At 39.7% G+C, this 144,179-nt stretch overlaps 1 protein-coding gene and 1 non-coding gene across 2 annotated transcripts; one reads left to right on the plus strand and one right to left on the minus strand.

Moving 5' to 3' along the window:
• The first annotated feature begins 5,136 nt into the window (after positions 1 to 5,136).
• RAB38 (RAB38, member RAS oncogene family) lies at positions 5,137 to 84,318 on the plus strand. The gene is made up of 3 exons (XM_027579776.1): positions 5,137 to 5,419; positions 35,288 to 35,568; positions 83,440 to 84,318. The coding sequence occupies exons 1-3, from the start codon at positions 5,218 to 5,220 to the stop codon at positions 83,590 to 83,592; spliced, it is 636 nt and encodes a 211-aa protein (XP_027435577.1). The 5' UTR covers positions 5,137 to 5,217; the 3' UTR covers positions 83,593 to 84,318.
• Positions 84,319 to 88,777: 4,459 nt separating this feature from the next.
• Positions 88,778 to 88,884, minus strand: LOC113915555. The gene has a single exon (XR_003517709.1). It is a non-coding gene; the product is annotated as a U6 spliceosomal RNA (small nuclear RNA).
• Positions 88,885 to 144,179: the final 55,295 nt, after the last annotated feature.

The raw sequence follows: 144,179 nt of genomic DNA on the forward strand, positions 1-144,179 counted from the left end.
TTTTCCTCCTTACAAAGTGGGGATACCTACAACAATTTGGTTGTGAAGGTTAAATAAGTTAAGATAAAGGGCTTGGTGCATGGTAGGCATTCAATACAAGGAAGCTGAAACTCTGAGTCATATTGAATCATTTCATTCTGCGTCCCCAGATGCTTGCCTTTTGGTCATTCCATAGCCCATTTATACTCGTCCATATTGGGTGGGTTAGGAGGAAAATGAATCCCATTGCAGCCCTGTCTGTTGAAAGCAAGTCAAATGTGTGCAGCTTTAGCATATAAGTTTAGCTGGTAATAAATCTACTGCTGAAAATGGTTTAGGGCATAATCTGCTTTTCTTGGTCCAAACTAAATGGTGGGTTCAAAAACTCACCTGCAATCAATTTCTGATGATAACCAGTAAATATCCCATTATAGTTTCTCTTTCTGAGTAAAAAATCCAACATCAAAATTCTCATAGACTTAAGTGTATTCATTTCAAGCACTTTCCATACAGAATCCATCTTGACCTCTCTCCAAATAATGTGAAAATGGTTGCCTACTTCCAGATACCTGCTCAGTCCTGAGTTGATACTGGATATAACTCCCATTGCAAGTCACCACAGGCTTCTGACAAGCTAGTAGGTAACAGGGGGACTCTTTGAAGAGAATGAGAAATTAGCTCAGCCTTAACTTGGCAGAACTATTTATTAAAATGATGACTTAAGAGATTTTTCAAATGTCGCTCTTGGTTGTGGATCTCACTTGAGAGCTCTAAGGCCTCTACTTCAGGAATAAACATTCTTTTGGATAGACCTGGCTTGTTTCTGTGGTTTGGTGTAATTATTAATAGGTCCTCCTTTCACTCTCAAGAGTCCCGGTTTGGATAATAAATTCTATGGTAATCTTTTACAGGCCTTTTTCAGAAGATATACTGCTTGCATTAATCGAAGAAAAATTACCTTACCTTTCCCCAGACAGAGTCTTTGGTACCCTATCTTGAAGTCATTTAAGTAATTCTTCAGAGCAATCATGAAGAACCACATGAACTAGTGAATAACTCCCTACTGCTCTCTTATTGGTGAAAGCAAATGAGGTAACTTTATATAGACTCACCTAATGCAACAGCCTGGGAGGGAAACATGCGGGCTTCACGTTTATGTTTGCAAAGCAATTTCCAATCGTTTTAATTAGTTTTGCCACTGAATACGTGCAGGAATATGCACCCGTGTTGGATAGCAAGGGAACAGAGACCTAGAGAAAGCTAACTCAGTGCTTTCTGGAATGCCATTCCATGCCTGAATTCTGAGTGCTTTGTGTTTTCATGCAGCTTTTACAGCCTTGAGTCACCTCCCTTCCTGTTCTTCGGGAGAGGGTGTACTGTGGTGTAGCAATTTGAGGGTAATAAGATTATCATAGCATCGCCAGAGATGCTTTAATAGTTTCTGCGGAAAATGGGTCTCCATGGTGCAGTGTGGCTGCTGGGAGGAACCCATGGCACAACCCCACCATTCTCTCTGGAGGGAAGGAGAGCTGGCTTGTCAGGATAAAGCCAGGCATCCTTCTGGATAGTCCCAAGGTATCCAAGGCAGATGGATTCTCAGGTCGGGACAGATGGGTTCCTATGGAGTCTCATAATCTGGGGGTAGAGGGAGGATAGGAGGCAAGGATGTTTGACCTGTTGGCTAATGTCTTTCTCATGTAAAGCTACTCTAGCCTGAATAGAGTTGATATTCTGTCCTCAACTTTCTGGCTCCCTGCTTGCAGCCTAGATCTGAGGGAAGAAAAGTTCAAAGCAAAGGAAGGGGGCACAGAAAGTTTTGCCATCCAAAAAATGTGCTTGGAGAGCTCTTATCTCAGGGGCAAATCTGCAGCTGAGGAGAGAACGCAGCCCTGAAACTGGAAGAGAACTGTGGCATGATGTTTGTTTTGAAATGGCCCTTCCACAGCCTTCTCCTGAATGTCCTAATTGGGTGGGGAGAGCAGATGGAGTGCAGGATAGACAACGCCACAGCTTGGGTAGTGGTGCCATTGTTGGGATGATTAGAATCGGCTGGGGCATCACTTCCGGCACCTGCCGGAAGGTGTCTAAAAGGCCCAGAGTTCTGACATGTAAGTCAGCAGTACACTCCAGAGATCTTGCAACCCAATTCCCTTATTTTACTTGGGGTCTTTTGGGATTTCACGGAGCTGCTAGCCTGGCAAGCTCACCGAGCCGCTTTAGACGAAAAGATTTAAAAAATATCAACCAGGAGTAATTTTTTCCCGCTGTGAAGAATTGTCATGAGACCTAAATGAATGACTCTGGAAACAAATTGCAATACTTCCTGTCTAGCTAGGGAGCTTGCACTTTCTGGTTGCCCACTGCCCCTGACAGGGGGATCCTGCCCCCAGAAGAGGCAGGGAGACTGAAGCTTCAGGTCCTGTTCCTTAATTTTGTTTTTGCTTTTTTTTTTTTTTTGGCTTAAAGACCACTCCCCCCAACACACAACCCCCTCCCCGCCACAATTTTATAAGTTTCTGGTCTCAGGAAACCCAGGTCTTGGTCTGCCTGTTCTACCCAATAAATCTCACCATCTGATGCTCCAACATGCTCCTAATCAGCAGAGGAGAGCAGGTGAGGGTAGGGATGACTCAGCTGGGACAAGGCCGGGAAAACAGGCTGGGGCCTGTGAAGCAGTTGGGTCAGGCATAACAGTGAGGGCTGGCTCACATTATGTCTCAAACTTCTAGCCCCTCCTTGTTTCCACCACCAGCTCCTTGCCCAGGCCAAACTTGTCTTCAGATCTACAGAGCCAGGATTTTAGATCTGGCGAGGGTCTTTGCCCTTACTGCTCATTTTTCAAGCTCTAAGAAAGGCCTAGGACCTCTCAGGTCTGTGAACTCTCCTTCCTGAAAAATGAAGCCAGAGTGTTTGCCAATACTTTAAGCAGATAGAATACTTGGTTCAGTCGTTAGGTATAATCTGCCTGGTGTGTCCCTGCGTGGGTGGAAACCAAAGAAGGATGTCTACCTATCTGAGCATTCAATAAAACACAAACCAGGGCAATTCTGCATACCTTCCCTTTGTGCCCATTGTGAGCAAAGCTTCTGAGTTACCCCCGGAGGGGAAAGAAAGCTGATAAGATATGACGCCTGTCCCCAGTATTTGTATCAGAGAACATGGTGTGAAAAGCTTGTCCCTTATTTGCTCTTAATAACTGCCATTCAGCACCTACTACAGGCTCAGCATCTTATTATATAGTCTCTACTTATACCAACAACTCTAGAAGGTAGATATCCTTATTTTCATTTTGTGGATGTGGAAACTGAGCTCCAGAGAGGTTATGTGATTTATCCAGGGCAGGCAGCTGGGGCATCCCTCTGCTTATGAGGGCCTTGTGGAGGCTGAAGGATAGCATGTGCAGTGTCAGATGAAGACAGAAAGACAGTGGGCCCACCGAACTTCCCCTTCTCTGTTTCATACAAGCCTGTATTGGAATCCCGGTTTTAACACTTTGTGTGGGTTTGGGAAAGCCATTCTCTGTCTTCCTTTCCTCATCTATCAACTGGACAAAATACTTCCTGATACAGTTGGAAAGTTGAAATGAGATAATGGGGACGTTGCTCAGTTCCTGGCACATTCTGGTACAAAATGACTCACTTTGGTACAGGATGCCATCACTTAGATCTGCATGCCACTTCCTCAGAAATTGATGTTTTTACTGAATTGTTCTCTTCTCAGAGAGGCCTTTCTTGGCCACCCTACCTAAAAGGCCAACCCCATTCCAACTCTTCATACCTGTTCCCCTACGTTATCTTATCACCGACTAATACGTTACAAATCGTACTTATTTATTTTTGTTTGTCTTGTCTGCCCCTACCCACAGGAAGGTAAAGTTTTTGAGACCAGGAATCTTTGTGTTATTTCTGTATCATCCCAAGCATAAATATATATTGGTTAAAAGAATACATTAAAAAAACAAACAAAAAACCCTCTTTGGCTCAGAAAATTGTCTTTTAATTTGGCTTTTTCCTTATTAGTGTTTGATACTGGGTACATTACTTAAAATGTCTAGGCCTCAGTTTCCTTCTTTGTAAAATGGGAAGAATAATGGTATCAATTTTAATACTGCTAGGGTAATAAAGTGATATGTATAAAAACTGGCAAATAGCAAGTGCTGAATAAATACTTGCTTTTTTTTTTAAAGATTTTATTTATTTATTTGTAGGAGAGAGAAAGAGAGAGAGAGGGAGCGAGCACACAAACAGAGGGAGCAGCAGGCAGAGGGAGAAGCAGGCTTCCCGCGGAGCAGGGAGCCGGATGAGGGACTCATCCCAGGACTCTGGGATCATGACCTGAGCCGAAGGCAGATGCTTAACGGACTGAGCCACCCAGGCATCCCAATACTTGCTATTGTTATCACTTAAAATAATCTGACTAGTTATTGAAATTGTCTTTTGATGTTGCCCAGAGCTTTTAGGATAAGAGAGGAGAAGGCTAAAAGCCAAGGATGCCCTCTGCATTTCAGCCCCATGGTCCCCCTTGTTGAATAGGTGTGGAAGTGCTCAGTGTTCTCCCTCCAAAGCAGGTGACAGGTCTGGATTACCATTATCAGGTCACTGAGGAAGAAAGCAAACTAAGGCTTGCCCAAGGTCAAATGACTTGCCCAGGGCCACACACCTCAAAAAACCAGGGCATAAGGGACCCAATCCCCTACCATGCCTCCTGAAATTGTATTGTCAACTGCCTCTCTTCCAAGCTCTCCCTACAGTGAGGGCTGGGGGTTGGCCTGTGAGCTCTGGAGCCCTGGGTTCCCCGGCTTGTCCCTTTCATCTCCCGCAACGCACTGAACTTTTCCACACGCAGTTTTCCCGCACGGAAAATATGGAAAATAAAGCCCACATCTCAAAGCTTTGTGTTCAGGATCACAGGCGAGGAGAGTTCTTTGGAAACTGTAAAGTGCTGCACGAATAACCTTTGCAACAAGCATTAAGACGCGAGCCCCCCCACTTGCCAGTCCCGGGAGACGCTCCCGTCTCCACCCCCTCCAAGGCGGCGCGCGGTCGGGAAAGGAAGGAAGATTAACCCCTGGGCGCCTGTCTGGGCGTTTCTCCAGGCGGCCGGGGAGGAGTTCCGGCGCTCGCCCCCGCCCCGCCGCTCCTCTCCCTGACGCCCGCACTCACGCTCCCGGAGTCCGTGTACCGCCCAGGCCCCGGCTGCGCTCCCCGGTCCGGCACCGCACGCGGGCGGCCCGCCAGGATGCAAGCCCCGCAGAAAGAGCACCTGTACAAGCTGCTGGTGATCGGCGACCTGGGCGTGGGCAAGACCAGCATCATCAAGCGCTACGTGCACCAGAACTTCTCCTCGCATTACCGGGCCACCATCGGCGTGGACTTCGCGCTCAAGGTGCTCCACTGGGACCCGGAGACGGTGGTGCGCCTGCAGCTCTGGGACATCGCGGGTGAGCACCGGGGGAGGGGCGAGAGCAGGAGGGCCTCGCAGCGGGTCTGCAGTCCCGGGACAGGGGGCTTCGGTCTCGTCCAGGGCTCCCGCACCGTAGCAGACTTTTTCCTGTTGGTTGGAAACTTGGTTTCAAAAGAAGACAAGTTTTTCTGTCTCTCGCTGAAACTTCAAGTGCATTCCCTGGCGCGCTGGGGCTGTTGCTTGAACTCCCTCGCCCACCCTCCCCTGGGAATCTCCCGACCCAGTGCGGGCCTCCCCAGGGACCCAGAGAGACAGTGTCTGGAGTTCTCGGTCTCCAGCTCTTTTTCCGGGCGTGGGCGACGCGGCCGGTGACGCGGCCTTTAGTGTTTTGCCAGCCACCAAGGGGGAAGCCTTTAGATCGTTAACAGCGGGAACCAGGAGCGTTCCAGGCTAGAGGGGCTTTACCCATCGTTCTTTTTAATCGTTTAGTTTATTCCAACTCTTGCCCCCCTCTCAGTCAAGCGAGTTTGAGGTTCTCAGCTTTGAGGAAGCCAAGGATCTTTGTGTGTATGTATTGGGGGCAAAGTATTATTTCTATGTTTCTCTCCGGCTCTCTGTGGTGTATAAAAAGAAGACTGTGGGGCGCATGGGGGCCTCAGTCGTTAAACGTCTGCCTTCGGCTCAGGTCATGATCCCGGGACCCTGGGATTGAGCACCGCATTGGGCTCCCTCCTCAGCGGGGAGCCTGTCTCCCTGCTTGTGCTCTCTCTTTCTCTCTCTCTCTCTCTGTCAAATAAATAAAATCTTAAAAAAAAAAAAAGAGCCTGTGCACCTACCTTAGGGGCACTCCTGTCAAAGAGTCTATGACAGTAGCCATAAGATTTCTGGATTTGCCCTTAAAGTTTTCACTGAGAGATCTGGGAAATGAGAAGCTTCATTACAATGTTTGAAACTAGGATTTGCTTCTGAGGGTTTGTCCCCCAAGTTGGGCAGGGGAGTCAGGCAAATGTGAGACAAATGTGTGTCTTCTCCAAGAGTGAGTCCTCAGACAAGCTGTTTGCAACCTGGGCATGTCCAACCCCTCATTATATGTCCTGGCTCTCCACTCACCAACCTGCTCAGTGGCTTCAGACAAGTCCCTTCAGCTCAGCTGCATCCCTGTTAAGTGGAAAGGGGTTGCACACGCAGTTCAGCAATCTTCCTGCTCTGAAGTTTTCAGGTCCTCGGGATTCTCTGTGAACACAGTGCCACTTCACTTCTGACTGTTTCATGGTCTGTGGTACCAGGAACCTTTACAAGTGCTGGACCCAAACCAGCCACTTCTCTTTCAGAAAATAGGTTCCTTTTTAGCTGGTGTATTTGACTGGAAACACTTGATCATGGCTCGAAGCAAGAACAAATGTGGAAAATTCCTGAAAGGGCATTTCTGTTTCTGGGGATTCTGGTGCCTCTTTAATAATGAGCTGCCAAGTCTTATGATAAAACTTTTGGCATGTGAACAGATTCTTACACGTGGGCTCATCTTCAGCTGCTCCAGTGGCACAGGGGCTGTCAGAGAGCAGACGATGCCATCAGCCACTATCTGACTGGGTTTTCCATCTAGAAAAGCCACTGCGAGTCTCTGCACTTTGGTAGTTGCATGTTTTCACGTCTGAAAACTCTTCTGGCTGCACGGATGCATCCAGGACTCAAGTTTAGAAGGAGCTTCCTGTTTCAAAGGGGATGTAACTGTCATTTAGACTGTTGTGTCAAATGCAAGTAAGGATATGACCTCAGACATGTTAGAGAATGTCCATGAATCTCCGTGTCCTCTGAAGGTAGAAAGGTATAGTGATGAAGAGTCTAAATTCCAGAGTCGAACCACTTTTGACTGTATCCCTGTTTTACCCCACATGTCCTGGGTGATTTTAGGCAAGTTCCTTAACCTCCTGATCTCAGGTGCCTTATCTATAAATTATAGGCATAATGCTTTCTCCCAGTAAATGGGAAATGGGCAACAAACAAATGCCAGCTAAAGGTGATGGTACCTACTGTCTAAGGAGAACTGCAAGGATCATTGTTAACACTAGCATGTATAAATGGTAGGCAAGAAGGGCAGGATATAAACGTGCTAAGTCATAATAAATGATGAGTCCTATATCATACCTGTAATCTGTTCCAAAATACCCAGCACCATTTTTCAGCTTTATCCGTAGTGCAACATGCTGTCATGAGCAGTTTAAGTCCCAAGTTTAGAAATGCCTCCTCAGGGACGCCTGGGTGGCTCAGTTGGTTAAGCGTCTGCTTTGGCTCAGGTCATGATCCCAGGGTCCTGGGATCGAGCCCCGTGTCAGGCTCACTGCTCCGTGGGGAGTCTGCTTCTCCCTCTCCCTCTGTGCTTTTTCTCTCTCTCTCAAGCAAATAAATACAATCTTAAAAAAAAAAAAGAAAAGAAAAAAAAGAAATGCCTCCTGAGTGTGGTTCTGGACTGAAGTTTTGGTGGAGGCTATAGCGACAGAAGTCTGTGTAAATAAGAAATCTGAGGAGCTTTGGAAAGTCGGTTGTATGAATACAGTGGCCTATAGCATCTCCGTAGGGCACTTCTTTTTTCCCGGAGCTCTGATGTTCAGTGGCAGCCTGTCTTTGGCAGCCTCCAGCCCAGAGACCCCGTGAGCTGAGTTAGAAGCTGGGATCAGGCACCACTCGTTGTGGGGAAGTTGGGCCCTTGTGGAAAAGATGATTGGAGCATCGTGGTGACATGTTTCAAGCTACATAGGTAATCCTGTGAGGAGTGAATGCATATGAAATCCAATCTCAAGTGCCCACTCAGACTCTAGTCAGCTAGGTGTACCTTATAGCACCTTCAGATCAGCCTGTCTGTCCAGACATAGGAATGCTTCTCTCTCTCCTTTGGGTTCAACTCTGCTGTGTGTGTGGAAAGAAGAGGTAAGGCTAAAATGTGAACAGGTGAGCCTCACTTTGAGATGGTTGGGAGTATGGATGAGATAGAGGGAACAGACCCTGTCTTGATAGTGTATCAGATCTAGCTGCTATAGAGGGAATCTTTGCTCATTAGATTTTTGGTATTCATTTGATTCAATGCCAACTCAGGGCCTATTTGTCCAACTAAATTCCATGATATATCTCTTGTAGCCACTTTGGCCAGTCTGTTCCTGAAAGACTACAAAAAATATCTCTCAGGGGGCGCCTGGCTGGCTCAGCCTATTGAGCATGTGGCTCTTGATCTCCCAGTCATGCGTTCCAGCCCCACATTGGGCATAGAGATTACTTAATTTAAAAAAAACCAAAAAAACAAAAAAACTCTTTTTTTTTTTTTAAATGCCTCTCAGGGCTTGTGAAGTAGGCCTGAAAACCAACATGGTAAATTCCACAAACCTCACAGGGAATGGCAATCGCCCTGAATCCCAAAGATTCCATCATAGAGGAGCAGCTGGGTCAGCTCTGGGTTCCAGAGCTCTTGATAGTGTCAAGGGAAATTAAGTCACTCGGTCCAAGGCCACCTACCTGTTAAGTGGAAGAGCTGGATTAATACAGTTCTGTGTGACTTGCAATCAAGCCAAGCTCTTCAGGGCCACAGGCCTGTGAGTGCCTGGGGCACAGTTGGCCCACTGGGGTTATACTCTCCTCCCCTTTAGAGGTGTTGCTTCTTTATATTTGCCTCAAGTCATTCTTGCCTTCTCCTTCCTATTTCTAACATGTTTTTGGATATTAATCAGAATGGCTGTGCAGGTAGTGGGAGGAAATAGAATGAAAATCTATTTCTGAAAATTTGATTCTTGGCTATAGGGTTTTTAAAATAGGTTTATCAGGAAAAAAATAAACAAAAGGTTCACATTTGAGACTCTCCAATTTTTAATTCCCCAGTAACATAGCTGGCTAAGTGGTAGTGCTGGAATTTAAAATTTGGCCATGGAATCCAGTACCCAGTTTCCTAACAGCTTTGCTCTACTTCCCACAATTTAAAAATAAAATAGTTTTGGGGCACCTGGGTGGCTCCGTTGGTTAAGCATCTGACTCTTGATTTTGGCTCAGGTCATGATCTCAGGATTGTGAGATCGAGCCCTGCGCCAGGTTCCATTCTGGGCATGGAGCCTGCTTAAGATTCTCTCTCCCTCCCCCACTCTTGCTCTCTCTCAAATAAATAAATCTTTAAAAAAATTAAAAAATACTTTATTTATTTTTTAAAGATTTTATTTATTTATTTGAAAGAGAGAGCAGGAGTGGGGTGAGGGGTAGAGGGAGAAGCAGACTACCTGACCAGCCACCAGCAGGAAGCTCAGTGCGGACTAGATCTGAGGACTCCGGGATCAGGACCTAAGCAGAAGGCAGATGCTTAACCAACTAAGCCACCTAGGTGCCCCCAAAATAAAATACTCTAGACATATTCTTTTTTTAAAAAAGATTTATTTATTTATTTATTTGAGAGAGAGCGAGAGTGCATGAGAGCAGGGGGAGGGGCAGCATGGGGGGAGAGTGAGAATCTCAAGCAGACGCCCTGCTCAGCCCCAGCCTGGCATGCAGCTCCATCTCAGGACCCTGAGATCAGGACCTGAACTAAAATCAAAGAGTCAGATGCTTAACTGACTGAGCCACCAAGGTGCCCTTAGACATATTCTAAATATATTTTAAAAATATACTGCTTGATGTTGGGCAAGCCATGAGAGCTTGCTGGACTTCAGTTGCCTCATCTATAAAAAGGCTCTTATTTTATTTTCCTGTGATATCACATATTTGTATTATGTAATCTCTTGCAGTTTCTGTCAGTTCTAATATATTTTCAGTGTGCCCAGGTAGTATGGGGCGGTTTATTCCAACTTCTTCCCTTGCCAGCTTTGGGACTGGTGCAAGTCACTTAAATGTTTGTGCCTTGGTTTCCTGTCTGTAAACCAGGGACAGTAGCAGAACCTGCTCCTTTGAGTTGTTAAAAGAATGAAATGAGGTAATGCATGTGAAGTTGGGCCTGTCTGACACAAGCTGAATAAATGTTAGCTATTACTCTTGTTCTTAATTGTTATTACAAACTACCTTCACATACGTTTTCCTGCTAGATTTGCCCAATATCGCCAAGGATGTAGACAGATCAGGTGGTGTTGAATCTATTTTATATTAGAGAAGAACAAGAATCAGAGAGGTAAGGGACTTGCCCAGGGTTGTAAGAGTTAGCAAGTGGCAGGGGAGCAAAGTGGTTGAGGAAAAATATTTCCCTCAGGGCACATCGATGCTAACTTTCCCTGCCTAAGCTATGCAACAAAGAAACATTGGAGGACATTATCCAACAGGCAGGCAGAGCGATGGGGAGGCAGCCTGGGCCTAGAGTCAGGAGCCCCAGGACACTGAATCTCCCACCCCAGTGGCCATGAGATTCATCTGGATCACAGTGCTGTGTTGTTTCAGGGTTTATAAAATGCTTCCACATTATGAAATTCAACGGGGGGCGGGTTTTGGACTGGACCATCTCTGCAGTGTCTATTTCTAAAAGACTAATTCTCCAAGGAGTTTTAGAAGAAGGGTCTTAAATGTCAACATAATATATCTAGAAATGTAGAAAGAGCTAAATTTGGCAACCACATGTCAAGCAAAAAAAAATAAAAAAATAAAAATGCATGACAAGTCTGGGCCACTCCCTACTGGGCAGTTTATTGCCTTGTTTCTAGCCTGGCTAATTATAGATTTTCTAAATACCATGTGGACTAACATGGTTTATGCTTAGAGATAAGCAGTGTGTACACGGAGCAAGATGGGGAACTTTCTAAGTAGGGTGAATGATGTGTGGGCAAAGCACCCCGGGGCTTTTTGCAGGGCAATCAGTAGACTATCACAGACACGTGAGCATTAGGCATGTGGGACATGTCCACTCATCTAGGTTTTAGAGGACTAGTTCTGACAGGAGAGTACATAGCAGTCTGACCAAGGAAAGCTAAGTCATTTGACAGAAGAACGGGATGGGGAAGAACAGCTCTCAGGTGTGCGGCTGGGTTCTTCAGCACAGATATATAAGAAATGGCCGGTATATGTTACAGATTGTTCTAGGTGAGGGCAAGACAAAGAAGGGTAAAGAATTGAACATGACCTGGTTCCTGACCTCAAGAAGTTCATGGTTCGGTGGGCATGGTGGCACCAAAGTAAATCACTGTAACAGTGAATGAACTGTATCAATATAGGCCACTCCAAAATATTCTGGTGGCGCAGAGGGGGTCCTGCCTGCACCACATCTGTTCACTCTCTGAGCTTAAAACTGAGCAGGTGGGGGGCACCTGGGTGGCTCAGTTGGTTAAGCGACTCTGCCTTCGGCTCAGGTCATGATCCTGGAGTCCTGGGATCGAGTCCCACATCGGGCTCCCTGCTCAGCAGGGAGTCTGCTTCTCCCTCTGACCCTCTTCCCTCTCGTGCTATCTCTCATTCTCTCTCTCTCAAATAAATAAATAAAATCTTAAAAAAAAATGAGCAGGTGGGATAAAGCCTCTAGCTCGTGGGATATTTCCAGTGCTCTTACCTAGCACTGGTTACTCCCTGTGATCAGTGATTTCAGGCTTGTACAGCTTGAGGCAGAAGTTCTTCTTCAGTCCTGCTCTTGATAATCTTATGCATTCCCATGGCTTTAAACTTTATGCGGGCGACTCCAAAAATGTGCATCTAACCTTGACTTCTCATGACCCTCAGACCTATGATTTGGTCTTCCTGTTGGCCATCTCCATTATGATCTCTCATATATATTGCAAGATCAATATGTCATAGCAAAGTGGCATGAAAAAACAAAGATTGTTGTTTTTTCTCTATTAGTGAAGTAATATATTCTCAATGTAGCAAAATTGGAAAGTAGAAAACGACAATAACAACAAAGGAATACAGAGAACATCCACAATCACCCTCTTAATGATAAGTGGTAAAAGATGCTATTTGTAAGTCTAAACTAGGCATCTTTCCCCACTCGCTGGACTTGGTATATACCTTTCCCACAGTCACTTGGACTTGAAACCTCTGCCATATTTTCTTCTTTGACCCTCCATGTCAGATAGTGATTATACTTCTCTTGACACTGCTCTAGACCAAGGACAGCACTATCATTACTTCCCTGTTCTTCTGTAATAGCGACTTGGCTAGTTCTAGTCTCTTCTTCCTTCAGTTGTTATATGTACCAGGGTCAAGTTCATCTTTCCAGAACATCATCTTGGTGGCTCCCCATTGTCTATAAATTCTGTATGTCATGAAAGTGGAATTAAAACACTAGAGATGAGGTGATAGGAGGGCTGATGGCTAGAAAGAGGACAGATTTCAAGTCATAGAGCCATTCAGGGAGGAATTGGTGGGGTCCTAGCAAGTAGGAAGTGACTGGAGTCCTTGAGCCCTGACCAGGTCCAAAGGAAACCCAGGATCCATGTCATTGTGGCTTGTCATGAATACAGCTATTGTCACTGAGTGTTGAAGCGGTACTTAAATATTATTGTTTTATTTTACTGAATTTTATTTAAAAATCATTTTAAAATTTGAGCATTTGAGAGGTGTAAGATTTTGCCTGAGAAAATGTATTCATTCATTTGATAAGCAGAGGGACTTTAGGGATAAACAAAATGGATCAATTTTTGCACTTAAGGAATCTGATATTCTGGTGGGACATAAAAATATTTAAAACAGATAATTATTTAATCACTGTTTTGACGAGTGTTCTGAAGGGGAAGTGTCAGGTGCTAAAAGAGTCAAAATAGGACACCTACCCTAGCTAGCTGTGGCATGGGGTGAGAAGACATGGTGCGGCTGGCAGTAATTTGGCATGGCTACAGGTTACAACAAGGGAGGGGAGGTTGGTGAGGGAGCAGCAGACAAACCATGAAAGGACATATATGCTAAGCTAAAGGTTAAAGGTGACTGCTTACATTGATTGCCAAGGAAGTTTTTGCAATTTAAACACCACAGTGATTGTGACAAATAGGTCTTCTTATTTCCAATTTTGGAGGTGAGGAAACTGGGCCAAGCCTAAGTAGCATATGGTGCCTGGTACATAGTGGCTGCTCAGTGAAAGTGGTTTGATACTGGAGTCATCACTCACCTGAAAAGTTTTTGAGAGTAGTTGCTTTGTAGAAAGGCTTAGAGCCCTTTCTCTCCCTCTTCTGATGATTTACTCTGGGGAATCCTGCAAAGCTTTTAAGTCATTAAGAAATGTCCTGCCCCTGGCCGCCCCCCCCCCCCCCCCATTTTTTCTTTCTTTCTCTTGATTCTGAGTTGGAAACTCCCAGAGGGAAATGCTGTCCCTGCTTTTCCGGGGGGTGGAAATCATATTTATTCCATCAAGGCAAGATCCTCATCTTCTAGGTTGGTGTACTAGAGTAGTGTCCAACTTGGCAAGGTCAAGACTGTGACTGTAGCCTGCGTTTCACATTCTTGAGTTCCACTATTTTTTTTCAGCTGTTTGAAAATTTAATTAAGAAACGATATGATCTTAAATTACTCTCTGAAAAAAACTTGGGTCTTAACTTCCACCAGTCCCCACTCCTTTTAGTTTCTTACTCGCAGGTATTAATCAAATTCTATCTCTTCTGTCTTGAAAGCTAACTCTGTCTATCCCTCTATGAGTGGCCTTGGCTTCTTCATGACTCATCAGGACCACTGTAGCAGCTTCCTAACACCTGTCCCTTCCTCAAGCTTTCCCCCACATTGGTTTGTAATCCACGGAGGTGAGACTTTTGAGCATGGCCTCATTCTCCAGTCAGATATTCTCCTGTTTGGCATTCTTCAGTGGATCTCCATCACTTTCAGAATTAGAGGCTAAACATTTTACTGTGAAATTTGAGGTCAGTAAATTTCAAGAGATTTAGACTGGAATGGAATATCCATTCCAGTCTCATCTCTCATATCTCTGACTCTTGACCATTCCAGATATCTTACAGTGGCTTCAATTCACCTATCTCCCCCTCTGTGCTATGGTTCATATGATTGTCGCTGGGCTAAATACACTTTCCTCTTTTTCACTTAGATGACTCTATGGATTCTTGGTCACTCAACCCATCTCACCTCCTTTAAGAAATGTCTATTGAGCCCATGTGCCCATGGGAGGCGCTGTTTATCTGCTCCCATAATAGCCATGCTTGTCCTGGGTTAGAAGCCTTCTACTACTGCACTGGAATGTCTTTTTCTCCCTGTCTATAACCCTAGGTCCCAGCATAGTTCTTGGTAGTTAGCAGGTCCTCAGTGAGTGTTTGTTCATTCAAGTTTTCTAGCCAACTATTTCATTATTGCTTCAATTCCCAGATATATCATTGACCTAAAAATTTTTCCAGTAAAACAAAACAAAAAAACCCCTTGTTTATGCTTGAAAGATTTCATAATTTTATGAATATTAATGTATTAAAAATGTATACACTGTAAAATTGATAAATATGGTAGTCACTTTTCTGAAGGTGGCATTCTGTTTCATTTTTTCATCATAAAAACTGGGGAGTGACCTTAAAGATCATTCTTAAAAGCTGCACTTCATCATTTAACCAAGTCCTCATAATTTGGAATGAAGTGTTGTTCATTTGGAGGTCAAATGGCAAAACTGTCTTTATGATATTTTGATACATTAGATGAAGTAATAATTTTGAAGGGTAATTTTTAGAGTTAAGATCTTGATGGCTCATCAAACCAAATGGTTTCTTTTACAGAAGAGAAAGCTATGCTCTAAGAGTGGGTTTGCTTTAGTTTCTCAGGCTTTTAGAGCTAGTTAATGGTAGAAATGAAACCAGAATGCAGGCGTCTCTGGTTTATTAATGATGAGATTTGAAGAATTAAAAGCTGATTTTTTAACACTAGATGTTTTGGTGTAGTCTTAAGCACTGAGGCACAAAAGTAATTGAATTTAGTGAGCACCCAACCCTCTGGAAATTCATGCAATGAAGAAGAGAGGATGATGGGACTGGGAGGACCCAGAGACATCCACGGTCTGGCTCAAATAACATCCCTTAATATTGGGACGCCTGGGTGGTTCAGTCAATTAAGCATCTGCCTTCAGCTGAGGTCATGATCTGGTGTCCTGGGATTGAGCCTCTCATAGGGCTCCCTGCTCAGCGGGGAGCCTGCTTCTCCCTCTCCCTGCCGCTCCCCCTGCTTGTGCTCTCTCTCTCCCTCTCTGACAAATAAATAAATAAAATCTTAAAAAAAAAATCCCTAATATCATTTTCCTTTGCTCCATTATGAGGCTGAAAATTTGGCCATTTGAACTCTTGCTTCCTTGTTCACGCCCCATGTTCGTTGCCTCTGTGCCTTTCCTCCTGCTCTTCTTGCTGATTCACATACCCTTCCCTTTATTTCCACATATCCAAATCCTATCTAATGTTTAAGATCCATCTAGAAGGGCAACTCCCCTACAGACTTCCCTAATTCTCTCATTCTTCTTCCCTTGAATATCATGCAACTTTTTTTTCTCCCTGTAGCACTTCTTCTTTAGCCTTGTATTAAGAGTTATTTCCTACCTTTCCAGATACCCTGGTGTGGTTTAGCAGACCTTGCCACAAGTTGTGACATAATTTAATGAAATGACTGTGGAGTCAGCAAAGAGGTAGAGAAGGAGAAGGCACTATACATGGGGAGAACCAAGCAAGGGCAGGTTTTCTGGAAGCAAAGGAGAAAGAATTCTTTCTTTTTGCTCTGAGTCCCTACTTTTTGCAGTCTTTTATCCTGATAACGTTATTTAATGTTTCTTCCTCATCAGCCTTGCACAAAACTGCTCTCTAAAGAAAAGCAATGAAAAACTTAGCTTCTTATGTATCTCCTCAGCCTAATGTGGACAAAGAAAATATCCGTAGTGGGAGGGATCCACACAATTTGCAATCTAATTTGTAGGGCAAAATTTAAAGGAAATTGACAAATTATTTCTTGGGAAGACTATTTTCCCCTACAATGTAATGTGTTATTAATAGCCACCCTTTATGGAGCGTCAGGCCTGGTACAATGTGTTTTTATGTATCATTTCGTTTATTGCTCACAATGAGCGGATCTGGTAGGTTTTGTCACAAGCCCCATCACAGAGCTGAGAGAACTATGCTTAGACAAGCTACAAAACACATAGTCAAGGAAAAAAAAAAACACATAACACTTCAAAATTCATACAGATCGTGAAGGATAGTGCTGGGTAGGAACTGATATTTGTTTGCTGTTTTCTGACTACGTTCTACCATTTCCTGAGTGTGATACAACAGTGCAGTCATTTCCACATTCCCGAGATTAAGTTACATTTAGAAGATATACGTTATTTATTTTAAAGGAATAATTTATTGTTTTTGAATCTTTATACTTTTGAATAGAGCTAAGAATTAAATGAGCTAAATTCTTTGCACACATCACCGCTGAGACCATGGGGTTAGGTTGGCTTAATAACAACTGTCTTTTTTTTTTTAAATAAAGATTTTATGTATTTATTTGAGAGAGAGCGAGCATGAACTGGGGTAGGAGGTGGGTGGAGGGAGGAGCAGAGGGAGAAGGAGAAGCAGTCTCCCTGCTGAGCAGGGAGCCCAACACAGGGCTCAATCCCAGGACCCTGAGATCATGACCTGAGCTGAAGGAGCCACCCAGGTGCCCCCCAAGTTCTATTTATTAAATAGTCAGCACCAAACAATTCAATAAGTATCATGTTCTAACAACTTAGTAGCCATTTGAAAAAAAATTGGAACACAAATTAAAATTTTTTTTTCATTTTTAAGAACTATAATTATTTACTATTGGAATACATGTGCCTTTGGGCCATGGAACGACATCTCAAAATTTTGAGTGAGAGTAGACATCACCACTCTCATTTCCTGATTCATGTTGATTTTCACATGACTCTGGCTTTTTATCACACAAACTGTGAAAACCTCAGTTTCAAAAAGATAGGATTGCATTAGAAGGAATGTAGCATGGTCTAATGTTAAAATTGTGAACTATCTCAAGCTAGTAGTTCCTGAGGTGTTTGACTGAGCTTGAGTGCCACTGTGTTTGCCTTGAAATTTTAAAATATCCTATTTATCCTGTTGCACCCCTATGAGTTCACTGACACATCCCAGAGCACCTTGGTATACATTTTGGGAATTAACAGCTCTAGAAGAATCCGGAAATTCTTTAAGAGTGAAACCTTTAGAATCTAGTCCTGAGTCCTGGACTTCTGAGTTATTTGTAAAAGTGTTATAACTCATGAATTTTTTACTGTCTTGTGAGTTATTTATGAAAGCATCTTTGAAGGTTACTTAGAGGTGATGTCTCAAATGCTAAGTAATTCACTTGATCTTAGCCAAAAGGCTGAGAAGCGATTCAAATGCTAAGTAATTCAAATATACCTTTTTCTTAATACATTTGAGCTTATAGCTCAGTGGAGATATTTTTAGGTTGTTTGTTGGGTATTTAAGTTGTAATTAGTTTAATTAACAATGTGGGATGCTGATTGTTTTATCTCGATTCATGCCAACCTCTCTTCTGTGACTTGATTTCATTCCCTCCCACTATTCAGTATTGGACATTACATTATTCTCTATTCAAGCGAGTTATTTCATCTAAGCTGAGTAGTGTTGGATCTCAGTCAAAATAAATTCTGACAAAAAAGTCTGGGATACTGGGGTTCTAATTATCTCTCTCTGTCTCTGGTTCTCTCTCCCCCCCGACACAGCCTGAAATTTAAATATAAATATAGAATTTAATTAGAATATTTGAAATTTATTTTAAAAAGTCACTACAATTCATCTCCCTTCTATAATGTTACTGTTTTTGGACACCTGAAAAACCGATTATTACTTTTTATGTCATCTTATTCTTGCACGCTTTAGCTTAATTCAATACACCGCATCTAGCTTTACCGTCTTGTTGAATAGAGGTAAGATTTACCTCTAAGAGACAACATCAGTAGTAAGGTGAAATGGGGTAACTAAAGAAGTGGCAGAAAGAGCTTGGGTGGTTCTGAATTGGGGACAGATTTTTTTCAAAGTGAATCTTAAGAATGAGCAGGAGTTTAGTAGGCAGAGAAAATAAATGAGTTGAATCAAGATTGTGCTTTATTCAGTTCACTCCTCTCCCTGCTGGGGTTCCCCCTCATGAATAAGAAATCACTGTTGTTGTTTCATTACATAACAAGTACTTGTATTATAGTCACCTTCTACCATGCAAGTTCATCGTGAGCGTAGCCTACGGACATCCCAGAGTGTGTGTGCTATGGAGACATAAGGGAACAGCACTTCAGTAATTCAACAGTGGACTCAAGGAGGCTCAGTGCAATCAGGGACATAGGCTGCAGAGATCTGCAGCACATAAAAAGCAGTACAAGGCAGGGAAGGCCTGCATAAGTGGGTGAGCAAATGATACAGTCAGTGCTAGGTGAGTATAATGGAGGAAAGGGTTGACCGTGGGGCCAAGTTAGTCAGAAAGCTCCAAGAAGGTAGGTCTTGGTACAACCTTGAAGAATAGTTAGGATTTAGTTAGATAGACAGTAAGGGAATGGTCTATTCCAGTGGGAGTGGAGGGTGCCATGGAGTGAGTATGAATGAAAGCAAGAAGCAGAACTTAGAAGGAGAGCCAGACAAGGCGTAGTTTTGGGTAGGATCTTGACCTCAGTCTGAGGATTTGTCTTTAACTTGTAGATCAAGGTGTACAACTTTGAAAATCCCATAGAAGCCCAGAGGGTAAAGTAAATGAACTCTTTTCTCTACCTGGCAAGCTCTTACTCATCTTTTGATGAGTTTCTCTCTGAAAACTATGTCCCAGTGTAGGACCACCCAAGCTACTGCTCCCTGTTTCCGTAGGAAATAGGAACACAGCTTCTCCACAATCCTGGCTCACATTTTGTTTCTCTACAAAACTCTACTTGCAGGTAGGGGATATAGTAGAACAAACCCAACGTGTCAAAGAGTATTTTGATGCAAAAATAAACAAACATGGGATCCTAAGTCACCATTTGTAACAGCCTATAAGAGCCATAAGAAAAATGGATCAGTAGCAACAGTTACTTTAAAATAAAATTTTATCAATTTCATTAAATTCAAAATATTTTGTTAGAGTTATTTTTATTAAATGGATGCAGTTAAACACATTTAAATTTAAGGCAGTGTTTTCGTGGTATACGACGATGAAAAAGGAATGGCATCTGAGCAAATTATTTTCCCTTTAAAATCGGGTATTTGGTACTAGTCAGCTCAAGTGAACTACCTCCTAAACATTACTCATATGATGTGGACCTTTAGAATTCTAAATGCTCTGAGTTTTCAAGACATTCCAATATCTGTCTTATTAGAGATCTTCCAATTTTTTAAAAAGATTTATTTATTTATTTGAGAGAGAGAATGCGCGAGTGAGTGGGGGGTGGGGCAGAGGGAGAGAATCTCAAGCAGACTCTCCTTTGAACTCAGAGTCTGACACCAGGTCGATCCCACAACTCATGAGATCATAACCTGAGTCAAAACCAAGAGTCGGAGGCTTAACTGACTGAGCCACCCAGGCACCCCTAGGGATCATCCAATTTATAACTGTTGGCAAATAGTTCAAATCGCCTTAAATCTTGTGTGGGTCACAGAACATGTTAGCAGCCCAACCTCCAGTTTGTGGCATCTGCTGTAAGCAGTAGTGGATCCCTGAAAATGTTTAATTAGGGAAATGATAGGGTGAAAACAGAGCTTTGGAAGGTGAATTTGGCAGAAGTGTACAGAAATTAAAGTACCAGTTCAATCTCCAGTCCTGACCACCCCCTGGAACCTCAGCCTTCTATATACAACTGCCTACTCAACATCTCAGCCTAACAGACATCTCAAACTTAACATATCAGAATCTGGATCTGCTTCCACAAAACCTGCACCTCCAAAAGTCTCCTTCATCTCAGCTAATAGCAACTCCATACTTTTGATTTTTTAAGGCAAGAGTTCTTGGAGTCCTGCTCAAATCATCTCATACTCAATGTATCCTCTATCATCTCAATCTCCAGATATTTCCAGGAAGCAACCAATCTTTACCAACTTTCACCATCCCCACGTTGGTCCACATCATTGTCTCTTGCCTGGATTATTGTCTCCCCATTTTTAACCTTGACTCCTGTAGGTCATTCCTTAACACAGCAGCCATAATATCCATTTATTCCTGCCCCCATTCATGTTTCTCATCTGCTCCCAGTCCTTCAGTGCTTTCCTCTCTCATGCAGAATAAAAGGCAACCTTCCTATAATGGCCTGAAATTGGCCTGAGATCTGCCTGCCTCACTGCATACTCCCCTACTCCTTGCTCCGTCCTCCCCAGCATAGACTCCTTGCTCTTCTCTAAACATGTGCCAAACACAGTTGTGCCTCTGAGTCTTTCTTTCTTGGTATTTTCTGTCGAAAACGCTCTTCTAAATATCCATATGGCTTTCTCCTTTTCCTCTTTTTGGTCTTAAGGGACAACTTCTCCATGGGCCTTCACTATCCATCCTGCTTAACTTTACCCTCACCCCCCCACATGCCATTTTCTCCTTTCCTACTTTATTTTTCTCCCTAACACTTTACCAGCTAATGTAGTACCTTACCAACTTTTTATCTCTTTCCACTAGAATGTAAGATTCATTAGAATAAGGACCTCTAGGTCATTAGAACAATGACCTTTGCTCATTTCTAGAACAGTGCCTGAAAAATAGTAAGCATTCAAAACTTTGTTGTTCAGTGAATGAATGAGATGAGATGAGGTGATCCTCATTAGAGTGGTGATGATAAAGGCATGGCCGAGGGTGACTCTTACTGTCTTGCTAAGCCTGCATGTATCTGCTAGGAGTGGGGAGAGAATTAGGGGCTATTCCTTCACTCAGTGAGGAGACCTTACTGAGCACTCACTGTATACTGAGTGCTCAAGATACTTGTCATGGGGACTGCTGAAAGATGGTTCTGGCTAGGGGCACTTGTTATTTTGTGAGCAAAGATTACATACACATGGTTAATGCCAGTATATCTGCCTAGGTGACTTGGATAAAGAGTGATGGATTGATACGCTTCTGTCATGGGCTTGGTGGGGCAAATTAGGGAAGAGAGAAGTTGAAAGAGTTTCAAAACTATGGCCAGAGGGTCAGATGGGCTCTTAAAAATTGGAGGAAACCTACTCATGAGGATGTTAGCCAGACTCTGATCCTAGTCTGTGGGTTTCCCTGAGTCTTCAAAACTAGTGTAATCTATTGTAAGTTCAGTGTCCATTTGGCCACCATAGTAATTAGATTTGTTTCCTTCTAGATCCTTGTCCAAGGTCCATACATACGTTTGGTTTCATCTTCCTGCTTTTCATACTATTATTCCTTAGAAACAAAGAGTATCTTGCTGGTACTTTTAGCTCTATGGATTGTGCATGACCCAAAACTTATGTTATTTTGAATAGAGTAAATTGATTCCAAGGGATTATTTCTTTTTTTTCATATTTTAAAAGTAATTTCAGTTTATGTTGGCAAAATATTATGTTTGCAACTCCAGTCTTTATGCTGTGAAAAGACATGTATTATGAATACAAAATACAAAATAAAGATGTATAATTACATAATTTCGTGTATAATATAGGACATAAAATATAAAGATATGTATTATAAAAGTACATATTCCATATAATATGTTGTGTATTTTTATACCATATAAAGATATATAATATATTTATTTTTAATTTTATTTTATTATGTTAAGTTAATCACCATACATTACATCATTAGTTTTTGATGTAGTGTTCCATGATTCATTGTTTGTGCATAACACCCAGTGCTCCACACAGAACGTACCCTCTTTAATACCCATCACCAGGCTAGCCCATCCCCCCACCCCCTCCCCTCTAGAACCCTCAGTTTGTTTGTTTGTTTGTTGTTGTTGTTGTTTTATTTTATTTTATTTTTTATTTTTTAAATTTTATTATGTTATGTTAATCACCATACATTACATCATTAGTTTTTGATGTAGTGTTCCATGATTCATTGGATGGATTCAGTATTTTATTTTATTTATTTTGTTTTGTTTATTTATTTATTTATTTTTTAGATTTTATTATGTTATGTTACTCACCATACAATACATCATTAGTTTTTGATGTGGTGATCCATGATCCATTGTTTTCGTATAACACCCAGTGCTCCATGCAGTACTTGCCCTCCTTAATACCCATCACCGGGCTAACCAGTCCCCCCACCCCCTCCCCTCTAAAACCCTCAGTTTGTTTCTCAGAGTCCATAGTCTCTCATGGTTCATCTCTCCCTCCAATTTCCCCCCCTTCATTTTTCCCTTCCTTCTCCTAATGTCCTCCATGCTATTCCTTATGTTCCACAAATAAGTGAAACCATATGATAATTGACTTTCTCTGCTTGACTTATTTCACTTAGCATAATCTCCTCCAGTCCCATCCATGCTGATGTAAAAGTTGGGTATTCATCCTTTCTGATGGCTGAGTAATATTCCATCGTATATATGGACCACATCTTCTTTATCCATTCATCTGTTGAAGGGCATCTTGGCTCTTTCCACAGTTTGGCTTTTGCGGACATTGCTGCTATGAACATTGGGGTGCATATGGGCCTTCTTTTCACTACATCTCTCTGTCTTTGGGGTAAATACCCAGGAGTGCAATTGCTGGGTCATAGGGTAGCTCTATTTTTAATTTTTGAGGAACCTCCACACTGTTTTCCAACGTGGCTGTACCAACTTGCATTCCCACCAACAGTGTAAGAGGGTTCCCCTACACAACCTCCCCAACATTTGTTGTTTCTTTCGCTGTCCATTTTTGCCATTCTAACTGGTGTAAGGTGGTATCTCAATGTGGTTTTGATTTGAATTTCCCTGATGGCTAATTATGATGAACATTTTTTCATGTGTCTGTTAGCCATTTGTATGTCTTCTTCAGAGAAGTGTCTTCTCATATCTTCTGCCCACTTTTTGACTTGATTGTTTTTTTTGGGTGTTGAGTTTGAGAAGTTCTTTATAGATCTTGGATACCAGCCCTTTGTCTGTAGTGTCATTTGCAAATATCTTCTCCCATTCTGTGGGTTGCCTCTTTGTTTTGTTGACTGTTTCCTTTGCTGTGCAGAAGCTTTTTATCCTGATGAAGTCCCAAAAGTTCATTTTTGCTTTTGTTTCACTAGTTTTTGGAGATATATCTTGAAAGAAGTTGCTGTGGGCGATGTCAAAGAGGTTACTGCCTATGTTCTCCTCTAGGATTTTGATGGATTGCTGTCTCACATTGAGATCTTTCATCCACTTTGAGTTTATCTTTGTGAATGGTGTTAGAGAATGGTCGAGTTTCATTCTTCTGCATGTGTTTGTCCAATTTTCCCAGCACCATTTATTAAAGAGACTGTCTTTTTTCCATTGCATGTTTTTTCCTGTTTTGTCAAAGATTATTTGACCATAGAGTTTGAGGGTCCATATCTGGGTTCTCTATTCTGTTCCATTGGTCTATATGTCTGTTTTTGTGCCAGTACCATGCTGTCTTGGTGATCACAGCTTTGTAATATAGCTTGAAATCAGGCAATGTGATGCCTCCAGCTTTGTTTTTCTTTTTCAACATTTCCTTGGCGATTCGGGGGCTTTTCTGATTCCATACAAATTTTAGGATTGTTTGTTCCAGCACTTTGAAAATTGTCATTGGAATTTTGATCGGGATGGCACTGAAGGTATAGATTGCTCTGGGTAGCATAGACATTTTAACAATGTTTATTCTTCTGATCCATGAGCATGGAATATTTTTCCATCTTTTTGTGTCTTCTTCAATTTCTTTCATGAGTGTTCTGTAGTTCCTAGAGTATAGATCCTTTACCTCTTTGGTTAGGTTTATTCCGAGGTATCTTATGGTCTTTGGTGCTATTGTAAATGGAATCGTTTCTCTAATTTCTCTTTCTACAGTTGCATTGTTAGTGTATAAGAAAGCAACTGATTTCTGTGCATTGATTTTGTACCCTGCCACATTACTGAATTGCTGTATGAGTTCTAGTAATTTGGGGGTGGAGTCTTTTGAGTTTACCACATAAAGTATCATGTCGTCTGCGAAAAGAGAGAATTTGACTTCTTCTTTGCCAATTTGAATACCTTTTATTTCTTTTTGTTGTCTGATTTCTATTGCTAGGACTTCTAGTACTATGTTGAACAATAGGGGCGAGAGTGGGCATCCTTGACGTGTTCCTGATCTTAAGGGAAAGGATCTCAGCTTTTTCCCATTGAGGATGATATTTGCTGTGGGTTTTTCATAGATGGATTTTATGAACTTGAGGAACGTTCCCTCTATCCCTATACTCTGAAGAGTTTTAATCAGGAAGCGATGTTGTATTTTGTCAAATGCTTTTTCTGCATCAATTGAGATAACCATATGGTTCTTCTCCCTCCTCTTATTAATGTGTTCTATCACATTGATTGATTTGCGAATGTTGAACCACTGTTGCATCCCGGGGATAAATCCCACTTGGTCCTGGGGGATGATCCTTTTGATGTATTGTTGGATCCTATTAGCTAGGATTTTGTTGAGGATTTTGGACTCCATATTCATCAGGGATATCGGTCTGAAATTCTCCTTTTTGATGGGGTCTTTGCCTGGTTTGGGGATTAAGGTAATGCTGGCCTCATAGAATGAGTTTGGAAGTTTTCCTTCTGTTTCTATTTTTTGAAACAGCTTCAGTAGAATAGGTATTATTTCGTCTTTGAATGTTTGGTAGAATTCCCCCAGTAGATCCATCAGGCCCTGGACTCTTGTTTTTTGGGAGGTTTTTGATCACTGCTTCAATCTCATTACTGGTTATTGGCCTATTCAGGTTGTCAATTTCTTCCTGTTTCAGTCTTGGCAGCTTATAGGGTTCCAGGAAGGCCTCCATTTCATCCAGATTGCTCAGTTTATTGGCATATAGTTGTTGATAATAATTTCTAATAATTGTTTCTATTTCCTTGGTGTTAGTCATCATCTCTCCCCTTTCATTCATAATTTTATTAATTTGGGTCCTTTCTCTTTTCTTTTGGATAAGTCCGGCCAGTGGTTTATCGATCTTATTAATTCTTTCAAAGAACCAACTTCTAGTTTTATTGATCTGATCTACTGTGTTTCTGGTTTCTGATTTATTGATCTCTGCTTTAATTTTTTTTCTTTCTCTTCTAATGCATGACTTAGGCATCATTCATTGCTTTTTCTCTAGTTCTTTAAGGTGTAGAGTTAGTTGGTGAATTTGGGATTTTTCTATTTTTTTGAGTGAGGCTTGGATGGCTATGTATTTCCCCCTTAGGACCGCCTTTGCAGTATCCCATAGGTTTTGGACGGATGTGTTTTTGTTCTCATTGATTTCCATGAATTGTTTAAGTTCTTCTTTGATTTCCTGGTTGACCCAAACATTCTTGAGCAGAGTGGTCTTTAGCTTCCAAGTGTTTGAATTTCTGCCAAATTTTTTCTTGTGATTGAGTTCCAGTTTTAAAGCACTGTGGCCTGAGTATACAGGGAATAATCTCAATCTTTTGGTATCAGTTGAGACCTGATTTGTGACCCAGTATGTGGTCTATTCTGGAGAAAGTTCCATGTGTGCTCGAGAAGAATGAGTATTCTGTTGTCTTAGAGTGGAATGTTCTGTAAATATCTATGAGGTCCATCTGATCCAGTGTATCATTCAAAGCTCTTGTTTCCTTGCTGATTTTCTGCTTAGATGATCTGTCCATTGCTGAGAGTGGAGTATTGAGGTCTCCTACAATTAACGTATTGTTATCAATATGACTCTTTATTTTGGTTAACAGTTGGCTTATGTAGATGGCTGCTCCCATGTTGGGGGCATAGGTATTTACAATTGTTAGATCTTCTTGTTGGATAGACCCTTTAAGAATGATATAGTGTCCTTCTGTGTCTCTAATTACAGTCTTTAGTTTAAAATCTAATTTGTCTGATATAAGAATTGCCTCTCCAGCTTTCTTTTGAGGTCCGCTGGCATGGAAGATGGATCTCCATCCTGTCACTTTCAGTCTGGATGTATCTTTAGGTTCAAAATGAGTCTCTTGTAGGCAGCATATGGATGGGTCCTGTCTTTTTATCCAGTCTGCAACCCTGTGCCGTTTTATGGGAGCATTTAGACCATTCACGTTGAGAGTGATTATTGAAAGATATGAATTAGTTGTCGCCATGTTGCTGTGAAGACGTTGTTTTTATAGATTGTCCCTGCAAATTTCTGTTGTATATCACTCTTGGGGTCTTTCTCCTTTTATAGAACCCCCCTTAGTATTTCTTGCAGGCCCAGCTCAGTGATCACATACTCTTTCAGTTTCTGCCGGTCGTGGAAGCTCTGCATCTCTCCATCCATTCTAAATGAAAGCCTTGCCGGATAGAGTATTCTTGGCTGCATGTTTTTCTCATTTAGTATCCTATGTCTTGCCAGGCCTTTCTGGCTTGCCAGGTCTCTGGGGATAGGTCTAATGTTATTCTGATGTTCTTCCCTCTGTACATAAGGAATCTCTTCCCCCTAACTGCCCTTAAGATGGTTTCCTTGGTTCTAAGATTTGCAAGTTTTATTATTACATGCCGGGGTGTTGGCCTGTTTTCCTTGATCTTGGGAGGTGTCCTCTCTGCCTCTAGGACGTGAATGTTTGTTTCATTTCCCAGATTAGGGAAGTTCTCAGCTACAATTTGCTCAAATACCTCTTCTAGTCCTCTCTCTCTCTCCACTCCCTCCGGGATTCCAATTATTGTGACATTGGAACGCTTCATGGTGTCACTTATTTCTCTGATTCTATTTTCATGGATTCTGAGTTGTTTTTCCCTGGCCTCCTCTTTTCCCTTTTTATCTATTATATTGTCTTCCAGGTCGCTTATTTGTTCTTTTGCCTCACTTACCCTAGCTGTTAGATTATCTAGATTGGATTGGATCTCATTGATAGCATTTTTAAGTTCTGCCAATTCAGCCTTCATTTCTGCCCTTAGAGACTCTATATTGCCACTAATTGATTTCTCTGTTCTAGTCATTGTCTTCACAATTGCTAGCCTGAATTCCATCTCCAACATCTTGGTTATATCTGCATCCATTTGTAAATCTGTAGCATAAGTCATAATCTCTGAGTTTTTTCTATTTTGGGGGCTCCTCCTCCTAGTCATTTTGTTGATGGGTGTTTGAGGGAATGTATAGAGTCCAAATTATTGACCAGAACCCAAGCAAGATGCACCTGTTTTCTTGGGACCTTAGAGCTGCTGGCCTCTTGTTTTCCCAGCCTGTCTTCTAGGGGAAGGGCCTGCCGCGCTGTTACTCAGGCAACCCTGTTTGGGCGGAGTTGCCCTGCCCCCCTGTGGTGGGGGATGGGCTCAGTGGGAATCAGTTTTTGGGGCTTTTGTTCTTTGGCGGCTTTCCCTGGCGGCTTTCCGTGTCTCTTCCACGAGTCAGAGCAGAAGAGACCGTTTCCAACCCTCTGCCTCAGAGCAGAGAGACCGCAGTCTGTTCTTCAGTGAGCTCTCCAGGTCACACGGTCTCTGTTTCTGTCCATGCTGCTATAAACTGCAGTGTCCTGGGTTGTGCGCCCCTCCGCAGCGCCCCCAGTCCTGCCTCCAGGTCAGGGCACGTCTCTGCCCTTTGTGCTTCTAAAACCGCCAGCCACCCCCAGATTGCACGCGTGACCCCACCACTCTGGGTTTCCGCCCTGGAGGCTGCCCTAAAGTCCATTCCCTGCCACTAAAGGTTTTCGAGTCTGTGCCCCATCCCCAGCGCGCAAGGCTGTTTGCTGACCGGTGGTGTAGGATCCCCATGGCCAGGCACCCTCCCGCTGCTGTTTATCCTCCAATATCTGCCCACAGAATCATGGCTCCCCGCTTTTCACCTCAAAACCAACCGCCTGCGATATTCTGTTTGTAGAGATCCAGATCTTCTTACATCTCAGGCTGGTTTTGTGGGTGCTCAGAGTGGTCTGGTAGATATCCAGCTCAATTCTGGGGACCAGTTGAAATAGGGTCCCCTACTCCTCCGCCATCTTTCCTAGTCCTCCAGATTCTGTACTGGATGCACCCACAGTGGCCGCTGCCTGTGCTCACGGACCTGAGGAGGAGGAGGAAGAGGAGGATGCTGCCGCTGCCCCACGGCCACTGAAAGCCCGCTCAGCCCGAGCGCCCAGCCCAGTCTGGAACCCTCAGTTTGTTTCTCAGAGTCCATAGTCTCTCATGGTTTGTCTTCCCCTCCCATTTCCCCCCTTTCATTTTTCTCTTCCTACTATCTTCTTCTTTTTTTTTTTAACATATAATGTATTATTTGTTTCAGAGGTACAGGTCTGTGATTCAACAGTCTTACACAATTCACAGCACTCACCATAGCACATACCCTCCCCAATGTCTATCACCCAGCCACCCCATCCCTCCCACCCCCCACCACTCCAGCAACCCTCAGTTTGTTTCCTGAGATTAAGAATTCCTCATTTCAGTGAGATCATATGATACATGTCTTTTTCTGATTGACTTATTTGGCTCAGCATAATACCCTCCAGTTCCATCCACATTGTTGCAAATGGAAAGATTTCATTTTTTTGATGGCTGCATAATATTCCATTGTGTATGTATATATATATATACACACACACACACCACGATTATTTCTTAAGAAGATGAGAATGATAACAAAAACATAATCCAGTCTGAAACTTGTTGCAACAGATATGTACATAACCCTGTTAGAATAATGTTAATTTTCTCCACTATTGATTATTTACTGGAAATGAAAGTATAATGTAGAGTAAGTGCTTTAGTACATAGCACTAGTTCATGAATACACGGTGATGTATTTTAGAGGAAAATAATTTTAATTTCAGTTTATTTCTACAATAGTATCTTGAGTTTTTACTATATCATACAAGTAGAGAATAGGCCTCAGATTTGCAACACTAAAATATGATCAGGGTGCCAGGATGGCTCAGGTAAGCATCTGACTTTTTTTTTTAAGATTTTACTTATTTATTTGAGAAAGAGAGTGCATGCATGCATGCACGAGCAGAGGGGAGGGGCAGAGGGAGAGGGAGAAGCAGACTCCACACTGAACCTGCCTGATGCAGGAGTCGATGCAGGACTCCATGCGGGATTTGATTCCAGGATACTGGGATCATGACTGAGCTCAAAGCAAATGCTTAACCAACTGAGCCACCCCGGTGCCCCATCTGACTCTTGATTTCAGCTCAGGTCATGATCTCAGGGTCGTAAAGCCCCATGTCAGGCTCCACACTGAGTGTGGAACCTGCTTAGGAGTGTATGTATAGATAAATATATGTGTGTATATATACATATATGTATATATGTATACACATAGTCAACTTGCTCTTCAGGATTTTACAGTGCTATGGTGGAGACCGAAGCATAGATATATAGCATGATAAAGGTGAATAGTGCAGGATAAAGAAAATGCTGTGGGGTCACAAGAAAGAGTCATGTTTCAGCTGGGAGGCCAGGGAACATTGCCCCAATATAATGACATTTCAGGGCACAATTGTAAGATGCATAGGATTTCACTGAGCGGAGTGGGAGAGAAGATGGGGAAAGAATTCGGGCTTTGGGAGCAGAGGTATGAAAGGGCAAGAAAATCAAGAAAATCATTGTTTTAGAAAGAATAAGTACTCCCGTGTGGTTTGACCATGGAGTGCGTTGAAGGAATTGACAGGAGGAGTTTGGAAAGGTGGTTGGAGCCAGTCTCCTTGTGTGCAGTGTTAATAAAGGTGTCTGTTTCTAAGCATGTAAGAGTCATTGAAGGGCTAAAACAGTAGAGCATACTGGTAATGTTTACATTTTGAAAGTGGATTCTGATAGAAATAGAATTTTAAGACTTCACCTAGGGAGTGTTTAAAAACAGACTCCTGGGCCCCACACAAAACTAGAAGAATAAGAATCTCAGAAGAGCAGGACCCAGGAATGGGTATTCTTTAAATACCTAAGAGGATTTTTCTTTACAGCTTTATTGAGATATAATTGGCATATAACATTGTGTAGATTTAAACTGTACAACATGATGGTTTAATATACTTATATATTTCAAAATGATTACCACAATAGGATGAACACCTCCATCACCTCACATAATTAGCATTTTTTGGGTATGTGGTGAGAATACTTAAGAGCTACTCTCTTAGCTACTTGCAAGTATATGATTACCATACTGTACATTAGATCTCCAGAACTTATTTATCTTATAACTGGAAGTTTATACCCTTTGGCCAACATCTCCCTATATCTTCTACTCCCAGTCCTGGCAACCGCCTTTCTACTCTCTTTTATACAAGTTTGGCTTTTTTTTTTAAAGAGAGAGAGACAGAACACATGAGTGGTGGGGGTAGGCGAGGAGGGGCAGAAGGAGAGGGAGAGAGAGAATCCTAAGCAGGCTCCATGCCCATCCTGGAGTCCAATGCGGGGCTCGATCTCATGACCTGAACTGAAATCAAGAGTCAGATGCTTAAGCGACTGAGCCACCCAGGTGCCCCTACAAGTTTGGCTTTTTTGGATTCTACATATAAGTGAGATCATACAGTATTTTTTTCTCTGACTTAATTCACCTAGTATAATGCTGTCATTGCTTTTGCCCATGTTGTTGCAAAAGGCAGGATTTCCTTCTTTTCCATGGCTGATAATATTCCACTCTATGTATATACTACATTTGCTTTATTCATTCCTTCACTGATGGACACTTAAGAGGTTTCTAGGTCTCAGTTCTTATGAACAATGCTGCAGTGAACATGGGGGTGCAGACAGCTCTTGAAGATGGTGATTTCATTTCTTTCTGATGGATGCCCATCTAGTGATTTCTTATGCTGCCAGAATGTCTGAAGACCTGTGTTTATATTTATTTTAAGGGATAGTAGGAGTGACAAGAGCTGAGATCCTGAGAGCCTCAGTGAGGAAGCTGTCAGGGCTCCCAGTGAGGGCCTGAATGGGAGCAGTAGCAGCGCTGATGCGGGTAATCAGGACCTGCTTCAGAAACAGAAGCATTGGTAGAATGTTGGAGACCCTTTAGGCAGAGGGGTGAGGAAAGAGTCAGAAGATGACTTGAAGGTACCGCTCTGGGAGGGGGCAGTGTTACTAGTGATGCTAAGAACTGGAGGGAACACCTGGGCTGGGTGTAGCAGGTGAAGAGCGGGATGCCTGCATCGAGGAGGATGACTAGAGGGCTTCCCAGAGGCAGTAATGAATTTAGTTTCAGGTGTCCAAACCACTATTTTACCAATGAGGAGAACTGAGGTTCAGAATGGTAGAGCCTCACTGAGCTCACAGAGCTATTAGGTTAGTGGTGGAGTGGTAAAAGAATGTGCCCAGGTTAACAGAACACCAACTCACTTCCTCCTGTTATTTCTATGCCTATGTAGAGGATTCCTGGCTTGGTTATGCCCACTGAGAACATCTCTAGAGTACTAATTACCAAGTGAAAATACCATTAAATACACATTATGACTGTATTGCCTGTATACATTTTTAGCTGAGTCTGTGACACAAAATGGACCATTTAAGGCTGTTGGGAGAGAAGCCAAGCATTGATATACTAGGAATATTTTAACTCTAGAAGCAGGAAAGCAGGAAGGGACCTTAGAGGTCAGCAAGAACAAATTCATTTTACATGTGAGGAAACTGAGTCTCAAAAAGAGAAATGCATTTGTCTAAGTCTGCACGGGTAACCAGTGATTAGGACAAAGACCCATGTCTTCTGGCTGTTCAATTTATTGCCTTCTGCAGCAAGATTTTCCAAATGATTACTGCAGCCATTGTATTAACTTTTGTGATTCGGTTCATTGCTTTGTCATTTAACTTTCCTGGAAGCTGGACACTGAATCATGAGTCACATTGACATGGCCATGAATGTGTGTGTAGAGTCTAAGAGAAATGGGAACCTACACATGGTGAATTGGATCATTTTCGGCGCAGGCATCCAGTATGACACGTCTTAGTTTAGAAGTTCCTCAAGGGCAAAAAACTATGTATTTGCAGCACAAAACACAGAGCCTGGACCATATTAGCTATTCAGTAAATGTGTGTTGAATGAGTGATCTAAGCCCCCTGGGAATTTTTGAACTATGTTTTTTTGTTTGTTTGTTTGAAGTAAATTACCTATGATAAATTCATCAGGTCTCTACATTGCCCATATGTAGGCACTCATGAAAAGTCACATGGTTCTCATTCTTTTAATAAGAAACAGCGGAGAGAGCTATCAGCTGACAAAGTAAGGATAAAATGTGAGCACTGGAAATGCCCTTGTCTGAACATGACCTCTTGCCGGAACACCGGATATACAAACTTTTCAAGTCTGAGGGCCCAGTGACCTCAATATACAAAGATCACTTTTTTTCTCCTTGTTCCTGATCTAGCACACTTACCCTCACAAACTCAAACACACACAGACACACACACAAACACACAGATTGTCCTTTTTGAATTCCTACAAAGGTGTTAAGCCTATACATTGCTTTTTTGCATAGTCTTAAAAACGACCCTTTGCCATATATTTGAACTGTAAAAATCTTTCTTCTTGAGGACCTCCTTACTCTACTATGAAAACCTCTGGACAAGCAGATTATTGAATAACTCATGACTTTGCCTTTCATCTGATTAGTTCCTGCAAGGGATCATAAGACAACTGCACAAAGCCCAGAGGCCTTCAGAGTCCTGAATGATCACAGAGGGCTTTTTTTCCCCCTATCTTCCTGAAATGTCATGGCCATCCTGAGCAGTATCAAAGGGGATCACTGTTTCTATTAGGAACCAAAAAAGGAAAGGAAATAAAAGAAATTTAAAACTTATTTGGGAGAAATGAAAGTTCAACTGCGGGTTGTGTGTCATATGAAGAGTATTATGCCACTTTCTTTCATTGGCTAGATGATTGTGGGGGGACAAAGAAAAGCTTCTGTGGTAAAACCCGTGTAAGAAATGTTTTAGGGTCGCCATGTGCTGTCCCTTACAGAATGCTCTTCTCTCCACTGATACAAGTATGAGGCTCACCCACTAGGACCACTAGGGCACCAAACTTGAACTGCGTCCATTTTCACTAAGTAAGTGCTCATGGATCATGTCCTCACAATCTGCAATGCTCATGCCCATGTGACTATAACAACCTGCAAAGAGTTTTTTTTTTTTTTTTTTTAACGATTTACTTATTTATTTGACAGAGAGACAGTGAGAATAAGCAGGGGGAGCTGCAGAGGGAGAGGGAGAGGCTCGATTCCAGGACCCGGGGATCATGACCTGAGCCGAAGGCAGACACTTAACTGACTGAGCCACTCAGGTGCCCACAAAATGTGAATTAAAACTCACCATCACAACACCTTGCGCTCAAAGTTAGTGTGAAGTGTTCTTAGAGATGTTGACCTGGACCTGGTATCTTCTTAGATACCCACCAATTTCGTCATTTTATTCTTTTTGCAACAAGTTGGCTTATTAAATACAGACTTCACTTTGCTTTAATTTATATAACTTTGTAAGACTCTTACCATAAATAAATGACCAAATCAGAATAAAAGGCCTTTGTGTGGTCCTACACTTCTGGAGTTTTGGGTTCAAAAAATACAAACCCAGTCTTCATTATCTTCTGTCTTCAGCTACTACTAGTGGCTAGAGTTATAAGCAAAAGGATTCATTTCATTTTATTAATCAGCAGAAATCCCAGCATTTTTTTGCCATAAATTCTGCTTTGGAACTCTGATTTCACTACCTACATCATATTGTCTTTCATAATTTTTAACATGCTGGAGAAAGTCAGGGAAATCTCAACGGCCAGTTAGTTCTACAGTCCCATGCTGGGTGCTTTCCATATGTTCATTCATTTCATCCACACGACAGCCCTGTGAGGTACACATTATTGCTGCCATTTTGCAGATGAGGAAGGCTAACCTTAGAGTGTTTAACAAACTGACCAACATTCACTTAAAAAATTAAGAATCAGAGCAAAAGTGATTCTAGCTGATTGGTCTAAATAAGACCAATGCCTGCCTGCTTCTCTCTCTCTCTTCTCTGTCCAAGGGCTTTTCTTATCCAATAGATTGTAGACTACTTAAGGCCATCTAGTTTACTGTTGTATTCCAAGCATGTAGTCCGGACACTGGCATCAATATAAATATCTATTATCTGTTTAGTTGCGTTGAGTGGGACACCCTCGGTACATAAGCCTGGAGGAGAGATAGTCTAAGACTAATGATTTAGTAGTTGAGAGTATTCAATGTTGGCAAATGACTATGGGCTCTGGGTTCAAAAAGATTTGAATCTCAATTCGGATTTGAATTCCAACTTCCAAAGCACACCATCTGTATAATTTGAACAAGTTACTTAGCCTCTTGAGGTCTCAACATTCTCACTGTAAAATGGGGATAGTAATTTTACCTTCATGATTATTTGTGTAAACTGCATTTCTGATGGTTAGTAGATACAAATAAATGCTAGCTACTACTACCCTTAATTGGATTGACTTTGGGTGCCTTTTAACATATTACATAATTTAGTTATATTTATTATGTTTATAATTTATCACCCACTAAAATATAAGCTCCATGATGGCAGGGATTTTCATGTTTTAATCATTGTATCCCAAGTGCTTAGAGCAGTTTTGTCCAGTAGAACATTCAGGGATAATGGAAATGTTCTATACTGGAGTCGTCTAATCCTATAGCCACTGGCCACATGTGGTTACTAAACACTTGAAATGTAGGTAGCTAGTGTGACTGAGGAACTGAATTGTAAACTCTATTTAATTTTAATTAATTAAACCTAAGTAGCTGTGTGTGACTAGTGGCATGCTGTACTAGCACACTTCTAGAACCTTACATGATATCCAGAAGTTTTAGTAAATAGGTTCTTGTTAAATGAATGAATGCCTTCTGGACTCAAAGATCAAAAACAAAGCTGATTGACTGTATATTCAGCTCACTCTAAAGATGAGCACTGAAGAACTTTCCTGAGTGATCTGCTCATACTGGAGGCCTCATGAGGTTCCAATATGTGATTTTGTTTACAATTGTAATAAGGTTTTGATTTCTATTTCTTTTTGGTGATAGGTCAAGAAAGATTTGGAAACATGACAAGGGTCTATTACCGAGAAGCTATGGGTGCATTTATTGTCTTCGATGTCACCAGGCCAGCTACATTTGAAGCAGTGACAAAGTGGAAAAGTGATTTGGACTCAAAGTTAAGTCTCCCTAATGGCAAACCAGTTTCCGTGGTTTTGTTGGCCAACAAATGTGACCAGGGGAAGGACGTGCTCATGAACAATGGCCTCAAGATGGACCAGTTCTGCAAGGAGCATGGTTTCGTAGGATGGTTTGAAACATCAGCAAAGGTAATGTGAACTTAAAGGAGAAATGCATTAGGCAAGAGTCAGAAAGAAAATAATCATATAGTCATTGTCATCATCATCATGATATTAATATGTGTTTGTCTAGTGATTTATAGTTCCCAGATTGCTTGAAGCTCTTTCTCATCTCAAGGGGATGAGTGGGCAGGGCAGAAATTACTATCCACAATTTAAGATGATTTTGGCTAAGAGAGCAAAAAGCGACTTGTATGTGGTCTCAGTGATAACGGTTAATAACTGTGTTTGTTTATTGAGTGCTTATTATCTGTCGGGCATATTTTATATGCATTTTCTCATTTAGTCCTCACACAACCCTATTAGGTAAGTATGATTTTAGAGTAAATGAAAGAAATGGGCCTCGCATTCAATGTCACTGCCTTATCCATATGTTAATTAATTTACTCCATCAATATTTAATATGTTCTTCTGTATGCCAGGAATTGTGCTTTGCCCTAAAAATGAAAAGATGGCCAGAATGTGGAACTATCACATTGGGAATACTGGGATAGTGGAGTGAGAGAGTAGACAGCAAGTGTAATTGCGAAGAACATCATGTTGTTTGGCACTTCTCATTTTTCTGGGGGGCAGAGGAATAGCAGGATGTGAGGCAGAATCAGGGCTGGAAGATGAAGAACCCTATGTGGCATGATAAGGATTATTCTTCCCATTCTTCCCCATGCTGCTATCTCATTTGTCAGAGGCATGGTTTTTGCTCTACTCCCTTTTGTTTTTGCTTATATTTTTGTATCTCAGTATCAGAGAGAGAGAAAAAAGCTTTTATAGTAAATTTTGAAAGTTAAAAAAAAGCATATATTAAAAAAATAAATGTTTCACTGTATTTTTCTGCTATTTCCTGTGTGCATATATTTTACATTAATGTATATGAAATAATTTATGTTTTATATTTATAAATGAATTATATATTGAAATAGATATATATTTATATAATATCTATTTATTTTACATATAAATATATAAATATATTTTACATTACTAGGATTGCATTCTGTATAGTTTTATATCATAATTTTCCCATTTTTATTTATTGTGGAAAACATATTAAAGACTTATGGAGCACAGGCACTGTGCTAGTTGCTTGGGATTCAGCTGTGAATAAGATAGGCATTGTCTCTGTACTTATGGAAATCACACTAAGGCCTTATTGCAAATCATTTGAGAATGGTTCAAAAATATAATGTGAATGGATGTCATTCAAATAGACTGAGGTGGAATCTCTGACCCATTTTATGCTGGAGAGCAGAATGGATCTATTTTCCCCAAGGACTAGGGAAAGATAGACAGGAGGCAGATCAACCTAGAGACTGAGTAACATGGTAGTCGTTGCATTCCTATGGGAAAATGGCAAGGCTTTGAACGAGGGTAAATGCTATAGGGATAGGAAAGAAAAACCTGATTTGAGACTCTCACTGAAGTTTTTTTTTTTTAAGGTAATTATTTATTATTTTGAGAGAGAGAGCGAGAGAGAGCAAGCACAAGCAGAGGGAGGGGCAGAGGGAGAGGTAGAAACAGGCTCCTCGCTGAGTGGAGAGCCCAACACGCGGCTCGATCCCAGGACCCTGGGATTAGGACCTGAGCCAAAGGCAGACAGACACTCAACCAACTGAGCCACCCAGGCTCCCCTCGCTGAAGTTTAAACACCAACGGGGATTAGGCAACTGCGTGGGTTGGGGGATGATGGAGATGGAGAAGAGGGTGGTGGTGCCACTTTCTTGGTCATAGCTGGGATGCTTTTTTGTTCTGGCCACATGCCCTGGATGGTCTCAGTGTCTGCCTCCTCTCTCTGGTATCTCTGAGCTGGCCTGTGCCTGGAAGTTGCTACTTCCAGAAGTTCCTGGGTTTTTTGCCTTCCTTTTTGGAGCCACAGCACACTAGTATGCTTTTTCTCCTTCTCTCTTCCAAAACCCTTTGTTTCCCCTATTTCTTAGGATTTTTCCTTTGATTCAGAACACAGTGTCCATCATTTGCTGTTGTCTTTCTAATTTTCTTGTCAATGAACGCTTTTGGTTTGTTTGTTTGAGGGATGATTCCAATAAAGAGATGAATGTAGAGCAAAACTCACAGGTCTGATGAGGTTACAGAATTTTGAAAAATATGACTTTGTTTTTTGAATGTGGGGCTTGAACTCATGACCCCGAGATCAAGAACTGGGCAGAGATTAAGAGTCAGATGCTCAACCGACTGAGCCACCCAGGCACCCCAGAAATATGACATTTTTTATAGTTTGATTTTTGGACGTTAGGCTTTTTTCATTTTAAATGGCAAAATGCATGTGAATTCACCTATTCTCCTTATTCCTTAGCTCCACACTCAATTTTATTCTATGGCTTCTGCATATTCCTTCAAATTCCTTTCTTTCAAAAGAATTGCTTTTCTGCCTGGAAACTCCAGGTACAGGTGTAGAAGAGTAGGATTTTAGAGAAATCCTTTTCTCAATACGTTATTTTCCATCTGAAGGGCAAACTGGAATGAATGACTCATCTATTTGGTGAGGGAGTCTTCCATCACTCACTCATTCATTTATTCAACAAATGTTACTGAACAGCTGTTATGTACCAGGCTCTGGGAAATATAGCAATGTATAAAACACACAGAATCCTGACCTCCTGGATAATGATAAACAATAAAGTATAAGTAAAATATATAGGGTGTTTGAGGAAAAGTGTTAGGAAAAAAAAGAAAGAAAGAAGGAAAGAAAAAGGAAAAGAAAAGAAAGAAAAAGACCTATGAATTTGTAGGGAGGACTAAACTTGCTTGTGGACCAAAGAACCTCTTGGCCATTTTCTTTCACCTCACTCTGACATTTCTTGCTTGACCGCTACAGTCAAACTCTGCTTAAGAGCATGAGGTTCATTAACTTAAGGCCTGACTGACCTACTGTACTTAGATACGGGATTTTTAATCCTCCAAATCCCTGCCAGTGTAAACTTTGAAGAGAAGCTTTGTACAAAGAGAGGGTGGAGGGATTTCACAAGCCTGAAGTACGCTGAAATGCTAAAGAGGGTACAAGGCCTCATTGTACTGCATTCAACATCTTCCCTCCAAATGTACTGTTATTGAAATTGTCCTGAATGTCTAAATAATGAACATGTCTTCCCGGTGCCAGGTTAGTATTCATCTAGAATCTCAGGAACAATACTGCAGCGTTGAGGCTGGAGTGTCAAACTGCTCTAAAAGTCTTTTTAAAAGATCTCTGATAAAACTGATAAAACTCTGCTTCCTTTCTGAGGATAGTATCACAGCATTTGCAAATAGAGGGCCAGATCAGACTATCTACCTGAAGACAAGATGACAGCATTTGGAGACTACGATCCACTCCTTCTTTGATTACAACATTTGGGATCAGGGAACATTTCTCATAGAGATCTTTCTCTTAGAAAGTGAATCTACTAATAATTAAAGTCCTTTTGTGTGATGTTGTAATCATTCATTCTGGTGATAAACATCTGATTTCATTCTTTTTACGTCTCTAAAACTTTGAATGCGCCAAAGGCCATGATCTTTGGCTTTGACCCCATAGCCATGTCTTGCAGCAATCCTGTGGCTTGGCCATTTCTGAAGCTGAAACTTGCAGGGTGGTAGAAGAGTTTGTCATTGGGACTAGTCTCCTTCTTGCTGCTGAAACTACTGCTGAGGGAAATTTGCCCTCTTGCTCTTTAGTCTTCAGGAATAACTTTCCATGAGAGTTTTCATGTCTCATGGCTGTTGCTGGAACATTCATGGTAGCCTCTGGCTATGAATTAAGAGCGAAAAAATAAAATGTATGCTACTAGCATCTCTGATTTTTTACATTATCTCTTCAAATATTGAAACCAAAGGAATAAAAGGAAAAACTATCTCTCCTAAGTTGAATTTTCTTTAGTTTTCAACCTTTGCATTCTTTCCCTTTCTCAGCTGCATTTACTTGAATTCCACCTGTGGATTCACTAGGGCCAGATAATATATACTTGTGATCTCATGTCCCATTTTCTAAGGACATTCATGGTTTATCCTGCTGTCCTAGCATAATTATTGTAACACCCCCATTCCTGGGTTGTAATTTAGATTTACATAATCATCCTATAGATCAGGAGCTCCAGTACATCTCACTGTCCGCATTATACCTGAGTTCTAATAATGTCTATTTTATGTATTCCTGTGCCCAAGCCCAGTCTTGACAACACATTTTGGTAGATTTGTGTCTTTAGGATGAGAGCCTTGGTCTGTTCTTGTTGGACCATCCCCAATGTTGGGAGTCCTATCTTCTGGGGCCTTCTCAGTGGCCGATGGGGTCCTGCTACCTGCTGACCCATTTACCTGGTATATTGGTGGTAACCATGGCCTGAATCTCCACCAGTTGCTCCTTTAAGGTTCACTTTTATGGCCACACCCACCCACCTTCTAGGGTTGTTGAGAGCATTAAGTGACATAGGTATATGTTATGCGGATTACACATATACACCATACCTACCCCTCAAGCATAACATCCCTATCCCCTGTTCCTGCAGCCCATCTACTGGTCTGGATGTCACCGTCCATACTTAGCTCTGATGCACATAGAAGCTACACTCGGTAGAAGGGTCTGTTTCTATATCTCAGCTCTTTCCAGGCTGTTCCATCCTGCTTTTAGGGTGCAATGGCTCATGGGTGGCTGTGTTTAGAAACAGGACACCAGGAAAATGCCTGGGAAATAGTGGAACAGTAATATCTATCCAATGGTGGTGACAGGAACCAAGGTCACAGACCTACAGTGCTCCTGGCTCATGGTCCCCTCCTCCTCGTGTCCTAGTCCTAGCAGATTTCTATCCTATGTATAGTGACTTTTTAGGCCCCTCCTCTTGCTCAGAATGTTCTAAAATCAATGGGTACCCCAGGAAGAAACTTTCTTACATTAAACTCCACTCAATTTTAGTATCTTCCTGCAGTTAAAAAGAAAAATGTTGATGTGTGTCCTTCTGGGGGAAGGAGTATACTCAGCAGTGCTCTCCATAAGAAGTTATTCATTTTTTACAGGGAGGAGGTGGTGGTCCTCAGTGTAGTGATATTTTTCATGTGTTTTGGATTTCTAGCAATTATTACATATGTTTGCTATCTTTGGGGAACTTCTAGCCATAGTAGGCTTATCTCCCCAGGAGGAACCCATAAAACTTTCTTCTTTTGCTCTCTTTGCAGCCAGAGCATAGGCATATGACCTAGATTCCATCAGTCATACTGATTGAGCAACTAGACGAAGAAGGTGCAATACAAAATCCATTTTTTGGTGGGGGTGGGGGTGGGGGGTAGGTAGAGGCAGCACAGGCCTCTATCCTTGGGAGACAGCAGAGTTTGCAGGGTCCTGTGCTTGACCTAGAAAGAGAATCACTACTGGCCCCGGGGACAGTTGAATTCAAGTTGAGCTCCTAGAAGATTTGCGGATTTTTAGGACCCAGTGCTCAATGGTGGCTGGCAGCTGTATCCTCATCAGGCCTGTTTTATGTGGGGTTTGAGTTTTTGGAAGCTTAGGTTTGAGCCTATTTCTTTAGACTGTTGAATAATCCTGCAAGCTACACAGTATCTCTTGAATAAACTATTCCATATTTAGCCAGCTTCAGATTCTGTGTCTTGCAACCAAGAACCAGGATTAATATACATGGTCAAAGACATTTGAGAAAACAAACCTGAACGACATTTTCCCTTGCTGCGGGACTTCTCGGGGCTTTGATATTCAAATGTGCATTCTGAGTCTCTCGTAAGAACCATGGCTGTATTTCTTGCTGTTTGCTATATGGGACCCTCATGCAAAGATTTTTATGCATATGAACTCATTCAATCCTTAGCATGAACCTATGGAGTAGGCTTTATTATTATTCAGCATTTGAAAGAAATAAAACATTGAGACATAGGTGACTTCTCTAAAGCTGTATAACTACTATCTTATTTTTTTTATTCTAACATACTCTTTTTGTTATTTCATATGTTAACATTTCAAAATCAAAATATGCCCTAGAGCCACTGTAGATTTCTAAAATGATGGTGTGCCATACAAATAATGGCTTTTTCTGGTATCTTCTCCAAGAGGGGACTACACCATGCAGAAGTTCCTAAATATGTTTGATCATGTACAAACAAAATAGTGGAACATGCTTAGGAAATGCTGGTCTAGAATTCTCATTTAAAGGGAAAGTTTTCTGTGTTTCATTGTTTACTGAGTTCTTTATTGTTATTATTATTATTATTACTCTGCAGGCTGAAATATGCAGCAGTTAAGACGTGGCTAATTTTTCTGGAAGTTGCTTGAAGAGTAGTATCACATATCATTTATTTTATAGGCTTCTAGAAAATAGGCACTTAGAAACATAATGTCCTTATACAAATTGGAAATGCATAGATAATTCACCTGGGTATGGGTAGAGACTCATTCTAATTCATTTTTTAGTGGGTTAAGTATAGAACACCATTTTTAAAAAAAAACTTTTATTTTTAAATTGGGTAGTAGGCCATCTCTGATTATTCCCATTTTTCAAATGTCAAACCATGAAAAAATTCTTGACAGTCACTGGTGCATTCACTGATTCAACACAATTTGTATTGAGTGACTATCCAGGTCTGTCCTATGAATGATGTATATTAAGGCCTTTCTGAGTTCAGAGCGTGCTATGAGGTGTTAGTTCTTATTCTTAAAATGTTAGAATTTCCTATAGGAAATAGATATTCCAGGTTTTAGGCATCCATCGCCAAAGAATTTAAATGAGGCTGTAGGATGTGCCTTCACTGATTTACTTGGTCCCAGCACATTTAACCTTGGATGTTTAGCTGATTTGATGAGAGTTGTCTATACTTAGGGACATAAAAGGAAGGGCCCAATCTGAAATCCAAAATCAGAGCAAAGTTAGAAGACATCATTTAAAGGAAATGATGGCAGGGTGCCTGGATGGCTCAGTAGGTTAAGGGGCCAACTCTTGGTTTCAGCTCAGGTCATGATCTCAGGGTCCTGGGATTGAGCCCTGTGTCAGGCTCTGCACTCAGCTGGGACTCTGTTTGAGATTCTCTCTCCCTCTCTCTCTGCCTCTCCCCCTGTGCACTCTCTGTAAAATAAATAAATATAAAGGAAATGATGGCGGTGTTTAATGATAACAACCATTTCATATGATGAACTCCAGTCTGTAGTACAACCATTTGAATCATTGCTTCTTTTTTTTTAAATTTTATTATGTCATGTTAATCACCATACAATATCATCATTAGTTTTTTTTTTAAGGATTTTATTTATTTATTTGACAGAGAGAGACACAGCTAGAAAGGGAACACAAGCAGGGGGAGTGGGAGAGGGAGAAGCAGGCTTCCGTGGAGCAGGGAGCCCAATGTGGGGCTCGGTCCCAGGATCCTGAGATCATGACATGAGCTGAGGGCTGCCGCTTAATGACTGAGCCACCCAGGCACCCCACATCATTAATTTTTTTTGTATTTTTTTATTTTATTATGTTAATCACCATACATTACATCATTAGTTTTTGATGTAGTGTTCTATGATTCATTGTTTGCATATAATACCCAGTGCTCCATTCAGTACATGCCCTCTTTAATACCCATCACCAGGCTTAACCCATCCCCTTACTCCCTCCCATCTAGAACCCTCAGTTTGTTTCTGAGTCCATCGTCTCTCATGGTTCATCTCCCCCTCCGATTCCCCCCCCTTCATTTTCCCCTTCCTACTATCTTCTTCCTTTTTTTAACATATAATGTATTATTTGTTTCAGAGGTACAGATCTGTGATTCAACAGTCTTACACAATTCACAGCGCTCACCATAGCACATACCCTCCCTAATGTCTATCACCCAGCCACCCCATCCCTCCCACCCCCCACCACTCCAGCAACCCTCAGTTTGTTTCCTGAGATTAAGAATTCCTCATATCAGTGAGATCATATGATACATGTATTTCTCAGATTGACTTATTTCACTCAGCATAATACCCTCCAGTTCCATCCATGTTGTTGCAAATGGCAAGATTTCATTCCTTTTGATGGCTGCATAATATTCCATGGTAGATATATACCACCTCTTCTTTATCCATTCATCTGTCGATGGACATCTTGGCTCTTTCCATAGTTTGGCTATTGTGGACATTGCTGCTATAAACACTGGGGTGCATGTGCCCTTTTGGATCACTACATTTGTATCTTTGGAGTGAATATCCGGTAGTGCAGTGGCTGGGTCATAGGGTAGCTCTATTTTCAACTTTTTGAGGAACCTCCATACTGTTTTCCAGAGTGGCTGCACCAGCTTGCATTCCCACCAACAGTGTAGGAGGGTTCCCCTTTCTCCACATCCTCGCCAACATCTGTCGTTTCCTGACTTCTTAATTTTAGCCATTCTGACTAGTGTGAGGTGATATCTCATTGAGGTTTTGATTTGGATTTCCGTGATGCTGAGCGATGTTGAGCACTTTGTCATATGTCTGTTGGCCATTTGGATGTCTTCCTTAGAAAAATGTCTGTTCATGTCTTCTGCCCATTTCTTGATTGGATTATTTGTTCTTTGGGTGTTGAGTTTGATAAGTTCTTTATAGATTTTGGATACTAGCCCTTTATCTGAGATGTCATTTGCAAATATCTTCTCCCATTCTGTCAGTTGTCTTTTTTGTTGACTGTTTCTTTTGCTGTGCAATGCTTTGAAACTAGAACTCAATCACAAGAGGAAAGTCGGAAAGAACTCAAATACATGGAGACTAAAGAGCATCCTACTAAAGAATGAATGTGTCAACCAGGAAATTAAAGAAGAATTAAAAAAACTCATGGAAACCAATGAAAATAAAAACACAACTGTTCAAAATCTTTGGGATACAGCAAAGACAGCCCTGAGAGGAAAGTATAGAGCAATACAAGCCTTTCTCAAGAAACAAGAAAGGTCTCAAATACACAACCTAATCCTACACCTAAAGGAGCTGGAGAAAGAACAGCAAATAAAGCCTAAACCCAGCAGGAGAAGAGAAATAATAAATTTCAGAGCAGAAATCAATGAACTAGAAACCAAAAGAACAGCAGAACAGATCAACGAAACTAAAAGCTGGTTCTTTGAAAGAATTAACAAGATTGATAAACCCCTGGCCAGACTTATCAAAAAGAAAAGAGAAATGACCCAAATCAACAAAATCATGAATGAAAGAGGAGAGATCACAACCAACACCAAAGAAATACAAACAATTCTAAGAACATATTATGAGCAACTCTATGCCAGCAAATTAGACAATCTGGAAGAAATGGATGCATTCCTAGAGATGTATAAACCACCAAAACTGAACCAGGAAGAAATAGAAAACCTGAACAGACCTATAACCACTAAGGAAATTGAAGCAGTCATCAAAAATCTCTCAACAAAAAGAGCCCAGGGCCAGATGGCTTCCCAGGGGAATTCTACCAAACATTTAAAGAAGAATTAATACCTATTCTTCTGAAACTGTTCCAAAAAATAGAAATGGAAGGAAAACTTCCAAACTCATTTTATGAGGCCACCATTATCTGAATCGTTGCTCTGACAGATTCTTAATGCCTTACAATGAAAGATGGAAATTGTTTCTTAAGTTGAGGGTAGTGTGAGTGCAAGAGCCTCAAACTCAAGCTACTTTCCTAAGTAAGTCTAAATTAATAATAATATTTTAATTTTTATCTTTAGCTAAATTGGTTCTCCAGAGGTTTTCTATGTCTGTGCTTGTAATTTCATAGATAATCTGAGATCCTACTATGACTAAAACATTGTAGGAAAGTAGATATGGACCCTCAGAGGATATCATCATAGCTTGGTGTGCGGGAGGCAAGGTGTGACATATGTCCTTCTCTCCTGCATGGTTCCCAATTTCATTACTTAAAGCTTAGATCTTTCCCATCTTACACTTGGACAATTTTAATAGTGTATCTCCAGACTTTTCTCATGGTGTCTGTACTCTATGGTGCTAAAAACTCAACCTACCTACTATAATATAACCCGACTTCTGTAGGCTCTACTTCTTGATTCAAATTTAGACACCTTAGAGCAGGGATCAGTGTATAGCCTGTAGCCCAGGTATAGCCTGCCCCCTATTTTGTAAATGAAGTATTATTGGAACACAGCCATGCTCATTAATTTATGTTTCTGGAGTCAGCTTTCCACCTGGATCTTGATCTCTAACCAAGACTTCCTTCCCATACTTCAAACTTCATATCCTTCTGGATCTCTACCTGGATATCACCCAGACAACTCTTTAAACCAATACATCTGAAACTAAATTCATTAGCTTTTCTGCCCATCAGATCATCTGATGTGGAGACCTCACATCCACCTGGACATCTAAGCCATGGTCCCTGAGAACCAGGTTACTCACCCTTCAGAAACCCCCCATTCCTGAGCATAGAAAACCCCACAGTGAGGTCTTTTCTTGACCCTCCAGGCCTGTCTCTGGCTACCTTGTTCCTCCGTTTGTCCCCTGGTGATACTAAACTGCATCACATCCCCTGTCACATTTTGCTATTCCCCCTGACTGGGCCATGCTTCCTAAAGTTATGTACCTCTCTCTCAATTCTTCCCTTAGGACTTGGCTCAAGCACTCTCCTTTACTGACTCTCAGGTAGTTTCCCCCATCTCTTGCCACAGTTATGTTAAGGTTCTTTCTCTGGGTGCCTGACCCCTGCACTGCACTGGGAAACCTTCCAGGTCATCCACCAGCTCAGTGGCTCGCACATGCAGCGTGGTCCTGTGGTTAGTGGTTATTGGATGCAACAGAACTATTTGCTGCACTCCTTTTCAAGGACTCTTTCAGAAGATTCTTTTACTGTATTATTCTTTTCCCTACCCTTTGTGGAGGTATTTCTGTCCTTAGAGAGCTGTGCAGAAGCAGAAAAATTAATTTACTGCTGTATTTCCCAGGAAGACTCCACCTTATACACACCTTTCATCTAGAAAGCACTATAGACCCTGCACAGCAGGGAGGCTGTAGTGCCCTGCCGTGTGGAGGGGGAGCAGAGAAGGAAAATGAAGATGAGGGAAATAACCCTCCTTTCATGCCTTGGTCCCTAGACTGGGAACTGCAGGACTGTTTACTTGGTCATGCCACAAAGCAGCCCACAAGAATCTCCCATTAGCCTGTGGATCTTATTATCCAGCGTATTCCTCCTTCACACCCCAGGACCACAATTTAGCAGTTTTCTCCCCATTGAAATTCCTGTCATCTTGTTTATAGCCATCTCTCATTTTCTTTAGTTACTGTCGTTTGAGTCATGCACAATGGCTATCATACTGGTTTTTTCTTACTACTAGTAAAATGGAGTTCCAGAGAAGCTTTTCAATGATTTTCATTGGAGAAACCAGGCCGAGACTTCAGATCTAGTCCAGAACTCAATGCAGTGACAATGATTTTTTTTTTTAAAAGCTTCATTTATTTATTTGAGAGAGAGAGTGAGAAAGCACCAGTTGGGCAGAGAGCAGAGGGAGAGAATCACAAGCAGACTCCCCGCTGAGCATGGAGCCTGGCTCGATCTTACTACCTTGAGATCATGACCTGAGCCAAAATCAGGAATCGGATGCTTAACTGACTGAGCCACCCAGGCGCTCCCGGTGACAATGATTCTTGAGGAATTGTACATCAGGAACTCCTGAGGAGCTTGCTAAGGTTGAACATGGCTCAGCCCTGCTCTGAGGTATCTGGAGGGGCACAAAATGTATGTTTTTGAAAAATAGTCCTTTGGTGATTTTGATACGCACCCTAGTTAGGATGCCTTGTGTTATACTTTTGTTCATTCATTCACTCATGTATTCATTCATTCATTCCTGAAGTAGTCCTTGAATAGCTACTATGTATTTATATAGGCACTTTGCCAAGCAGTGGGGCACTGATGCTAAAGGGCACAGATTCTTCCCATTAAGAGGTTCCCAGTCTCAGGGCGCCTGGGTGGCTCAGTTGGTTAGGCAACTGCCTTCGGCTTGGGTCATGATCCCAGGGTCCTGGGATCGAGTCCCATGTCGGGCTCCCCCTGCCCTACGGGGAGCCTGCTTCTCCCTCTCCTCTGCTTGCCATTCCCCCCTGCTTGTGCTCTCTCTCTGTCAAATAGATAAATAAAATCTTTTTTAAAAAAAAGAATTTCCAGTCTCCTGGGAGGAAACTCACATAAACAAATAATTATAATACAGTATCAATTGAAGGAAAGGCTGTTACCTCTGCCCAAGAGTAAAACAGCTTCCTTGTCACTAAGGATGAAAGAGTCCCCAAAGGAAGATCCAAGAGGGACTAGTGAGAGGAACTCCTTTTAAGGGATGCTATGCATAGGGGCATTGGAAGCCACTGTTAGGAGATCCTGCGTATTCTTAAAAGCAAAGACAAGTTTTAATCTTTATTCTAAGATATCTTTTTTTAAAAAAAGATTTATTTGAGAGAGAGAGAGAGAGAGAGCAGGAATTGGGGGAGGGGCAAAGGGAGAGGGAGAAGCAGACTCCCCGCTGAGCAGGGAGCCTGCCTTGGGACCCGACCCAGGACCCTGAGATCATGACCTGAGCCAAAGGTGGACGCTCAACCAGCTAAGCCACCCAGGCACCCCTCTAAGATATCTTAAGTAAGAACATGTCACTGCTGCAGAATTAATAGCTTTATCACTTATCAGAAAATTGTCAATACCAGACCACAAAGAATCTTACTATTAAGAATAATAGTGAAACTTCATATTAATGAAACATACTCTTACTCTTCTTACCAGGCCTTGTCCTAAGTGCTTTGTTTCATTTACTTCTCACAAACCCTTATGTACGAGGTGCTGTTATTATGCCTGTTTTACAAATTAAGGAGCTGAGGCTTAGAGACATTGAATGATTTACCCATGATCATATGGGTAGCAAGTGGCAGAGTCAGAATTAGAACCCAGATCCCTCTATTCAAAGCCCTTGTTGTTGTAAATCCACTACATTATCCATTATGTTCAGATTTCTAAAGATGTGTTAAAATCTCTTGAATGTTGCTGCACATTTTCTCATTCTTTTAATTCTTGAGTTTCTAATTGGAATATTTTGTTTCTTTGAAATCATTTTTTCAGCGTTTTGGTAAGTCTGCCATGTTTACCTAGAAGGTACACGTTCTCTTTTGTTTGATTGTCTACTTCATTTTTGACTCAATCTTAGTCATTATATAATTTAATTCATTAGAGTTTCTTTTAAAATTAGGGCTATTTTATCCTCATTTTGTAATGTGGAAACTAAAGCACAACAGGATTTAAGTAACTTATGCAAAGTCACACAACTAGTGAGTCTCAGAGCTAGGATTTACACGCAGGTCTGATTGATTCTGGATATGGCTGGTGTTTCCTATACCAGCATTGTACCTTGGAAAGAAGAACAACAGGCACAAGCCCTGTCTCCTCTGTCAGAACCATTCTAGGAACGGTTGCTTCCTGTGTCAGTAGGGGTTTTGTTACTAAGACATATTTGCCTTCTCCTTCCCTGTGTTACTTCATTTTTTTTCAGTATTGATTTTGTCTGTGTTTTGTGGTCCTTTACCTTCTTTGATGTGTCTTGTTTGCCATCTTTGAAGTAAGTGGCCTTCGATTTGTGGGCAGCAGCCCTGCTCTCCCAAGGCCTCCTGTTTCATCTTTGTTTGCTTCACTGACTAGTGAGGTATTGATTTCTTGGGCTAGCCTGCTGGGATTGGAGGAAAAACCAATATCCCATTACATATAAATGAGAAGCCACGGCAGCTTCTCAGCAGCCTGTTCATTGACCTAACATGCTAGGACACTATTCAAAGACTAGGTTAGCTTGATGTGTCCAGGGATATCCTGAAGTGATTAGATTGTCCCAGGCATAAGGTAGAAAAGCCAATGACAGAAAAACCAAGGGTTGTAAATCTATTTCCTTGAACTAAATGAGAAAGAATCATCTTTCAAGAATCATTTACCTGTCAGAGGTTGCTCCAGGGGAAGGAAGTTCTCTATGGAGAACTTTTCTCATTCTTGGTTCCTTTGAATTTTCTAGGGTAGGCACAACCTTTGTGAACCATAAGACAAGTCCTCTGGGTTTTATGTTCCCCAGGGTTCCCAAGATAAAAGAGAGGGTGTCAGCAATGGGGTGCCTAACATTACCCATACAATATGTTTCTGAAACACTGTGTGTAAGTCCCATTTTTTAACAGTACCTCAAGAAGCTCATTATGACCACTCTTCCTGGGTGAGTTCCTTTGGGAAGAGAATTATCACCCTGCGGCTCATCTGGTTATAAGTTTAGTTCTTATGTTTCAGATTTTGTAAAGGACAGACATGAGCAATAATGTCAAATGATCAAGGTCTAAAGAGATCTACTGTTACCACAGTAAGAGAAGCCCATACTTAACCCCCAAATTATCATGTCATTATATCTTCCTCCACCATTGAGTGGAAACACGGGAAAAGAAGATCTGGAGAGTACTTCAAAATTATCTTGTGGTCTAACTACTTATTTTATAGTTTCATTCATTCATTCTTTAAATAGTCACTGAGCAGGGATGCCTGGGTGGCTCAGTTGGTGAAGCGTCTGCCTTCAGCTCAGGTCATGATCCCAGGGTCCTGGGATCGAGCCCCACATTGAGTTCCCTGCTCAGTGGGGAGTCGGCTTCTCCCTCTCCCTCTCCCTCTCCCCCTGCTTGTGCTCTCTCCCCCTCTCTAATGAATAAATAAAATCTTAAAAAAAAAAGTCACTGAGCACCTCTCCTATATGTGACAGACACTGTTTTAGGCACCACAGTTATACTAGGGGACACGACAGATAAAATCCCTGCTGTCTTGGGGCTTGCATTATAGTGGTAGAGACAGGTAATAAAAAGATGAATAAGTGCAATGTATAGTTTGTCAGCAGAGCTAAATGCTGAGGAGAAAATTCAAGCGGGGGAGGAGTGTAGAGCTTGTGTTGTGCATATGCATGGGATACAGGAAAGAGTTCAAAGAAAGGAGAGCACTTTTAAGCAGGTGACCAGGGAAGATTTCACTCTACTCGAAGGTGTTGTTTTGTTTGTTTGTTTGTTTGTTTGTTTGTCAGAGAGGTGACAGGAGTCATGCTGAGTCTTTGGAATATTGTAACAACTTTGGGTTTTGCTTTGAGTCAGATGGGAAGACACTGGGTTTGATGAGATATGATACAATATTTAATTTAAACAATCATTCGGGTGGTTATGTTGAGCCTAGATTGTTGTGGGAAAAACTGGAAGCAGGACATTAGCTGGGACTTTTTTGTAGCATCTACGAAAGAGAAATTGTGGGACGTAGTCAAACTCGACATGTAGTTTTGAACAGGTGGAAGATGGGATTTCCTGACAATTTGAATGGAGGTTGTGCAAGAAAGAGAGGATTTGGGGAGGGCTCCATGGTTTTTGGCCTGAGCCACTAGAAGAAGAGAGCTGCCATTTTCTGTGATAGGAATTCTGAGATGTGGAGGGGTCAGTGGGGAGATATTGAGATTTAGTTTTGTATATATTAAAATCTAGAAGACATCTAAGAGCAGATGTCCAGTAGAGGGTTGTGCATGATTCTGGAGTTGAGGAGAAAAGTCCAGGAGGCAGGTCAGAGGACCAAGTACTGATCTCTGGGCACTCCCACATTCGGATGAGAAAATGAGACTGCACAGGGTGGAAGTAGGAGAGGGCACGGGTATTTTCCAGAAAAGCTAAGATTGGAACTTAGTGAACTCTTCTCAGCATAGAACCCTAATAAGATTACATGTAAGTAGCCTGAAATTTCATCTTCTTTTCCTGTGCTATTCCCAGTGGTAAGGTGGGAAAATGATGGACAAAAGAGAAAAGATTACACAGCATAGGCTCTCTCTTGAAGTCATCAAACTTGGATTTACTTGCTACATTTCTGCTAGTGGTGGGTCTAAAAAGCAAAGTAGGAAAGTGATGAAATAGTTCTCTCCCTCAAAGCTATCAACAGTGCTCTTTGTTTCAAGTCACTGGGCGGTCTAACCTAGGCCACAGTGTCCAGGGTATGATTGGTTTTAGAAAGGTGAGAGATATTCAAATTGACCTCTGAGAGCAATGATGCAAACTTAGGTTTCATTTACAAACTTTGTAAATTAAGTTCATCATGTAGACTGCAAGTCAGCTTTAATTTGCCAAGAATGTTCAAAATGATGATATTTAACATTTGAATAGTAGTTGCAAATTTAGGAAGTTTCTAACATTTACTTTCTTAATTGGCTTTCATGAATCCTCTGATTTTTCACTCTCTTGTGAAACTCGTTGTTAAGAACTCCTGCTTGTTGTTCATGTGAAATGGCTTTAAGAACACTTATCATTTTGATTCCCTACCTGGATACTCTGTAATCAGTCCTTTTTTTAGTGTAGTGGCCAGGGCTGTTGATAACATACCAGACAGACTGGACAGAGCATGGTAGGCTTTAACCTACCTTACTTATGTCACATTTTTAATTTTATATACTATTATACTGCATTAATTTATTTTAACAGCTGTAGCAAACTGTTAACACATGCTACACTCACGGTCATCGAAAAGCCTCCTTATTTTTGCAAATGGTATGCTGTCAAATAGGATCTTAGGCTACTGATTTAAGCTGCTGATCATTTAAGCCCAAGTGTCGGATTTTATACTAATATCTATTAAATTTTCTTCTGAGGCTTTAATCTATGATTCCAGTTTCATTTTTAATCTATTATTTTTTGCTAAAATTAATGTGTCAATTTCAGTTAAGGTTATATCCATACCTTGGAAAAGACCCTAAAAACAATGACAGATGTCTGTTGACTGTGGGTTGCTCACAGGTTCTAGAGAGGCTGATGTCAGTTTCTAGCCACGTGGCCTTTCACAAGTTGGCAGTTTACCTCTTCAAGGTCAGAAGGAGAATCTCTCCCCGGTCATCTACAGTGGAGTCTTATGTAAGGTACCTAATTAAGAGAGTGAGTATCCTATCATATTCATAGGTCCTATCTCTACTTAATGGTCATGGACCCTGGGGAGGTGTGAATCTTGGAGACAGCTTAGACTTCTGCCTACTATACTGATTTCTAGACAGGAGCAAGTATTCTGGATAGGTTAAGAGCAAAGACATGTAAACAACTGAGTTTGCCCACCCCACTTCCTCTTTTTTAAAGTTCAGGAAACAATAGTTTTACCAGAGGTTTGCCCAGTAGATTTCTGCTTATATTCCATTAGTCATAACTACCCTTAGCACAAAGAAGCCAGGGAAATCAAGTTTTTGCTACCTATGCGCAATCAGGATTCTGTTAGAAAGGAAGAGGAGATATTGTGTAATGTGTAGATAGCTAGGGTATGAATGGAAATGCCGAGGTGGAGAAAGTAAATCTTACCTAGTTTAGGAAAAATGGGACTTCATAATGAAAAACAAAATCACACAGAAGCTCCCACCCAGACTTAATCACTGTTAGCATTGTATTTCCTAATTGCATCATATTATATGCAACTCTAAAATTTATCATAAGCATTTTCCATGGCAAATTCTTTGTAAATGTAATCTTTAGTAGCTGAATAATATTACATCATAAGGATGCACCATAACATCCCCTCTAATTGACCTTCCCCTTCTTATTCTGCGTTCAGGCAGTTTTCAGTTTTCACTGTTATAAATAATGTCATTATGAATATCTTTATACACAAATTATTTTATGTATTTAAGATTTTCTTAATTGGGTTTTATTCTTAATAGATTACTAGATCAAAGGGAACAGATGCTTGTGTGGTTCTGATTACATACTTTCATATAGATTTTCAAAAATGATGAGCTAACTTATACTTGCCAAGTGTTTATATCTCTATGAGAACACTCTAAAATCCAAATTTCATCATGTCACTTCTGTCTCCTACTTATGGGTCTAACAAAAATTTGCTCATTCTGCCTTTTATGATGGAATCCAAACTTCTGATAAAAATGAGGTTAGCTCCTAACAGGGGTTTGAGCTCTGTGTCACTATCTACTCATTTTACTTTGGAGCCAGTCCATAATCACCTTGTTCACAGGACATGACAAGGGGCATTTATTAAACACAACAGTTGAAAGGCAGGCTCCTGATTGCTCAATCTGAAATCTTTATTATTAGAAGAGAAGGAAGTGAGTTGGTTGTGTTAGGTCTGCCTTCTCTGTGTCATCTGTTAACCTTGCATCACGTTATTTAAGCATTAGGCTTTCCGTTCGTGATCAATATTTTGCTCTGAATAAACCCCTATACTGTCTTCTTCTGCTCTTATCTTTTTCTCCAGCCATGTCCTTAGACTTGGTTTGTGCATCCTCACCCTATTTGGATGAGTTTAGACTCCCCTCGAATCTGTTCTGAGTTTACTTCCCTTCCCCTACCTGTTGTACATGTTATTTTTAAACCTAATCTTAGCTGAGGTGTTCCTGTAGTCAAACTGGTTTCTTTTTGATCTCCTTCCTCTTTCTTCTTCACTGGGGTACTCATGATTGTGGAGTTAGAATTTGTTTCTGAGCTTCTCGTCCTTATTTTTCTCCAGACCTAATCTTATGGATTGAGAAATCTGTGAGAAAAACCTATGTAAGTTTCCATTCATTCTCCATAATTTTATTTGCCAGTTCATGAAATATTTATAGATGTGCTGTTTCCTTCTTGTTGTTTGGGCCTAGAGAATAAAATAAAGATATCAGTACCCACACTATTCATGGTTCAAGATTAATCACTCCTCTGTTCCACACCTTTGAATATACCACTAACATGGTATATCCACCTTATAAATAACTTATAAAGTAACCAGAATTATAAAATAGATGAATAAAATTATCTGTAATCAAACCACCAACTGATTTTACTGTTAACGTTTTAATCTGTTGCTATTAATCAGAAATAGGGGTCTATTAAAAAGAACTCCATTCTATCCCTATTTACTCTTAGGCTGTCAATACACAGAATTGGCTTATTAGCTGTAGACCTAAAGCTGCATATACACAATACCAGCAAAAGAAGGAAGAGAGAAAAAGTAAAAGGAACCCAGGGTCTATAAGAAAAGCTAAGTTGTCTTCTCAATCATATTTTATAATGCAAGAAAGCACGTAATACATCTTAAATGGTTCTCAGGAACAAAGTTAAGATTTTTAAAGTTTGCATTTGAAACAGAAATCTGCTTTACTTGGCAAAGTTATTGTCCTTTTGAATTGACTTAATTCAGTGGAAATCTGTATACATAACCTGAAAATCAGAACTAAGGTTAAGTCTTAGGTTCCAAGAACCTCTTTTATTCCTTTTTTTTTTTTTTTAATTATTAAGCAACTACTTCATACCTTTCTGAAGTGGTGCTTCTTTTCAGATCATGTATGTTTCAACTCTACTTACCTCTATGTGCATGGCCAATGTAAGAGCTTCAGTTGTCCACTTATTCTGCATATGTGAAAGTTATCAGATGCCACTAGATATGTATCTGTTTAATAATGCGCAATTTTGTGGAAAAAATATTTTTCTGTTTCTTTTTTTTTTTAAAGATTTTATTTATTTATTTGAGAGCGAGAATGAGAGACAGAGAGCATGAGAGGGAGGAGGGTGAAAAGGAGAAGCAGACTCTCTGCTGACCAGGGAGCCCGATGTGGGACTCGATCCGGAACTCCAGGATCATGACCTGAGCCGAAGGCAGTCGCATAACCAACTAAGCCACCTAGGCGCCCTCTGTTTCTTTTTAAAATCATGCCTTGCTTATATCCATCTACAATGTGAATGTGTACATTAGCATAGGGGATTATAAATGTCCATAAAGCTGTGTAGTAAATACAACAAAGAGTTTCCTGATTTTGCAGTGATTTCTCCATGGCCACTTTTAGGCTTCTATTCCCAAACATTCCCTCCAGGTCCCCCCACAGGTTATCCAAATGGAAGTTACCATTTCCTGCACACTCTGTGTCTCCGAACACATTGTAATTGGCCAGTGTCGCCCACGTGACCTGAGTGGAGCCCGTCCGGGGGCCACTCTCTCCTGGACTCAGAGTTGCACTAGTCTCGAAATCTTGAGTGTGAGCAGGTGACTGAAGCCAGACTCATCCGGGTTCTTCCCCAGCACTCCTCCAACTGAGTTTGCCCCCTTTTCTTTTAGGGGCCAAACCTGTGAGGATATAAACCCAGAAGCTGCTGGAAGCTCTCTCCCACTTTCTATGCAAAAAGCTGCTGGGCGGCTAGAGAAAGACAAAGCTGACATGATGGTGTTTGAAAGCCTAATTTTATTTTCAAAGGTTCTTGGAGTTGCCTGGATCTTTCAGCAATTCCGTCGCTCCTGGGAGCTGCCCTTCAGATGACCTAGGCAATTCAATGGGTTTTTGATTTTTTGCAACCAAAAATTTATGGCTACTCATGTTGATAGAGTGCACTTGCTCTAGTAAGTGATTGCTTAAATAAACATCTTGGCTTTAAACTCTCAATTTAAGAAATCTTTCCCATTAAGGGAACATTATTCTTAGGACTTCCACCAGTTTTAACTGCATTAGTCAAGGGCTGGAGATAGTCTCAAGTCACCTTCAATTCTTTTGGAAGAAAGGCAGAATATAAATTCTCTCCTTTCACAGCTGATGAGACTGATGCCAAAGAGAAGACTTGACCTGTTCATAGTGACTAAGCCAGTTTGTTGTGACATCAGGGCTAGGACCCAGCTCCGTTAATTAATTATCTGTCTAAAGCTGTCCTGAGTTTAAAGGAAGTTAATAGACATTAACATAAAAGAGATCACAATATTTTCTTGTGATTTTAATTGGTATTAGTCTATTTCTCTTTCCCTTTCACAGCTCAGTTCATTCATAAATTACTTGGTGAGCACGTATGTGCCAACAGGCCCTATATAAGCTGCTGGTTACACTCCAAGTGCATAAAATAAACGGGCCACTTCTGCTCTCAAGGATTTTAATATCTAGTGAGAAGGTGAGCTGCTAGAAGTCATTGCAACTATGCATGATTAAAGTTACTATAGAGGCTGCTAGGGAAGCCCCTAAGAGCTCTATCCAACATCCGCCAGGGAAGGCTTCTCAGAGGGAATAATGTCAGGACCTTATCATCACCAATCAGGCCCTTTGTCTCTAACTCTGTTATTAGCATTATCTCTCTCTATTCCCTTAGACCTATTTTAAAATACACAAACTTCATTTGGAGCTAGGCTCAGAAAAATGGAACAAGGTAAAAATACCTAACACTACCTAGGTAAAGGTAGAAAGCCACAAGTATAACACAGAGTCAATTACTAAATGTCTGTATCCACTCCACCCCTTGGCCATCTGCCACTACTTCTAGATATACCACCACTACTCCCCATCAGTAATTGACAAATTGTGTGTAGGGCAACACTAGCTCTGTGAGACAGAGCATGATCAGATGAGTTGATGCAATATTGCATACTCGTTCTCTGCTTGGAGATGGAAAAGGAAAGGGGACTGCTTGCTTCTCTCCAACCCTCCCATCCCAACCTGAATCCACCTCTCCTAGATTCACATTATTGTTGCAGACCTTTACCTTCTGCTCCCCTGTCTGCTGTGTTGCTTTGGTTCCCTTCATGTCCTCCCACCCAAGTTGCCAAAACTCTTCTCTGTTTAATGCAAGAAGTTCAATCCTATGCCACATTCTGTGAGCTTCTAGGACTCTGAGGAATCCAGTGATAACAGAACATTTTTGAATTATTTTTAACTTTTCATAAAATTATTTAACCACAAGATGCCTTTTTTTTCCTGTACCGTGTTATGAAACTTCAGAATCCACTTTGACATACTTACTCTAATAAAGAAATGTTATGTTTGTCCTTCCAAACATTCTCATATATAACTTAATATTTAAGCAATGTTGGATTATTTCTCAAGTATTTGTTTTTTTTTTTTCAGGGCTTTTATATGCTGACATAATTGTTGAGTTCTTTCACATAGCTCACCTGGTTTAATTAACATCCTCAACAACCTTGTGAAACTGACATCATTTTGATCGCAATTAGAGGTGAAGAAACGGAGGCACCAATCATGCACAATTGCATACATGGTGACTTTTGGTGACTTCCCTGAGGTTACACAGCTAGCAATTGGCAGATCTAGGTTAGTTCTGAGTCCTCTTACTGTACCTTTGCTCTTAAATAAATAAATACACATATAATAAAAATCCAAGATACTGAGAAGATTCTGAAACTGGTAAATATACCCAAATTTCACTTAAAAGTTCAAAGCAGAGTAAAATGACATCCTTGTGAACCAGTTAGATGTCCGTAGCTAAATACTTCCAAATGAGATACGTTCACTCTGTAGGCAGAGGGCCTACAGATAGAGAAGGAGTAAGAATAATCCAAGCAAAGCATATTGAGAGAACGGACTGTGGCTTAGTTCATTTGAAGCCCAGCCAATGTAAGGGGAACCGGTGGAGATGAGCCAGGAGAATTAAGTTGGAGCCCAGTTGGTTGGCCCTCAGTTTAGTGGTTTGGACTGATTCTGATTAGGCAATGTGAGCCAACAAAGTTTTTTGAGCTGGGAATCAAGGTGAGGTATGACTGTCACTACTCTTTAGTTAGAGTAGTGGGAGACAGTCTGGAAGGAACATGGAAGACAATTGCCATGGGAAGAAAAATGGAGGCATGAGACCATAGAAGAGACTGTGTAGGTCCTGGCTGTGTAGGTCACAGTGACTGTGAGGTGGAGCACTTCATATCATTGTTTCTAAGCAGAGGTAGGAGAGGCCTGGACTAATAAAATAATCACATGATGACTAGCACCATAGTGTATTAACATGAAGATTGTAGAGACTCTGATGAACAGTGCCTTGTCCATGAAAAGGATCAATGATTATTTGCTGAATAATAAATTATTTCATTTGGTTATGTGATATTTCAATATTATATGATAGGAACCATGAAATGAAGTATCTCCTCCTTCTTTGCTACTACAAGTTTACAGAATGAAGAAAAGGGTAGTGTTATTCCACATCAGAAAAAAGAAAATTATATAGCACATGCTAAGTGCTACCACAGGGAGGTTGCCCAGTCTAAGAATGACTTGTTATCTGAGTGTGGAATTTAGGAGGTAGACATTGGAGATGTGGTAGGGAAGTGTAGACTTAGGTCCTAGGGTTGAGGCCAGAGTTCTGATAGTTTGCTAGCAGCATGACATTCAAAGATAAAAAGAGTGCTAAGATATGGGTTTGTTTAATTTTACCAACACATCACCTTTTACACACAGTTTTGTTGCTATGTTTTCACCCAAGCTAACATTATTCTGACAATGGTGGTAGAAAGAGTTTCATTTATGCTATCTGGAAAAGCAAAGGTTTCAAATCTCTACTAGAGTTGAGGGCTGGACAAAAGAGCTGTATATAAAAAAAGATAAAGGACAGGCCTGAGAAGTAACTGTGAAGCTTGAATTGACCATTCATTCAGTTTCACAAAAGTTCTTAAGAAAAGATATTAAAATATTCATATATAACATATAGTCATAAATATATATGTTGCTGCCCAATTTCTACTTTTGCCCCTTGTATAATTATTTCTGATTCTCACAATTCTGTCAGGTGGGTGCTATTATCTTTATATTATAGTTGACACCCAAGAAAAGTAAATATTTTTCCCAAGTTCATCATCTAGTTACTAAATAGTGGAAGTCACCTGAAATAGCTTTTCAAACTTTGGGGTATAAAAACTAATTTTTCAAAGAGCAAAATCAGCATCCAGTGTAGGTCTGCTCAATTGCAAAGCCTTTAGTAGTTCAGTTTGATTTTTATAAAGTGGGTCAGTCAGTCTTCCTTCCATTTTACCCAAAAAGAATGGTGTCAAATCATAACTGGAAAACAAGATAAGAACAGGCAGTTTGACTTGAGAAATAAATTCTGTGGTGAACATGTTTTCCTTTTCACTCCCTGCAGAAATCGCCTACATCTAAAATTGTTTTCAGGTTGAAACCCGGGCTTGTTACTCTTTGCAGGGCCCTTGTTAACTTGTTCATTTCATTCATATGTTAGAATTAACAAATTTACCCAATATCTTTACCAATATCTTCCAAAGATATCTACCCGAAGATATTTACCCATATCATCCAGGTGCCTACTATCTGCGGGCACTGTGCTAGCTACTGGGATGCAGCCATAAAGCCCACAGGAGCCCCCAGTGATGTGGAGGATATAGGCTAACAAGCCATTACATACTGATCAGTAGCAGGTGCCAGGTAGAGGGGTGCTTGTCCCCAGCCTGGGGGAATCAGAGGCAACTTCTCTTGAAAAGTGATCACTGAAGAATGACCTGAAAGGTGAAGATGAGGAGAAGCAGACACTATAGCGGGGCGTGTATTTATCTGAGGACGTATACGTAATGTCTAAGTGCTTCCTCAGTGTGTACCATTTAATCCTTAAATTCTAACAACAACCCTATGATGTGTAGTTATCATTAGCCTCATTTTACAAATTAAGCAGGAGAGGCTCAGGATTTGGATCTGCCCTTGGTCCCACAGTCAGTGAAAATAGCAGACTAAAGCTTCTCTCCAAAGCTACCTTTTATTTTTTTATATTTTATTTTATTATGTTATGATAGTCATCATACATTACATCATTTTTTTATTTTTATTTTTTTATTATGTTATGTTAATCACCATACATTACATCATTAGTTTTTGATGTAGTGTTCCATGATTTATTATTTGCGTATGACACCCAGTGCTCTATGCAGTACATGCCCTCTTTAATACCCATCACCAGGCTAACCCATCCCCCCACCCCCCTCCCTCTAGACCCCTTAGTTTGTTTTTCAGAGTCCATCATCTCTCATGATTCATCTCCCCCTCCAATTTCCCCCCCTTCATTTTTCCCTTCCTACTATCTTCTTCCTTTTTTTAACATATAATGTATTATTTGTTTAAAAGGTACAGGTATGTGATTCAACAATCTTACACAATTCACAGCGCTCACCATAGCACATACCCTCCCCAATGTCTATCATCCAGCCACCCCATCCCTCCCACCCCCCACCACACCAGCAACCCTCAGTTTGTTTCCTGAGATTAAGAATTCCTCATATCAGTGAGATCATATGATACATGTATTTCTCTGATTGACTTATTTTGCTCAGCATAATACCCTCCAGTTCCATCCATGTCGTTGCAAATGGCAAGATTTCATTCCTTTTGATGGCTGCATAATATTCCATGGTAGATATATACCACATCTTCTTTACCCATTCATCTGTCGATGGACATCTTGGACCTTTCCATAGTTTGGCTGTTGTGGACATTGCTGATATAAACATTGGGGTGCACGTACCCCTTCGGATCCCGACATTTGTATCTTTGGGGTAAATACCCAGTAGTGTAATTGCTGGGCCATAGGGTAGCTCTATTTTCAACTTTTGGAGGAACCTCCGTACTGTTTTCCAGAGTGGCTGCACCAGATTGCATTCCCACCAACAGTGTAGGAGGGTTCCCCTTTCTCCACATCCCCGCCAACATCTGTCGTTTCCAGACTTGTTAATTTTAGCCATTCTGACTGGTGTGAGGTGGTATCTCATTGAGGTTTTGATTTGGATTTCCCTGATGTCGAGCGATGTTGAGCACTTTTTCATGTGTCTGTTAGAAATTTGGATGTCTTCTTTGCAGAAATGTCTGTTCATGTCTTCTGCCCATTTCTTGATTGGATCATTTCTTCTTTGAGTGTTGAGTTTGATAAGTTCTTTATAGATTTTGGAAACTAGCCCTGTATCTGATATGTCATTGGCAAATATCTTCTCCCATTCTGTCACTTGTCTTTGGTGTTGTTGACTGTTGTTTTTTTGTTGTTGCTGTTTTGGTTTTTTTGCTGTGCAAAAGCTTTTTATCTTGATGAAGTCCCAAGAGTTCATTTTTGCCCTTGCTTCCCTTGACTTTGGCGATGTTTCTAGGAAGAAGTTGCTGCGGCTGAGGTCGAAGAGATTGCTCACATTGAGGTCTTTCAACCATTGTGAGTCTATTTTTGTGTGTGGTGTAAGGAAATGGTCCAGTTTCATTCTTCTGCATGTGGCTGTCCAATTTTCCCAACATCATTTGTTGAAGAGACTGTCTTTTTTCCATTGGACATTCTTTCCTGCTTTGTTGAAGATGAGTTGACCATAGAGTTGAGGGTCCATTTCTGGGCTCTCTATTCTGTTCCATTGATTGATGTGTCTGTTTTTGTGCCAGTACCATTCTGTCTTGATGATGACAGCTTTGTAATAGAGCTGGAAGTCCGGAATTGTGATGCCGCCAGCTTTGCTTTTCTTTTTCAACATTCCTCTGGGTATTTGGGGTCTTTTCTCATTCCATACAAATATTAGGATTATTTGTTCCATTGCTTTGAAAAAAGTGGATGGTATTTTGATAGGGATTGCATTGAATGTGTAGATTGCTCTAGGTAGCACTGACATCTTCATAATGTTTGTTCTTCCAGTTATGAGCATGGACAATTTTTCCATTTCTTTGTGTCTTCCTCAATTTCTTTCATGAGTATTCGATAGTTTTCTGAGTACAGATTCTTTGCCTCTTTGGTTAGATTTATTCCTAGGTATCGTATGGTTTTGGGTGCAATTGTGAATGGGATCGACTCCTTAATTTCACATTCTTCTGTCTTGTTGGTGTATAGGAATTCCACTGATTTCTGTGCATTGATTTTATATCCTGCCACTTTACTAAATTCCTGGATGAGTTCTAGCAGTTTTGGGGTGGAGTCTTCTGGGTTTTCCACATAAAGTATCATATCATCTGCAAAGAGTGAGTTTGACTTCTTCTTTGCCATTTAGATGCCTTTTATTTCTTTTTGTTATCTGATTGCTGTGGCTAGGACTTCTGATACTATTTTGAATATCAATGGTGATAGTGGACATCCCTGCCGTGTTCCTGACCTTAGGGGGAAAGCTCTCCATTTTTCCCCATTGAGAATGATATTTGCTGTGGGTTTTTCATAGATGGCTTTTATGATATTGAGGTATGTACCCTCTATCTCTACACTCTGAAGAGTTTTAATCAAGAAAGGATTCTGTCCTTTGTCAAATGCTTTTTCTGCATCTATTGAGAGGATAATATGGTTCTTTTTCTTTCTTTTATTAATATAATATATTGTATCACATTGATTGATTTGCAAATGTTGAACCAACCTTGCAGCCCAGGGATAAATCCCACTTAGTCATGGTGAATAATCCTTTTAACGTACTGTTGGATCCTATTGGCTAGTATTTTGGTGAGAATTTTTGCATCCATATTCATCAAGGATATTGGTCTGTAATTCTCCTTTTTGATGGGGTCTTTGTCTAGTTTTGGGATGAAGGTAATGCTGGCCTTATAGAAGGAGTTTGGAAGTTTTCCTTCCATTTCTATCTTTTGGAACAGTTTCAGGAGAATAGGTATTAAATCTTCCTTAAATGTTTGGTAGAATTCCCCTGGGAAGCCATCTGGCCCTGGGCTTTTGTTTGTTTGGGAGATTTTTTTTTTAATTTTTTATTGTTATGTTAATCACCATATATTACATCATTAGTTTTTGGTGCAGTGTTCCATGATTCATTGTTTGTTCATAACACCCAGTGCTCCATGCAGAACGTACCCTCCTCAATACCCATCACCAGGCTAACCCATCCCCCTACCCCCTCCCCTCTAGAACCCTCAGTTTGTTTTTCAGAGTCCATCATCTCTCATGATTCGTCTCCCCCTCTGACATACTCCCCTTTTCTTCCTCTCCTGTTATCTTCTTCTTTTTCTTTTTTCTTAAAATATGTTGCGTTATTTGTTTCAGAAGTACATATCTGTGATTCAACAGTCTTGCACAATTCACAGCGCTCACCGTAGCACATACCCTCCCCAATGTCTATCACCCAGCCACCCCATCCCTCCCACCCGCCACCACTCCAGTAACACTCAGTTTGTTTCCTGAGATTAAGAATTCCTCATATCAGTGAGGTCATGTGGTACATGTCTTTCTCTGATTGACTTATTTCACTCAGCATAACTCCTCCAGTTCCATCCACGTTGTTGCAAATGGCAAGATCTCATTCCTTTTGATGGCTGCATAATATTCCATTGTGTATATATACCACCTCTTCTTTATCCATTCATCTGTCGGTGGGCATCTTGGCTCTTTCCACAGTTTGGCTATTGTGGACATTGCTGCTATAAACATTGGGGTACACGTACTCCTTCGGGTCCCTACATTTGTATCTTTGTGGTAAATACCCAGTAGTGCAATTGCTGGATCGAACGGTAGCTCTAATTTCAACTGTTTGAGGAACCTCCATACTGTTTTCCAGAGTGGTTGCATCGGCTTGCATTCCCACCAACAGTGTAGGAGGGTTCCCCTTTCTCCACATCCCCGCCAACATCTGTCGTTCCCTGACTTGTTAATTTTAGCCATTCTGACGGGTGTGAGGTGGTATCTCATTGAGGTTTTGATTTGGATTTCCCTGAGGCCGAGCGATGTTGAGCACTTTTTCATGTGCCTGTTGGCCATTTGGATGTCTTCTTTGGAGAAATGTCTGTTCATGTCTTCTGCCCATTTCTTCATTGGATTATTTGTTCTTTGGGTGTTGAGTTTGATAAGTTCTTTATAGATTTTGGATACTAGCCCTTTATCTGATATGTCGTTTGCAAATATTTTCTCCCATTCAGTCGGTTGTCTTTTGGTTTTGTGGACTGTTTCTTTTGCTGTGCAAAAGCTTTTTATCTTGATGAAATCCCAATAGTTCATTTTTGCCCTGGCTTCCCGTGCCTTTGGCGATGTTTCTAGGAAGAAGTTGCTGCTTCTAAGGTCGAAAAGGTTGCTACCTGTGTTCTCCTTTAGGATTTGGATGGACTCCTGTCTCACGTTTAGGTCTTTCAACCATTTGGAGTCTATTTTTGTGTGTGGTGTAAGGAAATGGTCCAGTTTCATTCTTCTGCATGTGGCTGTCCAATTTTCCCAACACCATTTGTTGAAGAGACTGTCTTTTTGCCATTGGACATTCTTTCCTGCTTTGTCAAAAATAAGTTGACCATAGAGTTGAGGGTCCATTTCTGGGCTCTCTATTCTGTTCCATTGATCTATGTGTCTGTTTTTGTGCCAGTACCATACTGTCTTGATGATGACAGCTTTGTAATAGAGCTGGAAGTCTGGAATTGTGATGCCACCAGCTTTGCTTTTCTTTTACAGTATTCCTCTGGCTATTCTGGGTCTCTTCTGGTTCCATACAAATTTTAGGATTATTTGTTCCATTTCTTTGAAAAAAGTGGATGGTATTTTGATGGGGATTGCATTGAATGTGTAGATTGCTCTAGGTAGCATTGACATCTTCACAATGTTGATTCTCCCCATCCATGAGCATGGAACGTTTTTCCATTTCTTTGTGTCTTCTTCAATTTCTTTCATGAGTATTTTATAGTTTTCTGAGTACAGATCCTTTGCCTCTTTGATTAGATTTATTCCTAGGTATCTAATGGTTTTGGGTGAAATTGTAAATGGGATAGACTCCTTGATTTGTCTCTCTTCTGTCTTGTTGTTGGTGTATAGGAATGCCACTGATTTCTGTGCATTGATTTTATATCCTGCTACTTTACTGAATTCCTGTATGAGTTCTAGCAGTTTTGGGGTGGAGTCTTTTGGGTTTTCCACATACAGGATCATATCATCTGCAAAGAGTGAGAGTTTGACTTCCTCTTTGCCGATTTGGATGCCTTTGATTTCTTTTTGTTGTCTGATTGCTGTGGCTAGGACTTCTAATACTATGTTGAATAGCAGTGGTGAGAGTGGACATCCCTGCCGGGTTCCTGACCTTAGGGGAAAAGCTCTCAGCCTTTCCCCATTGAGAATGATATTCGCTGTAGGTTTTTCATAGATGGCTTTTATGATATTGAGGTATGTACCCTCTATCCCTATACTCTGAAGAATTTTGATCAAGAAAGGATGTTGTACTTTGTCAAATGCTTTTTCTGCATCTATTGAGAGGATCATATGATTCTTGCTCTTTCTTTTGTTAATGTATCACGTTGATTGATTTGCGGATGTTGAACCAGCCTTGCAGCCCAGGAATAAATCCCACTTGGTCATGGTGAATAATCCTTTAATGTACTGTTGGATCCTATTGGCTAGTATTTTGGTGAGAATTTTTGCATCCATGTTCATCAAGGATATTGGTCTGTAATTCTCTTTTTTGATGGGGTCTTTGTCTGGTTTTGGGATCAAGGTAATTCTGGCCTCATAAAATGAGTTTGGAAGTTTCCCTTCCATTTCTATTTTTTGGAACAGTTTCAGGAGAATAGGTGTTAATTCTTCTTGAAATGTCTGATAGAATTCCCCTGGGAAGCCATCTGGCCCTGGGCTTTTGTTTCTTGGGAGATTTTTGATGACTGTTTCAATTTCCTTAGTGGTTATAGGTCTGCTCAGGTTTTCTATTTCTTCCTGGTTCAATTTTGGTAGTTGATACATCTTTAGGAATGCACCCATTTCTTCCAGGTTATCTAATTTGCTGGCATAGAGTTGCTCATAATATGTTCTTATAATTGTTTGTATTTCTTTGGTGTTGGTTGTGATGTCTCCTCTTTCATTCATGATTTTGATGATTTGGGTCATTTCTCTTTTCTTTTTGATCAGTCTGGCCAGGGGTGTATCAATCTTGTTAATTCTTTCAAAGAACCAGGTCCTAGTTTCGTTGATCTGTTCTACTGTTCTTTTGGTTTCTAGTTCATTGATTTCTGCTCTGATCTTTATGGTTTCTCTTCTCCTACTGGGTTTAGGCTTTATTTGCTGTTCTTTCTCCAGCTCCTTTAGGTGTAGGGTTAGGTTGTGTATTTGAGACCTTTCTTGTTTCTGGAGAAAGGCTTGTATTGCTATATACTTTCCTCTCAGGACTGCCTTTGCTGTATCCCAAAGATTTTGAACAGTTGTGTTTTCATTTTCATTGGTTTCCATGAATTTTTTGAATTCTTCTTTAATTTCCTGGTTGACCCATTCATTCTTTAGTAGGATGCTCTTTAGCCTCCATGTATTTGAGTTCTTTCCGACTTTCCTCTTGTGGTTGAGTTCTAGTTTCAAAGCATTGTGGTCTGAAAATATGCAGGGAATGATCCCAATCTTTTGGTACCGATTGAGACCTGATTTGTGACCTAGGATGTGATCAATTCTGGAGAATGTTCCATGGGCACTAGAGAAGAATGTGTATTCCGTTGCTTTGGGATGGAATGTTCTGAATATGTCTGTGAAGTCCATTTGGTCCAGTGTGTCATTTAAAGTCTTTATTTCCTTGTTGATCTTTTGCTTAGATGATCTGTCCATTTCAGTGAGGGGGGTGTTAAAATCCCCCACTATTATTGTATTGTTATCAATGTGTTTCTTTGCTTTTGTTATTAATTGCCTTATATAATTGGCTGCTCCCATGTTCGGGGCATATATATTTACAATTGTTAGATCTTCTTGTTGGATAGACCCTTTAAGTAGGATATAGTGTCCTTCCTCATCTCTTATTACAGTCTTTGTTTTAAAATCTAGTTTGTCTGATATAAGGATTGCCACCCCAGCTTTCTTTTGGTGTCCATTAGCATAGTAAATGGTTTTCCACCCCCTCACTTTCAATCTGGGGGTGTCTTTGGGTCTAAAATGAGTCTCTTGCAGACAGCATATTGATGGGTCTTGTTTTTTAATCCAATCTGATAGCCTGTGTCTTTTGATTGGGGCATTTAGCCCATTTACATTCAGGGTAACTATTGAAAGGTATGAATTTAGTGCCATTGTATTACCTGTAAGGTGACTGTTAACTGTCTGTTGTCTGTGTTCGTTTCTGCTCTTTGCTGCTTTTAGGTTCTCTCTTTGCTTAGAGGACCCCTCTCAATATTTCTTGGAGGGCTGGTTTCGTGTTTGCAAATTCCTTTAGTTTTTGTTTGTTCTGGAAGCTTTTTATCTCTCCTTCTATTTTCAGTGATAGCCTAGCTGGATATAGTATTCTTGGCTGCATATTTTTCTCGTTTAGTGCTCTGAAGATATCTTGCCAGTCCTTTCTGGCCTGCCTGGTCTCTGTGGATAGGTCTGTTGCCAATCTAATATTTCTACCATTGTAGGTTACAGATCTCTTCTCCCGAGCTGCTTTCAGGATTTTCTCTTTGTCTCTGAGACTCGTAAGTTTTACTATTAGATGTCGGGGTGTTGACCTATTATTATTGATTTTGAGAGGGGTTCTCTGTGCCTCCTGGATTTTAATGCCTGTTTCCTTCCTCACATTATGGAAGTTCTCTGCTATAATTTGCTCCAATATACCTTCTGCCCCTCTCTCACTCTCTTCTTCTTCTAGGATCCCAATTATTCTAATGTTGTTTCGTCTTATCGTATCACTTATCTCTCGAATTCTGCCCTCGTGATCCTGTAGTTGTTTCTCTCTCTTTTTCTCAGCCTCTTTATTTTCCATCATTTGGTCTTCTATATCGCTGATTCTCTCTTCTGCCTCATTTATCCTAGCATTTAGTGCCCCCATTTTTGATTGCACCTCATCAATAGCCTTTTTGATTTCGATTTGGTTAGATTTTAGTTCTTTTATTTCTCCAGAAAGGGTTTCTCTAATAACTTCCACGCTTTTTTCAAGCCCAGCTAGTATCTTTAAAGTCATGATTCTGAACTCTAGGTCCGACATCGTACTAATGTCCGTATTGAGTAGGTCCCTGGCTGACGGTACTACCTCTTGTTCTTTTTGCTGAGGTGATTTCTTTCGTCTTGTCATTTTGTCCAGAGGAGAATAGATGAATGAGAGAACAAAATGCTAACAGGTTTACAACGTCCCCAGCAAATATACTGTATACAAATCAGAAAAGGCCTGAAACCAGGGGAAAAGAAAGGGAAAGAAAGAAAAAAGAAAGAGAAAAAGAAAAAAAAAAGATAAAAACAAAACAAAACAATACAAAAAAAGCAGAATATGATCAAATATGATCAGGGTAGTGCATAGATCAGTGCCACACACTAGATTTTGGGCGTATTTTGGTCTGTTAGAAAAAAGTGCCTCCTAAAATTTTAAAGGAAGAAAGACATATATGTACAAAATAAGGGTTGATACAATGAAGGGATGGAAGATGACTGTAAAGATGAAAATTATAAAAGATTTTATAAAAGGACTTGGTAAGATAAGTTGTTTGAAAAAAGAAAGAAGATTTAAGAAAAAAAAGAAAAAAAAAGGAAAAAGGGAGAGAATGTGATCAGGCAGAAGACTAGAACAAAGCCATACACTAGTGATTTAGGGTATATTTTGATCTGTTAGAAGAAACTGTACCTCAAAATTTTAAAGAGAGAACAACTTATATATATATGCTAAAAATAAGGGTAACTACTATGAAAGGATAAAATATGACTCTAAAAATGAAAGATAAAAAGTGTTTTTTTTTTTTTTTAAAGGGATTGATAAGATGTTGGTTGAAAAAGGGAAAAAGAAAAATAAAAAAAAAAGTCAACAAAAATTAACTTTGATGAAATAATGAATCATGGTAAAAAAAAAAAAAAAAAAAAAAAAAGCCATGAATCTATGTGCCTATTCCCCTAGCGCTGGAGTTCTCCCATTCTCCTTGATCGATCAACTTGGTCTTGGCTTGCTGGCTGTTTGTGCTGATCTTCTGGGGGAGGGGCCTGTTGCTGTGGTTTCCAAATGTCTTTGCCGGAGGTGGAATTGCCCCACCCTTGTCGGTCCGGGCTAAGGAAGCTGCTCCGGTTTGCTCTCAGGAGCTTTTGTTCCCTGCAAGCTCTCGGTACAGCCTTGGAGGACCAGGGCAGAAATGGTGGCCTCCCAATCTCCGCCCGGAGGAGCTGAGAACTCGGGGCCCCGCTCCTCAGTGTACCCCCAGAGAAAAGCAGTCACTTCCATGTCCCCGGTCTCCGGCCGCACTCCGTGCTCACCCGGCCTGTGATCGAGCATTGCTATCTCTGGCACCCGACCCCGCACGGAGTCTCCAAACCCAGCATATCCCTGCAGTGCGTTCCCGCACCGCTCCTTCCTGGGAAGGAAGGGGAGTCTCCCCGGATCTGCTGCTTGTTGGGTCCCTGCTGGGGGAGCCGTGCCCCAACTGGGCCACAGATCACAGTTTATGGCAACCCCGAGCTGAGAGCCCGCGACTCTGCTCCATCTCTGCAGCCGGCTTCCCCGCTCTGATACCTGGGAGCTCTGGCGCACTCAGGCACCCCCGGTCTCTCTGTGACCCCAAGGGTCCTGAGACCACACTGTCCCGGGAGGATTCCACCCCCCGCTTAGCCACTGCAGCGACGTCCCTCCGCCAAGCCAAATTCTAAAAGGTCTGATTTTGTGCTCCGCGGCTCTATCACTTGCCAGAAGCGGCCGACGGAGGCCCCTCCCCCGCCGTCTATCCTCCCAAATATCGCCTCGGATTCACTTCTCCGCACGCCCTACCTTCCAGTAAGTGGTCGCTTCTCTGTTCAGAGAGTTGTTGCTACTCTCCTGTTCGATCTCCTGTTGAGTTAGTAGGTGTTCAGAATGGTTTGATCCCTATTCAGCTGAATTCCTGAGACCAGACGAAATCTAGGTCTCCTACTCCTCCGCCATCTTGCTCCGCCCTTCTCTCTGTTTGGGAGATTTTTGATGACTGCTTCAATTTCCTTAGTGGTTATAGGTCTGTTCAGGTTTTCTATTTCTTCCTGGTCAGTTTTGAGTGTTTATATATCTCTAGGAATGCATCCATTTCTTCCAGATTATCTAAATGGCTGCCATATAGCTGCTCATAATAATGTTCTTATAATTGTTTGTATTTCTTTGGTTTTGGTTGTGATCTCTCCTCTTTCATTCACGTGTTGTTGATTTGGGTCATTTCCTTTTCTTTTTGATAAGTCTGTCCAGGAGTTTTATCAATCTTGTTAATTCTTTCAAAGAACCAGCTCCTAGTTTCATTGATCTGTTCTGCTGTTCTTTTGGTTTCTAGTTCATTGATTTCTGCTCTGATCTTTATTATTTCTCTTCTCCTGCTGGGTTTAGGCTTTATTTACTCTTCTTTCTCCAGCTTCTTTAGGTGTAGGGTTAGGTTGTGTATTTGAGACCTTTCTTGTTTCTGGAGAAAGGCTTGTATTGCTCTATACTTTCTCTTAGGACTGCCTTTGCTGTATCCCAAAGATTTTGAACAGTTGTGTTTTCATTTTCATTGGTTTCCATGAATTTTTTTAATTCTTCTTTAATTTCCTGGTTGACCCATTCATTCTTTAGTAGGATGCTCTTTAGTCTCCATGTATTTGAGTTCTTTCCAACTTTCCTCTTGTGATTGAGTTCTAGTTTCAAAGCATGTGGTCTCAAAAGATTCAGGAAATGATCCCAATCTTTTGGTACTGGTTGAGACCAGATTTGTGACCTAGGATGCGATATATTCTGGAGAATATTCCATGGGTACTAGAGAAGAATGTGTATTCTGTTGCTTTGGGATGGAAGGTTCTGAATATATCTGTGAAGTCCATTTGGTCCAGTGTGTCATTTGAAGTCTTTATTTCCATGTTGATCTTTTGCTTAGACGATCTGTCCATTTCAGTGAGGGGGGTTGTTAAAGTGCCCCACTATTATTGTATTGTTGATGTGTTTCTTTGCTTTTGTTATTAATTGCCTTATATAATTGGCTGCTCCCATGTTAGTGGCATAGATATTTACAATTGTTAGATCTTCTTGTTGGATAGACCCTTTAAGTAGGATATAGTGTCTTTCCTCACTCTTATTACAGTCTTTGGTTTAAAATCTAATTTGTCTGATATAAGGATCGCCACCCCAGCTTTCTTTTGGTGTCCATTAGCATGGTAAATGGTTTTCTACCCCCTCACTTTCAATCTGGGGGTGTCTTTGGGTCTAAAATTAGTCTCTTGCAGACAGTATATTGATGGGTCTTGTTCTTTTATCCAATCTCAGAGCCTGTGTCTTTTGATGGGGCATTTAGCCCATTTATATTCAGGGTAACTATTGAAAGATATGAATTTAGTGCCATTGTATTGCCTGTAAGGTGTCTGTGTTCCTTTCTGGTCTATGTTACTTTTAGGGTCTCTCTTTGCTTAGAGGACCCCTTTCAATATTTCTTGTATGGCTGGGTTCATGTTTGCAAATTCCTTTAGTTTTTGTTCCCCTGGAAGGTTTTTATCTCCCCGTCTATTTTCAATGACAGCCTAGCTGGATATAGTATTCTTGGCTGCATATTTTTCTCATTTAGTGCTCTGAATATATCATGTCAGTCCTTTCTAGCCTGCCAGGTCTCTGTGGATAGGTCTGTTGTCAATCTAATATTTCTACCATTGTAAGTTACAGATCTCTTCTCCCGAGCTGCTTTCAGGATTTTCTCTTTGTCTCTGAGACTTGTAAGTTTTACTATTAGATGTTGGGATGTTGACCTATTTTTATTGTATTTGAGGGCGGTTTTTTGTGCCTCCTGGATTTTGATGCCTGTTTCCTTCCCCAAATTAGGGACGTTTTCTGCTATAATTTGCTCCAATATACCTTCTGCCCCTCTCTCTCTTTCTTCTTCTTCTGGGATCCCAATTATTCTAATATTGTTTCGTCTCATGGTATACCTTATCTCTCGAATTCTTCCCTCGTGAACCAGTAGTTTTTATCTCTCTTTTTCTCAGCTTCTTTATTTTCCATCATTTGGTCTTCTATATCACTAATTCTCTCTTCTGCCTCTTTTATCTTAGCAGTTAGAGCCCCCATTTTTGATTGCACCTCATTAATAGCCTTTTTGATTCTGCCTTGGTTAGATTTTCGTTCTTTTATTTCTCCAGAAAGGGTTCCTCTAATATCTTCCACGCTTTTTTCAAGCCCAGCTAGTATCTTTAAAATCATCATTCTGAACTCTAGTTCTGACATCTTACTAATGTCCATATTAATTAGGTCCCTAGCAGTCGGTACTGCCTCTTATTCTTTTTTTTTCTGAAGTGATTTTTTCCATCCTGTCATTTTGTCCAGAGGAGAAAAGATGAATGAGAGAACAAAATGCTAACATGTTAACAATGTCCCCAGAAAATATACTCTAAACAAATCAGAAGAGACCTGAAACCAGGGGAAAAGAAAGGGAAAGAAAAAAGAAAAATAAAAAAAAGATAAAGATAAAAACAAACAAACAAAACAACAGGATATGATCAAATATGATTAGGCTGGTTCATAGATCAGTGTCACACACTAGATTTTGGGCGTATTTTGGTCTGTTAAAAGAAAGTGCCTCCCAAAATTTTAAAGAAAGAAAAACTTATATATGTACAAAAAAAAGGGTAAATATGAAGGGATGGAATATGACTGTAAAGATGAAAATTATAAAAGATTTTATAAAAGGAATTGATAAGAAGTTGGTTGAAAAAAGAAATAAGATTTAAAAAAAAAGGGGGGGAGAGAATGTGATCAGGCCAGAGACTAGAACAAAGCCATACACTAGAGATTTAGGGTATATTTGGGTCTCTTAGAAGAAACTGTATCCCAAAATTTTAAAGAGAGAACAACTTATATATATATACACCAAAAATAACATTAACTGCTATGAAGGGATAGAATATGACTCTAAAAATGAAAAATAAAAAAGATTTTTTAAAAAAAGGATTGATAAGATGTTGTTTGAAAAAGGGAAAAAGAAAAAGTCAAAAGAAAAAGAAAGTTAAAGAACAAAATTAACTTTGAAAGACTAAAGAATCATGGGGAAAAAAGCCATGAATTCTATGTGCTGTATTCCCCTGGTGCTGGCATTCTGCCATTCTCATTGATCGGTAATCTTGGTCTTGGCTGGCTGTTCTTGCTGATCTGGGGGAGGGACCTGTTGCCATGGTTCCCAAATGTCTTTGCTGGAGGTGGAATTGCCCCGCCCTTGTCGGTCTAGGCTCAGTAATCTGCTCGGGTTTGCTCTCAGTAGCTTTTGTTCCCTGCAAGCTTTCTGTACAGCTCTGGAGGATGAGAGTTAAAATGCCAGCCTCCCAATCTCCAGCCCGGAGGAGGCGAGAACTCGGGGCCCTGCTCCTCAGTGTGCCCCCAGAGAAAAGCAGTCAGTCACCTCCCGTCTCCCCGGTCTCCGACTGCTCTCCGTGCTCACCCGGCCTGTGACCGAGCCTTTCTGTCTCTGTCACAGGCCCCCGTGTGGTGTCTCCAAACCTAGCAGATCCCTGCGGTGCACTCCCACGCCGCTCCTCCCAGGGGAGGAATGGGAGTCTCCCCGGATCTGCCGTTGTTGGGTCCCAGCTGGAGGAGCAGTGGCCTGACTGTGTCGTGGATCATGGTCTATGGCAACCCCGAGCTCAGACCCTGCTCCTCGGCTCCGTCTCTGCAGCCAGCTTCCCTGCTCTGATACCTGGGAGCTCGCCGCACTCAGGCACCCCCAGTCTTTCTGTGACCCCGAGGGTCCTGAGACCACACTGTCCCAGCGAGGGTTCCACCTCCCGCTTAACCACTGGAGCAATGTCCCTCAGCGGAGCAGACTTCTAAAAGTTCCGATTTTGTGCTCCACTGCTCTATTACTTGACAGTCATGCTGACGGAGGCCCCCTCCCCCGCTGTCTATCCTCCCGAATATCACCTAGGATTCACTTCTCCGCACGTCCTACCTAACAGAAAGTGGTCGCTTTTCTGTTCAGAGAGTTGCTGCTATTGTCTTCTTTGATCTCCTGTTGAGTTCGTAGGTGTTCAGAATGGTTTGATCCCTATCTAGCTGAATTCCTGGGACCAGACGAAATTTAGGTCTCCTACTCCTCCACCATCTTGCTCCTCCCTGCATCACTAGTTTTTGATGTAGTGTTCCATGATTCATTGTTTGCGTATAATACCCGGTGCTCCATTCAGTATGTGCCCTCTTTAATACCCATCCCTGGGCTAACCCATCCCCCCACCCCCTACCCCCTAAAACCCTGTTTGTTTTTCAGAGTCCATAGTCTCTCATGGTTCGTCTCCCCCTCTGATATCAAAGCTTTCTTTTTCCATTATATCCTGCTGGTTTCTGGGACAACAATGTTCTAGTCTCAAGCCTCAGACTTGGTACCTGGAGGTGCCAGAATGAAAGCATTTAGTTATGCCAAAAATGAATTATTAAATAGATAATTTCTGCTCATAGCACTCGATAAATGTGACTTTAACTTGACTTGAATAAGTCCAGCAAATCCTTTGGATACACAGCTTATCTGCTATGTGTCCCAGTCTTCTAATCTGTAAAATAGATTAATAATATATCCACCTCCCAGCATGTACTCAGGGTGAAATGAGGTTATTCATGAAGCATACATAGCATAGTACCTGAGTAAGTGTTCAATAGTAAATGTTCTATATGTGTTAGCAAGTATTACTCTTAATATTTTGTATCTGATGGGCCATTTTTCTTCTCAAACTGATGTATGAGAAAGATTGCAACTGAAGCCTGCTATGTCTTCATTAATGGGGTTTATAAAATCTGGCGAAATGATAGTTTTTATGCTTATGTGTATTTTCTTTTCAAGACTGATTATTGGTACTCTATCACTGTTTCAGTATAGAATTCACAGTGAAGGAAATTAAAAAAAAAAAACACTATATTAAAGCCAAACGTTAATAGAGGCAAAATCTAGGAATGCTCCGATTCTTTATAGCCATTAGTGGTAAGTCATACCTTACATATTGAATTTGACAATGTAACGCAAGAATGGTAAACTCTAAGAAAAATCTTGGGAACTGTGCCTGGCTGGTACTAGTGTTGTCAGTCTGGTGTGGGAGAAGAGATAGGGATGGTGAACTCACATTCCTCCAGGAGCCAGGAAGTTAAGGAGATGAGTAAGGTAGGTGGCAAACTGGAGAGTGTGCATATGTGTCATTGAAAGACATTTACAGTTAAAAATAAATACCCGTGGGTCAAACATACCACATTGCAACTGCTCGTTCATAATTTTTGAAATTTAGAAAGAAAGCACTGGCTATGTAACGAGGAGACTTGCGTCTTCATTCTTTCCGCAGACATTTATAGAGAGGAGTGTGGTGCAGCGGGTTATGAGCAAAGGCTCTGGGGCTCCAGTCAGGCTTTGTGGTTTAATAGCGTTGACTTTTCAGGGGTCAGAGACTGAGTATGGGCTGTGGAACCAGGTGCTGAAAGTTTGACTTGCTGGCTGTGTGACCCTGGGAAAAATTTTAAACTCTCCATCCCTCGGTTTCCTCACCCGAGTTTTTGTGAGGATTAGCTTAGTTCATTAAGGTAAAGTACATAATGGTCACTAAGTTTCCATAGGTGTCAGCTAACTTTGGTAATCTTGTTTAGAGACTTCTTATGCACCAAACACTGTTCTGGGAGCCAGGAACACAAACATAATAAGATAAAATCCATTTTTAAGGACACAGACGAGAGGCACTGGTAAGTGCCAGGTAGGTAGAAAGTGCCAAGGAGGCATGATGATACATTTCATAGTGCTGAGAGAAGGCTCCCGAGAAGAGATAATGTTTCTAGAAACAGGAAGTATGCAAACAGCAAGAGGTAGTCTGTGTGATGCCAGGCAAGTCACTTTCCTTCTCTGTTGCCTTGATTTCTGGATGTGTCAAAGAGAGCAGGTTGAACTAGTAATATCTGAATTCCCTGGGAAGTGGCAAGCTTGGGGATATTTCATGGCTGAGGTGGGATTCCCAAGGCTGCTAGAGGGATGACAGATCAGGAAAGAGAGCTGTAAGGTATGAGGCCCCGGGGCTACAGAGGAGAGGGGAGAAACGGGGTAGGAAATGAACTTGGACATCTAGTGTCTGGAGGACAGGGGCTGAGGCAGGGCTATGGTGGGGCAGGGGGAGCTTATCAGAGGGATACAGTCTTTGGAACTGCTTTTACCTGTGAACTTTACTCTTCTTCACCAGTATCTATATGCTAACATTGTGACTCTGTCCTGTTGTTGAAGTGAGTGTCATTATAGCTCCCATCTGTCCTTCCCAGTGTGTTAGGTGGACTAAAAGTAACTTTTAGACAATAGGACATCACGAGGACCTGGTTTATCTGAAGCACATACTCCAGTATAAAGCCATGGGGTTTGGATTCAGGCAGACCTTTGCTTGGGCACTAACCAACTGTTGGTCATAGCCTCTAAGAAGTCAGCAGGAAGAAGGAAAAGAAAATACAGAAGCTCTAAGGATTGGAGCTGGAAACCAGGTTCTGCCCCTTCCTGTCCTGGACACCTTGTGTGTGTCATTTAGCCTCTGTGCACCTCACTTACCTCATCCATAAGAGGAGGGCAATGCCTCCCACCTCAGCCTTATTGTGAAAATGAAATGAAATGCCAAGCTGAGGACAACGTCTGGGATAGAGGGCTCAGTTTAGAGGAGCCCCAGTAGAAGCTCATGATTGGGAGGAAGCAGTTACCAAAAGGATGGGGGGGAGCGATATTAGGGGTGAGGGAGGAGAGAAGTACAGAGCAGAGAAAGATACAGGTATCTGCTCTGCCTGCCCCATGTTAGCTATGAACTAAAGCAAATGAAAGCAGGCAAACTGTTTAGCACTTATGTGCTCAATAAACAAGTACTGAATCTTAGAGAAAGGATTTGAAAACCCCTGTTCTGCGTGAGACTTCTTCCAGTGGTGGTGTTATCCTGGGGGCCATCTGCTCTAATTAAAATTTCACAGGGCTGAGGAATTTAGTGCCCTAACCTCAGAGCCCCTGGTATACTTGGTGTTTTGTTTGAGGTTGATGCATTTGGAAAGATTAGAGGAGGATGAATTCTTTGCCAGTTTCTAACTAGGCAGATGTGAAGGGTTTCTGCTAGAATATTTTTGCTTTATGGCACTGGGGGTCAGAGATTAAATAATTTGCCACCAGACAGATGTTCTGAAGAGCTAATTAAAAAAACTGACAAGTACCCAAGACCTCAGATAGATTTCTGTGCCATCCTTTACAGGACAATTACAGCTTAAAATCTCTGTATTAAATGATATTTCCAGAAAGTTCACTACTGAAATAAAAAGAAATGCCACTAAAGACATTTTTAATTATACAAGTGTGTCTCAAATCTGGATGCACATTATAAAGAAATGGAGAATCTTTTTAAAAATATCCATGCTGGGCCCCATCCCAGACTCTCAATGTCCGGGAAGAGGGCCCCAGCAATAGATTTTCTTTTTAATGCTTCAAATGATTTGAATATGCAGCCAGGATTGAGAACTACTGATTTAGAAATAGAACTACTTTAATATCTGTCTTAATCCTGGGAGACACTGCAATGTAATGTATGGGAACAGGATAGGAAATGGAATTTGGCCAATCTTAGCAGGATAGACAGATTGACTGAGATTACATACTGCTCTGGGCAAGTTACCTAACTTTGTTAAAGGTTAAAATTTCTTTACTTTTAAAATATAGCTATTAGCTTTTTAATAGATTTTTATGAGGATTTGATGTGAGCATTATTTCATAACTAAAGCACCTACCATATGCTCAGCATGGAGTAGACACTCAATAACAATAGTAGTTACTACCATTTGTTTTTACTAAAATGCTTTGTTAGGAATTTTAAGCCTTTTTCTCAGGCATGCTTACTGATATGAATGAAGAGGTTCTGAACAGAGGCACAAAGATGAGCACACATAAACCTAACACAGTCTGCACAATAGACAATCTTGTCACATGCAATTTATAAATAAATCAGCCAGATTCAGTCTAAGTGTACATATCTTCAGAGTCATGGAATATATAAATTTCTTCCTGGAGGATGTTACTACTCTGTAGAATAAATCCAATAAAAACCCCCAGGTCATATTTTGCAATTAAGCCAGCAGTTATGTGTCTTCACGACACCTAGAAAATGTGGACTTGGCTGTGTCTGCTTGGATGCCAAGTAGCTCAGTTAATTATATTGCAATATAATTGCCCAAAGGGTCTGATCTTGTTGTTCTACCAGGCAGGCTTTGATTATCCATGCTAGCCATGGACAGAAGGAGAGAGGAAGTGTGCTCTGTCTTACCATTCCTTCTCCAAGTTTAGGCCCTTGGCTATGACCTCAATGGTGTATAGAAAGACAGTAGGACCAGCAATACAAATCAGTTTTGCTGGAGGTCCTGACTGAATGCTCTTACTTTTTTTATACTGGAAACATGTGCTCTGAACATACTGTTCCTTATTTATTTGGGGAACTATTTTGGAGGAGCTGAGATGAGGGTCTGGCTCCAAGCGTGTGCTCTCAACATTTTTACCTTGCTTTTTGTAAGCATATGGTAAATATTGTGGTAGCTATTCCTGTTGACTCTTCTCCTTGGACTCACCCCTGGCCCCACAACTAACTAGTGTGTGTCTTGAGGTCCCCCAATTACCCTGTCTCCTCAGGTGCAAAATGAAGAAATAGAAAACACACATTCTTGTGTTCTACTGATGATTAAATGAGAACATTGTGATAACATTTATTGAATGTGTATGCTATGCCTTTGTCTGAGTATTTGTCTAAGTGGTTCATGTGTTCTAAATATGAATATGTATTAACTTACAATCACCTGTAAAGTAGATCTCTTAATTCCCTGTTGACAGATGAGGACGCTGAGACACGTAGAATGGTTAAAGTAATTCTTTCAATGTCAAGTTTGGCTTCATGCCTGTGCTCAAAACACTACATATCAGGCCATTTTGTTGAATGCATGTGGTAAATAATAGTGTTTGCTCCTCTTCCAAGCTTCCTCTTTCAATTTCTAACCTGAACTAGGTATGCCATGGCAACAGCACCTGATAGGTGTTTAGTAAATACTCACTGTTAGATTAATTGATCAAACGGAGTGCTAAGGGTCTGTACAGTTCTGTGTAGTCATGGATGTGTATCATATTGTGTCTATTGACACTTCACCTGCAGAAAACCCTCAGTGACTCTACCTGGCTCCCTTAGCATTCAAGGCTCTACAGTGATCTAACGCCGGATCCCCTTTTCCAAACTCATTGTATACCTCTGCTGTTTACACAAAGCTTGCTAGTGTTTAAGCTCAATTAAGGATGGGACTTATTTTATCATTTTTCTTTGTATGTCTACTACTTAGTGGGAATCTGAATAATATCATTTGAATGGGCAAATGAATGTCACTCAGCCATCATGAGCTGCCACGTTGTTCATATTGTTCATATATACGCCACCTGAAAGCAGGCACTAACACTCCATGGCTCTGATGGTTTCCTTTGTTGACAGCCCCATCACCCATGGTCCCATGTCCTAGTCCTGACACCAATTAGCCTCTACTAGGTGTGTTAAACTTCACAGACAACTTCAGCAGCATCATCTTATCTTTTACTAAAATGATCCTGCTAGGCTGCCATGAATTGGGCTTCGGTTTCTGTTGTCTTTCTTATAATGCTAATGAATAGTCATAGATTTGTCCACACTCGCATTTCACTCACCTCATTAGATTTTGCTAATTTGCGCTTTAATGAAAAAAAAAAAAAAACCCTACTTAAATGGCATGTTAATATATGAATGGAGGTTTAAAGAATACTACTGACTAGTTTAACTTAACATTGTATGTGAAGGGGGCCCATTTTAATGCTTAAAATGTGTTTTTCCTACCATATACACGTTTTTCTTCCAATGTATGAAAGAGAAAGGAACTAAGTTTTATTTAGCACCTACTGGGCCTAGCACTGTGGTAAGAACTTTTATTTGTTATTGCACTTGATCTTCCAAACAATCTTGGAAAGGAATATAGCATGGTAAGAGCCATGCTTTGATGTTAGAAAGACGTAGGTGTGAGTTCTGGCCCCAACCCACCCACTGCATGATCTTGGGGAAGTTTCTTAATGATGCTGGCAGGCCAGCTCCAGGGACCCAGAGAGGGTCCTTCAGGACCAGCCCAGAGGGTCTTTGGCTGTGCATAGGATGGAAATCAAATGTGAGCCAGCAGAAGGTGAGAGCAGTGTTTATTGAAGATATAGAGCAAACAGATATAGACGGAGTGTCCAGGAGACTTGGAAAGAAAAGGAACATGAGTTTCGTCTTTGTTCAGGGTCTTGGGGTTTTTATTGAGGTCAGTGGTCTGGTGTACGTGCCCTCTCAGGCATCCAGGAACCGGTTAAAACAAAAATGAGAGCCCAGGTGTCATTCCTTGGAGCCAGGGGTCCTTGGTGTCAAGATGTCTGGAATACGCATGTGATAGCTTCGACTGGTCATCCTCACCTGGTCATTCCTTAGGTGTGATCTATTCTAGAGAAATAATTAACTCCTGGTCCCTTACAAGGAGGACATACGCTGTATACATCCTGAGGCATGTGTAAAGTGGGGTGGGGTGCAGGTCTTATCAAGAATAGAAGCAGGAGGGGCGCCTGGGTGGCTCAGTCGTTAAGTGCCTGCCTTCGGCTCAGGTCATGATCCCAGGGTCCTCAGATCAAGCCCTGCATCAGGCTCCCTGCTCTGGGGGAAGCCTGCTTTTCCCTCTCCCACTCCCCCTGCTTGTGTTCCGTCTCTCACTGCGTCTCTCTCTGTCAAATAAATAAATAAAATCTTAAAAAAAAAAAGAATAGAAGCAGGAAAAGGAGCACAAAGCAGATTTCTATGGAATCCTTTAGTTTCCCTGTCTCATTAATCTACCTAAACTTAAGTTTTCTTATCTGTAAACAGATATAATGACATCCTATGTTTGGTATTTGAGGTAAGATTTTGTTGTCTCCTTCCCTATACACAAGCAGTAGCCAAATGGGAACCCAAGTGTTGGTTTATTAATGGCTGGGCAAGCACCTTAAAACCACTCAAATGTAGGGCTTCTTCAGTGAGATGTGTTCACCCATGAGGCCAAGGCCTGGAAGGCTGAGTGAGGCTACCCATTCGCACTTTCCTAAAATTGGAGACAGTAGAGGACCTGGACCAGGCTTCTAATTGGTCACATAAACAAGTGACTGGGCTCAAGAGCAGACATTGAGCTGGGTCTCTCCCAAGAGCCAGGCCCTGTCTAGGTCAGATTACTGCCTGAGAGCAGATAGTTCAAGTGTGACCCCTGGGCATGACACCAGGCAGAGGAAGAGTGGCAGAAGGCATGCCAAGCGTGGACAATGACTTGAAGGCACAGTGACCCACCCAGTAGGAAACAGAGCAGAAGGAAGCTGATCTCTGTGGACTGGCTTCCATGGAAGGTAGCAAGGCCATCCCTAGGCCCAGCCTAACAATAACAATAAGATCAGTAAGAAAAAACAGACACTTACCTTATAGGGCTTTAAATGGGATTAAGTAAAATTATGTGTATAAAGTACCCAGCATGTACACATTGTGCAAGCACCAATGACCACTATCCCCTGTAAGGAGAAGCAATTTTTTATTAAGTAAGTATTGTCATCAAGACCATTGCATAGATGAGGAATGGAATGCTCAGAGACATGAATTCTGGTCTGGTATTAAAACCACCACCAACAAGGACATGACAAACAACTAGAATTTTACCTTGCTTTAGATTTAGAAAAAGCATTTTCTGTAATGCTCTGTAAATGAGAGAAAATAATCAGTCTATTTCCTGGAACTCCAAAAATTACCTTAAGCTTTTGTAGCAGGTGAACTCAGGACTGGACTTGAAGGATGAGGAACATGCTAATGAATATTTACATCTAATGCCATTAGCCATAGATACCATTTGGAGACCATCACTACTTCTTACCTTTCCCGTGTATTATGACTTCATGCAGTGACCTCAAAATATATCAACAACTCTGACATGCATACAAAATTCAGAGATAGGTAGTTATACTTCAGATTGGACAAGGTCTTGTAGAAAAACAATTTGATAAAGTCCTTATCTCTTTACATTGACTATGAGGAAACACTCAGAGAAGTTCTACAAATTTGACTTTACTGGAGATCGAGGTTTTTTGTTCAGTATGCCAGTAGTAAATATTCTGTATTTCTCAGTTTTCTGATTAGCAGAAGGAAAAAAAGCAATTTAATCTAGGGTAACTGAATAAACAGTGTATTTTTTTTTTTTTTAAAGATTATTTATTTATTTATTTATGTGTGTGTGTGTGAGAGAGAGAGAGCACAAGCAGGAGGGGCAGAGGGAGAGAGAATCTCAAGCAGATTCCTTGTTGAGCACAGAGCCTGATGTGGGGCTTGATCTCACCATCCTGAGATCATGACCTGAGCCGAAACCAAGAGTTGGATGCTTAACTGACTATGCCATCCAGGTGCCTCAATAAACAATGTATTTTAGATTTAAGTGTTTGCTCCATGTTTTCCCCAAATTGAAGCTTATTTTATTCTTGAAAACATATTCAAATTTTTGATTTCATATTTTCCTTTGAAGAGTTATATCCATCTGGATTGTCTAGGGAATATCACAGTGATGACCCTAAATCTCAGTGGCTTGAAACAAGGTCATAATTTTCACTCAGCTACATACATCATCATGGGATACTTGGCTTCTCTTGATCCTCATTCATAGACCCAGGGCAAGAGAATTTCCATCTCTGTACTTCTATGATTGCAGAAGCAGGGAGAAAAGAATTGCCTTTTATTACTTCTATAGGAAAGTGAGACATGCCATTTTTTCTCACATTTCATTGTCCAATGAAAGTCACATGTCCATGACTGACTCCAGAGAGCTCAGAGCAGTGCACTCCTACCATTTGATCAAAAAGCAGCCAGCCAGAAAATACTTGTGAAATTACTGCTGACCACTAGAAGAGGTGTCTTATTATTCCTATTTCCTATCAAGGTCACAAAAGTAGTATGTGGCAGAGGGCAATTATGAACCTAAGTCAGCCCAAAGACTTATGTGTCTTACATAATATTATGCTATACTGTAAGAGTGTGTAAAAATAAGAAAACTGCCCTCTAACTTAAATTCAGCCTACTAAAAGTAAGTGAGCCCACCAAACACTATTTGTCCTAAGGGACAAAACAAGTATGTTAGCTTTTGTGAAGGACTAAAAAGTAAGGTCTTGGAAGGAATGAGAGTGAGGGGGATAGAAAGAGGATACATGGATAGGGTATAGAAGAGGTATTTAAATGAGTTGCCAAAAAAATATTGCCCTTTGTCACATATAGGTCCCTGCTCCAGCATTATTTTAGAATATTGGTAAGAAAGGCTGTTTTTTTTTTTTTCCCCTCTGTAGGAGAATATCAACATTGATGAAGCCTCCAGATGCCTGGTGAAACATATACTTGCAAACGAGTGTGACCTAATGGAGTCCATTGAGCCGGACATCGTGAAGCCCCATCTCACGTCGCCCAAGATTGTCAGCTGCTCCAGCTGTGCCAAATCCTAGTAGGCTTCTTTGCTGCCATCTGACGGAAATAATCCCATTATCTCATGTCTCAGTTCTTAGCAGTTTGAGTAAATGTCAGGATAGGGATACACATGCGGCAAGCCAAAGATCTATGCTGGTACCTTTCCTATAAGAGAGAAAAGTAGCAAATGTTCTTTTTTATGTTTTTCCCAGCATCAGCACAGTGTTTACAGGCTTGTTAAATATTTAATCTGTTACAAAATTCTGTCTTGTAGCCAACCACAGTTCTGCAGGGCCCACATTGGCCCTGTTACTTGCTTCTTGAAATCAGCCAAGGCCTCAGGTCTTAAAGAGAAAGGGGAGAGGAACAGACTAGCTGTCAAGTTAAGCCCTGGCTTTCACTTTGCTCCCTGGTGCCTTTGTCCAGATTTCAATACATTCTCTGCTGGGCTGACAGGCCTATTAAGTAGAAACAGTTTTTTTCTCCAGAGATGACCTCCGTTTTCAACAGACCGAAGAGTTGTCTCCTGATTTAGCTGTTCAGAGTCATGTACACAGGTTTCCTGTGTTTTTGTGGCCTTTATTGTCACTCCCCATGCCTTAAATGTTGGCTTAACTGAAAACTGTATGAAAAGACCTGCCTCCCTATGTGCCTTTCTGTTAGCTTTCTCTCACTCAAGGTGTGGGACTCTTCTGTTCATGTAATATATATTATATATATTTCCACGAGTGGAAAATAAAACATTAAAAGATGTTGTTTCCCTATTTCTGAAAAGGCTGTAAGTGTCTTAGTATTAATGATTTTTTCTTTGACTGTGTATCCATGGTTCTCAAGACCCATTTCTAAAATTTTGTTTCAGAAAGGGGATGAGAAACATACACTTAAAGGAACTTCTGGGCACTATTATACTGAGATGAGTCTGTCTACTGTTCATATCAGCATTTAGGCCAAGCAGTGTATCTATATTTTCTTGGTTAAACAGAGGAATATATTCTCATATCTTCTGGTCAAGAAAGTACCACACCCATTGACATGCAAAGAAATGACTGAAATATGCATGGTAATATTTTGGTTTACACAATGGTTATGGTGCTGATATGCTGTGGGTAGCTACTACTTTTTAATGGCATTGAATGGCAGCATTGAGGGGTGCCTGGGTGGCTCAGTGGGATTAGTACCCGACTCTTGATTTCAGCTCAGGTCATGATCTCAGGGTCATGAGATAAAGCCCCGCATTGGGCTCCATGCTGAGCATAGAGTCTGCTTGGGATTCTCTTTTTCCCTCTGCCCCTCCTCACTCATGCTCTCTCTCTCTCTTTCTCCAAAAAAAAAAAAAAAAAAAAGAATGGCAGCACTGATATTTATAATATACCCACAGGAGCTTTATCTTTTTTAACAGATGATTTTGAGTATGCTGTCCAGATATTATCTTGTCATTCACTCTTTCTATAAGCACCAAACCACTTACTATTATTAAAAGTGTTTGTGACCCATTTGCTGAGGGCATTCTGTGGTTTCTGGAGCACTTGACACATGAGGCAGGCAGGTGAGAAATTCCAGGAGTTAATATCTCGAGGAGCAGCTCTCAACCAATGATAGCAGGAATTGGGGGATGAGTACCCTAGGTGCCTTGTCCCTTGGGAACATTTTGAGACATGCTTTATGAAGTCTCACAGAAGTTCCCTGTGAGGGGGCGCCTGGGTGGCTCAGTTGTTAAACGCTTGCCTTTGGCTCGGGTCGTGATCCCAGGGTCCTGGGATCGAGCCCCACATCGGGCTCCCTGCTCTGTGGAAAGCCTGCTTCTCCCTCTCCCTCTGTTGCTCCCCCTGCTTGTGTTCCCCCTCTCGCTGTCTCTCTCACTGTCAAATAAATAAAAAGATAAAAAATCTTTAAAAAGAAAAAAAAAGTCCCCAGTGGGAATAAGCCCCTGGTTCTCACAGGGGAAACCTTCCATCTGACTCATCCTGTACGGGCTTCCTTTTCTTTTTTCCTCACTTCTTCTACTGGTCCTTCCTGGGTTCACATCCCAAATAAACTACTTTCATTCAAATCCTTGTTTCAGGGTCTTATGGGGGAGCCCAAATCCAGCCTAAGTTAGCTGGGACAAAGATGACCTAAGAAGCAGATTCTCAACACCAGCATCTTGAACTGAATCATTCAACACCCAAGTGGTAGCAAGGACCCCCTTGCTGGTAAACAATGAAGTGGAACTAATCCCTAGCAAACTGTAGCACCATAATTACTAAGACTGTCATCAGGTGGATTGGGATAGAATATAGATGGAAAGAAAGTCTATTGCTCTTGTGTTCGAAAGACATGAGATTGTAGAGTCAGTTAACTTCCAGAAACTGTAGGAGGAAACCTTATAGTCTTGAGTCAGCCAACACTCATCTCAGGATAAGTGTTGTGTAAAAGCTTGAAGACCTCCACACAACAATCAAAATGATCTTCATTTCCTTCAGCTATAGGATAGAGGGGATGGCTGCTGAAAATCAGGCCTAAGATTTGATTTTAGGAGAAACAGACTTTTAAAGGAGACTGATTTCATGGAGCTAGCAAGTCTCCTCCACTAAAATCAGAATTCTTGCAGGAAAGGAGTCAGACACTGCAATATAGAAGGAGATATTTGGATAGATGCTCTTAGGAATCTTGACCCCAAAGATTCTTCTGAAACTGTGGTCCAGAAAAACAGGCCCTTACCCTTTCCTAGGGGAGAACAGCTACTTGCCACATCAGTGCTCCACCTGAGTAGGTTGTTTTATAAGGTGATGCTTTTCCTTCTCAAGTTCTGCCCTCATTGCTTCTAGACAAATAACTCAGATCAAGTCTCAGTATGAACTGAGTAGAAAAATATCAAAGTTCTGTGTTGTAGGATGAAATGGATTATTAATCAAATGAACTACAGAGCCTGGCTAATAAGTACTGGTAGGAATCTGGAGAATGTTCCTGATTTGGTCTTGAGATGCAATCAGGGAGGACAGAATGTAGCACCAGATGATAGATAATCTATTTCTAAGAGAACACTCTTTAATGAGTTAATTTTTAACATTCTGGCAAGTGAACTTGGAGCTGATCCCAGTGTGCTACTAGAATAGCTCTTTGAAGCTTGGAAACAATGTTGGCCTAGAATAAATGATGTGGAGATGCCAGAACTACCTTGGCAAAGTATTAAAGGAGAGTTCCAAGGTCTCAGAGAGGTGGGCATATTATAATGTATTTATTTTGTAATGTCAGAGAAACTACCAGCTGATTATGTTCCTCAGGAAAGCCCAAAGACACTCCCTTCATGAATACAATAAGAAGTGTCCCCACAAGAGGGATACCAGCATCAATGAGAAGCTCCGTGGTGGCTCTTCTCTGTACCAGATTTGAGATTGTAAGTATGTTGCTGTGTTTCACTGGGAATTACACCAAAATGGTTAAGATTCACTATGTGGTATTCCTTTAACATGACGTTAGTAGGTTTAGTGCTGGGTCCTGGAGAGCTAGCATCAAAGGTGGAAGTGGGAGTGAAGCCTCCTACTCTCACCTTAAATAACCAAGGTAAGAAAGCAAGCTTTCCCTCATTACAACTCCAGGTTCTGCACTGTCAGAGGTCTTGATAATTCTACCAGGGGACACTGTAAAGGTTCGGCTAAATCTATAACTTCAGCTGCTGCCTGATTATTTTTGGCTCCTCATGCCTACAGGCCTGTTGTTGGAGAAAGTGTTACAAGGTGTCGTTGGAGAAGGTGTAACACCTTCTCCCCCATAAGACCCTGAAACAACAATCAAGGCTAATTCATCCTGATTACCAAGAGGATAGGGTTGCTGCTAAATAATGAATGGGGAGGGATGAGTCTGGAAATCATGGGACTCATTGGGGTGCTTCTTGATGCTTCCATGCCTAGTGAGAACTGACAGAGCAATTGCTTTGATAACATCTTGATGAGGACATGTAACCAGGGATTCATACTCTTAGGAATAAAACTCTGAGTTATTGCCCCACACAGGACCCTAGCCTAGGAGCCTAGGTCCAGTTGGTCAGGGGAATGGAAGTGGTAAAGGAGGGAAATGCTGAATATCAATTATCATCTCAGGAATCCTAACTACAGCAGGGGAGATTGTAGCTTGTCCTACCAAGCCTTTGTTATAAGTTCTCTATTTCTCTCTCTCTCGGAATTATGACCAAACTTCCCTAAAAAATCAGTGAAAGGACGGACTGAACTTAACATGCAGCATAAATGAATCTGAGAAGCAAGGCATGGACTTGGTGGACAATAGCGAGGAAATGCCCATGTCCCCTCAGCACGTGGCTTCCAATTGTCATCCCCTGCAACTCTACCAGAGAGCATTCTCCGGACGCATGGGGTGTATTTGTCTTTAATGCTGGACAGACCAGAGTGCCACAGAGATAGCACCTCCAGGAGCAGTCTCATCTGAGGCTGAAAAACAGAGAGGTAAGTCCTTAAGAGTCCTCCCCTCCTCAGGTGAGATAAATCTGAGGCTTACTCTATGAGCTCTCAGAGGTCCGCACTGGACTGAGGTAAAGTTTCATACAGTGGTGACTTGCTTGTTATCACAACCTTTTTGTTTCCTTTCCTGACCTACTTCTCTACTCCTCCGCCAGTGCTTCCAAGGATCATCTCCCAATTAAGAGATTCTCATTTTTAAAAACATTTTATTTATTTATTTATTTGAGAGAGAGAGAGAGAGAGAGAGAGAGGAGTGCAAGCAGAGGGAGGGAGAGGGACAAGCAGACTCCACACTGACCACAGAGCCCAACACGGGGCTGGATCTCACCTCCCTGAGATCATGACCTGAGCCGAAATCAAGTGTCGGTTGCTTAACTGACTGAGCCACCCAGATGCCCCAAGGGATTTTCATTTTTGATTGAGTTTCAACTGCTAATAGTTCTTAAAACATCAGATCATCCAGGCAGATATCTTCATTACCATGGAATCTCTCACTGTTTTTCTTTCTAAACATCCACTGAAATGTGGTGTCTAGAATATGCATGGTAAGATCAGAACTGCCTTCTAACCCTAATCCACCACAGAATATTGTTATTTACAGTCTTTGAAATGAGAATACATTGATTTGATTCCCTTATTCCCTCAACAAATATTTACTGAACAATGACTATATTCCCAGCACTCGGTTAGGCACTTCTCTGGAGATATAAATGACTAAGTCGTGATCTCAGATCTTTTATTTTTTTCTGCAAGAGGATCCTATAATATTTAAAATATCTAATGCTTCACAGTTTTGCGTGTCATTCCTGCACAGACACTGTGCTAATCTTCTCTGTATTATTCCAATTTTAGTATATGTGCTGCTGAGGTGAGCACCATGTTCTCAGATCTTAAGGTAGGAACTCAAATATGTAAACAATTTACCACGTATCAAGACAGAAGTCAAATGTCCAAACCCAGATATTTCTTCCAAAAACATAAGTTGTTTTTAAATGCAGGGACTGCAGCTCCAATTGTGTTTAAGGAAATAGAATATATGTGTCTACCATTCTCTTCCAAAACACCAGATCTAGCCGTACTAGACTATTTTATTCAGCTAGCATTTCCTGCTGTTTACAATATTCTTTGCCTTTTTTTGGCCTGGAAATCCTACCCATTCTTCAAGGATTGACATAATGGCACAGACTTGTAGCCTTGTAGGTCTCTATAAGTAATTCCAATCTCTTTCCACACTTGCTTAGCTCTTGACTATCATCACTCACATGCTGCATTATAGTGATATATATACTGTTATTTATAGAATACATACTATGGGACGGACACTGATACGTAAGCTTTCCTTTATTATGTCATTTAATCCCCAAGACATGGAATTACTCATCTCCTCATTTTATATATGTAGAAATTGAAGGACAGAGATACTGAGCCACTTGCCAAAACTCACACAGCTATAGACTGAAAAGGCAAGGATTCCAACCCCGGGAGCCTAATCACAATGTCCCTGCTCTTAACTGTGATGCTAAACTGTCTCCTCTTAGATTTCTGGAGGGGGCAATGCTCTGAATACAGAGCACAATAGCCAGCCCATTGGAAATGCCAATAGAGCTTACCATATGCCAGACACTACTAAGCACCTCTCTTACCTACTGGGAGAGGTGATGTCCTCTTGTGATAATACATGAAAAACACTTAGCATAGCGCCTAAATAATTGATACATGTGGTTATTATGATACTATTCTGTCTGCTTAGTTATTTATTAAATCCAAGTAGTGGGAATAAAGCTGTCATATAAAAATGGCAGATATTTTTGGAAGTATCAAAATTGGGACAACAACAAATCTATAGAGATAGAAAGGAGATTTGTGGTTGCCCAAGCTTAAGGGGATTAAGTGTGACTGTTAAAGGGTATAGGTTTTCTCCTATGGGTAGTGGTAATGATCTAAAATTGATTGTGATGAGGCGCCTGGGTGGTTCAGTCTTTAAGCGGCTGCCTTCGGCTCAGGTCATGATCCCAGGGTCCTGGGATCGAGCCCCACTTCGGGCTCCCTGCTTGGCGGGAAGCCTGCTTCTCCCTCTCCCATTCCCCCCGCTTGTGTTCCCTCTCTCGCTGTGTCTCTCTCTGTCAAATAAATAAATAAAATCTTTAAAAAATAAAATAAAATAAAATTGTGGTGATCCTCGCACAGCATTATGAATTTATAAAAATCCATTGAATGGTATACTTGAAATGGGTGAAATGTATGTTATGCAAATAAATAATAAAGTTGCTGTAAGAAAAAACTAGGGCCGTAGGAAAAAGCGGTGTGGGTTATCGTTTCCCCCAGTGCATTATCTTGACCCTCCATGGAGAATTGTCTTGCTGTTAGTCCCCGGGGAAGGAATCTCACGAGGTGCCCTTTCCACTGCTGGCATCTGCCAGGGTAGTCTTCGCTTCTGAATTCATGACTTGCTCTCTGATGTTGGAACTAGGGTTATACCTGGATTTGGATTCAGCTGCCTCTGAGCTGTTTGGGTCTGAAAATATCCTTTGTTTTCTGGGCTCCCTGGGCACAGAATATTCCCTAATATTAGAAAGGAGTGCAAGAAATCCCAGCAAAAAAGTCAGAGGTGCTGATGGACTAAGCTTAAGTAACTCTCAAAGATGAGGGCAAAATATGTCTGGGAAGTATATACACACCATCTCACTTGATCGGTCTGAAAATTTCTATTTCAACAAACCAACTTATTTTATTCAATTGTATTGATTTTTGGAATATCAATCCACAGGCCCAGGCCTTAGTATATTCCTAAGTGCAATGTACTCCTTGAAACCGTAATTAATGATAGACATAAGACTCTGGAATTCAAATTTCCAACTGGCCCAGATTATGCTTTCTATTAGAACAAAATGTTCTTACAAAAGGGCTTAAAGAAAGCTTATGAAAGTGTTTTTTTTCCAAATGTGAAATATCAAAGCATTCTATTGCTTCTAATACAATACACTGTTTTCTGTTCTTTTCTTGGACTGCACTTTTAAAAAGTTACTTTACACCAGATGTATAACATCAGTCAATTTGTATTTCCTGAACTGAATCAACAACAGCTATCAAGTGACTGCTCTGAACAAGTTGCTGCAATTGGTGCGTTTAAGTAGATCCCATGTCAAGGTCTCTACTACAATGCATAGTGCTTACTCTATGTTAGTTTCTTTCCTTTCTCTGTGATAGTTGTTGTCACGGAAACATAAGGACTAAAAGTCATGGGTCCCTGCTCTTTAAGTTTTGCTATTTCCTTGGGGAGATGGGGATGGGTTAACAAGACAAGCAAAAGATATGGTTATGGATCAAAAAAAGGGACATTACTTTTTTTTGAAAAAATTTTTTTAAAGATTTTATTTATTTAATTGACAGAGAGAGAGAGGGAACACAAGCGGGGGGAGTGGGAGAGGGAGAAGCAGGCTTCCCGCCGAGCAGGGAGCCCGATGCAGGGCTCGATCCCTGGACCCTGGGATCATGACCTGAGCCAAAGGCAGTCGCTTAACCAACTGAGCCACCCAGGCGCCCCCCAAAAAAGGGACATTTCTATCACTACTACATGACAGTCTTCATTTTTATTTTATTATTATAATAAATGTTAATAATTATGTATTGCTCAGGTCTTACAACTTTTCCAAACAAAATGCCATTTCATCATCATGATCTCCCTATGGAGGTGGCGGGTGATTTCACAATTTATGGATAAGAATACAGGATGACAGAGAACAATGGCCACATATATCAGATGATTCTGGATGGGATTTTTAGTCAATGTATCTGCCCTTTTGGCCACAGTGAGTTAATCAGAATACCTCATTCTTCCTCGCTAAAGTAACAGATCTAGGGGTGTGCTAGTGATTCAACTAAACCCCTCAAAGTTCTCTCTTCAGCCTTCCCCTCCAAAGCTTTAAGAAAGGGGGCCATGGGAAATGGTCATAATTTTCTCACACCACGGGACGAGTGACAGTTAGGTGAGCACATGCCAATATGGATGAAGAGTCAAGAATGAGAGAAAGGAGGGCAGGAAGAAATGAAAACCTGATCTGAGTCCCTTAGCCCAGCTGTGCCTGAATCCTGGCTTAACCTTTAACTTGCATGATGCAACAAATTCCTCTTTGGTTTCTCTGTTCAGGGCAGATTGAGTTAATTTTCTGCCCCTTGTAACTCAGATGCCCCCAACTAATATGGCCACATGGTCATTAAAAGTGGAGCTAGTGAGGTTGAGCATCTTTTATGTGTCTGTTAGCCATCTGTATGTCTTCTTTTTTTTTTTTTAATTTTTTATTGTTATGTTAATCACCATATATTACATCATTTGTTTTGGTGTACTGTTCCATGATTCATTGTTTGTTCATAACACCCAGTGCTCCATGCAGAATGTGCCCACCTTAATACCCATCACCAGGCTAACCCATCCCCCTACACTCCTCCCCTCTAGAACCCTCAGTTTGTTTTTCAGAGTCCATCATCTCTCCTGGTTCGTCTCCCCCTCTGACTTACTCCCCTTCATTCTTCCTCTCCTGCTATCTTCTTCTTTTTCTTTTTTCTTAAAATATGTTGCGTTATTTGTTTCAGAAGTACAGATCTGTGATTCAACAGTCTTGCACAATTCACAGTGCTCACCGTAGCACCTACCCTCCCCAATGTCTATCACCCAGCTACCCCATCCCTCCCACCCCCAACCACTCCAGTAACACTCAGTTTGTTCCTGAGATTAAGAATTCCTCATATCAGTGAGGTCATATGATACATGTCTTTCTCTGATTGACTTATTTCACTAAGCATAACACCCTCCAGTTCCATCCACGTTGTTGCAAATGGCAAGATCTCATTCCTTTTGATGGGTGCATAATATTCCATTGTGTATATATACCACATCTTCTTTATCCATTCATCTGTCGATGGACATCTTGGCTCTTTCCACAGTTTGGCTATTGTGGACATTGCTGCTATAAACATTGGGGTGCACGTACCCCTGTATGTCTTCTTTAGAAAAATGTCCATTCAGGTCCTCTGCCATTTTTTAATTTGGATTATTTGTGTGGTTTTTGTGAGTTCATTTGTATAAGTTCTTTATATATTTTGGATATTAACCCCTTTTGGATATATCATTTGCAAATATCTTTTCACATTCAGTAGGCTGCCTTTTTGTTTTGTTGATGGCTTCCTTCGCTGTGCAAAAGCTTTTTATTTTGATGTAGTCCCAATAGTTTAATTTTTCTTTTGTTTCCTAAAGGAAACAAATCTAGAAAAATGTTTCTATGGCTGATGACAAAGAAATGACTGCCTATGTTTCCTTCTAGGAATTGTATGGTTTCAGGTCTTGAATTTAGGTCTTTAATCAATTTTGAGTTTATTTTTGGGTATGGTGTAAGAAAGTGGTCCAGTTTCATTCTTTTGCATGTAGCTGTCTTTTGCATGATGCTTCCCAGCATCATTTGTTGAGGAGACTTTTTTTCCATTGTATATTTTTGCTTCCTTTGTTGTAGATTCATTGACCATATAATCACGGTTTATTTCTGGACTCTCTATTCTATTTCGATGATCTATGTGTCTATTTTTGTGCCAGTATATATTGTTTCGATTACTACAGCTTTGTAGTATATCTTGAAATCTGGGATTGTGATACCTCCAGCTTTGTTTTTCTTTCTTAAGATTGGTTTGGCTATTTATCACTAATTATCAGGGAAATGCAAATTAAAACCACAAGAAGATGTCACTTTACATCTCTCAAAATGGCTAAAATAAAAAACACAAGAAACAACAAGTGTTGGCAAGGTCGTAGAGAACAAGGAATCCTCATGCACTATTGGTAGGAAGGCAAACTGGCATAGCCACTATGGAAAACAACATGTAGTTTCCTCAAAAAAAAAAAAAAAATTACCATTGAGTGCAGTAATTCCACTACTGGGTATTTACCCAAAGAAAATGAAAACACCGGGGCGCCTGGGTGGCTCAGTTGGTTAAGCGACTGCCTTCGGCTCAGGTCATGATCCTGGAGTCCCGGGATCGAGTCCCGCATCGGTCTCCCTGCTCAGCGGGGAGTCTGCTTCTCCCTCTGACCCTCTTCCCTCTCGTGCTCTCTATCTCTCATTCTCTCTCTCTCAAATAAATAAAATCTTTAAAAAATATATTTAAAAAAAAGAAAATGAAAACACCAATTTAAAAAAGATATGTACTGTATGGTGACTAACATAACATAATAAGATAAAATAAAATTAAAAAAATAAATAAATAACAAAAATAACCAAAAAAAATATGTGCACCTCTATGTTTATTGCAGCACTACAATAGCCAAATTATGGAAGCAACTCAACTGTCCATCGGTAGATGAATGGGTAAAAAAGATTAAGTGTATACACACACACACACACACACACACACACACAATGGAATATATTCAGCCCCAAAAAAGAATGAAATCTTGCCATTTGCAATGACAGGGATGGAATTAGAGAGTATAATGCCAAGTGAAATAAGTCAGAGAAAGACAAATACCATATGATCTTACTTGTATGTGGATTTAATAAACAAAATAAATGAATAAAGAAAGGAAAAGAGGAGACAAAGAAACAAACAAACCAGACTCTTAAATCCAGAGAACAAGGTAGTAGTTGCCAGAGTGGAGGTGGGTGGGGCAGGGGACAGTGAAATAGAAGACATTATGAGTTTACTTATGATGAGCACTGAGAAATGTACAGAATTGTTAAATTATACTGTATACCTGCAACTAATATAACACTATTATGTTAATTATATTTGAATAAAAAAAGGGGAGTTAAGACTTGTACTCAATGTGTCTGTGTACATGGTCCTCCTAGTCCGTGTTCTTGAACATAATGTTTATTTACAATAACAGCTCCCACTTAAATGGAAGACTCTTATAGGCATTGGAAGCTTTACTTCAAATATTCTTCTAGTAGGGAAATATGTAAAGACATAGTTGATGGAAGAACAGGTGCTTTATGCTAATAATAACTAAACAGTCAGTATCCCCAAAATAAATAGATAAATAGTCACAAGTTGTTTACAGAATAAAAATAAAGCACATGAATACTTTTGGGGACTAGATGACATTATGAAATTACTGTAGAGGAACTTCTAATAGATACATCATATCACATGTTGTATTTAAATTAACATTTAAAATTTTTTTTATATTATATTAAATTTTTTTGTTTTTTTCTTTAAATTTTTTATTGTTATGTTAATCACCATACATTACATCATTAGTTTTTGATGTAGTGTTCCATGGTTCATTGTTGGTGCATAACATCCAGTGCTCTATGCAGAACGTGCCCTCTCTAATACCCACCACCAAGCTAACCCATGCCCCCACCCCCCTCCCCTCTAGAACCCTCAGTTTGTTTTTCAGAGTCCATCGTCTCTCATGGTTCGTCTCCCCCTCTGATTTACCCCCCTTCATTCTTCCCCTCCTGCTATCTTCTTCTTTTTTTTTTCTTAACATATATTGCATTATTTGTTTCAGAGGTACAATGCTTTAACCAGATGGTGTTTGCCTATAAAAATCAGGAGGTAGTTATTCTTAAAAGTCCATAAAGTATGTTGCGGGAATCTCTCTTTCAGAGAGAGAGGGAGAATATTGAGTGGGATCAAAGAAGGATGGAAAATAAAAGACTTGTGAAAACGTAATGTGGGGTCATAGAATCTCCCAAAAGAAGCATAAGAAGGAGTTTGATAAGTGCCTTAAATACTGATTAATTTTAACAGAAGTGATATTTAACTATAATCTTTGGTAAAAGAAACAAAGTGAAGAACAAAACTTAAGCTACATTTAGAAATGTTTTATTTAGACATTAGAACACAAAGATCTACGGTGAGGCTATGGGGGACACAGTCACTTGAATATGACAAGAGAAGGAATAATGCTCAATCACAGGTACTGAAAAATCCTCATAGTGAATTATTATTTAAAATACGATTTTTTTGGTACTGACTTTGTCCCAGAGATGTGCATACGCTACTTAATCTCCATAGCAACAGAGATATTTAGAGACTCCTAATCAGAGAGATATTTAGAGACTCTCTAAGGGTCACACAGTTAGCAAGTGACAGAGCCAGTCCTCAAACTCAAGACAAGCTTACTCAAAAGACTTTATTTTCAATTATGCCTCCATGGGACCATATTTTATATGACTATAGGTTTAGATGGCACCGATTTTTAAGATGTATATTTCGTGGATATATCAGTTAAGGTTCAGTAGAGAAACAGACAGGGAACATTTAACATAAGGAATTATTAACTAATAAAAGCAAATTAATTATGAAGAGAGTTAGAAGGCACTCTACAGGAATAGCAGGTGTAGGGAAAAGCCACCACTTCTGTGGCTGAAGGAGAGCATCCAAAGAAGGAAAATGCTTGGCAGAGCCTGTCCACTTTCCACCTCCTGCCGGAGGCTGACATCCAGACCTTGTTAAAGAAGGTATTGCTGAGGTCCCTTGGATGGTGGAGGAGTTCACTTGGGTGCCTCATGCCTTGGCTGATGAGCAGAAAACCACTTGCTGGGAAGTTGCTTGATGGTGAGCCACTGAAAGTCACTGGAGGGTGTGCACCAGTAGGTCTCCATCATTGCCAGGGCCTCTGGCAAGAAACCTGTCAGCTGGTAGGAAGGTGACCTCTGGCAGTACCGGTTCCAGGAAAACAGTCCCCTCCTTCCTACAGTATTCCTCTAGCACCCTGCACTGACAAAGCCTTCATACTGTGCCTGCTGGCAAAGGAGAAATGTTTGTAGTGTCCAGCTGTAGAATCAAAATGGCAGGAAAAGAGGGTGGATTTGGAACACAGAGGCAATAAGCTGATACCTGGCCAAGTGTATTAATCAGGATAAGTCATGATAACTGTGGAAACAAATAACTACAAACCACTAATGACAGCATAATGAAGGATCACTTCTGTTTAAATTAAGTCATGATCTGGCTCCAGGTGACTCTACAATGCTACCCTTCTACAAGCAGAAATTCAACTATTTAAGCTTCTTCCCTTGTATGTCTCCACCACTTTGGAGTCCTCTGTTTCTGGATGTGCAATAGGGGAGAGAGAGAACATAAAGGATTGAGGAGCATACTCTAAAACCAATCCTATAACATTTGCCCACAGTGAACTGACCAGAGCTTAGAACCTTCCACCGAGTTGTAAGAGTGGCTGGGAAATGTACTGCAGGAAAATGAAATGGACAGTGAACAGGTAGCCTTGTCTCTCTGCCACACTAGATTTCAAATGCTTGGCCTGTCTGTTGTTACTGTTTAAGCCAGTTGTTGTACCTCTGAGTCTTAAATAACTCATCTTTAATATAAAAATAATAAATTTGCCTCAAAGTAATGTTGTGAGATTTAAAGAAATATTATATAAAGCACAAACAAAAGGACCAATACATAGACATTCAGTAAATATGAGATTCCTTAAATCAGTAATTTTCAAGATTGAAAGAGGGAATGGGATATGTGTTAAAAACTCAAAGTGGTGGTGACAGGAGGGAAAATATTCAATCTTTTAGTTTTATATTTGGAAAACTAAAGTACCTAATATTTTTGTGATACAAATCTCAGATGATTTAAAAATCTTCTGTGGATGGGATAGGTAGAAGTTAATTTCACAGGATGGATTTGCAATGGAGGGGCAAGGCTGATGGGAGTAAATTATAGAAGGTAGAAAGGTGCTAGGTGAAATGACATATCAGAATCTGGTATATGTTTGGGAGAGTAAAAGAAGGTTGGAAGAGAAGAGAGTGATGATTCAGTACTTATTAAAAGGGGCATGGTTGGGGCGCCTGGGAGGCTCAGTCGGTTAAGCATTTGACTCTTGATCTCAGCTCAGGTCTTGATCTCAGGGTCATGAGTTCAAGCTCCATGTTGGGTTCCATGCTGAGCATGTAGCCTACTTAAGAGAAAGCATGGGTTAAGGGAGGTTGAGAACTACTGCTATAAATGCTTGTTAGGTATCTACAGTAGTCCCTGCCTTATCGGCAGTTTCATTTACTCCCAGTATGCCCTGGTTTGGAAGCAGATGATCCTCCTTTTAACAGTGGGATCAATAGTAGCCTAACACTGCTGCTTCACAATGCCTATGTCACTCGCTTCACTTCATGTCATCACATGGGCATTTTATCATCTCATATCATCACAAGAAGGGTGAGTCCAGTACAGTAAGAAATTTTGAGAGAGAGAAAGTGCATTCACATAACTTTATTACAGTATATTGTTATAATTGTTTTATTTTATTGTTAGTTATTGTTGTTAATCTCTTACTGTACCTAATTTATAAATTAAACTTTGTCATAGGAATGTATGTATAGAAAAAACAGTTTATATGGGTTTCTCGTTTCAGGCATCCACTGTGGGTTTTGGAACCTGTTCTGGCAGATAAAGGGCAACTACTGTAATCTATTTGAAACATTTAGAAGAGCCCCTAGAATCTTGAACTAAATACTGTTATTATTCTGTTATGAATTAAAATTCACATTATCACAAGGCAAGACATTTATCACATATCCCTATGTGCCATGGGTTTTACTGTAGCAACCATACATACATTTAGATTTAGAGAGATTAGACCCTACACTCTTTTTTTTCTTTTAAAGATTTTATTTATTTATTTGACAGAGAGACACAGTGAGAGAGGGAACACAAGCAGGGGGAGTGAGAGAGGGAGAAGCAGGGAGCCCGATGTGGGGCTCGATCCCAGGAACCCGGGATCATGACCTGAGCCGAAGGCAGACGCTTAATGACTGAGCCACCCAGGCGCCCCTAGATCCTACACTCTTGTTCTAAGAGAATGTCAAACACTGTAAATTTTGGAAGATGCTCATGTGGCATATTTTAACATATGTTCTCATTCATGAAGCTCCCTTGAAAGGGAGCGCACTGTGTGTGTATGCAAGTATAGATATGCACACATACACCCTCATATTGTTTTATTTTATTTATTTTTAAGATTTTATTTATTTATTTGACAGAGAGAGAGCAGGGGAAGTGACAGGCAGAGGGAGAGGGAGAAGCAGGCTCCCTGCAGAGGAGGTGGAGCCCGACGTGGGGCTTGATCCCAGGATCCTGGGATCTTGACCCGAGCCGAAGGCAGTTGCTTAACCAACTGAGCCACCCAGGTGCCCCTCATATTGTGTTTTAATTCGACTACGCTCATACTTTGGATTAGTTTACTCTCCTCAGGAGATTCTAATTGGTAGCAATTGAATGTTAATATAATTTAAGCAGAATTCCCACCTGGGTCCATTTTAAATTCTCTTTCTCCCTCCTTTTGATTTTGGAATGTCACACAAGGACTGAGACTCAAGAAGAGGTAATGGATTTTGTGAAAATTGGAAAACAAAAGAATATGACAAGGAAAGGGATTTCCTTGAGCTCTAGAGCGTAAACATCACTGATTATTTAATAACAAACCAGGCTTGATTTTAATCTGAGTCTATTTTTCATAATTTTATTGCATTAAAAATATATTACATATAATCTGTTTGCATAAGAGAAAATCACATTGACAAATTCTTATTCTATTGAGATTGTGTTTGATATTTTTATATCAGTTATAATTCTATTTGTGTTTTAATAATTATTAAAACAAATAGAAATTGTTAAAGAGCTTTATTTGAAATAAAACAAACATAGAAAAGCATTTCCATTTTCATTGGTCCATTGTATGCTCAATTCAAAATAAAAATGATTTAGGATAGAATTAGCTTATCTAAAAAGAGTTTTTTACAGTTTTTATTTAAATTCCAATTAGTTAACACAGTGTTATATTAGTTTCAGGTGTACAATATAGTGATTCAACACTTCCATACATCAGCTGGGGCTCATCACAGCAAGTGCCCTCCTTAATCCCCATCACCTATTTCACCCATTCCCCCCACCTAACTTCCCTCCGGTAAACACCAGTTTTTTTTTCCATAGTTTGTTTCCATTGTTTTCCAGTCTGTTTCTTTGTTTGTCTCTCTCTTTTTCCTTTGCTGATTTGTTTTGTTTCTTAAATTCCACGTACAAGTGCAATCATATGGTAGTTGTCTTTGTCTGACTATTTTGCTTAGCATAATACTCTCTAGCTCCATCCTTGTTGTTGCAAATGGCAAGATTTCATTTCTTTTTATAGCTGAGTAATATTCCATTGTATATATACACAACACCTTCTTTATTTATTCATCAATCAGTGGACACTTGGGCTTTTTCCATAAATTGTGATTATAGATATTGCTACTATAAACATTGGGGTGCATGTAATCCCTTTGAATTAGTATTTTTGTATTCTTTGGATAAATCCCTAGTAGTGTGATTGCTGGATCATTAGGTAGTTCTATTTTTACCTTTTTGAGAAACCTCCGTATTATTTTCCACAGTGGCTGTACCAGTTTGCATTCCCACCAAAAGTGCAAGAGAGTTCCCCTTTCACCACATCCTCACCAACATTTGTTGTTTCTTGTGTTGTTGATTTTAGCCATAAAAGAATTGTTTCCTTAAAAATATTTTTAGTATTATGCCTATTAAGAAGACCAAAATGAAGATGGACTATTTTAAAATATTTTAACTCCTGTATTTATGTCTATGATCCATTTTTATTTAATTTTTGAGTGTTATATGAGGAAGAGATCTAACTTCATTCTTTTGCACGATGACCATCTACCACTTGGATACATTAATGGAGCTAATGGAGCTAATGGAGCAAACCCAAGCTCCAGTGATCCTCCATCCCTTCAGAGATGGAGAAGTCTCCTCTAAGTAGGAGATAGTCTTCAGCACAGGGGTTAAAAGAGACTTCCTGGGCAAGGGGCAGAGGGGGAGAGAGAGAGAGAGAGAGAATCACAAGCAGACTCTGTGCTTAAGGGCTCAATCTCACCACCCTGAGATCATGACCTGAGCCAAAACCAAGAGTTGGATGTTTAACGGGCTGAGCCACCCAGGTACCCCTGGCCCAATTTTTAATTGTGTTGTTTGTATTCTGACTTTGGAGTTGTACGAATTCTTTAAATATTCTGAACACAAGTCCTTTAACACTTTTATAGATTGCAAGTATTTTCTCCTAATATGTGGCTTGCATTTTCACATTATTTTTAGTGTTCTTAGAAAAGCAAAAGTTTTAAATTTAGTTGAAGAGTAATTTATTACTTTTTTCTTTTGTTTCATATATTTTGTGTTCTAAGGAATATTTGCATAACCCAAGTTCATAAAGATTTTCTTCTATGTCTATTCAATCTTAGCTTTAATTTTTAGATCTATGATCTATTTCAGGATGATTTTCAGATATGAGGCAAAAGTGGAGAGAAAGCAAAGTGAATTTGTGACAAAAAAAACTTTTGTGGGTGCCTGGGTGACTCAATTGGTTAAAGCATCTGCCTTTAACTCAAAACATGATCCCAGGGTCCTGGGATCGAACCCTGTATTGGGCTCCCTGCTCAGCAGGGAGTCTGCTTTTCCCTCTGACCCTCACCCTGCTCATGCTCTTGCACATGCTCTCTCTCTCTCAAATGAATAAAGAAAAAAATATTAAAAAAACCACTTTTGCTACAATAGACAATTAAAACATTCTACAATATGTAGTGCTGTACATAGGTAATGAAAACCTGCTGTGCTGCCTGAGGAGATGGAAGGGGTCTGGTGGGGAAGGAGTGCAGTGGAATCCCTCTACCAGTGCCCTTACATACATGAATATTCATAGCAATCTTATTTGTAATAGCCAGAACCTGTAATCAACCTGGATGTCCTTTGGAGGAGTGTTTAACCAATCTGTGGTATGGCCATACCATGAAATACTATTCAGCAATGAGAACGAACTATTGAGACATGCAACAACTTGGATAAATCTTCACAGAATATGCTGAGTGAAAAAATCAATCACAATAGATTATATACTGTATGATTTCAATTATATAACTTTCTTAAATGACAAAATTTTGAAAATAGAGGACAGATTAGTGATTGCCAGGGGGAACGGGGAAGGGAGGGGTAGGAATGATTTTAAGAGGGTAAAAGTAGTGATCTTTGTGGTATTGGAACTGTTCAGTATCTTAACTGGGATGATGGATACACAAACTTATACAGGTGATGAAATTGTATTGAATTTAACACACACACACACACACACAAATAAAATGGGAATCTAAATGAGATTAATGAACCATATCTATGTTATTGTGCTGGTGTGAGAGAGGGAACACAAGCAGGGGGAGTGGGAGAGAGAGATGCAGGCTTCCTGCTGAGCAGGGAGCCCGACGCAGGCCTTGATCCCAGGACCCCAGGACGATGACCCAAGCCGAAGGCAGACGCCTAATGACTGAGCCACCCAGGCGCCCCATGAATATGATTTTAAGGTGAAAAATAAAATATCAGGCAAAGGAGATGCACACTAAAACAGAAAAATAAAAAAAGCTTAGTTGTTACCAGAGGCTAGGATTTACTAAAAAGAGACATGGGTATGTTGGGGTCATTGGAGATGTTTTATATTTGGATTATGGTAGTGGTTACATAACCTATGTGTATTTGTCAAAAAGTATTGGGCTGCACACCTAAAATGAGTGAAATATATTTTATGTAAATTATACCTCAACTTAAAACATCTTAAGGAAAACCATAGGCAGATTTTCCTATAATTAAAATGGGGATTTCTGACCTATGTCTTACTGTCTCAGTTTGCTTTAAATCTCAGAATTAGAAGGAATCTTAGACATAGATACTGGGTCACCCTCTTATTTTCAACAGGATGAAATTGAGGTTTAGAGAAAGTCTTTCCCAAGGCTTCACAGTTGGTTAATAAGAAGTTTGGACTAGAAGCCACTTTCCTGAATTTCTAATGTGTGTTCTGAGGTTCTTCATTATACAGTAGTCTCCTCTGAGGATACTGACCATGCTTTATCAACCTTTTTTCTTGAATTCTCAGCTGCCCTTTCTACCTACAGTCACCCAGCTTGGGCCTTTTGTATATGGCACTTAGTGCTGTGTATATTGTTGATTTAATTTCAGAGCCTGAGAGAGAGACTAGGAGAAGGGACACTACAAGGGAAAAAGGATAGAGCCTTATCATTCATTATGCATCTAGTACCTCAATTTTACTGCACACAGATGAAAAAAGGAAGGGTATCTTAACAGTTCCATTTTTTAAATTTCAATTTAATGCAATCAATTAATTTCAGATGTTTCGGATGTTACTTTAATTCTACAGTTTTCATTTGATGGTCTTTTATAAGATCAGTTTTTAGCTAACTTTTTAATCTCTTTGTCATCCACCCACCCACATTAGTCCTATTAATCATAAAGTCCCCATTACCTAACTCCAGCAGCTGAATGACTTGTTGGTCTGTTTTTGCTGTTTTAATTTTCTATTTTGTTTTTTTTGGTTTTGCAGTCTCTACTTTGTTGGTCTTATTAATTTTTTAAAAAGTTTGATTGTCTGTTAAAAAATAGACTTTGGGGCGCCTGGGTGGCTCAGTTGGTTAAGCATCTGCCTTCGGCTCAGGTCATGATCTAAGGTCCTGGGATGGAGCCCTATATTGGGGCTCCAAGCAGGGGGCCCGTTTCTCCCTCTGCCCCTCCCCCCTGCTTGTGCTCTCTCTCTCAAATAAACAAATAAAATCTTAAAATAAACAGACTTCAGATGATATCTTTCACCCTTTTCTTTGTAGGTAGGGACAGTGGAGGCCTGAATCCCATCATGGGCAGTTCTGAGTCAAGGCTGAGGTGCAGCCCTCTCAAGGGTGAGCTTATCTTGGTTCTGCTTATCCCCCTTTCAACAGGGAGCCTAACACACTAATATATCCCTTGCTCCTCCTCATGGGTACAGAAATGTGCTGTTTGATTCCTGAGACTCCCAAACCTGCTCAGTCCTTGAAAGGTTTTTCACTCGAGTTGAACCCCCTACCCCACGTAGCCTAAGGATTCAGCACAAGTCCCAAGGGGAAAGCTGGAAGCGACTTTGAAGCCCTGTCAAGAATCCTCCAAATACTCCACCAGGTTTTCTGCACCCACCACATATTCAAAGCCCAAATTGTCAGACTCCTGTCCAAGCAAGAACTGACAAATGCCCCTAGGATAAAGGAAGTGGAGAAGTTCAGGCCCCATTATGAGGTTCCTCCTTTCTGGAATTTCAATCGCTTCAAGTTCTGGCTGCATCTGAACCTTTCAGCTACTTTCTAACATATTTTCTAAATATTATAGGTTTTTTTTTTCTAGTTTCTTTTGTCAGGAGCCCTGACCCACCATTAGCTAGTCTACCATACCTGAAATGCAAATCTAACCCAGTAAAGTAAATGTCAGTAGGTAAAATGTCTACAATTTAAGTACTTTAAATAAACTGGCAGAAAACTAAGCCTGGGGATGCAGAATTTAGAAGATACATCTAGTGACTTCATTTTGTCAAAAATTAATATTTTATTTTGTCTATATTAACAATAATATTACCATTTTTGTTGACATTTATTATACGCCCAGTAGTGCTCCTAGAACTTCATTTATATACATCATCTCTTTTAATCCTTGCATCAATACCAAGATGTGGGCCAACTATTCCCATTTACAAATGAGGTTATTGAGACAGAGAGGTCACACAGCTAGTGAAAAGGGAAAGCAGAGATTTGAGACTGAATTTTCTTTCTCTCAACCACTAAACCAAACTAGCTCACATGAGAAACATTTTACAGTGAACTGCCGTTGCATGATTCACAGTTTATTCTCCCAGTGATGGTGTAAACTTCCTAAGACTCATTCACATGTTGTAGTATAAAATCAGCTCTTGAATTGGAAGAAAGGGAAAAAAATCCAGAGGTTTTAGTCCTCAGGGCCTTCGCATTAATTGGTCACATTGACTAAAATCTCCATGATGAAATTTAACACATATGCCTCTAGTGAGGAGCTGTTGATCCCATTTTCCTGGAATTCATTCATCAAAGATGGGCAGTTTCAGGAAGAAGGGTTCTGCACATTGATTACCCAATGGAGGATTCTAGTTCACAGGGCCCTGTGTTTCCATTAGAAAGTACTGTGGGTGAATTCTTAGGCTTTCCTGAACCTCTTGTAGTAGGAGATCAGTACAGCAGAAACATCTGTGGAACAGCCTCTCAGAAGTGAATGGGGCCAATTGTTTTAGCACGGTGGCTGGGAATGATGTGTCTCAAACAGACTGGACACCAGATGTGGGAATAAAACATATTTTGAATTACCTTATGGTTATATGCTCAAACCAGAGTTTTGGACAACCCTCTGTCCCCTACACACACACACACACACACACACACACACACACACGGCGGCATTAGATAAACCCAGAGGGATGGGGATGACAAATGCTGATTTTACTGAAAAGACTTTGAAGACTAATAAATTAGGATTCTGTTAAAAGACGGATTAAGATTTGGTAGAGAAAATATGTTCAAAATAGAAAATTAAAAGTTACCTTTTTTTGACACCGGAATTTACAGCCTATGAAAATTATATTGCTAAACTACTAGCTAGATAGTAGTTTAGATAGACTTAAGCATAGAGTCCTTTTAAGATGGAAGAAAAGCTGCTCTGATGGGCAACTTAAGCAAGGTTATGAAAGGGAGAAGAGCCAGTCTTCTGAATAAGAACAGACAGGATATTCCAGGGAAAGAGATGGGTATTTAATCCTATGAAAGTCTATGAGGTAAGTATAGTCCCATTTTGTGAGAAATTAGTCTCAAATAAATTAGGCAATTTGCCCAAGGTCTCAGAGCTACTAAATGTTTGAACCAACTATGAATTCTGGGTATATGTAAATTTAGATTAAAGATGTTGTCTTTTTACAACATCCTACTGCTTCTCTAGCCATGAATGCAAGTGGGTAGACCTCACTAAGCTGCAGCTATGGAAAAGGACATTAGTAAATGTCTTGTTTTATAAGATTATTATTAGATGCTCTTTTTCTATAAAGCTTTAAAGTTTTTGTAGGTAATTCTCCCCCCCCCCCAACCATAAATGTGAAAATCTCTCCAATGAGGAGATAACTATGTCCAGGTCTCATAACACTCCATGTTGGTATCTAAAGCCTCTCCTCCCCCTGACATGAGCACTACCTTAATTGCTGGCCCAAGGGATGGCCTCTTTCAAGTTGTAACATGAGGTCTCTGTTAATCAGCATAACATAACTTTTCTTTCCCACAAACTGACCCTTGAGAAAATCCAATCAGTAAATTGTATCAGCCCCATAATCTGTGTTGAACAAATTTCATTAGTACTGCTGCCACCAAAACGAATTCACCTTGGTTAGAAACCAGCTTTACCATTGAAAATGATTGTCTCTTCCCGTTGTGAAATCCACAAACTTGGTTAAGGCTCACTTTTTTTCAAGTTTTTATTTTAAATCCAGTTAGTTAACATAGAGTATTTTAGTTTCAGGTGTATGATACAGTGATTTAACAATTCTATATATCATCCTGTGTTCAATCATGCAAGTGCACTCCTTAATCCCCATCACCTATTTCACCCATTCCCCACCCACCTCCCTTCTGGTAACCATCAGTTTGTTCTCTATAATTAAGAGTCTGTTTCTTGGTTGTCTCTCTCTTCTTTTTCTTTTCTCCCTTTGATTGTTTTGTTTCTTAAATTCTACATATGAGTGGAATCATGTAGTATTTGTCTTTCTCTGACTTCACTTAAGATTGTACTCAATAGCTCTATCCATGTCATTGCAAATGGCAAGATTTCATTGTTTCTTATGGCTGAATAATATTCCATTATAGATATATACCACATCTTCTTTATCCGTTAATAAATCAATTGACACTTGGGCTACTTTGTTGTCTTGGCTATTGTAAATAATGGCTGTACACATATGGGTGCATGTATCCCTTTGAATTAATATTTTTGTATTCTTTGGGTAAATACCCAGTAGTGCAGTTGCTGGATCATATGGTAGTTCTATTTTTAACTTTTTGAGGAGCCTCTGTATTGTCTTCCACAATGGCTGCACCAGTTTCCATTCCCACCAATAGTGCAAGAGTGTTCCCTTTTCTCCATATCCTCGCCAACACCTGTTGTTTCTTGTGTTATTGATTTTAGCCATTCTGACACGTGTGAGGTGATATCACATTGTAGTTTTGATTTTCATTTACCTGATGATAAGCAATGATGAGCATCTTTTCATGTCTGTTGGCCATCTAGATGTCTTCTTTGGAGAAATGTCTGTTCATTTCTCTGCCCATTTTTAAACTGGATTATTTGTTTTTTGGGTTGAGTTGTATAAGTTCTTTATATATTTTGGATTACTAACCCTTTATTGGATGTGTCATTTGCAAATATCTTCTCTCATTCGTAGGTTGCCTTTTAGTTTTGTTGATTTGCTGTGCAGAAGCTTTTTATTTTAATGTAGTCCCAATAGTTTATTTTTCTTTCCCTTGATTCAGGGTACCTATCTAGAAAAAAGTTGCTACAGGCAATGTCAGAGAAGTTACTACCTGTTATATCTTCTAGGATTTTTATAGTTACAGGTCTCACATTTAGGTCTTTAACTCATTTTGAATTTATTTTTGCGTATGGTATAAGAAGGTGGTCCAGTTTCATTCTTTTGCATGTTGGTGTCCAGTTTTTCCAACACCATTTGTTGAAGAGACTTTTTCCATTCTATATTCATTCCTCCTTTGAGAAGATTAATTGACCATATAATTGTGGGTTTATTTCTGGGGTTTCTGTTCTACTGATCTCTGCATCTATTTTTGTGCCAGTACTGTGTTGTTTTGATTACTACAGCTTTGTAATATAACTTGAAGTCTGGAATTGTGATGTCTCCAGCTTTGCTTTTCTTTTTCAAGATTGCTTTGGCTATTTGGGGTCTTTTGTGGTTCCATACAAATTTTAGGTTTGTTCTAGTTCTGTGAAAAATGCTGTTAGTATTTAATAAGGATTACATTAAATATGTAGATTGCTTTGGGTAGTATAAACATTTTAACAGTGTTTGTTCTCCCAATCCATGAGCATGGAATGTCTTTCTACATTTTGTCGTCTTTAGTTTTGTTCATCAGTATTTCATAGTTGTCAGAGTACAGGTCTTTTACCTCTTTGGTTAGGTTTTTTCCTTGGTATCTTATGGTTGTTGGTGCAATTGTAAATGGGATCAATTCCTTGATTTCTCTTTCTATTGCTTCATTATTGCTGTATAGAAATGCAACAGATTTCTGTACATTGATTTTGTATCCTATAACTCTACTGAATTTGTTTATCATTTCTACCAGTTTTTGGGTGGAGGTCTTATTGTTTTCTATATAGAGTATCATGTTGCCTGCAAATAGTTTGTTTTACTTTTTCCTTACCAATTTGGATGCCTTTTATTTCTTATTGTTGTCTGGTTGCTGTGGCTAGGACTTCCACTACCATGTTGAATAAAAGTGGTGAGAGTGGACATCCTTGTCTTGTTCCTGATCTTAGGGAAAAATCTCTCAGTTTATCCACATTACAGATGATGTTAGCTATGAGGTTTTCATATATGACCTTTACTATGCTGTTATGTTCCCTCTAAAACTACTTTGTTGAGGGTTTTTATCATGAATGGATGTTGTACTTTGTCAAATGCTTTTTCTGCATCTATTGAAATGATCATATGATTCTTATCTTTTCTCTTATTGATGTGATGTATCACTTTGATTTGTGAATATTGAATCACACTTGTAACTTGGGAATAAATCTCACTTGGTCATGGTGAATGATTTTTTTTTTTAATGTATTGTTGGACTTGGTTTGCCTAGTATTTTATTGAGGATTTTTTCATCAATGTTCATCAGAAATATTGGCCTGTAGTTCTCTTTTCTTTGTGGTGTCTTTATCTGCTTTTGGAATCAGGGTAATGTTGGCCTCATAGAATGAATCTGGGGGGCACCTCAGTGGCTCAGTCAGTTAAATTGCCAACTCTTGATTTTGGCTCAGGTCATGCATGATCCCAGTGTACTGGGACTGAGCCCTGCATTGGGCTCTGTGCTCAGGGAAGAGTCTGCTTTTTTTTTTTTTAAGATTTTATTTATTTATTCATGAGAGACAGACAGAGGGGAGGGGCAGAGGGAGAAGCAGGCTCCTAAGGAGCAGAGAGCCCAATGCGGGACTCGATCCCAGGACTCTGGGATCATGACGTGAGCCAAAGGCAGATGCTTAACCATCTGAGCCACCCAGGTGCCCAGGGAAGAGTCTGCTTGAGGATTCTCTCTCTCCCTCTCCTTCTGCCCTTCCATCCAGTCTCTCTCTCTCTCTAAAATAATAAATAAGTCTTTTTAAAAAAATGAATGTGGAAATTTTCCTTCCTTTTCTATTTTTTTGAAAATATGAGAAGAATAAGTATTAAATCTTCTTTAAACATTTGGTAGAATTTGCCTGTGAAGCCGTCTGCTCCTGGACTTTTATTTGATGGGATTTTTTTGATTACAGATTCAATTTCTTTGGTGGAAATTGGTATGTTCAAATTTTCTATTTCTTCCTGTTTCAGTTTTTATAGATCATATGTTTCTAGGAATTTATCCATTAATTCTAGGTTGTCCAATTTGTTACCATATAGTTTTTCATAATGTTCTCTTATAATTATTTGTAGTTCTATGGTGTTGGTTGTTACTTTTTCTTGCTCATTTGTGATTTTATTTATTTGGGTCCTTTCTCTTTTCTCTTTGATAGGTCTGGTGAGGGGCTTATCAATTGTATTGAATGTTTTCAAAGAACCAGGTCCTTGTTTCATGTATCTGTTCTATTGCTTTTTTTTTTTTCTTTTTTAGTTTCTATATTATTTATTTTGGCTCCAATCTTTATTTATTTCCTTCTGCTGTTTTTAGGTTTTGTTTGTTTTTCTTTTTCTTTAGGTGTAAGGTTAGGTTGTTTATTTGAAATTTTTCTTGCTTCCTGAGGCAGACCTGTACTCCTATAAACTTCCCTCTTAGAAGAGCTTTTGCTACATCCCGAAGGTTTTGGACAGTTGTGTTTTCATTTTCATTTGTTTCCATGTAATTTTTTTATTTTTGATTTCTTCTTTGATTTTCTGGTTGACTCATTTATTGTTTAGTAGCATGTTATTCAACCTCCATGCATTTGTGGTCTTTCCAGAGTTTTTCTTGTGGTTTACTTCTAGCTTCATAATTTTGTGGTAAAAAAAATGCATAGTATGACTTTGATCTTAGACTTGTTGAGGCTTGTTTTGTGGCCTAATATATGATCTATTCTGGAGAATGTTCCATGTGGACTTGAAAAGAATGTGTATTTTGCTGTTTTAGGATAGAAAATTCTGAATTTATCTGTTAAATTCATCTGGTCCAGTGTGTCATTCAAAGCCGTTGTTTCTTTGTTGATTTCTGTTTAGATGATCAGTTCATTGATATAAGTGGGGTGTTAAAGTCCCTTACTATTATTGCATTATTATTGATTAGTTCCTTTATATTTGTTATTAATTGTTGTATGTATTTGGGTGCTTCCTTGTTGGGTATATAAATATTTACAATAGTTAAATCTTCTTGTTGGATCAACCTCTTTATTATTATATAGTGACCCTCTTTGTCTCTTGTTACAGTTTTGTTTTAAAATCTGTTTTGTCTGATATAAGAATTGCTACTCCAGGGGCACCTGGGTGGCTCAGTCAGTTAAGTGTTTGCCTTTGGCTCAGGTCATGATCTTGGGGTCCTGGGATAGAGCACTGCATCAGGCTCCCTGATCAGCAGGGAGTCTGCTTCTCCCTCATTGGACTCATGCTCTCTCTCTCAAATAAATAAATAAAATCTTAAAAAAAATAAGAATTGCTACTCTGGCTTTCTTTTGATATCCACTTGCATGATAAATGTTTCTACATTCCCTTATTTTTAATCTGCAGTTGTCTTCAGGTCTAAAATGAGTCTTTTGTACGCAGCAGAGATGGGTCTTATTATTTTATCCATTCTGTCACCTTATGTCTTTTGATTGTGGAGCATTTAGTCCATTTACATTCAAAGTAATTATTGATAGTTTGTATTTATTGCCATTTTATTACCTGTTTTGTGATTGTTTCCAAAGATTTTCTCTGATCCTTTCTTGTCTTTCATAGTTTGCTTGTTTTCTTTAATGATATATTTAGATTTCTTTCTCTTTATTATTTGCATATTTATAAGTGGTTTTCGATTTGTGGTTATCCTTAGGTTTGTGTATAACCTCTTCTGCATATAACTGTCTATATTAAATTGATGGTCATTTAAGTTTGAACCCATTCTTTACTCCTCTCCTCCCCATGTTTTAGGTATATGGTGTAATATTTTACATCCTTTTATTTTGTGAGTTCCTCCACTCAAGGAGTCCCCTTAAATATTTCTTTCAGGGCTGATTTAGTGGTCATGCACTCCTTTAGTGTTTGTTTTTATGGGTAACTCTTTATCTCTCCTTCTGTTCTGAATGACAGCTTTGCTGGATAGAGTATTGTTGGCTGCAAATTACTGCCATTTAATACTTTGAATATATCATACCATTCCCTTCTGGCTTGGAAAGTTTCTGCTGAAGAATCCCTGGATGGCCTTTGGGAGTTTTCCTTGTATGTAACTGTCTTCTTTTGTGTTGCTTCTTTTAAATTTTTTTCTTTATCACCATATTTTGACATTTCAATTATAATATATCTTGGTGTGAATCTGTGATTGTTGATTTTGTTGGGGGTTGCCTCCTGGATCTGGAATCTGTTGCCTTCCCCAGATTAGGGAAGTGTTCATCTATTATCTCTTCAAAAACATGTTCTGTCCCCTTTTCTCTCTCTTTTATTCCTGGGCCTCCTATAATGTAAAAGTTACTTTGCTTGATGGAGTCACTGCATTCCCTAAGTCTATTTTCCTTTTGCATAATTATTTTTTCTCTCCTTTGTTCAGCTTGATGACTTTCCATTACTCTCTTCTAGGTAACTAATTCATTCCTCTGCTTCTTCCAGCCTGCTGTTCATTCTATCAAGCTCGTTTCTTGTTTTATTTATTGAGCCCTTTATTTCCACTATTTTACTCCTATTGCTATGTTAATGGTCTCACTCGTGCCTTCCACTCTTTTCTAAAGTCCAGTGAGTATCTTTATGATGATTACTTTAAATTCTCTATCAGACATATTACTTATATATGCTTCACTTAGATCTCTGGCCATAGCCTTGTCCTGTTCTTTTACTTGGGACAAATTCCACTGTCTTCTCATTTTGTCTAAGTCTCTGTGCCTGCTTCTCTGTGTTAGGAAATTTAGCAATTTCTCCTGTTCTTGAGGGTAATGGCCTTATGAAGAAGAGATCCTGTAATGCCTTGCAGTATAGTATCCCCTGTTCCCTAGGGTCTGGTACTTTAGTGTGTGTCTCCAATGTGTGCTGTGTGTGCTCTGCTATTCTGTCCTGGCCACTTTATCCTTTAGGCCAGCCATCTGTAGAAGTTCTCTTTGTCTATTGTAGACAATGAAATTCAGAGCCTCTCACTTTACAAGCCAATTGCTATGGGGATTCATTTTTCCCATATGCTTCCCCATGTGTTAGTCTGTCTCTCCCCCGTCTCTGTAATAGCATTTCCCTGCCCACCCCAGTGGCCACAATCTGTTTTTCCTCACACTGTGTCTCCATACTTCCCACCTTCTTTGATAGGGCCTCTTCTCTAACTTTAGTTGTGGAGATTGTTCTGCATGTCTTCAGGTCAGTTTCTGGGGTATTTATGGTGATTTGATAGCTATCTAGTTTTTTCATGGGATGAAGCGGGCCTAGGGTCCTCCTATTCCATGGCCATCTTCCAGACTCTCCAATTAAGGCTCAATTTGATGGTGGATGTAAAATGTGCAACATCATTGATCCCATGTTTCCTGAAAGGCCCAAATGGAATCTCTTGTAAGTATTTTCCTAGAGGAAGTGAAAATAAATTATTTGGAGTTCCTTTGGAAAATAAGAGTAATTTTTTAGAAAATTATTCTTATGTAGAGATCATATTTCTTAAAATCCTTCCAAATCCAAAGTGGATTTCTGTTCTAACAATACAGATTTTAAAAATTATTATTATTGGTTATTTTTTGAGATATGTCAAGAGTCAAAAGAAAAGTGAATCTTGGGGATATATACCTCTTCTTCTAAGGGTATGACATGGAATTAAACTAAGTTAGAACTCAGGACCAGAGTCAGAAATACAGAAGTCAAGATCAATATAAAGTAAAGGCACTAACTAGTACGAATCAAGATCATGTTATCATATAACATATAATTTGTTTCAGAGGTATAGGTCTGTGATTCAACAGTCTTACACAATTCACAGCACTCACCATAGCACATACCCTCCCCAATGTTATGCTAAAAAAAAAAAAAGAAGAAGAAGAAGATAGCAGGAAGGGAAAAATGAAGGGGAGCGGGAATCGGAGGGGGAGATGAACCATGAGAGACTATGGGGACTCTGAGGAACAAACTGAGGGTTCTAGATGGGAGGGGGGTGGGAGGATGGGTTAGCCTGGTGATGGGTATTAAAGAGGGCACATACTGAATGGAGCACTGGGTGTTATATGCAAACAATGAATCATGGAACACTACATCAAAAACTAATGCAATGTATGGTGATTAACATAACATAATAAAAAAGAAAAAAAAAGAACAACCATGAAAATTGTGAAAAAGATTAACAGGGAGAAACTTGTGCTATCAGATAAATTCAAGTATATTCAGAACTACAGTAATTTTTTAAAACAAAGTGATAGTACAAGGATAGACAAACTATGAGAAAGTGATCAAACACAGCCTTATACATTTGGCCTTTTATTTGTGCATGTATAAATATGAATAAAGATAATATTTCAATGGTTTGGGGGAAAAAAAAGATCATGTTATCAGGCAGAAGTATAAAACAGAGAAGCTAGTGACAGGTGTGGGAGTTCATGAAGCAAGTATAAGCATAAATGACCTAGCTGGGGATGGCAGATTACCAAAACAGAAAAAAATTAGCTGTGCTCTTTATACTTAAACCTTGGCATAACCTGGGTTTAAACATTAAACCCTGATTATTTAATCTTTACTGTTATGGTCCACAGGAGTAGAGTTAGAGACAAAGAATAGGGGAGGGTGAGAATGTGGGTGTTGCCAAACAAATCAGGGAAGTTGAGCACATATGATCATTTCATACTTCAGGGAAAATACAGTATGTGATAGAGAGAAGCCTGTTACATTCTGAATGCCTCCAATATCCAGAGCCCATAGAACCAAGCAAATTTTTAGCTATAGGTGGAAATGATATGCACAATATAAATTCACTCCTCTGGTTATTGTTGATTGGATCTGAGATGAGCATCTCACCCAAAGGTGGTCAGTCAGTTTAGGTTAGCCAAAAGTCTGTGAGGTTGCCTAGTGAGTAAACTGGCATCTGGGGACCCAAACAACTGTCTCAATAAACCAATCAAATTTTCTCTGAAGAAGTCTAAACTTGAAAAATATAGGGAGAAAGCTGGTTAATTGGCAGTGCTGGAAACAAAGGAAGCAAAATTTTTTTGTCAACCACAAAATGGAGCCCTAAAGTAGGGATCAACACATCCTTTGTATCTTGTATGATCTCTCAATTCTAGAATCCTTCCATCTTCATGAGGTCTGGCTTTGTGAAAGAAAGTCCTCTCTACTTTTGTGATCTTATATACACTTTAAATGAAGTCTTGTGGCTTTAAGTATCTTTTCTCAAGCTTTATTCATTTGTCTACTACCTTTGAACTATAGGCTTCTGAATAGAGGCTATCAGATGTTAATCATTCACCTTGAGGAGTATATTCCTGGTGAGGGATTAGTTCTTATATTAATTTATCATGCCTATGGTGAAGACTAGAATCAACTAGCATCTACATACATAACGTATTCTTTAGGATAAAATATTTAAAGTAAATTAAACAATTTAGTAAATAGCAAAGACTGCTCTCTTCCCTAGGAAACCCTTGCTCTGGGCAGGTGAGATCCAGAGTTTATCACTTGGGCAAATGACCTCAGAAAAAAGGCTTGAGAGTTAGGTATTCGATTTTAGGCACATTCTTCTCAACAAGGCCTATGATGTCTTTCAGAGGAAAGGTAAATTGACAAATGTCCTTCCTCTCTCCTCTCTGTGCCCCCTCACCCCCATAGCTGTATTAAAAGTTATATTATGAGATTTCTTTTTATGGACATCCCTCCCTTTCTCCCTCCCTCCCTCCCATTGTTCTCATAGCATTGACCAGACCACTTTTTAATTTTCATTTTTTATGTAAAAATAATAGATATCATGTCTTGAATGCTTACTAGATTTTGGGAGCGGGAACTGTAATAAGCGCTTTACTTCTGTTCCAGAAAAGTCTGAGTTACCTAGAAACAAGAAAGTGCCCTGCTTCCATATCTCAGAGGGTTTGGGACTTAAACTAGAGGTACTCCTTGAAAAGACAGTGGAAAAGCCAAAAGACATCCTCTATCTATTTAACTATTTATCTGTATTTTTCTGTTTGGCCATCTAGGTTGACACCAAATTCCTCTGCTATTTACTAGGGTGTTAAGGAATTTCAACCACAACCACAGGATTGGTCATTTGATTGATTGATCCAAAAACTCTGTGACTTGGAATCTTACCTAGGCTTATATTCCAGCCCTAACACCCAGCTCTTTGAAAACCTTAAGGACCATAATTGGTCTCACCAAGTCTCAACAGAATTAGGAAATCTTAATATCTTAAACCTTAACACTTACGTGTTGAGGCAGAAGACCATTTACTTTGTGCATGGGCACAGGAGGAAGTGACAGAATCAACCTCCATTTTCACATATCCTCCTTGGACAATGATTCTTTTACTTCCTAATTGAAAGTTTGACTTGTGATGGATGATACATTAGTGACCCTTCCTGGACCATTGACATAGCAGCTGTTGGGCTTCTTTGGGAAAAGCTGAGAAGCTGTATAAGGAAGGAAGTCAACAAGGAGAACATACACCAGACAGCCCAATTCTCCAACTAAGGCTTTACTCATAATAATATTTTTGCTTCCCTCTCACCTTCTAGGCTGCCATACTTCATTTGTTAACTCACTCATGAGGTTACTATGATAAAGCAGGATTTATTTCTTATTGACTCAGCTGTTAACTCTTGGTATAACAAAATATCATTGAAATTTAGTATGTTTTTGCAGCTTTGTTAAGGGAGAAATCAAAACTTTCTTAAAATAATATATGCAATACTTATGATTCCTTCTACTATATTTCTTTATCTTCTAAGGCAACAGAATCACAATCATGATTTAGGACTTCCTAAAATGCATGTTATATCACCAGGCTAACCCATGCTCCCAAACCCTCCCCGCTAGAACCCTCAGTTTGATTCTCAGAGTCCATAGTCTCTCATGGTTCATCTCCCCCTCCGATTACCCCCCTTCATTTTTCCCTTCCTCCTATCTTCTTCTTCTTCTTTTTTTTTTTTAACATATAATGTATTATTTGCTTCAGAGGTACAGGTCTGTGATTCATCAGTCTTACACAGTTCACAGTGCTCACCATAACACATACCCTCCCCAGTGTCTATCACCCAGCCACCCCATCCCTCCCACACCCCCACCACTCCAGCAGCCCTCAGTTTGTTTCCTGAGATTAAGAATTCCTCATATCAGTGAGATCCTATCATACATGTCTTTCTCTAATTGACTTATTTCGTTCAGTATAATACCCTCCAGTTCCATCCACATCATTGCAAATGGCAAGATCTCATTCCTTTTGATGGCTGCATAATATTCCATTGTATATATATATACCACATCTTCTTTATCCATTCATCTGTCGATGGACATCTTGGCTCTTTCCACAGTTTGGCTATAGTGGACATTGCTGCTATAAACATTGGGGTGCATGTACACCTTCGGATCCCTACATTTGTATCTTTGGGGTAAATACCCAGTAGTGCAATTGCTGGGTCATAGGGTAGCTCTATTTTCAACTTTTTGAGGAACATCCATACTGTTTTCTAGAGTGGCTGCACCAGCTTGCATTCCCACCAACAGTGTAGGAGGGTTCCCCTTTCTCCATATTCCTGGCAACATCTTTCATTTCCTGACTTGTTAATTTTAGCCATTCTGACTGGTGAGAGGTGGTATCACATTGAGGTTTTGATTTGGATTTCCCTGATGCCAAGCAATGTTGAGCACTTTTTTATGTGTCTGTTGGCCATTTGGATGTCTTCTTTGGAAAAATGTCTGTTGATGTCTTCTGCCCATTTCTTGATTGGATCATTTGTTCTTTGGGTGTTGGGTTTGTTAAGTTCTTTATAGATTTTGGATACTAGCCCTTTATCTGATATGTCATTTGCAAATATCTTCTCCCATTCTGTCATTGTCTTTGGTTTTGTTGACTGTTTCTTTTGCTGTGCAAAAGCTTTTTATCTTGATGAGATCCCAATAGTTCATTTTTGCCCTTGCTTCCCTTGCGTTTGGCAATGTTTCTAGGAAGAAGTTGCTGCAGCTGAGGTCGAAGAGGTTGCTGCCTGTGTTCTCCTTTAGGATTTTGTGAGACAGGAGTCTCACATTGAGGTCTTTCAACCATTTTGAGTCTATTTTTGTGTGTGGTGTAAGGAAATGGTCCGGTTTCATTCTTCTGCATGTGGCTGTCCAATTTTCCCAATACCACTTGTTGAATAGACTGTCTTTTTTCCATTGGACATGCTTTCCTGCTTTGTCGAAGATGAGTTGACCATAGAGTTGAGGGTCCATTTCTGGGCTCTCTATTCTGTTCCATTGATCGATGTGTCTGTTTTTGTGCCAGTACCATACTGTCTTGATGATGACAGCTTTGTAATAGAGCTCGAAGTTTGGAATTGTGATGCCACCAGCTTTGCTTTTCTTTTACAACATTCCTCTGGATATTCAGGGTCTTTTCTGGTTCCATACAAATTTTAAGATCATTTGTTCCATTTCTTTGAAAAGAGTGGACGGTATTTTGATCGGAATTGCATAAAATGTGTAGACTGTTCTAGGTAGCATTGACATCTTCACAGTGTTTGTTCTTCCAATCCATGAGCATAGAACATTTTTCCATTTCTTTGTGTCTTCCTCAATTTCTTTCAGAGTATTCGATAGTTTTCTGACTACAGATTATTTGCCTCTTTGGTTAGATTTATTCCTAGATATCGTATAGTTTTGGGTGAAATTGTAAATGGGATCCACTCCTTAATTTATCTTTCTTCTGTCTTGTTGGTGTACAGGAATGTCACTGATTTCTGTGCATTGATTTTATATCCTGACACTTTACTGAATTCCTGGATGAGTTCTAGCAGTTTTGGGGTGAAATCTTTTGGGTTTTGCACATAAAGTATCATATCATCTGCAAAGAGTGAGAGTTTCACTTCTTCTTTGCCAATTGGGATGCCTTTTTTTTCCTTTTTGTTGTCTGATTGCTGAGGCTAGGACTTCTAGTACTATGTTGAATAACAGTGGTGAAAGTGGACATCCCTGCCATGTTCCTGACCTTAGGGGGTAAGCTTTCAGTTTTTCCCCATTGAGAATGGTATTGGCTGTGGGTTTTTAATAGATGGCTTTTATGATATTGAGGTACGTACCCTCTATCCCTATACTCTGAAGAGTTTTGATCAAGAAAGGATGCTGTCCTTTGTCAAATGCTTTTTCTGCATCTATTGAGAGGATCATATGGTTCTTGTTCTTTCTTTTATTAATGTATTGTATCACACTGATTGATTTGTGGATGTTGAACCAACCTTGCAGCCCAGGGATAAATCCCACTTGGTCGTGGTGAAGAATCCTTTTAATGTAGTGTTGGATCCTATTGGCTAGTATTTTGGTGAGAATTTTTGCATCCATATTCATCAAGGATATTGGTCTGTAATTCTCCTTTTTGATGGGGTCTTTGTCTGGTTTTGGGATCAAGGTATTGCTGACCTCATAAAACGAGTTTGGAAGTTTTCCTTCCATTTCTACTTTTTGGAACAGTTTCAGAAGAATAGGTATTAATTCTTCTTTAAATGTTTGGTAGAATTCCCCTGGGAAGCCGTCTGGCCCTGGGCTTTTGTTTGTTGGGAGATTTTTGATGACTGTTTCAATTTCCTTAGTGGTTATAGGTCTGTTCAGGTTTTCTATTTCTTCCTGGTTCAGTTTTGGTCGTTGATACATCTCTAGGAATGCATCCATTTCTTCCAGATTGTCTAATTTGCTGGCATAGAGTTGCTCATAATATGTTCTTATAATTGTTTGTATTTCTTTGGTTTTGGTTGTGATCTCTCCTCTTTCATTCATGATGTTATTTATTTGGGTCATTTCTCTTTTCTTTTTGGTAAGTCTGGCCAGAGTTTTATCAATCTTGTTAATTCTTTCAAAGAACCAGCTCCTAATTTCGTTGATCCCTCTGCTGTTCTTTTGGTTTCTATTTCATTGATTTCTGCTCTTATCTTTATTATTTCTCTTCTCCTGCTGCATTTAGGCTTTATTTGCTCTTCTTTCTCCAGCTTCTTTAGGTGTAGGGTTAGGTTGTGTATTTGAGACCTTTCTTGTTTCTTGAGAAAGGCTTGTATTGCTATATACTTTCCTCTTAGGACTGCCTTTGCTGTATCCCAAAGATCTTGAACTGTTGTGTTCCCATGAATTTTTAGTCTTTCAAAGTTAATTTTTTAAATTTTCTTTTCTTTTTTTGAATTTTTCTTTTTCCCTTTTTCAACCAACGTCTTATCCATCCATTTTTTTTAAATCTTTTTTATTTTTCATTTTTTAGAATCATATTCTATCCCTTCATAGTAGTTAACCTTATTTTGGTATATATATATAGTTTTCTCTTTAACATTTTGGGATGCAGTTTCTTTTAACAGACCAAAATATACCCTAAATCTCTAGTGTATGGCTTTATTCTAGTCTCCTGCCTGATCACATTCTCTTACTTTTTTTTTTTAATCCTCTTATTTCTTTTTTCAACCAACTTCTTATCTTATCAATATCTTTTATAAAATCTTTTATAATTTTCATCTTACAGTCATATTAGCTATGTGACTTTGAAAGTCACTTCATTTCTTGTGGCATTTTCCCTCTGCTCCTTCAGAAACACCCTCTACTCTTTACCCTGCTCCTTGCCCTTGGAGGCCTACCTCTAATAACTGCATTCATGAGTTTCCATGCCTTCTGACTTTCAGTTGGATTTGACCAATGGGGAGAATCAAGAAGAGATAAAATTAAGAGAGATGATTGATTTTTGTTATTTCCTTGTAAGGTCATCAAGGGCTGGCTGATTGCCTTGCCAGGATGTCATTGCTTCTGTAAAGGCAGTCCCTTTATGAGTCTCTTTCTCCAGGTTCTAGTAACCATTATGCACTAGGTGTATGCTCTATCCCTTGTGATTCCAATTACACCTGTCCATTCTTTTCAAATAGTCCTATTACTAAGCTCTTATCAAATTCTTTTTTCCCTTCAACCACAGGAAAGCTTCTCCTCCCAACTTCCCTATTACTAGTAACTGATCGTATATTCAGGTACCTGGGCTCCAAGACTTACATTAACTATTGCTACAAATACTACTACTTTCAACATGTAACCTGTTGCCAGATACTTCCTCTATATACTTGTCTGCAATAGCCATTCATTCATTTAATATTCTTATTCAGTATTCATTGGTTAAGTATTTACTGAACACTTACTATTAGCCATAGACAATTCTAGGAGCTAGGGAAATAGTACTAAGCAAGAGAAACCATTCTTAGAATTTATATTCAAATGCAAATAAATAGATAATAAATGTTACCATATTTAATTGAGTCTAAGAGGCCAACAACTATTAAATACATCATTATTTTATGTATTACCACAAAAATGTTACTAATTAAAATAAGACACTATCAATTATGAGACATTTTGATTTCAGAGATGTTAAAATGTGCTAAAATATGAATTTTTGCATCTTTAGATCAATAGAAATTCAGTAATGTAAATGCATGTAATATCTCAGATAATGGAAAGTGCTAAGGAGAAAAATTAAGTGGAGAAAAGGGATAAGGAGAGCTGGGGATGAGGGATATAATTTTAAATAGGGTTTTCAAAAAGGTCCCATTGCAGAGATGATATTTTCAAGGGAAGTTAGCCTTGTAGACATCTGAGGGAAGAGCAGATTAACAAAGAGAATGGTAAATATAAAAGCCCTGAAGCAGGAGTATATCTATGCATGCTTCAAGGTACAGTGAAGTAGCCAGTATGACTGGAGGGGGAGTAAGCTAGAAGAAGAGTAGTAGGAGATGAGGTCAGGAGGAATAGAAGGCCAGATTATGTAAGATCCTATAGGCTATTGTAGAACCTTTGTTTTTACTAATGTGACACAATACAATTGGAGGTTTTTGCACAGAGAAATTAAATAATCTGACTTATGTTTTAAAAAAAAAATGACTCTGGCTACTAACTGGAGTAAGGCCTGGAGAGGATGACACTAGAAACCAGTTAGGGAGCAATGGGAAATTTTAGGAATGTGGTGCTGGTGGCTTGGATCTGGATGCCTTCAATGAAGTTAGAGAAATGAGAGACTTTGAGCAAATATTAAAGATGGAGCTTTAGGATTTGCTGATGAATAGATGTGAGATTGACAATAAAGAGTCAATGATGACACCTCTGTTTTTGATCAGGGACCTTGGAAAAGTGGAGTTGCTGTTTACTAAGATGAGGTAGTTTGTGAGAGAAGCATGTTTGATGGGGGAAGAAGTTAGGTTTGGCTATCTTGGATTTGAAATTCCTATCAGGTATCCCAGTAGTTATGTTTTCTGACACTGTTCACTCCCCACTGCCTCTGCCAGACTGACACATTTCCTGATCAGATTCTTTTTTTTTTTTAAAGATTTTATTTATTTATTTGAGAGAGAGAGAATGAGAGATAGAGATCACGAGATCACGAGAGGGAAGAGGGTCAGAGGGAGAAGCAGACTCCCTGCTGAGCAGGGAGCCCGATGTGGGACTCGATCCTGGGACTCCAGGATCATGACCTGAGCCGAAGGCAGTCGCTTAACCAACTGAGCCACCCAGGCGCCCTCCTGCTCAGATTCTTAAAACCGGTCTCCTTCTCTCTCGGCTTTGCATGTCCTGATTCATTCAACAAATTATTTTTTCTCTTTTTAAGATTAAGGTGGTTAACATGTTTATTATTTTTTTATTTTAATTCCAGCAAAATTGGCATATACTGTTACATTAGTTTCAGGTGGACAATACAGTGATTCAACAATTCCATACATTACTCAGTGCACTCCTTAATCCTCTTCACCTATTTCACTGATTCCCCCCACCCACCTCCTCTCTGGTAACCAAAGCGCTCTATAGTTAAAGTGTGTTTTTTGGTTTGTCTCTTTTTTTTTTCCTTTGCTCATTTGTTTCTTAAATTCCACGTATGAGTGAAATCATATGGTATTTGTCTTTCTCTGGCTGACTTATTTTGCTTAGCATTATATGTTCTAGCTCCATCCATATTGTTGCAAATGGCAAGATTTCATTCTTTTCTATGGCTGAATAATATTCCATTGTATATGTTTACCACAAGGGTGATTAACATCTTTACTCAAAAACTTTCGATGTCTCCCCCCATTGCTTATTAAATTTAATTGACTCTCCTTGGCCTGGCCATTGATGGGCCTAAACTAGTATGAGTGCTGGCAAATATATACAGATATGTATATATCTGTATATACATATAACACCATAACAATTAAAATGTTAATCATTTCTATCGTCCCTCAAGTTCTATCTTGTGCTCAATTCCCATCTCCCATCCCCAACCCCTGACAATTACTGATCTGATTTTGTCCCTGAATTTTAGCTTTTTCCAGGATGCTGTTGTATAGATGGAATCACAGAGTATATAGCTTTTGTGTCTGGAATGTCTCACTTAGCATGAGGTCTTTGAGATCCATCCATTTTGTTACATGTAAGTAGGAGTTTATTCTATTTTATTGCTGAGCTGTAGGGGTGTTCCATAATTTATTGATCCATTCGCCATTGGAGAATGTTTGGGCTTTTCGAGATTTTGGTAATTATGAATAAAGCCACTATAGTGGATTGAATAGTGGCCTTCTAAAAGACATGTCTACCTAGAACCTCAGAATGTGACCTTATTTAGAATAAAAGCCTATGCAGATGTAATTAAGGTAAGGATACTGAAATAAAATCATCTTGGATTAGGGTGGACCCTAAGTCCAATAATGAGTGTCCTTATAAAAGATGGAATAGGAGAAGACACTCCAGAACACAGAGGGGAGGTGGCCAGGTAAAGACAGATCCAGAGATTGGAGTGATGTATCTATAATTCAAGGAGTGCCAAGGATTGCAGACAGCTACCAGAAGGTGGAGAGAGAGATGGGATGGATTCTTCCTCTGAGTCTCCAGGAGGAATCAGCTCTATCAACACCTTGATTTTAGCCCCCTGGCATCCGCAACCGTGAGAGAATAAATGTCTATCATTTTCAGCCATCAAGTTTGGGATAATTTCTTGTCAAAGTAGTCTGTTATGATCCTTTGTATTTGTGTGGTATCAGTTGTAATGTCTCTTATTTATAATTTAATTTAACCACTAACTTTTTTTTTCTGAGTAAGTCTGGTTAATGGCTTTTGTATTTTGTTTACCTTTACAAAAAACTGGCTCGTAGTTCCATTGATCTTTTCCATTATGTTTATAGTCTCTATATAATTTATTTCTGCTCTGTTTTTGTTATTTCCTTTCTTTTACTAAACTTGACCTTAGTTTGTTCTTCTTTCCCCAGTTCCTTGAAGTGTAAAATTAGACTATTTTGAGATTTTTCTTTTTTCTTAATGTAGGTGTTTATTGCTCACAACTTTCCCCTAGGACTGTTTTTTCTGCATCCCATAGGTTTTAGCATGTTGCACTTGCATTTTCTTTTGTCTCAAGATATTTTTTTATTTCTTTTTTATTCTTCTTTGACTCATTGCTGGCTCAGAACATGTTGTTTAATCTCTATATATTTATAGATTTTGCAGTTTCCTTATACTTGATTTCTATTCTTATACCATTGTGGTTAGAAAACATGTGTCATGTGATTTCAATCTTCTCAAATTTATTAAGATGCTAGATGTATTAAACTGTGCATTCTATTAATAATAGGTATGGTACCAGGCGCCATGTGTCACTGGGGTGGGACCTATATTTTAATACTGTTCCTAACATTTCATTTTATTAGCAAGAACTCTTTTATTTCACTTTATTCTTTGTAATTCTAAACACTAGCATATATATAATTGAGTCTTTTTATAGTATCAGACAATATCTGCCTTTTAATTTGGGTGTTTAGAACATTTATGTATAACAAAATTATTGATACATTTGCATTTAAGTAAAACACCTTGCTATTTTTTCTGTTTATTCCACCTATTATTTTTTATCTTACTCTCCAACTCTTCTTGAGTAATGGAATGTTTTTATGATTTCATTTTATCTCTAATATTAGCTTAGTAGTTATATCTCTATGCTTTAAATTTTTAGGGCTTAGTCCAGCATTTACAATACACATCTTTAAACTTAACTATCTACATTCAAATTATATTTCACCATTTCGTGTATCATTTCAGAAACTTACAACAGAATGCTCCACAATCATCACCCCCAACCTTTTTGTCATTGTGGGCATACATCCTACTCTCTCTCTCTCTCTTATATATATATATAACATATTATATATATATCTTCCATAATGTGTTCTTGCTCTGTTTGCTTTAGAAAGTCAATTTCCTTTATAACAAATAAAAAAGAATATCTTTCATATTTATTCTAATTGTCACTGTATCTGGCACCTTTGATTTATTTGTATAGATCTAAATTTCCACCTAGTATTATGTTCCTTCTTCCTGAGGAAATTATTTTTAACATCTCCTAGGAGTACTGATCTTCTAACAATGAATTCATTCTCTTTTTGTCTAAAACATTTTTTATTTTTATCTTTAAATTATATTTTTACTTGGTATAGAATTCTGAGATGACAGTTCTTTTTCTTTTCTTTCAGTACTCTAAAGATGTTCTTCCATTGTTTTCTTGCTTGAATAATTTCTGAGGTTGACTCTAATTCTTATATGTTTAATTCAATTTAATTTTATTATAGTAAGAACACTTAATATGAGATTTGTTTCATCATATGTAATGTTTATTTCCTGTGGCTTTAAGATTTTCTTTTTATCTTTGTCAAAAGTTTGAATATGATGGATCTAGGTATGTTTAATGGATTATTATTTAAAATTAAATCTGTTTAGGATTCCCAGAGTTTCTTGTTGTAATTAATTTTAGAAATTCTTAGCCATTAGATCTCAAATAGATTTTTTTATTTTAAGATTTTTATAAATTTTATTTATTTATTTTAGAGAGAGAGAGAGAGGATGCACACATGGGGAAAGGGGTAGAGGGAGAGGCAGAGAGAATCTGAAGCAGACTCTGCACTGAGCTGGAGCCCCACACCAGGTTTGATCTCAGGACCCTGAGATCCTAACCTGAGCCAAGACCAAGAGTTGGTTGCTAACCAACTGAGCCACCCAGATGCCCCTTAAAGAGTTATTTTTAACACTCAATTTCTCTCTCTTCTACTTCTGGCAATTCAATTACCTGTATGTAAGACTACTGCTACTGTCTCACTGTTCAGTGATAACCAGGAGTGAGTGTGTGTGTGTGTGTGTGTGTGTGTGTGTGTGTGTGTGAAGTTTCCCTGCTCCTTCCCCCAGTGGGTTAAAGCCTTTGCCTTCTATGTGTCCTGGAAGGCAGGAAATGGTTTATGCTTGTCTTCCAGGGGCAGGGATCATGACTTGAATGCTTGCATCACCTAGCAGAGCTATTTCCACTCTCCTGCCCTAACTCCATCTTTAATTTGAGCATCTAGTTAAGCCCCATAAAAACCAGCTTTTGAGTGTGTACTTGCAAACTCCTCCTGAGGCTTTTGGGCTCCCAGTTATTTTAAACTTTCATGCTAGCTCATAGTTGGTCTTTAGAAATCCATTAAAATCTTACCTGAAGTTTTCTTACCAACATTATGGCAGGTGCTTCTTCCTCCCATATGCTATAATCAGTGACAGAGTTCATGTGTCCTGTCTCTTCCTGAAGGAGCCTATCACTCTTTGAAATTCAGTCCAGGTCTTACTGTCTTGCAATAAGTTATAATTTTGTAGATTGCTTGTTTTTTCCTTCTTGTTTGTGTGGGAGCACCATTCTCTGTCTGCTTTCTCCATCCAGAGTAAAAGTGACATTTTTGTCCATTGCACTGATCTTGATATCCTGATGTCTGGTAATCAAAGATAATAGTATGTCATTCTTGACCCAATCCTCAGGCTATTTCTCTCTCTCTCTTTCTGATATTAAAACTTAGGAAAGCATTGCCAAGAGGACATCCATATTTTTAATCCTGGGAAAGTTCTTAAAATAGGTCAGGCCTGTGTTGCCTTCTAATGCCCTATTTAAAATAACTGTGTGTGAACTGAGAAAATTGCCTCAATATATTTATTTTCATCAAATTAGAATGTGTTGATGCGAGGGTTGAAGACCCTTTGACTTCAATTGGTCTCCCAAATTTCTTGACTTTATAATTCCTTGTTATATATAGCAGTACTTTATTTAGTACAATCTGATTGAAAAGATGGACTTGCCATTGTAAGGGAAGTATAAGCTTGAATATAAAATACTGATTTGGATCAATGTATTTCTATAATAGCTTTATAACAATTTTTCAATATGAAAGTATCACAATGTTTTGTTTTGAATAAATATCAGTTGAATAAATAAGAAGACACTTACAGCTTATACAGTGATCTTTTGTGGTGTCTAAAAGTCCCAAATTCTCTGTTTCATTCGGCAGCTTGCATCCTAGCCTTAAAATTTACTGCTTTAAAATGCATTTCTTTTAAGATTATATAAGTTGTTGAGTTACTGATTGCTTTATTTCTAGATCCCAAGATCAGACAATGCCTCCATATATAAAAGAAATAACAGAATTTTAGTATATGTGTTGCCAAAGTGAGCACCACAGAATTTTAAAAATAGCTACAAAAGGGACACCTGGGTGGCTCAGTCAGTTAACCAGCTGCCTTTGGCTCAGATCATGATCCCAAGGTCCTGGGATCAAGCTCCACATCTGGTTCCTTGCTCAGTGGGGAGTTTACTTCTCCCTTTCCCTCTGCCCCTCCACTGTGCTTGTGTGTACTCTCTCTCTCTCTCAAGTAAATAAATGAAATCTTTAAAAAAATAGCTACAAAAAATTCAGAGTATAGATGATATATCACCCAAAGTAACTATGATTCAATTAGCAACATCTAGATATTTTATGAAAACCCACCCATGATTTAAAATATATATACAGTAAGAGTGTACCTGCCTAGACCTGACATCATACCATATTTTCCAACTTTAGTCTTCAATCACCTTCTTTAACCTCAAATCTAAATATTGAGATTTCAGATGGCCCTTTTGTGGAGTGGTTTGGGAGATCTAAGTATCTGTGGCCTGATTTAGCCCAAGCATTCTTTCATTTGACAGACACTGGGAAGATATTGTTACTTGAAGTTAGACTAAAATTTTAACTCTGACTCCTCAAATATACAGTGTGTGTGTGTTTGTGTGCTGGTAGGAGGGTGTGGGGGAGAAAGGATAACCTCTCTGAGGATTAAATGAGATAATGTGTGAGAAGAACCAAGCTTAAGACATTGCCATTTTATGACTCAATGTTGTTTTTCTTTCCTTTTATGTGTCTTTTAATATAGGGGTCATAGCGGTCTATTAGAATGAGTGTAGTTCTAGAGCTGGACAGAGGCTTCACTTTCAGCCCTATTACTGAGCAATGCTTTGTGATATTAGGAAGCTACATAACTTGCCTGAACTGCTGTTTTCCCATTTGTTAATGGGAGAGAGGGTGATATCTCTTCAAGTATCATGGAGATTAAATGACATAAACTCTTGGCATAGCACTGGCATATGAAAGAATCCAATGACTGTTAAAAAATATCCTGCTTTTACATTTTCTTCTAATCTTTCTTTTTCCCTTTTCTTAATTTTTTTTGATACAATTCATTCCCTGTCAGTTTGGACTTTTTTTCCCTCTAGTGTCTGCTGTGTTATCCCAATGGTGACTCTGTGCAGAATTATTACTTATCATAATTGGTACAATGTATAGAATACTCACTAGATACCCAGAAACATTTTAAGCACTTTATAGACATTATTTCATTTCAAACTTAGTCTTCCTGAAAGGAAAAGCTAACTTGTAATAAAAGAAATCAGAACCATGGTTGCCTCTGAAGTGGGGCAGTCAGGGCTTGATGGGAAGGAAACTAAAGGAAGTTTCTGAGGTAATGAAAATGGGCTCTATCTTGATAGAAGTCCAAAAGCATTTGATAAACTCACTACTGTCCAAAGAAAACATGGGTATTTCATAAAAAGGCAAATTATATACTTCAGTGAAAAATTGAGAGAAAAAAATTAACCTTTTAAAAAACATCTTATGGCATAGAAAAAAATTAAAACTATTTTCAGGTGAGAAAACCATGGACCTGATTTACTGGTGGCAGTACTAAAATCAAATCCAGGAATGTTCAAGCACACAGCCCGGCCACCTCACCATCACGCTATGCTGCTTCTGGTGAGGCAGGTGCATATCCTGACCTGTGGTTTGTGATTTAAGTTATTTGAGCTTTCATATCTGTATAATACAGATTGAAGCAGAGAAATACATTTTCAAATGCCCTGACTTCTGACAGGGGACGGAAATTCCATATTTTGGATAGACTGTAGAAAGAAAACCTATCTATTCCAAAATATTTAGCTAGGATGATGTCACCCAGGACATATCTAGTGGACTCAGTTCCTCTTCCTTGTCAGCATGTGTTTCCAAGAACTTTGGGAGGTTTGAAGAGCACTATTTCATTGATGGTAACCTCATGCAACATATTCACATGGTAGCTCCGTAAGTCCTGTGGTATGAAAACTGCTTCCAACGTCTGCTGTGCGGTGGACCAGCAAGGAATCAGCAGTATCTCTAAGACAGGGTTTTAGAATCAAGTAAGCCTGTTATCTCACCCTCTGTTACAAAGCATATGTTTAAATTTCCAAATCAAAAATGTCAGCATAAGTCCTTTGCTATTTTGGTGATTACAAAACAAAGCTATCTGCAGTGCCTTTGGAGGGCTTGGGTCACTTCAGGGTTATTTCTTCCTTAAATGAGGCAGCAGCTTTTAAATTTACATAATAACCTTGCATGATATTTCTCCTCCCAACTTCCCAACATAATGGTCATAAATATACAGAAAACTGAATCTGCAATGTAAATGTAGCAGAAGGACAATTGATTGAATAAAGGGACATTCTCCCTGTGTCATGATGAATATAAACTGAGAAATGCCTTATTGTGCTGTAACCTATGTGGTCCACCCTCTGAAACCCAATATTAATGCAAAGCACTTTATGTGCTCATTTAATCCTCACAGAAACCCTAGGAGAAATCCACTATTAATATGCCCATTCATAAATTAAAATGTGTTAGCTAGGTTAATTGATTTGCCCAAGGACACACACATCACACAACTATAGAGGGGAGAGCCCAGATTCAGGCCTCTTTAGCTGCCTTCCATTCCCAGCTACCAAATATTCTCTCCTTTCCCCCACCAAATTAGGAAAACATGTTATCTAGTCTCCTGTCTCTACTGTGATGTTTCTGGGAATGCAATGGCTCTGGTCAACTTGTTAGAGACAGTCATTTTTTCCTGTTCCTTTGAGCACCCTCTCATCCCCAAACATCCCTTCAAACTCAGAGTCTCAGGCATTGCAGACAGAAGAAAGGACATTAAAATTTGGGTCTAAGGCAGGAAGAATATTAGCAATATTAGATGCCAGGTCATGTGATGTATAAGATAGATAGACTGATCAAAAAGTAAAGCCCTAGTTTCAATCAAAATTATAGAACCCACTATTGTGGGCAGTGAGTAGAGCACCCGAGCATCACACATGGACCTGGGAAATAAACACAAAATTTGCCCTTTGTATCTGGATCTGAGAGAGAAATTCTACAAGCCTGCTAAATGCTGGCCTTGACAGAGCTCTGCCCACTTAAAGGTCACACTTGATCTTAGCCCAAAGGCCAAGAAACGATCCAATTAAGATCACTAAAGAAATAGTAGAAAAGACAAGGCAAGAGTCACAGGGCCCAGCAACAGATGCAACAGCACAGGGTAAGAAACTTTCCCAGAGACTTCAACAATTTCTTGAAAATAGTTATTTACAAGAACCAGAAGACCTCTACTAAACTATAAGCACTATATAAGCAGGAACACCCTGTTTTTTCCTTAGGAATTCCCAGCCCCAACAACAGTGTTTGACAAATAGAAGGAACTCCGAAAATGCTTGTTGAATGTCTGTTGAACAAAATGTTGAGAAAAAAAAGCAAAGGCTTATGACCAAAGAATTTCCCAAATGTCTAGTTAAAGGTAATCACAAGCATACAATATATCAAATTATATGGCATTCCTATATTATTCCTAGGAAAGCCACTTAAAGAGATATGCTGCTGTCCAGCAGTGACTCTAAGATAATTCATGCTAGCTGCTTCAATAAATACTCCCTAAGTCTCAGTGGCTTAGCCGAATATTTATTTCTCATATATGTTATAGGCTGATGTGGGCAGACGGATCTTCTCTGTTGCTCTTTTCCGACTGTTAACCCAGGTATCCAAGCTCCTTCCAACTCCGAGTCTTTTTTTTTTTTAATTTGAGCACTGATTTTATTATACTAAGGAGTCGTTATGTTTTGCTTGATAGTGGCATTGTGGATATATTTTAATAGAGAGTATTTATCTGTTAGAAACCCATATTGAAATTTTTTTATTAACCTATAATGTATTATTTGTTTCAGGGGTACAAGTCTGTGATTCATCAGTCTTACACAATTTGCAGCGCTCACCAGAGTACATACCCTCCCCAATGTCCATCACCCAGTCACCCCATCCCTCCCACCCCCCTCCACTCCAGCAACCCTCAGTTTGTTTCCTGAGATTAAGAGTCTCTTATGGTTTGTCTCTCTCTCTGGTTTCCTCTTGTTTCATTTTTCCCTCCCTTCCCCTATGCTCCTCAGTCTTCTTTCTCAAATTCTTCATATCAGTGAGATCATGTGATACTTGTCTTTCTCTGATTGACATATTTCACTTAGCATAATACCCTCTAGTTCTATCCATGTCATTGTAAATGGTAAGATTTCATTTTTTTCGATGGCTGCATAATATTCCATTGTGTATACACACACACACACACACACACACACACACACACACACACATTAGATGTCAGGTCATGTGATGTATAAGATAGATAGACTGATCAAAAAATTGTAAGTAAAGCCCTAGTTTCAATCAAAATTATAGAACCCACTATTGTGGGCATTGAGTAGAGCACCCGAGCATCACACATGGACCTGGGAAATAAACACAAAATTTGCCCTTTGTATCTGGATCTGAGAGAGAAATTCTACAAGCCTGCTAATTGCTGGACTTGACAGAGCTATATATATCACATTGTCTTTATCCATCCATCTGTCGATGGACATCTAGTCTCTTTCCATAGTTTCACTATTGTGGACATTGCTGCTATAAACATTGGGATGCACATGCCCCTTTGGATCACTACATTTGTATCTTTGGGGTAAATACCCAGTAGTGCAATTGCTGGGTCAGAGGGTAACTACATTTTCAACTTTTTGAGGAACCTCCATACTGTTTTCCTGAGTGGCTGCACCAGCTTGCATTCCACCAACAATGTAGGAGGTTTCCCTTTTCTCCACATTCTTGCCAACATCTGTCATTTCTGGACTTGTTAATTTTAGACATTCTGACTGGTCTGAGGTGGTATCTCACTGAGGTTTTGATTTGGATTTCCCTGATGCCGAGTGATGTTGAGCACTTTTTCATGTGTCTGTTGGCCATTTGGATGTCTACTTTGCAGAAATGTCTGTTCATATCTTCATTTGCAAATATCTTCTCCCATTCTGTCGTTGTCTTTTGGTTTTGTTAACTGTTTCTTTTGCTGTACAAAAGCTTTTTATTTTGATGAAGTCCCAAGAGTTCATTTTTGCCCTTGCTTCCCTTGACTTTGGCGATGTTTCTAGGAAGAAGTTCCTGCAGATGAGGTCGAAGAGGTCTCTGCCTGTGTTCTCCTTTAGGATTTTGATGGACTCTATCTCACATTGAGGTCTTTCAACCATTTGGAGTCTATTTTTGTGTGTGGTGTAAGGAAATGGTCCAGTTTCATTCTTCTGCATGTGGCTGTCCAATGTTCCCAACACCATTTGTTGAAGAGACTGTCTTTTTTCCATTGGACATTCTTTCCTGCTTTGTCGAAGATGAGTTGACTATAGAGTTGAGGGTCCATTTCTGGGCTCTCTAGTCTGTTGCATTGATCGATGTGTCTGTTTTTGTGCCATTACCATACTGTCTTGATGACAGCTTTGTAATAGAGCTGGAAGTCTGGAATTGTGATGCCGCCAGCTTTGCTTTTCTTTTTCAACATTCCTCTCGGTATTCGGGGTCTTTTCTGGTTCCATACAAATTTTAGGATTATTTGTTCCATTGCTTTGAAACAAGTGGATGGTATTTTGATAAGGATTGCATTGAATGTGTAGATTGCTCTAGGTAGCATTGACATCTTCACAATATTTATTCTTCCAATCCATGAGCATAGAATGTTTTTCTATTTCTTTGTGTCTTCCTCAATTTCTTTCATGAGTATTCTATAGTTTTCTGAGTACAGATTCTTTGCCTCTTTGGTTAGACTTACTCCTAGGTATCTTATGGTTTTGGGTGCAATTGTAAATGGGATCGACTCCTTAATTTCACATTCTTCTGTCTTGTTGTTGATGTATAGGAATGCCACTGATTTCTGTGCATCAATTTTATATCCTGCCACTTTACTGAATTCCTGTATGAGTTCTAGCAGTTTTCGGGTGGAGTCTTTTGGGTTTTGCACATAAAGTATCGTATTATCTGCAAACAGTGAGAGTTTCACTTCTTCTTTGCTGATTCAGATGAATTTTATTGCTTTTTGTTGCCTGATTGCTGAGGTTAGGACTTCTAGTACTATGTTGAATAGCAGTGGTGAGAGTGGACATCCCTGCCATGTGCCTGACCTTAAGGGGAAAGCTCTCAGATTTTCCCCATTGAGAATGATATTCGCTGTAGGTTTTTCATAGACGGCTTTTATGATATTGAGGTATGTACCCTCTATCCCTACACTCTGAAGAGTTTTTTTTTTTAATTTTTTATTGTTATGTTAATCACCATATATTACATCATTAGTTTTTGGTGCAGTGTTCCATGATTCATTGTTTGTTCATAACACCCAGTGCTCCATGCAGAACGTGCCCTCCTCAATACCCATCACCAGGCTAACCCATCCCCCTACCCCCCTCCCCTCTAGAACCCTTAGTTTGTTTTTCAGAGTCCATCATCTCTCATGGTTCCTCTCCCCCTCTGACATACTCCCCTTTTCTTCCTCTCCTGTTATCTTCTTCTTTTTCTTTTTTCTTAAAATATGTTGCGTTATTTGTTTCAGAAGTACAGAACTGTGATTCAACAGTCTTGCACAATTCAAAAGGATGCTGTCCTTTCTCAAATGCTTTTTCTGCATCTATTGAGAGGATCGTATGGTTCTTGTTCTTTCTTTTATTAATATATCATATCACATTGATTGATTTGTGGATGTTGAACCAACCTTGCAGCCCAGGGATAAATCCCACTTGGTCATGGTGAATAATCCTTTTAATGTACTGTTAGATCCTATTGGCTAGTGTTTTGGTGAGGATTTTTGCATTCATGTTCTTCATGGATATTGGTCTGTAGTTCTCCTTTTAGATGGGGTCTTTGTCTGGTTTTGGGATCAAGGTAATGCTGGCCTCATAAAACGAGTTTGGAACTTTCCTTCCATTTCTATTTTTTGGAACAGTTTCAGAAGAATAGGTATTAATTCTTCTTTAAATATTTGGTAGAATTCCCCTGGGAAGCCATCAGGGCCTGAGCTCTAGTTTGTTGGGAGAGTTTTGATTCCTGCTTCAATTTCCTTACAGTTTATGGGTCTGTGCAGGTTTTCTATTTCTTCCTGGTTCAGTTTTGGTAGTTTATATGTCTCTAGGAATGCGTCCATTTCTTCTAGATTGTCTAATTTGCTGGCATAGAGTTGCTCATAATATGTTCTTAGAATTGTTTGTATTTCTTTGGTGTTGGTTGTGATCTCTCCTCTTTCATTCATGACTATTTATTTGGGTCCTTTCTCTTTTCTCTTTGATAAGTCTGGCCAGGGGGTGATCAATCTTATTAATTCTTTTAAAGAACCAGCTCCTAGTTTCATTGATCGGTTCTACTGTTCTTTTGGTTTCTAGTTCATTGATTTCTGCTCTGATCTTTACTATTTCTCTTCTCCTGCTGGGTTTAGGCTTTATTTGCTGTTCTTTCTCAGCTCCTTTAGGTGTAGGGTTAGGTTGTGTATTTGAGACCTTTCTTGTTTCTTGAGAAAGGCTTGTATTGCTATGTACTTTACTCTTAGGACTGCCTTTGCTGTATCCCAAAGATTTTGAACAGTTGTGTTTTCATTTTCATTGGTTTCCATGAATTTTTTTAATTCTTCTTTAATTTCCTGGTTGACCCATTCATTCTTTAGTAGGATGCTCTTTAGCCTCCATGTGTTTGAGTTCTTTCCGACTTTCCTCTTGTGATTGAGTTCTAGTTTCAAAGCATTGTGTTCCAAAAATATGCAGGGAATAATCCCAATCTTTTGCTACTGGTTGAGACCTGACTTGTGACCCAGGATGTGATCCATTCTGGAGAATGTTCCGTGTGCACTCAAGAAGAATGTATATTCTGTTGCCTTGGGATGGAATGTTCTGAATATATCTGTGAAGTCCTTCTTGTCCAGTGTGTCATTTAAAGCCTTTATTTCCTTTTTGATCTTTTGCTTAGATGATCTGTCCATTTCAGCGAGGGGGGGTGTTAAAGTCTCCTACTATTATTGTATTATTGTTGATGTGTTTCTTTGATTTTGTTATTAATTGGCTGCTCCCATGTTAGGGGCATAGATATTTACAATTTTTAGATCTTCTTGTTGGATAGACCCTTTAAGTAGGAGGTAGTGTCCTTCCTCATCTCTTATTATAGTCTTTGGTTTAAGATCTAATTTTTCTGATATAAGGATTGCCAACCCAGCTTTCTTTTGATGTCCATCAATGGTTGTCCAATGGATGTCCATGATAAATGGTTTTACACCCCCTCACTTTAAACCTGGAGGTGTCTTTGGGCCTCAAATGAGTATTTTGCAGACAGCATATCAATGGGTCTTGCTTTTTTATCCAATCTGAAACCCTGTGTCTTTTGATTGGGGCCCATTTACATTCAGGGTAACTATTGAAAGATATGAATTTAGTGCCATTGTATTGCCTGTAAGGTGACTGTTACTGTACATTGTCTCTATTCCTTTTTGGTGTATATTACTTTTAAGCTCTTTCTTTGCTTTGAGGACCCCTTTCAATATTTTGTTTGTAGGGCTGGTTTGGTGTTTGCAAATTCTTTTAGTTTTTGTTTGTCCTGGAAGCTTTTATCTCTCCTTCTCTTTTTAATGACAACCTAGCTGGATATAGTATTCTTGGTTCCATATTTTTTTCATTTAGTGCTCTGAATATATCATGCCCATCCTTTCTAGTCTGCCAGGTCTCTGTGGATAGGTCTTCTGCCAATCTAATGTTTCTACCATTGTAGGTTACAGATCTCTTCCCCCAAGTTGCTTTCAGGATTTTCTCTTTGTCTCTGAGACTTGTGAGTTTTACTATTAGATGTCAGTGTGTTGACCTATTTTTATTGATTTTGAGGGTGTGTTGACCTATTTTTATTGATTTTGAGGGTGTTCTCTGTGCATCCTGGATTTTGATGTCTGTTTCCTTCCCCAAATTAGGGAAGTTCTCTACTATAATTTGCTCCAATACACCTTCTGCCCCCCTCTCTCTCTTTCTTCTTCTCTTGGGATCCCAATTATTCTAATGTTGTTTTGCTTTATGGTATGACTTATCTCTCGAATTCTGCCCTCATGATCCAGTAATTGTTTATCTCTCTTGGTCTCAGCTTCTTTATTCTCCATCATTTGGTCTCCTATATCACTAATTCTCTCTTCTGCCTCATTTATCCTAGCACTTAGAGCCTCCATTTTTTATTGCACCTCATTAATAGATTTTTTTATTTCGACTTGGTTAGATTTTAGTTCTTTTATTTCTCCAGAAAGGAATTCTCTAATATTGTCTGTGCTTTTTTCAAGCCCAGCTAGTATCTTTATAGTCATCATTCTGAACTCTAGTTCTGACATCTTACTAATGTCTATATTGATTAGGTTCCTGGCAGTTGGTACTGCCTCTTGTTCTTTTTTCTGTGGTGATTTTTTCCATCTTGTCATTTTGTCCAGAGGAGAATAGATGAAGGAAAGAACAAAATGCTAAAAGGGTAACAATGACCCCAGAAAAATATACACTAAACAAATCAGAAGAGACCTTCCAGAAAGTGGTCGCTTTTCTGCTCATAGAATTGCTGCTATTCTTTTCTTTGATCTCCTGTTGAGTTTGTAGGTGTTCTGACTGGTTTGATAACTTTATTTGAATTCCTGGGACCAGACAAAATTTAGGTCTCCTACTACTCCGCCGTCTTGCTCCTCCCTCCCATATTGAAATATCCATCTCAGAGTCTTATACATCACTTCCCGTAGCTTGGGTGAGAGAGAGAAAAAAGAAGTTCTCATAGATCATAGCACGGCCAGTCCTAGAAGCAGAATTTATCACTTTCTCCCACATACCGCTGGCCAGAAGCCAGACACATGGTTCCAACCTAACTAGAAGAGGGCCTGAGAATATACCCTTCCTGTCTGCCCATTAGGAAAAAGGGTAAATTGTAGGTATATATCCACTCTGTGCTACATTTCATTGTTTTGAGCACCAAATACTCATTTAGCTTTTTCTCATATATATAGAATATTCTCAGCATATCCATATGGCAATAACCCAATGTACCATCTGGTCACAGCACTGCATCCATCTCAAAGTTTAGAATATCCATTGATGAATTCTTTTGCTGAGTCCCTGATGTGGCTCTTTACAGTTATCTGGCTCCCAGGTTAGCCCTTTGCAATGGTGGGACATGTCCAGGATAACCAAAATAAACAGCTCCATTTCAAAAGAGACATAGCAGTCACTGGTCAATTTCAACTGTGAAATTTCACTGCACACATTTTGGGAAGCCCACTACCCTACGAGTCAGGGGATGTCCTTCATTAGGCCCCAATTTTGCTTTCTGATATAAGTTTTCTTGCTCTCTTACCCATTGTGCTCTGAGGCCTCACTAAAGACAAGATCCTCTGCACATTTTTCTCCCTGGCTGTTCTCAAGTGGATATAAGGGTGTGTGCTCTACTTGAGGACTATAGAGAATTCAAAATCTGCCTTCTACTTGTGGGAAATTGGCAAGCTAAGGGTCATGACAAAGCTTAAACAATGTTGTGGGGATTTTTGGGGGGGAGGGGTGGATTTAAGGGGAGAGATGCTTTCTTTGGGAGTACAATTACCTAAAAAGCTTAGTAAGGTTTGATATATTGGATTCCAAGATGTTCCATTTGCTTCTAACTACAGTGAAAGTTCTACTATAGATATAGTTCTAAAATATGCTTTATTATTTTTCTTTCTTCCCATTCAAGCATGACTCTTGATGTCAGTGGGGCTACCTTTAGACAGGTATGAATAGATCTATTCTTTAAGATACTTTATTCAAGCAAGAAATTTTACTGGACTTTCATCAAAGTCTTACAAATTATTATGGAAAATTTCTAATATAGAAAAATAAAATGCATAATGAACCATTCTAATCCTATTATCCAGGTTCAACAATCTTTAACACATGGCCAATCTTGTTTTCTATACCCTCACCCACTGGCTCCCACAGTCCACACATTATGGTTTCAAAGCAAAGCTTAGATAGCAGATCATTTGTCCATAAATATTTCAATATGCATCATAAAAAGATAATTATTCTTTAAAAAATATAGCCAAGAATGTTCATACTTTAAAAAAGCAATAACTTCCTAATATCAAATATCTTGTAAGTTGGGTATTTTTTTGTTTGTTTGATTTAAGATCAAAATGAGGTTCATTCATTGCAATTGATTAGTATGACTTGAGATTCTCCTTATTTTTTTTCTCCTCATCATTTAATTAGTGAAGAAGGAGATCATTCATTATGGAAAGTTTTTTTTTTGGTTTGGTTTTACTGTTTGGAACTCTGTGTTGATGTTTAATATGTTCCCTTACCACTTGTTCATCTGTAAATTGGTAATTAGATCGAGAGACTTGATCAAAGTTCAGTTCACTTTTTTGGAAGGAATACATGATGGACAGGCCCTAGGGTGATCCCAAATAACTGTCACCTTATGAAGCTCATGCCTTTGTGTAATTTCCTCTCCTTGAGTGTGCAAAGGACTTGTGACTTCCTTCTAACCAATAGAGTATGGTAAAAGTTATGAGATGCCACTCCTGTGATTAGGTGACATTATTTAAGATTCTCTCATAGCAGGCTAGATGTGAGAGATTCTCCTTGCTTTAATGATGAAATGAAAGCAACCATGTGGAGAGAGCTTGTGTGGCAAGGAACTACATACACGTGGCTTCCAGTAGCTGTAGGTGGCTGTTAGGACCTAAGGGCAGCCTCTAGTAAACTGCTAGTTGCCAACTAGCCACTCATTTGTACCTCTACAGGGAAATAAATTCCATCAGTGACCTGAATGATCTTGGAAGTAGGCTTTTCTCCAGTTGAACCTCCAGATGAAAACCCAGACCAGCCAACACCTGGATTTCAGCCTTGTGAGAAATCTTAAGCATTGGGCTCAGCTAATCCATACCTAAACCCCGATCCACAGAAACTATGAGATAGTACAGTGTGTGTTATTTTAAGATGCTGTGTTTGTAGAATTTTGTTATACTGCATAGACAACAAATCCAGAATATTTCACAAGTAATATTAGGGTACAAACTGTCTTGTGGTCTCTCTATGATGTCAGTAGCAAAACAGTTGTCAGAACTTCTCAAAAAAAATTTTTTTTTTTTTACTGGTAATCACTGGTGGTGATATTTATTTATTTATTTTTATTAACATATAATGTATTATTTGTCAATAACATTTTACAAACATCCTTTAATATAATGTATTTCTTCAGTTTGATGTGATAGTTCCAAAGCTATAATTCCCAGAACATGTTAATGACTCACTTGTCCTGTTAAAAATGTTTTGTGAGAATATGAATCTGTAGTCATTTAATTTGGGAAAGCAGTGTACCCTATAGCTTTCTTGTGGAAAACTAATGTAAATGAATAAATAAAAGCTCTGATAAGTACTACAGTAAAGGAATGTATATAATGCTTAACTACAGTCTTTCCAACTATTTGAACATAGAATTTTCTTCCCCAGGCAACATGTAAGATGTTGCCTGGGGAAGAAAATTCCATAGACATATGCTCTAAATGTTTAACAAACATAGTATTTTGAATATATTGGATTACCACCAATGGACCAATCTTTTCAGTGAGTCCTCCCTAAGACTATATTTGAGACTTTTTTTTTCTCTTCCTGGCACAACAATTTACAATTCCATTATTTATTTTTCTTTTGTATCTCTTCTATGTTTTCAACATGAAGTCAGAAATCTTATCTCTTGGGGTGCCTGGGTGGCTCATTTGGTTGAGTGTCTAACTCTTGATCTCTGTTCAAGTCATGATCTCATGGATTATGAGATCGATCCCGGGTCAGGCTCTGCACTCGATGGGGAGTCTGCTTACAGAGTCTCTCCCTCTGCCCCTCCCCTACTCATATGTTCGCTCTCTCTCTCTCAAAGACATAAATAAATCTTTAAAAAAAAATCTTGTCTCTCTTGTTCATCATTGTGTCTCAGTGCCTAGAACAATGCTAAACATGTGGTAAAATGTAGTGTTTAATAAATGTATGCTTAATTATTTTGTTGCTGAATTCCCAATATCTGAAGCAAAAAGGTATTTAGGGTCCTTTTCATGAAATTCTTGTCTGATAAAAAGAAGGTCCTGGAGTACCAATAATGAGTAACACCCACACGTTTGTCAGGAATAACATACCATAGAAATGGTGATTCCTCTCTTCTGCTTTTGCACTGGAAATCATCTTTCCTTATGTACTCCTGTGTTTAAGGAAGAGGGGAAATGTTAAAAAAGTGATGGGGTCAAGATTGCCACGTATATCAAAAGCTTTTCAATAGAACTATCACTGCTACTGGCTGAAATGTATTGAGCATGTTGTATGTGACAGTCTTTAAGTCATATAGCAACCTTGTGAGTTAGGTACTGTTATTCTCCTCATGTAACAGCTGAGCAAATTGAAGTTAAATAAGTTTAAATAAAATCTAACAGCTAGGATTTGACCAAGCTCTGTGACTCCATAGTCCTTACATTACTGTAGACTTAGGGGGAATAGGTTATATATGGTTAATGCACCCAACACTCATTTACCAGATGAGACAAATGCAACCCGAGAAGCCCAGTGACTTGCTGAAGATCACAAATCATTAGTGGGAAATGCAGCGCTAGAAACACAAGTTGTGGGATTCTTGTCTAGTTCTTCCATGTTGCACTTTGGCCCTGCAATTAAATTAGGCAACTGTTGTATGTTTATTATTTTTTTAAGAAAAACAAAGCTACCTTCCATAAGGAGGCTTAAGATGCTTCTGGAGAGATGAGATTTATAAAACAGAAATAATTACAAAATCAGTACAATTGAAGCACCATAAAATTAGTATTTAACTGCCCAATCTATTTCTTTTTTTAAATTTTATTAATTTAAGTAATCTCTACACCCAATGTGGGGCTGGAACTCAAGACCCCGAGATCAAGAGTCTCATTCTCTTCTGACTAAGCCAGCTAAGCACCTCCCCCAAATCTATTTCTTCAAATATTTTTACTTTAATTTTATTTATTGAAAATTTCTCCTTTTTAAAATAAAATTAGTAAAGGAAAAAAATAAGGCTGTGTCTATCTAATTCCAAAGAGGCGGAAATTTGGAATGAAAAATTCTAGAACAGTGAAATTGAAAAAGGCATTAAAGCAAACAAAAGACCTTGTTTCATATATATGTATACTTTGAATTCATATGAACCTATTACATACAAAATGTACCTCATCTTAACTTTTAAAATTTGTGATGGTAAACATGTTTTTCATGTATTTATTGACCAATGTTTTCTTTATGCAAAATGCCTTCTTATATACTTTATCTTGTTTCTACTGAGTTATTCATTTTTTTGTCCTCCAGGCTGATGAAAGCTCTTTATATATTAAAAATCTTAGGTCCTTTGTTGTTGTATGTATTAGAAATATTTCTCCTTATGTTACATATACTTACAGCATTTCCCTTAGTGCTTTAAATACTTTTAATGGCATCTGTTTAAATGATAAAAGATCTTCATCTAACCAAAACTATAAAAAATTTCAATAAAGAAAGACCCTGTTTCAGGACGAACTGCATCAGGAGTTTGTGTAGTTACTAAAATGAAGACTTGTAGCCACATGAAGATGACAACAGAGTGAGCCTGACCATTCACCCTCACTGTAACACCTCTGTATGGTGCAAAACGGGCTTCCCAGCACAGTGGATGGGCAGGTCTTCCTCAAGTACTGTGAGTCATAATGTGAGGGGAAATCAGGCCTCAGCCTTGTGCTGAACCATCCAGAGCAAGTCTTTACAGCCAGACATTTCTCAGAAGCACAAAGGACAGAAAAATCTCCAGAATGGGTTCAGCCTACAAACAAGCTAGGATAAAATGTTATAGCATTTGAAGTTTTTTTTCCTATAGGCAATTAAGCTTATGTTTTAAAAAAGTGTATTTCCTGGGTGGTTCAGTGGGTTAAGTATCTGCCTTTGGCTCAGGTCATGATCCCAGGGTTCTGGGATTGAGCCCCACATCGAGCTCTTTGCTCAATGGGGAGCCTGCTTCACCCTCTGCCCATGGCTCCCACTGCTTGTGCTCTTTCTCTGACAAATTTTTTAAAAATCTTAAAAAAATTATGAAGTGTATTTCCATTGCCTTAATGTTTCTAATTTGCTCTAATGTAATATGTTTCTAGTTAGAATCAGCCCTCTTTTTGAGTCACACATATATTGCAATTTGATTCTTAAATGATCATTAAAAAAGCGATGTCTTCATTTATGATATATAAATAGGTTAATGGCACTAGACATCTGGGATATCTTTTCCAAATATGTATGATTAATATTCTCATTTTGGTCAGCACTGCAACTCATGGCTAATTTGCTATTTTCATTTTACTCCCGAAGCTTCTGCCAACTGCTTGTACTTGGGTCTCTTGCAGCATCTGTGACTGTCCACCATTGGGGATCCCCTTGAATCCTGGTTGGAATGATGCAGATATGGATGCCTGTCCTGGCTTTTTCTCTTTACAGCTGCCTCATCTGAAGCAGACTACTTTATTTTAATTTTTTAATTTTTATTTTTTAGATAGATATGTGAATGGTGTTAGGGTAGGGGCAGAGGGAGAGAGAAAATCTTAAGCAGACTCCATGCCCAGCATAGAGCCTGACTCAGGGCTCTATCTCACAACCCTGATATCATGATCTGAGCCAAAATTAAGAAGTCAGGTGCTTAACCAACTGAGACACCCAGGTGCCCTTGAAGCAGGCTACTTTATTTCTCTTAGCTTCAGTTTCCTCATTTGCAAAATCAGTAAAAATATCGTAAGATTATTGTCACAACTCTGATTATTACTATCCACATTATAGGGTATTGATAATGTTGGCCAGATCAGTGAATGGACAACAGTGCTTTAATAGCTCCCTCCCCTGATAAAATAAATGATTATCCCCAGAAGCAATCCCACCTTCTTTTTCTTCATCCCAAAGCTTTTTTTATTAAGTTTCTTTCATGTACTTTGGCATCCCCACAGTCCCTAAGAGATTACTGTATATAATTTGATATTTCAGCAATTTTCAGGAGGTTCAATTACTTAGGTTGGATGAGTGGTTTCCCCAAGTCTAAAAACCAGGGCCATGGTTTTTAATGCAGGGACATTTGGCAATGTCTGGAGAAAATTTTGGTTTTCACAAATGGAGAGTGCTCCTGGCCTCTAGTTGGTTTAGGTCTGGGGTGCTGTTAAATATCCTAAAATACGTAGGACATACAAACAAGAAAGAGTTATCTGGCCCAGAATGATAATATTACCAAGGTTGAGAGGCCCTGGTATAGTGGAAAATATGACTTTGGAGTCAGATCTAGGTTCTGGTCCCACTTGTTTTGTGACCTTGGGAAAGTTGCTTGACTCCTCTGCACTTTGAAAAGTTCTGTCTGACATAAAATGTTACAAGAATCTAGACCCAGTGAGATAGATGAAAGCAGGGATTCTTGTCATAGTAAGACCCAGGGATCTTTGGAGAAACAGACTCCCTGCTGAGCAGGGAGCCCAATGCAGGACTCGATCCTGGGACTCCAGGATAATGACCTGAGCCGAGGGCATTCACTTCACCAGCTGAGGCACCTAGGTGCCCCAAGGGATCTTTGGATTTAATAAAACTCAGGGATCTGGCTGTTCTTTGGAAACACAAAGTCCTGATCAAAACTGTGCTTACAGAAAGAGAAGAAAAACAAATATTGTGCCTATCTGTGGCCACTCTGAACACTTCAGCCTTTACCTCTCAAGGAGAGAGACAGCTTTAAGAAAAACCAAAGCATGCCAAAGTGCTAACAGAAAAGATGTCAATTCCATTCATTTCCCAAGCTCAATGAGTATCCACAAAATTGAATGTTTGCTTAATTGATTTTATGAAATCACAAAGGCTTACTTTTACCAAGATTGTTATAATGAGGCTAGAGCCTCCAAAGGAGACTGTGAGCATCCAGAGAATCAAGACACAGCACAGTGGGGGGACATGCATGTGTATGCCCACCACAATCCACTGGTCCCTGTTCAAGGCCTGCCCCATTGCCGGCCATGAGCCAGACCAGACTCTTGGACAGGAGCCAAGGATCCTGTCCGGAGGGCCTGAGAACAAGCATGCCATCTCATTCACTGTAACAGACTTAGGACCAAATATAGCACCTGGCACATAGTAGTGCTTAATAAATAATTAATGAATACACAGAAACCCTGAAACAGAACACCCCTGAGTGGGTCTAGTAACATTTGACTGTGATCCCTGAGGGGAACACTCTGG

This window comes from Zalophus californianus, chromosome 11, assembly GCF_009762305.2.
Source record: "Zalophus californianus isolate mZalCal1 chromosome 11, mZalCal1.pri.v2, whole genome shotgun sequence".
Lineage (NCBI taxonomy): Eukaryota > Metazoa > Chordata > Mammalia > Carnivora > Otariidae > Zalophus > Zalophus californianus.

Coding starts and splice junctions, on each gene's coding strand:
- RAB38 (XM_027579776.1), top strand. CDS start 5,218: ATGCAAGCCCCGCAGAAAGAGCACCTGTACAAGCTGCTGGTGATCGGC. Junction 5,420..35,287: donor GCAGCTCTGGGACATCGCGG/GTGAGCACCGGG, acceptor TTTTGGTGATAG/GTCAAGAAAGATTTGGAAAC. Junction 35,569..83,439: donor GGTTTGAAACATCAGCAAAG/GTAATGTGAACT, acceptor TCCCCTCTGTAG/GAGAATATCAACATTGATGA.